The sequence below is a fragment of the Coregonus lavaretus genome, assembly GCF_964263955.1.
Source record: "Coregonus lavaretus genome assembly, chromosome: 12".
Classification (NCBI taxonomy): Eukaryota; Metazoa; Chordata; class Actinopteri; order Salmoniformes; family Salmonidae; genus Coregonus; species Coregonus lavaretus.
This window is the reverse complement of record NC_139999.1, coordinates 41047464-41175583: the sequence shown is the minus strand read 5'-3', so window position 1 is coordinate 41175583 and position 128120 is coordinate 41047464. Positions and strand designations below refer to the sequence as shown.

Here is a 128120-nt window from a genome sequence, read left to right as displayed (position 1 = left end):
ACCAATTATATGCTGGGTTGTTGTCTTTTCACCAATGGTGTAACCTCGTCTTTAGGTTAATCCAATTATCATTAGGCACTTTGCTATGGAAAAGTGTAGGCGGGTTGTTCCCTTTTGGGCAGTATGGTGAAGAAAAACTTTTTTATTTCGCCTAATTTTAATATTCTGTCATAACGAGCACATGTTCAACTTAAAAAAATAACAATCTCAAGAGGTTAAATATATACAGTACCAGTCAAAGGTTTTGTCAGTGTTTTGAGGTGGATGTGGTGTTGGAGTCAGGCGCAGGACACAGAAGCTTAGTCCAAACAGACTTTACTTGTCAGCAAATGACAATACAAAATAAAGGGCCTCAAATAACGGAGGCGAGCGATACGCAAAACAGTGCGTAAAACACTAAACATAAGCGATGCGCAAACAGTGCGTCAATACACTTAATAACAAGAATGCAAAATCCAAAACCTCAACGGACAGGCGTACAACACACAACTACAAACAAAACCAAAGGAAACTTATAGGTGACATAATCAGGACAGGATAAGACACAGGTGCACCAAACAGACAAAACCAAACAAACACAGAGAACATCAAACGGTAGCAGCTAGTACTCCGGGGACGACGAACGCCGAAGCCTGCCCGAACAAGGAGGAGGAGCAGCCTCGGCGGAATTCGTGACAGTACCCCCCCCTTGACGCCGACCCCGGCCTCGGGGACGGCCAGGAGGACGTGGAGCAGGGCGCGTAGGATGACTGCGATGGAACTCAGTCAGGAGGGATGGATCTAAAATGTCCCTCCGAGGCACCCAGCACCGTTCCTCCGGACCGTACCCCTCCCACTCCACGAGATATTGTAGACCCATCCGACGTCTCGAATCCACGATGGACCGGACTGAGTACGCCGGAGCCCCCTCGATGTCCAGTGGGGGCGGAGGGGTCTCCCTTATCTCACTCTCCTGGAGTGGACCAGCTACCACCGGCCTGAGGAGAGACACATGGAATGAGGGGTTAATATGATAGTCATTGGGCAGTTGCAACCTGTAACACACCTCATTCAATCTCCTCAGGACTTTAAATGGCCCCACAAACCGCCGGCCAAGCTTCCGGCAGGGCAGGCGAAGGGGCAGGTTTCGAGTCGAGAGCCAGACTCGATCTCCAGGGGTGTAGACTGGACACTCACTGCGGTGGAGGTCGGCGCTCGCCTTCTGCCTGCGGATGGCCCGCTGCAGATGGACATGGGCAGCGTTCCACGTCTCCTCCGAGCTCCGAAACCACTCATCCACCGCAGGAGCCTCGATCTGGCTCTGATGCCATGGTGCCAGAACCGGCTGATAACCTAACACACACTGAAAAGGGGTCAGGTTAGTATAGGAGTGGCGGAGAGAGTTCTGAGCCATCTCTGCCCAGGGGATATACCCCGACCACTCCTCCGGCCGGCCCTGGCAATAGGATCTCAGAAACCTACCCACATCCTGGTTTACTCTCTCCACCTGCCCATTACTCTCCGGGTGGTAACCCGAGGTAAGGCTAACCGAGACCCCCAAGCGTTCCATGAACGCCCTCCAGACTCTAGAGGTGAACTGGGGACCCCGATCAGACACTATATCCTCGGGAACCCCGTAGTGCCGGAAGACGTGGGTGAACAAAGCCTCAGCGGTCTGTAGGGCAGTAGGGAGACCCGGCATAGGAATGAGACGACAGGCCTTAGAGAACCGATCCACAACGACCAGAATAGTGGTATTCCCCTGGGAGGGGGGAAGGTCCGTGACAAAGTCCACCGGGAGGTGAGACCACGGCCGTTGTGGAACGGGCAGGGGTTGTAACTTCCGCCTGGGCAGGTGTCTAGGCGCCTTACACTGAGCGCACACCGAGCAGGAGGAGACATAAACCCTCACGTCCTTAGCCAATGTTGGCCACCAGTATTTAACACTAAGGCAGTGCACTGTCCGGCCAATACCTGGATGTCCAGAGGAGGGTGACGTATGAGCCCAATAAATGAGCCGATCACGGACCTCGAGCGGCACGTACGTCCGACCCACTGGACACTGGGGGAGTAGGGTCAGTGCGTAACGCCCGCTCAATTTCCGCATCGACCTCCCGCATCGACCTCCCAGAAACGACTGTATCAAAGCAACAAAATAACTAGGGGTTTACAATGATGGTGAAAACTATAAAAAATCTGATTTATTGAATTTTCCATGTGGTCTATATTATAGGGCACTTCAAATATTGGTGCATAATTTCTACTTAAAATATCAAAAGGACGCAAAAGGGACTCATTTTGTGGAACGACCCAGGCCTGTAAGTGTTGGTGTTTCAAACCAATCAGACTCAGCTTCTGCATTTATATAAAGGAAGCTATGGTGCTTATTTCCCACTCCCAATATTCCTCCGATTAGTTATACCACAGTTTCTATAACATAGCTATGTCCGCTTTTCATCAAACTTGGGTGAAAGGGGTGTAATTTATGTTTGTAAATGAATTATGTGCAGAGTGATGCTAGCATGCCACTGTAATATCAAGCTTAAATCCATATGTTAAATCAGCTGGAATCCATTAGCAATGTCAGGATATCACAGCCTTTTAAAACATAGGCAGCGTTTGTCTCTTGCTATGTTATTGTTAGCCTTGAGTAATTAAGTGCAATGTGGAGACTATGGCAGAAGTTAGAAACAGTTTAATAGTAATAGGCTGATATGCGACATTAAGCCTATGTGTAATGTGTTTGAGCTGGTTAGTTAAAATTATACAAAACAGTCAGACATCGCTGTCGATCACTATCACAGTCACGATCACTATTTATTTTCTCAGTATTACATTGAAAGAGATGATCCTATGCATTATAAACATTGATAACAAATGAATATCCAAATGATCCGTTTATTTTTGTACCTTTCAGATCAGTCAGGCAGTGGCAGGGTAGCCAGTGCTGCTCGAGGCCCAAGGATCCAGCCGGACGCCTCCCACATCGCATTTGGGTCGAGGGTTTTAGGACCCCCTCCACTGACCGGAAGGAAGAACAGTGGACTATCAGAGGGACAGGACGGGAGGACACAGGACGGGCGGACACACCGGAGCATGAATACGGTAATACTCCCCTGAGAAGGTAGCTTGCTGTCGAAACATTGTTTGATTTCATATATAAATGTATTGCATGGGAGCGCTAGAGTGTATGTACACCTTCTCTCTTTTGAATACCCACATGAACACATTTATCATACGATGTGACTATTTGCATTTACCAATAGTGTGAAAATAAGTGCTGGGAGGAGCTGTTGTTATTTTATTGTAGCGCTGGCCCACTCTCCAAACATAGATATTATATCCACTTTTTGAAGAGCAAACTTTACTCAACTAAAAGATACCTTGTGAATAGTATTTTAGGTATTCCTGCTTTGTTTCAATTTTTCTCCCAATAGTTTCATGATGATAAGACTCAAAGGATGTTGTTTTGAGGCACCAGAAGTTATTTGGGTCTTTGATGCATTCTGAACTATTTCTGTATTATTATCCGCCTATAATATCTCCCATCATTGGGCAGCCAGTGCTGTGTCATCTAGGACGCCCGGTGAGAGATCCACTCTGTGATCCTCTATTGTTTGTTGTTGCTTTGCTGTTTCTGTCTTTAGTGCTCTGATTTTATTTTCTCTATCTTTTTTATACCTCTCTGTCTCTCTCTAAAACACGCTCTCTCTCGCTCTCTCGCTCTAGCTCTCTGTTTGTCTCTCTGTCTTGGTCTCTCTCTCTCTCAATTCAATTCAAAGGGCTTTATTGGTATGGGAAACATATATTTACATTCTAAATAGTAAATATCACACTCACAAAAGTTTAAAAGGAATGGAGACATATCAAATGGCATGGCTGTGTACAGTGTTGTAACGATGTGCAAATAGTTAAAGTACAAAAGGGAAAATAAATAAACATATTGTTGCCCTTTTCTTGTGGCAACAGGTTGCAAATCTTGTTCTCTCTCTCTCTGTCTCTCTCTCTGTCTCTGTCTCTCTCTCCCCTCCCTCCCTCTCTCCCTCTCTCTCTCCTTCTTTCTCTCTGTCTCAGGGGTCAGTCTCTGGTGCAAGAACAAATAGAACAGCTGCTCCAGAGAGACATCAGGATCATGGAGACTGGAGCGAGAAACAACCTGGTCCCAGTAGCCAGAAGAGTGACTCTGTTTATGAGCTGGCAGGTAAGAACAACACTCTGTCGTCTGTTCCACACAATGTCAGGTAAAGATGCCATTGACATTTACATTAAACTGAAATGCTCAAATAAACCTACAACATTGTTTTACATGTCGATGTTAGGGAACCTTGTTGAACGGGATGTTATGACAATACTTTTAGAACATCATATTTGAAGTTGTTCAAGCTTAGAGAGATGTGGCTGCAGCCATATTGAAACAGCATCAGCCGCGAGCCTACTTTACTCATGGCTTTTTGTGTTCATTCAGCGAGCAAGGTCTAGCTGTGTTAAACATTACAGTAGTTTTGACATGGGCATCAGATCATACTGTGTTTGCCAGCAAGCTAGCTAACAGCAAACAAGGTTAGTAAGCTAGCCAACTTAATGGTAATGCCCACAATAATTAAGTCCCTTTTGCAGGCAGATTTTGTACACTATTTATTTTTTATTTTTTTATTTTTTTATTTTATTTATTTAACCGTTATTTAACTAGGCAAGTCAGTTAAGAACAAATTCTTATTTACAATGACGGCCTACACCGGCCAAACCCGGACGACGCTGGGCCAATTGTGCGCTGCCCTATGGGACTCCCAATCACGGCCGGTTGTGATACAGTCTGGAATTGAACCAGGGGGTCTGTAGTGATGCCTCAAGCACTGAGATGCAGTGCCTTAGACCGATGCGCCATGAAACGGTATTCAATATTATTTGCATGTCATACTACTACAGAAACCATACATTCCACAGTGTGCTTCCCACACTGACCAATATTCACAGACTTGACTTGGAAATTGTGATATTCCAATAATTATGTGCAAGATGAGGGCAAAATCTGAAAAACAACTTCCTCCTTAGTTTTGCCTAGCTTGCTTTATTCAGCCCAGTTTGACTAATTACTGCTCCCGTAAGAGAAGTTAAATCAGTGTATATTTAATGTACTTTCAACAACTGTCCTTTTCAACCAAGCTAACTAACCGTAAACACTGGTTCATTAGTACAATGGTATGACAGAATCATTGACTCCCCAACGTTCATCATAGTTATGGTTTCCCTTCTCAATCTGAGTGCATAATCAAAATATTACATAATTATGTCTGGTTAGCATGCTCCTTTATGTGATAGTAATTCAGTCGCACACTGACTCTATACACTCACTGACCTATATTCTAATATATTAGACTTGGTAATGCAATAGGTTTGGAGTGTGATGGAGTGTATAAGAAGATCATTAAAATATCTAGCGTTAGTTGTGCATAGCTGGCTTTATTTAGTCTGCTGCGCTCACTGTTGATTGATTGGATAAAGCTCATTTTCTGAAATACCTTTTATTGAGAATGAGTGATGGTTTTACTGTGGCATAATATTCAGTACTCCATAAGCTGTTCCGCTAGCCATTAACAAATTGTTATCTGTTCAGGTTCTAAAGTTGTATTATGTGCTTGTTAGGCTATTGTTATAATGCGTGTTTTGAATGTAACCTCGTTGTGTAACGTACAGGGAAGCCAGGGAGCCTGCAGCCGCGACCACCTAAAGACAGAGCTTCATCAGACAAGGCAGGGTCCAGGAAGCTACGGGTCCACAGTGCAGGGAAGGAGAAGTTGGCACCTGGATCAGGTGAGCTGTGTATGTATTATGAAAGCTTTAGAGAGCCTGTCTGTGTGAACTGGATTGTGTGTCTAAGTGTGAAGTGTGTGAAGTCTAGTGGTCTTAGGGTAGCTGTCCTCTTTTCTGTTGTAAATTGGACCCACAGATGCTGGATTTAGCCACCATGGAGACAGGAATCAACGACTTTTGACCCCCAGTGAGATGAGTGGAGACCAAACAGCAGGTCAGACCCTGCTCTAAACTGACACACTTTTTAAAATGGACACAGCCGGGCTCCGGTTAGTGCTTCTGTTTCTGATTTGGGAGTGAAGTGAAGTCACTTTAACCCCTTTATCCAGTTCCTACCCCAGAGCAGACATCCAACCATCACAATCTGGAGCTACAGTATGTGGCAGATGGCTTATCTGGCCTGACGCTTCCAAGGATGGTTCTTACCAAGATTTACTGTCATCTACCTCAATTAATTGGCAAGTTTGGCCAACTTTAGCCATTAGTATATTTGGCTCAGTAATTTCCAGCTACAGTGATAGTAGCCAGCTCCAGAAGTCTCACCCATTTCTAGACATTTTATGCAGGATCATTGCTAAGGCTATGAAATACCTGTCTGAGTTTTTTTGTTAACCCCCCCACAGCCACACACACACACACACACACATTGTGTCCCCCCCCCCCACAGCCCCACTCAATGAACCCACAAACTGCACACTTTATTTTCTCTATGCACGTTTATGGGCTGTTCCCATCTCCAAAGGCCTGGAGCAGTCCCTGTACAGTGCAGGAGGCAGCACTGCAGCAGTACGTTCATTGATGGTAATGGCACATTAAATAAGAGTCAGAGGGAAGTCCTGTGGGTTTGGCTCAGGGTGTTCCACACAGCAGCACAATTAGAAAAGGTGATTATACTGTTGAGACAAAAGTGCGCTGAATGTTCATACACACTTCATACCTCTGAACTACTAGGATGCATCCCAAATGGCACACTATTTCCTATATTGTAAGTAGCCTTGCACGAGCCAGAACGGCTCATAGGAACAGGAGCCTATCAGTAGCATGAGGCAGCTTGATGTACAAGTACACTCCCTGGACAGGACACAAGTCTATCACAGGGCTTTACTCCCAAGCAGAAAAGCATCAGGTCCCATTTACAGTCTTTGGTATGACTCGGCCTGGGATCGAACTCCCAGCCTTCCAATCTCTAGGCAGACACTCAAACCACAAGGCCACTGAATGAGTATTCCCTATATAGTGCACTACTTGTTTTAGCCAGAGCTCTATGGGCCCTGGTCAAAATAAGTGCACTAAATAGGAAATAGGGTGCCATTTGGGAAGCTGCCATAGAGCCTGACTAGCTGAAGGTATTAGGATTCATTATAGTTACGTTTGATCTGATGAGAGTCACTTGAACGTAGTGCATGGATGGGCTCTTGAGTGTGTGAATCACAGGAGGTTGGTGACACCTTAATTGGGGAAGACAGGCACGTGGTAATGGCTGGAGCGGAATAAGTGGAAAGGTATCAACATCAAACACATGGTTTCCATGTGTTTGATGCCATTCCATTAGCTCCGTTCCAGACATTATTATGAGCCGTCTTCCCCTCAGCAGCCTCCAATGGAGTGAATAAATATGATGTGTTCAAAGTCTGAACCTCTTGAGTGGGACTGGACTCCATTGGTGAACATTTCACGGCGTACATATACATACAGCCAATGTCACTGTCTTCAAAAAGCCAACGTTACTATTAATCAGCTTGGACGACGTGCAGTCAGGCCTCTGGAGCAGTGTGTTCCTGCCTTGGTGTTTTCTAATGCCAGGGCCTGTAGACGGACCCCATGGGCAGAGGTATGGGTGTGTGAGCGATGATTCTGCAGCAGAATGGCGCCCACACTACTAATGATGTCGTTTGTGTGCCGGCGGGTGAGCCCCACTCTGCCAAGGCAAAGCGTTTTTCTCCCTGCAGTCCCTCCCTGCATACCGCAGACAAATACATTCGCAATCGTTTTCAATGCTTCAGCTTCCACTTATGCATATTTGAAATGCTCATTAAGGCATTATGCCACTATTAACAAAAAACAGACCAAAATATATATATCTATGCAGGAGTGGAAATTAACGCGGGCCCGCTTTTGGCAACCATGGCATAATCGAATTCATTTCATTCTGCCGTACTGTGATTAAGCAGTAGTTATTTGCATATATGAAAATGAACCCAGGCAGGCAGAGAACAGCAGGAGGTTTTCCTGATGATGAAGAAATGAAGATGGATCCATTGATCACTGTAATAAGATCTCTGTCATTATTCTGGATTCATCATCACCATTGCTCATTGGCTCAGGAGGTGTTATGCAAGAGGCGTGGGCTGTGTATTAGCAGCCTACACACTCTGATATTGAATACTCCTCATGTATTATGCAATCCATTCACCTGAGGCTAGGCATTGTGTTTTCATTGTATGAAGTTAATAAGGTGGAACTCTTTCGTTTTAGTATCAAAGATACAGTTGTAGCTAACGATCAAGGGACGAGCCAATCAAGTGAACAAGAACCATTGGAGAAGACAATCAGGGCAGTCATGTTTTTATTGACTGTAAAGCTGTTGTTGTTGTTCTTCTTCTTCTTCTTCTCTTAGACAAGTTGTTGTCTCCCAGACCTGTTGACGAGGACAGAGCCTGTTTGGAGCCCTCCAAATCTTCTCCAGAGCTTCTGTCTGGCCAGTCGACCCCTGTCCCTGACCTCCCCCCATCACCATTACCCCTGCAGGACTCGGACAGTGATGACAGTGAAGGGGAGAGTGATGTGGATGAAGTCTCTGAGCCTCAGCTCTCAGTGGAAGACGTGTTCACCTTCTCTTCTCGGCCCCACTCAGCCAGGCGAGTCCAGAGACAAGGACATGGAGACCAGGGCCAGGGCCAGGGACATGGAGAGACCTGCTGGACTGAGGAGGCAGCTCAGGCCACGGACACCTACTGCCAGCAGGACATGGGAGGGCACAGGGGGTCCAGGCCAGAGGACGACTTCCTAGCCAGCGAGAGTGAGGAGGTATGTCTATGTGTCTCAAACGACTGGGTCTGATCCAGAATTGCTGGAGGATGAAGAGTACACACACACACAAGACCCTGTACCCCCTGACACCGTCCTCTCAACATTATTTTATTTTCTTCAAAACATTTAGTTGCTCTGGTACATTTACAGTGGGGAAAAAAAGTATTTAGTCAGCCACCAATTGTGCAAGTTCTCCCACTTAAAAAGATGAGAGAGGCCTGTAATTTTCATCATAGGTACACGTCAACTATGACAGACAAAATGAGAAAATAAAATCCAGAAGATCACATTGTAGGATTTTTTATGAATTTATGGTGGAAAATAAGTATTTGGTCAATAACAAAAGTTTCTCAATACTTTGTTATATACCCTTTGTTGGCAATGACACAGGTCAAACGTTTTCTGTAAGTCTTCACAAGGTTTTCACACACTGTTGCTGGTATTTTGGCCCATTCCTCCATGCAGATCTCCTCTAGAGCAGTGATGTTTTGGGGCTGTCGCTGGGCAACACGGACTTTCAACTCCCTCCAAAGATTTTCTATGGGGTTGAGATCTGGAGACTGGCTAGGCCACTCCAGGACCTTAAAATGCTTCTTACGAAGCCACTCCTTCGTTGCCCGGGCGGTGTGTTTGGGATCATTGTCATGCTGAAAGACCCAGCCACGTTTCATCTTCAATGCCCTTGCTGATGGAAGGAGGTTTTCACTCAAAATCTCACGATACATGGCCCCATTCATTCTTTCCTTTACACGGATCAGTCGTCCTGGTCCCTTTGCAGAAAAACAGCCCCAAAGCATGATGTTTCCACCCCCATGCTTCACAGTAGGTATGGTGTTCTTTGGATGCAACTCAGCATTCTTTGTCCTCCAAACACGACGAGTTGAGTTTTTACCAAAAAGTTATATTTTGGTTTCATCTGACCATATGACATTCTCCCAATCCTCTTCTGGATCATCCAAATGCACTCTAGCAAACTTCAGACAGGCCTGGACATGTACTGGCTTAAGCAGGGGGACACGTCTGGCACTGCAGGATTTGAGTCCCTGGCGGCGTAGTGTGTTACTGATGGTAGGCTTTGTTACTTTGGTCCCAGCTCTCTGCAGGTCATTCACTAGGTCCCCCCATGTGGTTCTGGTTGCTCACCGTTCTTGTGATCATTTTGACCCCACGGGGTGAAAATGATAAATAAGATCGAGGGAGATTATCAGTGGTCTTGTATGTCTTCCATTTCCTAATAATTGCTCCCACAGTTGATTTCTTCAAACCAAGCTGCTTACCTATTGCAGATTCAGTCTTCCCAGCCTGGTGCAGGTCTACAATGTTGTTTCTGGTGTCCTTTGACAGCTCTTTGGTCTTGGCCATAGTGGAGTTTGGAGTGTGACTGTTTGAGGTTGTGGACAGGTGTCTTTTATACTGATAACAAGTTCAAACAGGTGCCATTAATACAGGTAACGAGTGGAGGACAGAGGAGCCTCTTAAAGAAGTTGTTACAGGTCTGTGAGAGCCGGAAATCTTGCTTGTTTGTAGGTGACCAAATACTTATTTTCCACCATAATTTGCAAATAAATTCATAAAAAATCCTACAATGTGATTTTCTGGAAAAGAAATTCTCAATTTGTCTGTCATAGTTTACGTGTACCTATGATGAAAATTACAGGCCTCTCTCATCTTTTTAAGTGGGAGAACTTGCACAATTGGTGGCTGACTAAATACTTTTTTCCCCCACTGTATCTTCAATAGAAATTCTCAATAAAAACCTCAACAATAGAAACCTCTCAGAGATTTTACAATAGAAACCTCTCAGACACCCCATGACCTTCAGATCCCCTGAATACGCAGTCCTACCACGCCACACAACAACTCCAGTTGGAGCTGCTTCCTAAAAGCAATTGTTTGAAACTGAAAAAAAGCTAGAATATAATAATTTATAAGGCACTCTATGGGCAAATAAAAGGACAGATTTTAATTTTAACCGAAGCATAAACTAAGTGCCTATAATAACTAACTATAACAGACAGATTATTCTTTATTTCCTTTACACACTTAAATCTTATATCTGAGACCATTAGTGCAAAGTGATTGTGATGTGTTATTGTCTCACATAGCTATCTTAAGAAGAATGCTCTAATTGTAAGTCGCTCTGGATAAGACCGTCTGCTAAATGACTCAAATGTAAAAAACTGTTTACACAGCAATGTAACCCAGTGATAAAGAGCTGCTGAGGAGAATTTTCCAAATAATGAGTACAAAGGCTATTACCGTTAGATGTATTCAAAGGAAAACGAATTGTCTTTACTGGTTCTAAATTTAAGAAGGAATATAATTATTCTGATTTAAGACTTTCATTAATAGTCAAATTCAGTCCTTGAGCTGCTCATCTTTCTTGGCTTGGCCTAATGGATTCCACAAGGAGAAAAAAGCAGTGAGGGTCAGTTCATTTATACATTCAGTCCATTTCTATATGAAGGAAACAATGATGATTCAGTTTAGTTTTTTATGGGTTCTGTATGAGAAATATGATTCAGTTTGTTGTGTGAGAAAAATATCACTCAGCTGGCTCAGATTAGTTAACTTCCATTACATCTGAGAATAAAAATTGTTTATCCTCAATTCAGTTGTGTGTGAGATAGAGAAAAATAATTTAGTTGTTGTATTGATCCGTCCCTCTCTCTCCTCTCCTGTCCTGAGGGAAATCAGTTTCATCTTCAACATACATATGCTCTGCTACAGTTAATTAGGCCACTTTGATTGATGTCTCTGGAACTGTGTGTGTGTGTGTGTCTGTGTGTGTCTGTGTGTGTCTGTGTGTGTGCCTGTGTGTGTCTGTGTATGTTTCTTAGCTGCTCTGCTAGTCTCGAAGAACACATTGTAAAACCCCTGGAGCTTTCTATTTTTCTTTCAATTCCCATCTTGTTCTGTTTGCTTGTTTTCAGCCAATCATCTTACTCTGGGAGACCAAGGTTAATTTGAATAAACAACAGACTAGACAGTAGACACACAGCATGTTTTAGGTAATTCATGTGTTCAAATATCCAACACCACAACTTACTACCATATCCACAGGTAGTCCCAGTTGGCCTTCAATAAACTGTTATTAAACACTGAAAATAGCTTCCTCTTCTCCCTAACCTATGTCTGAACCAAAAGACAGATTGCCTAAAAAGTATAACATGCAAAAGACAGAAAATACATTGTTACCAGTGAGGGAAAGCAGATTATTCTTCTTATTTACCCCTGATTATTACAAGATAATTCATTCATATGGACATACATTTTTCAGAGTTGTCCACATTCGATGCCTCATCCCAGTTGGATCATGCTTAATAAATGGCCTCCATGCCAGAGGTGTTGACTCTAAACTGTGTGAGGCCTCTATCACACCACTGACATCAGTGCCTCACTCAATGACATGGGATTCTGAGCATGAAACGAAAAGCAACAGAAGAAAAAGATGAGAGAGGGGTAAAAGGGAGGAAGAGGAGGAGTGAAGAAGAGTCAATGGGGTTTGGGCTAGGAGTCAAACATAACATGCCCTATCACCAGGTTTTCCTCATTAGTGAACCAGGAACCAGAGCCATCTGCTTTCAAACCAAACCTACCGAGACCATTAGCCGGGATGAAAGCCTAGCGCTTTACACTACTTTAAAGCTATTTTAGCCACTGCCAGCTAAGCAAGACTAATGTTGAGTCTTTTCAGATAGCCTGCTGCCATAGTTAATTGCAAGTAATTTGGGACGTGGGATCCCAGCCCACGGCTAGCTTCCTGTATGGTATCGTACAGTACAACCTTAGCAGTTTATTAGCTAGCTGGCCTGCACCCACATTCTTTTGCAGTCATCTGTGACAGGTTGTGCTATAATTTCAGTCTTGAGGCGGGCGTCTTTTTCTTTCAAGGTGTTGCGTCAGTGCCTCCTCTGTCCTTTTAGATATGCCTGCCTGGCTACCATTACTCATATTCTAATAATAAAATAAAAAAAGAAATCCTATTTGTAAACTGTTCCTCTCTGTATCTCCCAGGAAGAGACCTACTCCAGGTTCCTCCATCAGAGGTCCAGTGTCCCCCCCAGCCCTGGTACTCCTGGTGTTCCCCCCAGCTCCATCCCTGGTATCCCTGGATCATCATGCCTAGATGGGGACACTCTGCCCAGAGCACGGCCTGGATCCAGTGGGTCCAGTGGTGCAGACCGAACATTTACCATAGAGCGAACCCTAACCCACACAGACCCTGCAGGGGGTAAAACCAGGCTGGCTTCCCACACTGACTCCCAAGCATATAGGAGAACACTAGAGGTGCCTGGGATGGTCCCAACCCGCTGCCGGTCACCCAGTCAGGGCACCAGGCAGGGGCAGGGACACAGCAATTTGGGCCAGTCTGGAACTGGGGGAAGAGGAGGGGGAGTGAGCCAGACTCAGGACAGGAACAGCAGCAGGACATCACTGAGCAGGAGATCTCTACGAGAGATCATCCCCCGAGGAGACGCCACACTAGACAAGGTTATGTACTGTCTGTCTGCAGCCAGGCATTTAGTATTCACAATCACATCCTTATTATCACACTGTCTTCTTCAAAAGCACTCACCCGCCCTGTGGGACAGAACAGAAGCACATGATTTACCAAGAGAGAGAAAGTTCTGCTGTTAACTCTGCCATCTTCCATTTCCTCCTCTACTTCTGATGTTATAATTAAGTGAGCAGCTGTCAAGTGACTGTCAGTCCTGACTGTCTCTTGCCACTCTGGGAAGGAGGCCCTGGGAGGAAGGTCGGCCCTGGGAGGAAGGGAGGCCCTGGGAGGAAGGAGGCCCTGGGAGGAAGGGAGGCCCTGGGAGGAAGGAGGCCCTGGGAGGAAGGAGGCCCTGGGAGGAAGGGAGGCCCTGGGAGGGAGAGAGGGATGAGAGGGAGGGAGCCCCTAGGAGAGAAGGATGGGGTGGAGCGAGAGAGGGGGAGGGAGACCCTGTCTGAGAGTCTAATTGAGCAGCCAGCCACATGTCTGATGCCACAACCGACAGGGAATTACAGTTGTCAAAGCACATCAGACGTGCCACCATGTGATTCCTCCCCAAGATGACAGACAACTCATCAGTAAATTCAAGTTATAGCCTAGTAGTCACATATACAGGACATGGATGTATCATACATTAAGGGTGAAAGGATAGCATGTCCTCATGTCCTCATATTTTCTCTTCAGTCTGCCTCATATTTTGCTTCTTCAAGCTGAGATTCCTACTAGCTACTTGTGCCTATAGTACTTTATTAATTTAAACCTAGAGTTCTCTGTGATTGTTTTTCTTCAGTGCTCTGTGTTTACAGTAGTATACTGTATAGTAGTTTTATCAATAGAAAAGCACTTTGCAATTTCCTGGACTTTCCCCCTCTGAAAACATGTAGTTACAAGTCTGCCTGTTGAATTGTCCCACACCAACTTAAAAGAAAGCTCAGTTTTGATACAGATAGATACAGTGAGTGTGTCTGTGCCACTTGTTGATCCTCATTATCCCACAGCCATATCGCCAAAGCTAAATAATAGATAGAAAACAAGGAATCAGTGGCGTGGGTGGTGGGATACACAAAAAGCGAGGGAGTGAGAAGAAAAGAGGGAGCAGTGTGCATGTTGAAGGAGGGATGTCTCAGTAGGAGAGAACGGTCATTCACCTTGACCTCTCACAACAGAACAGAGCCCACTGTTTAATTAAAGATGTGGGATGTGTACCAAATGGCACCCTATTCCATATAAAGTGCAATACTTTTAACCAGGGCTCTGGGCAAAAATGGTACACTATATAGGGAATAGAGTGCCATTTGGAACAGAGCCGTGAGAGTCAAAGAGAAGTCTGATTTCTCACTGAAAAGAGGAAGAGCGGTTTCAGGGAGGAGGAATTGTCCCTTTTGATAAAGGTTGGATGTGACAGTCATGTGGCTGCCTGCTTTGTGCCAGTCTTTCTTCTATGGTCGGGGTTGACTCCTCTCCGATGCTCAAGTGGTCGCAGTCAGAATGGGCTTAGATAGAAGACAGTGAGGAAGAGAAGAGAGAGAGAAGCTTAGATAGAAGAAGAGCGAGTGAGGAAATGTAGAGAGAAGCTTGTTAAAGGGCTTGGCATCGTGCTGTTCAGCTTCTGATGGCATGATGACACGCCATGTTGCACCCGCCTGTCTGCCTGTCTGTCTGTCTGTCTGTCTCTCCTCTCATCCCTCTGCTCACATTGAAGTGTGTGATGTACAGAGCAGAGCAGAGCAGAGCAGAGCAGTGATCTAAGAGCAGGTTTGTCAGTCATGCTGTGCTGAGGAGAAGGATTCTGCGATGAGAAAAAGAGAGGGTGAGAGAGAGGGAGAGGAGAGTGGGGGGGAGGGGCTTATCTGTCACACCTTGAGGCTCCCTCCTTTCCCTCCTTCCAGCCGCTCCTCCTAAGGGGAACCAGGGGATCCATGATCAGAGGACAGTATTTAGTATTTTTTGTAGTATTTTATTAGGATCCTCATTAGCTCTAGCGGATGCAGCAGCTACTAATCCTGGGGTCCACAAAAGACAGGGGAGTGGAGGGATCCCTAGCCCACAGAGGAGGCCTGCTGCCTGGGTCGCTGATGAGGCTCAGACACCCCCCTCAACCCTCACCTCATTGTAGTAGAACACAGCCCAGTGTGCTGCAGTCTTACAACCACTGACACACCCTGCTCCATGTCCCAAGCAGGTAGCCCAGTGGAGGCTGTTGAGCTGTCCTCCCATCACCAGCCTCGTCTGTGGTAGCTACTGAGCTAGCCTATGGTACAGTACAGTCAGGGGCCTGATTGAAACGTTGTCAGAGAGAGAGAAGACAGAGATGATTGTTGCGGTTCCCACTGGCCTGTGAGGCTCTCTTTCACGCCAGCAGCCATTGATCCTCTCTCAACCTCCAGGGTTGCCCCAGTCCTTCCTTTCGGACAAAGCCAGTTACCACAGTGCTCCAAGCCTCCAACTGAATCGATAGCTGGACAAGTTACTGTACACACACACACACCAGTCCAGCCAGCCAAGTCACAGGCCAGTGGGTGATATCCAAGCCTGGGCTGGGCCCTGCATGGGTCCACTGAGACCTGCTGTTTTAAACACACTGATTACTTCTCTTGGTTACACTTACACAGGGGTTGGTTGGGCTCAGGTCATTGACCTGTTTCTTCTTATTGGACGGATCAAACAAAACTTGTTATTTGTGGATGTGATGAAAAAGGATGGTTGGGATTCTAGGAATTTGGGGCATGTGCTTGATACACACCATGGTCAAACCACAAAGCCCATTAAAAAAGCTGTCAAATTCCTTTACTGTAATGTCTGGAATGAAGTGTGTAATCAATATTGGTTTTGTTTGTTGTTGTTGATTTAAAGGAGGGTGAGGAGAGGAGGGAGAGAAGGCATGAGCCTGTTGGGTCCAGTAGCTGTGATTTGCGTCTGTTGGACAGCCTGCGTATGCAGGAAGATGAGGAGGAGGAGCTACGTATGCTGGCCAGTCTACGGCGGGAGCAGGAGGAAGAAGAGGAGGGGGGAGGAGCCACAGGTCTCAGTGCCTCTCAGATCCACCAATGTAACGTCAGCATCAGCACCAGCAGTGATGACACATCCACCTGGACACACATACCTATGGTGAGTCATGTACTCCAAAGATGGTGGATAAATGAAGATGTCTTACTCAGGCCGTTTGCCATTGACGTAGGGGGATGGTGTTGCTCATTTCATACTCACACACTGTAATTTGCAGAAAGCAAGGAAGTGGGCCCAGATACCTATTATGCCTTCCTTTGTCCTTAAGCCCTTATTTGCAGGCAGCTCTCCTGAGTGATAATACGAGGTGCAAATTGAGCTTATTCAAACAAGCTGTCTCTCTTTCCCAGGCTGCTCACCTTTGTTGTGGAAAACTCGATCCAAAGATTAGGCAGAGACTAATTTTATTGTATAATAGTGAATATTTTAATCAAGAAGCTGCAGGTGAGATCCACCTCTGATTCCACAGGGAAGAACTCAAAGAATAAATGGTTACATGTCCCTTAATCAAATTGTTTACACAACAGTTATTTCAATACATCAACCGTTCCGGAACACAATGGCCTAGTGTTAGGGTGCAGACATACCAGGAGTCTATGAAAGGCATAACATCACAGTCCAACACAGAACAATAACATAACCCTTGAGAAGTTACAACAGCTCACCCCAATTCTGCTAGAACACCTGATGTGCTGTAGTCAAATTGCTGCTTTTCGACTGTAACATCAGTGTTACACTAGTGTATACACCCTTATGTTATACTAGAGAAATTGTGTTTCCATAGCTAGGCTGACCGTGAGGACTTGTGACGAGCAGAATCAACAACCTCTGCATAATCAAAATAGTTGCTTTGTGAGAAGGTGTTGAAGTTCACAATTAGCCAATGTTATGTACAGTGGGGGGGGGGAGTATTTAGTCAGCCACCAATTGTGCAAGTTCTCCCACTTAAAAAGATGAGAGAGGCCTGTAATTTTCATCATAGGTACACGTCAACTATGACAGACAAATTGAGGGAAAAAAATCCAGAAAATCACATGGTAGGATTTTTAATGAATTTATTTGCAAATTTTGGTGGAAAATAAGTATTTGGTCACCTACAAACAAGCAAGATTTCTGGCTCTCACAGACCTGTAACTTCTTCTTTAAGAGGCTCCTCTGTCCTCCACTTGTTACCTGTATTAATGGCACCTGTTTGAACTTGTTATCAGTATAAAAGACACCTGTCCACAACCTCAAACAGTCACACTCCAAACTCCACTATGGCCAAGACCAAAGAGCTGTCAAAGGACACCAGAAACTAAATTGTAGACCTGCACCAGTCTGGGAAGACTGAATCTGCAATAGGTAAGCAGCTTGGTTTGAAGAAATCAACTGTGGGAGCAATTATTAGGAAATGGAAGACATAGAAGACCACTGATAATCTCACTCGATCTGGGGCTCCACGCAAGATCTCACCCTGTGGGGTCAAAATGATCACAAGAACGGTGAGCAAAAATCCCAGAACCACACGGGGGGACCTAGTGAATGACCTGCAGAGAGCTGGGACCAAAGTAACAAAGCCTACCATCAGTAACACACTACGCCGCCAGGGACTAAAATCCTGCAGTGCCAGACGTGTCCCCCTGCTTACGCCAGTACATGTCCAGGCCCGTCTGAAGTTTGCTAGAGTGCATTTGGATGATCCAGAAGAGGATTGGGAGAATGTCATATGGTCAGATCCAAAGAATACCATACCTACTGTGAAGCATGGGGGTGGAAATATCATGCTTTGGGGCTGTTTTTCTGCAAAGGGACCAGGACGACTGATCCGTGCAAAGGAAAGAATGAATGGGGCCATGTATCGTGAGATTTTGAGTGAAAACCTCCTTCCATCAGCAAGGGCATTGAAGATGAAACGTGGCTGGGTAATTCAGCATGACAATGATCCCAAACACACCGCCCGGGCAACGAAGGAGTGGCTTCGTAAGAATCATTTCAAGGTCCTGGAGTGGCCTAGCCAGTCTCCAGATCTCAACCCCATAGAAAATCTTTGGAGGGAGTTGAAAGTCCGTGTTGCCCAGCGACAGCCCCAAAACATCACTGCTCTAGAGGAGATCTGCATGGAGGAATGGGCCAAAATACCAGCAATTTTCCACCATAGTTTGCAAATAAATTCATTAAAAATCCTACAATGTGTTTTTCTGGGAAAAAAAATCTCATTTTGTCTGTCATAGTTGACGTGTACCTATGATGAAAATTACAGGCCTCTCTCATCTTTTTAAGTGGATGAACTTGCACAATTGGTGGCTGACTAAATATTTTTTTCCCCCACTGTAATTGCCAGCTGAAAAGTACCAGTGGCCTGGCTTTGGCCCCAAGTGAGAGCAGGTCCGCCGGAGCCATGGCCTGCCGGCCCGCATAGTTGGAAACAGAAAAGTCTGAGCCTTTTGGGTAAAACACTGGGGTAAATCTTGTGTGGAAATGTGCCATTATAGAGTAATGAGTTAAATACAGAGAACCTATGCACTCTGTAGTAACATATGTAGCCACAGCGCCCCCATCAGGCAGATGAGGGAGGTGCACTGAAGGTTTTTGTTATTACGCAGATTGTGATTTCACATAATACTGTATGAGATAGTTAGAAAAGATAACAACATACTAAATGTGTGTGGTGGGTATGTTTTTATGTTTTTAGTCTCTCGTGACTGACAGCCTTTAAATTAAAATGTTAGCGGACAGCGTTCATGTGAGACTTTCTTCTTGGTGCCGAGATTAGTATCTGAATGATTATAGCATCGCTAGTAGGTTATGACGTTCTCTTTTCCTCATCCGTTGTGTTCTGTTGTTCTCAGCCAGCCAATCAGGGCCATCACTACCAGAAGGAAATGAACCCACTCTTACACTCCAATCCAAGGTGAGCATACCTCATATCTCTCTCCCCAAAATAAACAATACAAAAACAATGTTTTGTCTTTTAGAAAGGGGCAGCGGTTGGGTGGAGGAGGTGTTGTCCTTTTTGAATTTCCTAACAATACAGGTCCTCAACTGTTTAAATGTAGCCAATATGTTCAGCCTGTAAGTGATGTAACCTCCCTTTCCATCAAATCCCTTCCGTAACGTTATCTATGATGGGAAATGAAATAATTCACTGCGACCTGAGGTGAGAATGGATGGAGGGTGCATTCATTCTATCTGTCTATTCAGAGTCAGTCAAGAGACCCAGGGCATAGAACCCTTCCTGACAAGCGTATGAAAGCGTACACAAAATGTACATATGAACACAAACTCACAGATTCCCACCTGTAGCAGTGCGTCAGTGTCTGGGTTCATTAGCCATGGCTGTCCTGGGTGATTAGCACAGAGTTCGTTAGTGTTTCCGTTGGTGCAGGGCCCAAACACACAGAGGTCTAATACACCAGTCACCTGGCTGTCATTACTTGGCTGTCATCACCTGGGCCTGTGTCTGGCTCACCTCGCCTCATCTTATAGGATGCCATTGCCATTACTCATTAGAGCTCTTCTTGTCATCCTCTCTGCTCGCCTCTCATTTAGATGCAGGGCTGTTATGCTGTGTTGTGTCACTCATTAGCACACACACCCCCCCTCTCTCTCTCTCGCTCTCTCTCTTGCTCTCTCTCTCGCTCTCTCTCTTTATGTTTTCAAATTCTTTGTGGGTGTCTCCCACTCGCTCTCTCTTTCTCCCTCTCTCTCTCTCTCTCTCTCTCTGAGGACACACATGCAGCTCCACCAACATATTACAAAGGATGACAAAAGTGTTGCATCACCTGTCTCCAGGTTGAATTATGCATTATTCCTGTTGTCTCCAACATGTCTGATTTATTGATGAAAGGAAAGGAAGGCTTCCTGGTGTGAACATTTGTATATCTCTGTCTTCATGATGTATTAAGTGCTCCTTTATGGTGTAAAACCACATGACTGTTAAATTAATCTGACTGAGTGCTTGCGTTTCTGCTTGACTGCGCCCTGAGGCAGATTTGAGTACACTCTTAGAAAAAAGGTGCTATCTAGAACCTAAAAGGGTCCCCATAGAAGAACCCTTTGAAGAACCCTTTTTTCTAAGCGTATACTCAAGTATAGGCTTGTATTTTTCAGCTATAGGCTTGAAAAACCGAACCCTATCCACTAGTGGCCTGTATTGGCTACAGCAATACTACAAACACTAGATAGGTGACGACTGAATTTGTGTCACCTTTGGGATTACTGTATTAAAGTACAGCTGCAGTGGATCTGAGAGCTGTGTGTGATGTGGCATGCCAACCATCTTTAATTATCTCTCTGTCAGTGGGAATCTTGTCAGTTCTTTCTCATCTCTTTTCTTATTTCTTTATTTTATTCCCAGTATTCAGACAGACCCCCAAAAGTGTTTTGTGTTCTGAAAGCCTAAAAGTGAAATCTTTGGTCTTAAGTGTCCTGACTGGCACCACTGTCTGGAAGGCTCCACTGTCAGTTATTTGGAGTGGTAAAGTCTGACAGCTGAGACGCTGCTGCTGCTCCCTGCTGTAGTTTGTCAGTGCTTTTCTGACACATTTACCATGTTCCTCTGTGTGTGATATCTGTGCCTTCTGCCTCTGGCTGGTAAACAAGCATTGGATCTCCTAAACACCCTGTCATGGAGAGACTGAGATATTCTCACTAAACACAGAATCTGAGGCATTCTCACTCAACACAGAATCGTCTTTTTACAAAGTCTATTTTCAACAGAGATAGAAGTGCCAACATCCGTTTTATTTCTTCTCTAGTTCCAAGCACAGATGTACTGTAGGAGTATACCCAGCAAACCGGGAACATTCCCAGAATATTAGCTAAGATTACCATGAAGTTCTAGTTAGGTTTTTTCTACCATTAGGATGACAACATCTCAAAAACGTTCAAATAATGTTTTTGATAACACAATGTTTTTTTTATTGTTTTATTAAATGTTCTCCTAACATTAATAAAAATATTCCAGCAAATCAACGTTTTAAAGAACTCAAAAAGGCTGTTCTGTCATCATTCTTGCAACATCAAATTCATTTTTTGTGCACCCTGATACAAATATTATCTGAATGTCAGCACAACTGGACAGTTTTTTTTTATTTCTTATTTTCTTTGTGTGTTTTGGGAACCTATCTCTTGTCATATCCCCACAATGTTCCCACAACCTAAATAAATGTTTTAGGAACTTTTAAAGAACAGACGAAATGTGTTCTGGGAATGTTCTTGCAACATCAGGCAAATGTTTTATACAAACATTGTATAATCATCAGCACAACTGGACAGTTTTTGTGTTCTGAGAACATTTGCCGCAACCTAATGAATGTTCTGGGAACTTTTACAGAGCCAATTTTGGTTTGCTGGGTACACTATAGATCATGTTTTAGTTTTTTTACACTAACAGCCAGGTAAAATACTTACTAAAAGGGACCTTCGTCTTCTGTCAGGTTAAAATGGCTAATTTATTTCCTCCCATCCCCGGTTCACTTTTATGTCATGAATATAATGACTTTTAAAAAAATCTAACAATTCAATCTACAGTCTCTCATCCAGTCCCACTTAACAGTTTCCTCTCCCTGGAATTAGGTAGCTGCTGTCTGCAGCGTTGAGCTGCGTTGTCCTTGAAAATAGCTTCCATTAAATCTGCCTGTGCTTTGTGCCCCCCAGTGTGGAGTCAGAGGGAAGCAGTAGGGGGTAAATGGCTCTGGTAAGGACAGGAACGATTATTTGGAATATATTAGATTTTTGCTTCGGTCTGGAGAAGAGGTGATAATGTATTTCTAAGGGACACAATGGGGGAGGGTTACAATCTAGTCCATGAAGTTGAAATTGAAAATCAAGTAGGATTTATATCTGACAGAAGTATAGAATTGCTGTATTTATTAATGTGTAGATAGATGTATTTACAAAAAACTAACTCAGTGGAAGGATGTGGTGTTCCCAGTTTAGAGATTGAAATTTGAGATGTCCATATTTCACCTAAATGTATTCCGCAGCCACACTGTTAGCACGGAGGAAAGAGCTACACATCTCAGTCAAGTGATGATATCATATCAACTTATAGTAACTGTTCATCTTGAATATCAAAGATCAGAGCTAACTGGTGGAAGAGAAGGGGAATCCAGGGCATAGTGGAAAACAACTATATCTCTCCAATGGAAAATAATTATAATTCACAAATGTCCTAAAAGCTGTGAACAGTTTACTTTCAGATGTGTTCAAACTATCAGTGACTTACTTGACTTATTACTTTTAGCTCCTAGTTGAACAAATGGCCTCAAACCATCAGTAAGACGGCTTCTTTTTGAGGTAGTCAACTAGGAATCAACTTCAACCATAAAGGTGCCGTTCTGAAAGTCAGAGGTTAGGAGACAGGAGGCTAAAAGTAGCTATAATGGTCCTTCCATGCATTTCCCATGGGGAGAAGCTCTGTGGTCGACCATTCTACCATTCTCTCACACAGCGGGAAGGAGATAGCCTTTTGTTCTGTTCTGTCTGTTGTATTCACCTCTGATATAAATGGGAGAGAGAGAGCCCTGCTGGTAGCAGTACAGTAGCACACACACAACACACACACACATACACACGCTAATGCAGTCTGCAGTGCTCCTTCACCCCCATCTCTCGTGTGTAGGAGGAAGAGTATTGCTCCTCTCAGTACATCTGTCCCCCAGCAGCACAAGGTGTAATATTGGCCCTCTGACTACCACAGACTAGTGACACTCAATTTTGACAATTAAATCCATTTTAATCCCACTTTGAAACATGATCCCACTTTGAAAAGAAATTAAACCTTCTAGAAGAAAATAAGAAAATAAAAAACTTAATAAACCTCCCATGATGTTCTCTGAAGCAACTTTTACCCTGAGGCAAAGAAAGTACAAAGAGATTGAAGATGACCTTAAAGTAAAAAATTGAAGAGAAAAGTGGATACCAATCTGGATGGTGTCTAATGTAGTAATTTACCATACAATGATAATGCCTAGCCTATTTTTCTCCAGTTTCCATTTTACATCACTATATACTTACATTTTAATTGTTTAATTTCTGACTCAAACGGCAGTGCTGGAAGGGGAGTATATGGGTATATTTGTTATTCAGAAAAGTATTCACACCCCTTGACTTTTTCCACATTTTGTTGTGTTACAAAATGGGATTAGAATAGATTTAATTGTCATTTTTTTAATCAAGGATCTACACAAAATAAAATAAAAATTGTAACATTAAATTTTTTTTTATGGAGAATAAAACACTAATATATCTTGATGTTAGAATCACCTTTGGCAGCGATAACAGCTGTGAGTCTTTCTGGGTAAGTCTCTAAGAGCTTTGTACATCTGGATTGCACAATATTTGCCCATCATTCTTAAAAAAACTATTCAAGCTCTGTCAAGTTCATTGTTGATCATTGCTAGACAGCCATTTTCAAGTCTTGCCATATATTTTCATGATGATTTAGGTCAAAACTGTAACTAGGCCACTCAGGAACATTCAATGTCATCTTGGTAAGCAACTCCAGTGTATATTTGCCCTTGTGTTTTAGGTCATTGTCATGGTGAAAGGTGAATTTGTATCCCAGTGTCTGTTGGAAAGCAGACTGAACCAAGTTTTCCTCTAGGATGTTGCCTGTGCTTAGCTCTATTCCATTTCTTTTTATCCCCCCCAAAAAAAACTCCCTAGTTCTTGTCGATGACAAGCATACACATAACATGATGCAGCCACCACCATGCTTGAAAATATGAAGACTGGTAATCAGTGTTGTATTGGGTTGGATTTGCCCAAAACATAACGCTTTGTATTAAGGTCAAAAAGTTCATTTCTTTGCCAATTTTTTTGCAGCATTACTTTAGTGCCTTATTGCAAACAGGATGCATGCATTCTGTACAGGCTTCCTTCTTTTCACTCTGTCATTTATGTTAGTATTGTGGAGTAACTACAATGTTCTTGATCAGTTATCTCTTATCACATCCATTAAACTCTGTAACTGTTTTAAAATCACCATTGGCCTCATGGTGAAATCCCTGAGCGGTTTCCTTCCTCTCCGGCAACTGAGTTAGGAAGGACGCCTGTATCTTTGTAGTGACTGGGTGTATTGATACACCATCCAAAGTGTAATTAATAACTGCACCATGCTCATAGGGATATTCAATGTCTGTTAGTTTTTTACCCATCTACCAATAGGTGCCCTTGCAAACCATTTGAAAACCTCCCTTGTCTTTGTGGTTGAATCGGTGCTTGAAATTCACTACTCGACTGAGGGACCTTACAGTTGTATGTGTGGGGTACAGAGATGGGTTAATCATTTAAAAATAATGTTAACCACTATTATTGCACACAGAGTGAGTCCATGCAAATGTATTTAGGCTTGCCATAACAAAGGGGTTGAATAATTATTGACTCAAGACATTTTAGCTTTACATTTTAAATTTGTAAAACATTCAAAAAACATTATTCCACTTTGACATTATGGGGTATTGCGTGTAGGCCAGAGAGCCCAAAAAATCTCAATTTTATCAATTTTAAAGTCAGGCTGTACACAACAAAATGTGGAAAAAAAGAAATGGTTGTGAATACTTCACAGAAAATGTGGAAAAAAATCAGTGGGTGTGAATACTTTCTGAAGGCAGTGTGTGTAATATATAAATACAGTACCAGTCAAAAGTTTGGACACACCTACTCATTCAAGGGTTTTTCTACATTGTAGAATAATAGTGAAGACATCAAAACTATGAAATAACACAAATGGAATCATGTAGGAACCAAAAAGTGTTAAACAAATCAAAATATATTTTAGATTTTAGATTCTTCAAAGTAGCCACCCTTTGCTTTGATGACAGCTTTGCACACTCTTGGCATTCTCTCAACCAGCTTCACCTGGAATGCATTTCCAACAGTCTTGAAGGAGTTCCCACATATGCTAAGCACTTGTTGGCTGCTTTTCCTTCACTCTGCGGTCCAAGTATTCCCAAACCATCTCAATTGGGTTGAGGTCGGGTGATTGTGGAGGCCAGGTCATCTGATGCAGCACTCCATCACTTCCTTCTTGGTCAAATAGCCCTTACACAGCCTGGAGGTGTGTTGGGTCATTGTCCTGTTGAAAAACAAATGATAGTCCCACTAAGCGCAAACCAGATGGGATGGCGTAGAGCTGCAGAATGCTGTGGTAGCCATGCTGGTTAAGTGTGCCTTTGAATTCTAAATAAATCACAGACAGTGTCACCAGCAAAGCACCCCCACACCATCACACCTCCTCCTATAGCTTCACGGTGGGAACCACACATGCAGAGATCATCCGTTCACCTACTCTGCGTCTCACAAAGACACGGCGGTTGGAACCAAAAATCTCAAATTTGGACTCATAAGACCAAAGTACAGATTTCCACTGGTCTAATGTCCATTACTTGTGTTTCTTGGCCCAAGCAAGTCTCTTCTTATTATTGGTGTTCTTTAGTAGTGGTTTCTTTGCAGCAATTCGACCATGAAGGCCTGATTCACACAGTCCCCTCTGAACAGTTGATGTTGAGATGTGTCCGTGAAACTCTGTGAATCATTTATTTGGGCTGCAATTTCTGAGGCTGGTAACTCTAATGAACTTATCCTCTGCAGCAGAGGTAACTCTGGGTCTTCCTTTCCTGTGGCGGTCCTAATGAGAGCCAGTTTTATCATAGCACTTGATGGATTTTGCGACTGCACTTGAAGAAACTTTCAAAATTCTTTAAATGTTCCATATTGACTGATCTTCATGTCTTAAAGTAATGATGGACTGTCGTTTCTCTTTGCTTAATTGAGCTGTTCTTGCCATAATATGGACTTGGTCCTTTACCAAATAGGGCTATCTTCTGTATACCAGCCACAACACAACTGATTGGCTCAAACGCATTAAGAAGGAAAGAAATTCCACAAATTAACATTTAACAAGGCACACCTGTTAATTGAAACGCATTCCAGGTGACTACATCATGAAGCTGGTTGAGAGAATGCCAAGAGTGTGCAAAACTGTCATCAAGGCAAAGGGTGGCTACTTTGAAGAATCTCAAATATATACAGTGGGGAGAACAAGTATTTGATACACTGCCGATTTTGCAGGTTTTCCTACTTACAAAGCATGTAGAGGTCTGTAATTTTTATCATAGGTACACTTCAACTGTGAGAGACGGAATCTAAAAATCCAGAAAATCACATTGTATGATTTTTAAGTAATTAATTTGCATTTTATTGCATGACATAAGTATTTGGTACATCAGAAAAGCAGAACTTAATATTTGGTACAGAAACCTTTGTTTGCGATTACAGAGATCATACATTTCCTGTAGGTCTTGACCAGGTTTGCACACACTGCAGCAGGGATTTTGGCCCACTCCTCCATACAGACCTTCTCCAGATCCTTCAGGTTTCGGGGCTGTCGCTTGGGCAATACGGACTTTCAGCTCCCTCCAAAGATTTTCTATTGGGTACAGGTCTGGAGACTGGCTAGGCCACTCCAGGACCTTGAGATGCTTCTTACGGAGCCACTCCTTAGTTGCCCTGGCTGTGTGTTTCGGGTCGTTGTCATGCTGGAAGACCCAGCCACGACCCATCTTCAATGCTATTACTGAGGGAAGGAGGTTGTTGGCCAAGATCTCGCGATACATGGCCCCATCCATCCTCCCCTCAATATGGTGCAGTCGTCCTGTCCCCTTTGCAGAAAAGCATCCCCAAAGAATGATGTTTCCAACTTCACGGTTGGGATGGTGTTCTTGGGGTTGTACTCATCCTTCTTCTTCCTCCAAACACGGCGAGTGGAGTTTAGACCAAAAAGCAATTTTTGTCTCATCAGACCATATTACCTTCTCCCATTCCTCCTCTGGATCATCCAGATGGTCATTGGCAAACTTCAGACGGGCCTGGACATGCGCTGGCTTGAGCAGGGGGACCTTGCATGCGCTGCAGGATTTTAATCCATGACGGCGTAGTGTGTTACTAATGGTTTTCTTTGAGACTGTGGTCCCAGCTCTCTTCAGGTCATTGACCAGGTCCTGCCGTGTAGTTCTGGGCTGATCCCTCACCTTCCTCATGATTATTGATGCCCCACAAGGTGAAATCTTGCATGGAGCCCCAGACCGAGGGTGATTGACCGTCATCTTGAACTTCTTCCATTTTCTAATAATTGCGCCAACAGTTGTTGCCTTCTCACCAAGCTGCTTGCCTATTGTCCTGTAGCCCATCCCAGCCTTGCGCAGGTCTACAATTTTATCCCTGATGTCCTTACACAGCTCTCTGGTCTTGGCCATTGTGGAGAGGTTGGAGTATGTTTGATTGAGTGTGTGGACAGGTGTCTTTTATACAGGTAACAAGTTCAAACAGGTGCAGTTAATACAGGTAATGAGTGGAGAACAGGAGGGCTTCTTAAAGAAAAACTAACAGGTCTGTGAAAGCCGGAATTCTTACTGGTTGGTAGGTGATCAAATACTTATGTCATGCAATAAAATGCAAATTAATTACTTAAAATTCATACAATGTGATTTTCTGGATTTTTAGATTCCGTCTCTCACAGTTGAAGTGTACCTATGATAAAAATTACAGACCTCTACATGCTTTGTAAGTAGGAAAACCTGCAAAATCGGCAGTGTATCAAATACTTGTTCTCCCCACTGTATATATTTTTGATTTGTTTAACACTTTTTTGGTTACTACATGATTCCATATGTGTTATTTCATAGTTTATGTCTTCACTATTATTCTGTAATGTAGAAAATAGTAAAAATAAAGAAAAACCCTTGAATTAGTAGGTGTGTCCAAACCTTTGACTGGTACTGTATATTTGTTTGTTTTTTAGACTAGGAACTCTAGACTGGGACTAGAGTACTGTGGTGGACAGACACTTGTGTGAAATCCCAGCATGTGTCTGTGTCTAATGAATGGTCCTCCAGAGTTCTCGGTTGTTGAGCCAGTTAGAACAGAACAGAGGAGCTGAGCTGGGATGCTCAAGGGCAGTGGACGGGGAGGTTAGTGGTGGCCCATGGTGGGCTGGTCTAAAGAACAAAAGAGATGGGAGGCTTTGGTGGGCCTCATGGAGAGATCATAAGGCTCGATCCCTACAGTATTCTTCTTTCCCAAATCTCTTTGATGGGTGGTGGTAATAATTGAGGTCCTGATATAGATGAAGATGGCGCCGACAGACATGGCAGTTCTGCTTCTAGCTCCTAAGTAACTTTCCAGTATTTTGTTTTTTTGTGTGTTATTTCTTACATTATTAGCCCAGAAAGTTTTTTGTGTTATTACATACAGCCGGAAACAACTTTTGGAGTGGCGGTAACTCACCAGCATTACGACCAGGAATACGACTTTCCCTTATTGGATCCTTTGTTCGTACCCCCCAGGGCAATTGAACATATCCCAGAGGCTGCTCCAAGACACCGCCGGCGGAGAAGAGGTATTCGGAGTGGACTTCTAGTTCGATACAGGAGGCGTGCACATCATCCACCGCTTCCGAGTATAGTACTAGCTAATGTTCAGTTTCTGGACAATAAAGTAGACGAGCTCAGGGCGAGGATCTCCTTCCAGAGAGAAATCAGGGACTGTAACATACTCTGTTTCACGGAATCATGGCTCTCTCTGGATATACTGTCTTCGTCCATACAGCCAGCTGGGTTCTCAGTACATCGTGCAGACAGGAATAAAGAACTCTCCGGGAAGAAGAATGGCAGTGGTGTATGATTAACTACTCATGGTGTGATTGTGATAATGTATAAAAACTCAAGTCCTTTTGTTCAACCGACCTAGAATACCTCACAATCAAATGCCGACCGTATTACATCCCAAGAGAATTATCTTTGGTTATAGTCACTACTGTGTATGTCCCCCCTCAAGCCAATACCACGACGGCCCTTAAGGAACTACACTGGACTTTGTGCAAATTAGAAACGACATGTCCTGAGGCCGCATTTATTGTAGCTGGGGATTTTAACAAAGCAAATTTGAGGAAAACGCTACCGAAGTTCTATCAACACATTACCTGTAGTACTCGCACTGCTAAAACGCTCAACCACTGTTACTCCCCCTTCTGGGATGCCTACAAGGCCCTCCCCCGCCCTCCCTTCGGCAAATCAGATCACAACTCCATTTTCCTCCTCCCTTCCTATAGGCATAAACTAAAACAGGAAGTACCCGTGCTAAGGACTATTCAACGCTGGTCTGACCAATCAGAATCCATGCTTCACGATTGTTTTGATCACGCGGACTGGGATATGTTCCGGGTAGCCTCAGAGAATAACATTGAAATATACACGGACACGGTGACTGAGTTCATCAGGAAGTGTATAGGGGATGTTATTCCCACTGTGACTATTAAAACCTACCCAAACCAGAAACCGTTGATAGATGGTAGCATTCGCACAAAACTGAAAGCGCGAACCACCGCATTTAACCATGGCAAGGTGACTGGGAATATGGTTGAATACAAACAGTGTAGTTATTCCCTCCGTAAGGCAATCAAACAGGCAAAACGTCAGTACAGAGACAAAGTCGCAATTCAACGGCTCAGACACGAGAAGTATGTGGTAGGGTCTACAGACAATCACGGATTACAAAGGGAAAACCAGCCACATCGGACACTGACATCTTGCTCCTGGACAAGCTAAACACCTTCTTCGCCCGCTTTGAGGATAACACAGTGCCACCGACGCAGCCCACTCCCCAGGACTGTGGGCTCTCCTTCTCTGTGACCGACATGAGTAAGACATTTAAGGGTGTTAACCCTCGCTAGGCTGCCGACCCAGACGGCATCTCTAGCCGCATCCTCAGAGCATGCGCAGACCAGCTGGCTGGAATGTTTACGGACATATTCAGTCTCTCCCTATCCCAGTCTGCTGTCCCCACTTGGTTCAAGATGTCCACCATTGTTCCTGTACCCAAGAAATCAAAGGTAACTGAACTAAATGACTATCACCCCATAGCACTCACTTCTGTCATCATGAAGTGCTTTGAGAGGCTAGTTAAGGATCAAATCACCTCTACCTTGCCTGACACCCTAGACCCACTTCAATTTGCTTACCGCCCCAATAGATCCACAGACGATGCAATCGCCATCGCACTGCACACTGCCCTATCCCATCTGGACAAGAGGAATACCTATGTCAGAATACTGTTCATTGACTATAGCTCAGCCTTCAACACCATAGTACCCTCCAAGCTCATCATTAAGCTTGGGGCCCTGGGTCTGAACCCCGCCCTGTGCAACTGGTCCTGGACTTCTTGACGGACCGCCCCAGGTGGTGAAGGTAGGAAACAACACCTCCACTTCGCTGATCCTCTTTACAGGGGCCCCACAAGGGGGCATGCTCAGCCCCTCATGTACTCCCTGTTCACCTATGACTGCATGGCCACGCACGCCTCCAACTCAATCATCAAGATTGCAGACGACACAACAGTAGTAGGCCTGATTACCAACAATGACGAGACAGCCTACAGAGAGGATGTGAGGGCCCTGGCGGAGTGGTGCCAGGAAAATAACCTCTCCCTCAATGTCAACAAAACGAAGGAGCTGATCGTGGACTTCAGGAAACAGCGGAGGAAGCACGCCCCTATCCACATCGACAGGACTGCAGTGGAGAAGGTAAAAAGCTTCAAGTTCCTCGGCGTACACATCACTGACAATCTGAAATGGTCCACCCACACAGGCAGTGTGGTGAAGAAGGCGCAACAGCGCCTGGAACACTATTCACTTTAAAAATGTTTACATACTGCTTTACTCATTTCATATGTATATACTGTATTCTATTCTACTGTATTTTAGTCAATGCCACTCCGACATTGCTTGTCCTAATATTTATATATTTCTTAATTCCATTCTTTTACTTTCAGATGTGTGTATTGTTGTGAATTGTTAGATACTACTGCAATGTTGGCGCTAGGAACACAAGCATTTCACTACACCCGTAAAAACATCTGCCAAATATGTGTATGTGACCAATAAAATTCAATTCGATAATAGCGATGGGATTTTCCTGATTAATTAAAACTGGCCTCCTTTTTTGACATTATCCACTATTTACAAATTGTTGATATTGACCTACAGTATCTCACAAAAGTGAGTACACCCCTCACATTTTTGTAAATATTTGAGTATATCTTTTCATGTGTCAACACTGAATAAATGACACTTTGCTACAATGTAAAGTAGTGAGTGTACAGCTTGTATAACAGTGTAAATTTGCTGTTCCCTCAAAATAACACAACACACAGCCATTCATGTCTAAACTGCTGGCAACAAAAGTGAGTACACCCCTAAGTGAAAATGTCCAAATTGGGCCCAAAATGTCAATATTTTGTGTGGCCACCATCATTTTCCAGCACTGCCTTAACCCTCTTGGGCATGGAGTTCACCAGAGCTTCACAGGTTGCCACTGGAGTCCTCTTCCACTCCTCCATGACGACATCACAGAGCTGGTGGATGTTAGAGACCTTGCACTCCTCCACCTTCCGTTTGAGGATGCCCCACAGATGCTCAATAGGGTTTAGGTCTGGAGACATGCTTGGCCAGTCCATCACCTTTACCCTCAGCTTCTTTAGCAAGGCAGTGGTCGTCTTGGAGGTGTGTTTGGGGTTGTTATCATGTTTGAATACTGCCCTGCGGCCCAGTCTCCGAAGGGAGGGGATCATGCTCTGCTTCAGTATGTCACAGTACATGTTGGCATTCATGGTTCCCTCAATGAACTGTAGCTCCCCAGTGCCGGCAGCACTCATGCAGCCCCAGACTATGACACTCCCACCACCATGCTTGACTGTAGGCAAGACACACTTGTCTTTGTACTCTTCACCTGGTTGCTGCCACACATGCTTGACACCATCATAACCAAATAAGTTTATCTTGGTCTCATCAGACCAAGATTGTCTTCAGCAAACTGTTTGTGGGCTTTCTTGTGCATCATCTTTAGAAGAGGCTTCCTTCTGGGACGACAGCCATACAGACCAATTTGATCCAGTGTGCAGCGTATGGTCTGAGCACTGACAGGCTGACCCCCCACCCCTTCAACCTCTGCAGCAATGCTGGCAGCACTCATACGTCTATTTCCCAAAGACAACCTCTGGATATGACGCTGAGCACGTGCACTCAACTTCTTTGGTCGACCATGGCGAGGCCTGTTCTGAGTGGAACCTGTCCTGTTAAACCGCTGTATGGTCTTGGCCACCGTGCTGCAGCTCAGTTTCAGGGTATTGGCAATCTTCTTATAGCCCAGGCCATCTTTATATAGAGCAACAATTCTTTTTTTCAGATCCTCAGAGAGTTCTTTGCCATGAGGTGCCATGTTGAACTTCCAGTGACCAGTATGAGGGAGTGTGAGAGCAATGACACCACATTTAACACACCTGCTCCCCATTCACACCTGAGACCTTGTAACACTAATGAGTCACATGACACCGGGGAGGGAAAATGTCTAATTGGGCCCAATTTGGACATTTTCACTTAGGGGTGTACTCACTTTTGTTGCCAACGGTTTAGACATTAATGGCTGTGTGTTGAGTTATTTTGAGGGGACAGCAAATGTACACTGTTATACAAGCTGTACACTCACTACTTTACATTGTAGAAAAGTGTCATTTCTTCAGTGTTGTCACATGAAAAGATATACTCAAATATTTACAAAAATGTGAGGGGTGTACTCACTTTTGTGAGATACTGTACACCTCAACTAATATTATGAATTTCCTAATTGTCTTTGTAGTCCTGATAGCATCTCTGTAGTGATTACTGTGTTCTGATGCCTATTGCCTCTAGGGAATGGATGGATGTCCTCAGCCCTCCCATTATTCCTCTTAGCCAAAAGAAAGGGAAAGGGTCAGAGGGCACAGGAGACCATCGGAGGGGACCCCCGACCAGAGGTACAGGCTTGGCTCAACACCCCCACCACCAAACTCCTTGACCTCCACACACACACATACTGTACACACACACACACACACACACACACACACACACACACACACATACATGCACACACGTAAGCCTATAGAATCCATATTGTTTTAAATTATTTTCAGAAACCTGTGAAATGGCATTACTGTCACATTCTGCTAATGGAAAGGTTTCACAGGTGTCCGAAGTTAGGCAGGCTGAAATGTTAAGGCTGTCTTAAAGAAGACACAGCGTGGAAACGAGGCAGAGCGAGGAGACCCATAAAACTAGGTCCAATTAGGGCTATAGAACCCAGGAGGCTGCAGCTTTCTGTTCTCCCTGTGACTCCATAGGTCAGAGACAGTCTCGTTACAAGGCAGTGCTTCCAAAGACACACCTGCTGGGGTTAATTGGCAAAACCTTTTCAATTTACAACATAATTTTAAACCTCTGACACATTGTGTCTTATAATTAGTTTTCATTATCATCCATTGGAGTTTCCAATTAGATACAATGTTCCTCCCAGAGCATTCCATTACCTTTTTAAGTAGCTAACTGCCTGTCAATTTAACAGCTAAAATCATGGCACTTAAAGCAAGGGGCTGGAAATTACATCACCTTTTTATTTAACAGCTTTCATAATGTGTCTGTGCGGTATGAGGATCTTAAACGTGGCTGTGCTGATTGATGTGAGGAGAGTGTCTGAAATGGCCGAGGAGAAGTTAAGATTCACCTGGGTCCCAAGATCAGCAGACACTTACAGCCTCCCAGGAACCATTTAATTCCACTAAATAGTTCTGTTCACAGGGTAGTAGGGGGACAGATTCATGGCTTACACTGCGCAGGTCTGGTGTTGGCAGTCTCTTCAGTCGTGTACTTCCAGTTCATACAGGGTCGTGTTCAGTTCTCACTAAGAGGAATATTTCCTAAGAGGAAATCAGAATGCTTGTTCAGTCCAAAGGAGGCTGGTGGGAGGAGCTATAGGAGGATGGGCTCATTGTAATGGCTGGAAATGAATAAATGGAACAGAGTCAAACATGGTTTCCATATGTTTGATATAGGGTTGCAAAAGGAGGGTATATTATTGGAAACTTTCTAAGTTTACCAGTAAACTACCAGAATTTTGGTATATTTCAAGGATTTTATGTAATCTATCACAATACATCTAGTGGCCCTTTTGGGTACTTCAGGTGTCTGTAATAATCTCTGGCCCTCTATGTGGCTTTAGCACATGTAAAATATATGAAATAATTAAATAAGATGATTTTAAAATAAAAAATAGAATGACAAAGCTGTAAAACATTATCTTAAATACAAACCATCAACTTAGTGAATACCATCGGTGTTTAATAAGAGGGTTTCAGCATGAAATATCCTTTATATTTTTCTTTACACATTTTCTTTATTTTACTATGTCAGTATGTATTTGTTGTCAATATTTTGGTGTCAGACTGGTGGCAGTTGTGAACACAGTCAATAGTTGGAAGAGTTGCAGAGTTAATTGAAAATAATGCCATTGTTGATTAGATGCCTTTTTAATTAATTAGGCTATTTCTCTTGAACCATATGGTCTATCCACTAGAAACTCATGGACAATATGGACAGAGATTTTTGTAAAGTTATTCAAGTATAAATTACCAAAGTTAGGATAGATTGCCATCGATTTTCTGTTAATTACAAAACGTTGGTAAATTCCCGATAGCTTTACAGCCCATACCGTATAATTTATTCCATTCCAGCCATTACAATGAGCCCGTCCTCCTATAGTGCCTCCCACCAGCCTCCTCTGGTTCAGTTGTACACTTCTACTTTGTGTATATTTATATATGGGGGGTTGTTTATATTGTAGCGAGCTAAACAACACCTTTGCGATCTCATCAAAAGGTTTGGCACTTCTGAAAAAAAAGACCAACTACATAAAAATGTGGTCCTCTTAATGTAACCGGTTTAGGTGTTGGAAAATGAAATAGTCGTAGGGAGCCAGGTTCACGTCCCGGTCAGGCTACCCCTCCTGGTGTATGTGCATGTTATGGTATGTCATGACTGCATGTTCCTCCTGTTTTTCCATTTTTTTTATATACAGTGAGGGAAAAAGGTATTTGATCCCCTGCTGATTTTGTACGTTTTCCCACTGACAAAGAAATGATCAGTCTATAAGTTTAATGGTAGGTTTATTTGAACAGTGAGAGACAGAATAACAACAAAAAAATCCAAAAAAACACATGTCAAAAATGTTATAAATTGATTTGCATTTTAATGAGGGAAATAATTATTTGACCCCTCTGCAAAACATGACTTAGTACTTGGTGGCAAAACCCTTGTTGGCAATCACAGAGGTCAGACGTTTCTTGTAGTTGGCCACCAGGTTTGCACACATCTCAGGAGGGATTTTGTCCCACTCCTCTTTGCAGATCTTCTCCAAGTCATTAAGGTTTCGAGGCTGTCGTTTGGCAACTCGAACCTTCAGCTCCCTACACAGATTTTCTATGGGATTAAGGTCTGGAGACTGGCTAGGCCACTCCAGGATCTTAATGTGATTCTTCTTGAGCCACTCCTTTGTTGCCTTGGCCGTGTGTTTTGGGTCATTGTCATGCTGGAATACCCATCCACGACCCATTTTCAATGCCCTGGCTGAGGGAAGGAGGTTCTCACCCAAGATTTGACGGTACATGGCCCCGTCCGTCGTCCCTTTGATGCGGTGAAGTTGTCCTGTCCCCTTAGCAGAAAAACACCCCCAAAACATAATGTTTCCACCTCCATGTTTGACGGTGGGGATGGTGTTCTTGGGGTCATAGGCAGCATTCCTCCTCCTCCAAACACGGCGAGTTGAGTTGATGCCAAAGAGCTCCATTTTGGTCTCATCTGACCACAACACTTTCACCCAGTTCTCCTCTGAATCATTCAGATGTTCATTGGCAAACTTCAGACGGCCCTGTATATGTGCTTTCTAGAGCAGGGGGACCTTGCGGGCGCTGCAGGGTTTCAGTCCTTCACGGCGTAGTGTGTTACCAATTGTTTTCTTGGTGACTATGGTCCCAGCTGCCTTGAGATCATTGACAAGATCCTCCCGTGTAGTTCTGGGCTGATTCCTCACCGTTCTCATGATCATTGCAACTCCACGAGGTGAGATCTTGCATGGAGCCCCAGGCCGAGGGAGATTGACAGTTATTTTGTGTTTCTTCCATTTGCGAGTAATCACACCAACTGTTGTCACCTTCTCACCAAGCTGCTTGGCGATGGTCTTGTAGCCCATTCCAGCCTTGTGTAGGTCTACAATCTTATCCCTGACATCCTTGGAGAGCTCTTTGGTCTTGGCCATGGTGGAGAGTTTTGAATCTGATTGATTGATTGCCTCTGTGGACAGGTGTCTTTTATACAGGTAACAAGCTCCCTTTAAGAGTGTGCTCCTAATCTCAGCTCGTTACCTGTATAAAAGACACCTGGGAGCCAGAAATCTTTCTGATTGAGAGGGGGTCAAATACTTATTTCCCTCATTAAAATGCAAATAAATTTATAACATTTTTGACATGCGTTTTTCTGGATTTTTTTGTTGTTATTCTGTCTCACTGTTCAAATAAACCTACCATTAAAATTATAGACTGATCATTTCTTTGTCAGTGGGCAAACGTACAAAACAGCAGGGGATCAAATACTTTTTTCCCTCACTGTGTATATATATATATATTTTTTTATTCTTTCTTAAAACTGTGTTGTTGGTTAAGGGCTTGTAAGTAAGCATTTCACTGTAAGGTCTACACCTGTTGTATTCGGCGCATGTGACAAATACAAATTGATTTGATTTGATTTGTTTGTTTGTGTTTCAGGGGCTGATGGATCAGTGAATGGAGGAGATGAGGATGAGGAGGAGTATCTGAATCTGCTCTATGATCCCTCTCTTAACTGCTACTTTGATCCCCAGTCTGGGAAATACTATGAGCTGGCCTAATTCATCAAGCTTTTTGATTAGCAAAATGTAGAAAAGGAACAGAACAGGCTTGTTCACTGCTGGCAAAATATATGTTTTTTGTTTTACTTAATTACGCTTTTCTGAACTATTGATGAGCCTTAGAAAATATTTATACCATTCTGTCATCCTCGGTTGTATTTGATATGGAATGGTGAGGATGTTCTTGTAATTAATTGTTTAGACAGTGGCTTTTTGAAGGGTTCTGTAATGTATAGTGTATTCAGTAGTGTGTGTGTCATGTGTGTCCTCTACAAATGTTTGTGATTAAACGTATTTGTTTTATCCTTGGCTCAACATTCTTTTGTCCTTTGTTCAATTTAAGTGGTTAGACTTAGCCAGGGGCGGACTGGGAGAAGAATTTGGTCCTGGCATTTTATCCACACCATCCCACATCACTGTGTGCGGCGCCAACTCGCCGTATCTGTCTCAGCATCTTCTCTGCTGTCACTCTGTGCTTCTTCTTGTTTTCTGTCTGTCTGTCTTGCCTGTCTGCTTAAGCCTTATACATGATAAAAGCCAATGATTTAGGCTATATTGCAAATTAGTGCCTGTTAAATGTGTTCCCCTGAATCAACACTAAGTGTTAATTACTATTACAGGGCTCCAGAATAAAAATGTCCCCTAACTTTTACAGTTGGTGGCACCAGCCCATGATTTAGTCAGACCAAAATCATGAGTAATAATCTTATAAAGTAATTCATACTGCTTTATTAATATTAAGAAGTATAATAAATAGACTACTGAGGTAGGCCTATTCACGAAATAAGTTGTTTAATCTAACAACATGTCCAAGCAAAAAATATTTTGGTGTGTGTCAATTTCAACCAGCCCATCTAACAAAAAAATTGACCAGCCCATCTGGCATTTGCCAGAATTGCCAGATGGCCAATCTGCCCCTGGACTTAGTCTATACAAGGCCTACAAGACAAATCAGGACTGCACTTAAATAGATGATCTTCATATTTCCCGCAATTACTCTATTACTATGGAGCTATATATTTCTGTGGATTTCACTGCTTATGAAATGTTAATATTAGACACATTTTATTAGACACATTTTCCCCCAACATATTCCTGCAATTTATGCAGGTGTTTCATGGAATTTGTACTTTTCCCCATTCAAGAAACATGCAAAACTCAATCATGCAATATAGCCTACCTGTACAATCTTGTCCTCTCGAACGCCCCTAAATAAAGCATTCCACCTCCAATCAGAAAAGCCTTTCGTTTCTACGTAAACAAAGGTGAGAAACCCAACCAGGAAGTAAACAATAATGGCGATGACTTCAAGAAAAATAGTTTATAATGTTTTAAAAGTCTTTCTTCTTTTCTTTATTCAACAAACACTTTGTGAGACACCCACCACTAGTTTATATTTATCCCAGAAGTTATCGGAGGACGGGTATGGGATCGATATGAGAAGTGTCACCCCCACCAAGTCGTCAACTCAACAGGTGAAGTAGCTGTAGCATATCCGATGTCTGTCAATATAATCGTTGTTGACAGTTGTACATATGCGCACACCTAGGCATTTGGTTAAATGGCAATCATATTTGTGACAAGCGGTCTAATTTCTCAGATTAATTTCCATATCTCTGTCTTTGTCGTTCAACAGGCAAGACTGCACCCGGGGGTCATTGCAGCAGTGATATTTGTTACATTGGCTGCAGTTCTTGCTGCAGTTTTTATAATCAGAAAATACTGCTTTCCCCGCAGGTATTTGTGATATTGATAGGGATCATCAATAGAGCTGTGTTGGCCTTTCTATTTTAGATCATTATAGATCTTAATATCATGAAACATCAAACATGTTGCCTGACTGGAGGTCCAGTATTCTGGATCTTGGCTGCATGTCAATATGAATGGAGCCTTTTAAGGATTTATGATTGCTTTCACAAGGTTGTTAATTATGCTTGTTTTATGTTATTTCATCAATGAGTAAACTTGCTTATCAGGTGTAGTGCCCAGGTAACTATCATAATGAACTGCTTAAGTCATAGTCTGAATAATAAATAATGTAAACGTTAAACTGTGTTTTCTTTTCAGTGAGGCCACATACAGATACTCAGTGCTGAGGCGGATGGAGGCTGAGGGGTCAGGAGGGACTGAGGAGGAGGAGGAGGATGGGAGGGGGCCCGAGCCCTATACACTGGGGGAGGACTCTGATGAGGTTGGTGGACCTGGTCCTGTGTCTCTGTCATCCTCCTTGTCACTATAGTGGTGTAGTTGCCCCTAGACGCTGATCTTGGGTCAGTTTTGCATTTTAAAATAACATTTTAGAGACTAGAAAAGTTATGGCAACACCTAAGTTATACCATAGGCTATAATATAGTAATTTGACCTGCATGGACAGTACTTGGCTGCTAAACATTGGAACATGACAGGCCATTTATTTCATAGGCCTAGCCTACTATATATTTTTGCAGGGCTTGTGGGTGTTTTTGCTGTGATAAGAGATCTAATTGTGTCTTCCTTCTCCCTTCTCCCCTCCAACAGGATATGTTGGAGTGAATCATTACTTGGATGACACTGCTCTGCTCTCAGGTTAGCTGAGGATGGTGAAGTGTGTGTGTGTGTGTGTGTGTGTGTGTTGGTGTGTGCGCATTCGCTAAGCTGTTACCTCTTCTTCTCCCTGCACCCCTTCCAGTCTACATGCACCGGAAATGGCTGGGTTATTTTGCATTGACTAGTTACAACAGGGCTATTATCCACTGATGTTGGTTTTAATTCAGGGAATTGTTGTCATGACATGCATACCTTATTCAAAACATCTGGACTGTTAATAATATTTTTAAATATGTAACTGATACCAATGTCAAGCAGACAAAAGAGCTATCCTTCACAAGTATAGAAACTGTGTCTGCACTGTATACCGCAATCAAATCTCTGTATTTGTTACTGACCTCTTCAAGCACTGTTTCAGTTGTTGAGTATTATTGTGTCATCTTTAAGTATTATTCACACATTGCATGTAAAGTCTGTAATACTATATTAACTTAACACAGCTGCCGAGGGTTTGTCTTCAAGACACAAGCTGGGCGGCAGGTAGCTTAGTGGTTAAGAGCGTTGTGCCAGTAACCGAAAGATCGCTGGTTCTAATCCCCGGCCCACTAGGTGAAAAATCTGTCGATGTGCCCTTCAGCAAGGCACTTAACCCTAATTGCTCCTGTAAGTCGCTCTGGATAAGAGTGTCTGCTAAATGACTAAAATGTTGTGGTTACGTCCTTTAATTATTACTATTTTTGTCATTTAGCAGATGCTCTTATTCAGAGTGCATACGTTTTCATACTTTTTTCGTACTTTTTTCTTTTCTTCTTTATATTATATAAACATGTTGTATAAATGTATTTCCCCCTGAGCAAAAATGAATATGTGTTTGCTGTTCTTCACTTTTAAATTAAATAATGTACAGTACTGCTACGGTGAGTTTCTTCAGTGCTTATACAGTAAGGGAAAAAAGTATTTGATCCCCTGCTGATTTTGTACGTTTGCCCACTGACAAAGACATGATCAGTCTATCATTTTAATGGTAGGTTTATTTGAACAGTGAGAGACAGAATAACAACAACAAAAATCAGAAAAACACGTCAAAAATGTTATAAATGTATTTGCATTTTAATGAGGGAAATAAGTATTTGACCCCTCTGCAAAACATGACTTAGTACTTGGTGGCAAAACCCTTGTTGGCAATCACAGAGGTCAGACGTTTCTTGTAGTTGGCCACCAGGTTTGCACACATCTCAGGAGGGATTTAGTCCCACTCCTCTTTGCAGATCTTCTCCAAATCATTAAGGTTTCGAGGCTGACGTTTGGCAACTCGAACCTTCAGCTCCATCCACAGATTTTCTATGGGATTATGGTCTGGAGACTGGCTAGGCCACTCCAGGACCTTAATGTGCTTCTTCTTGAGCCACTCCTTTGTTGCCTTGGCCGTGTGTTTTGGGTCATTGTCATGCTGGAATACCCATCCACGACCCATTTTCAATGCCCTGGCTGAGGGAAGGAGATTCTCACCCAAGATTTGACGGTACATGGCCCCGTCCATCGTCCCTTTGATGCGATGAAGTTGTCCTGTCCCCTTAGCAGAAAAACACCCCCAAAGCATAATGGTTCCACCTCCATGTTTGACGGTGGGGATGGTGTTCTTGGGGTCATAGGCAGCATTCCTCCTCCTCCAACCACGGCGAGTTGAGTTGATGCCAAAGAGCTCGATTCTGGTCTCATCTGACCACAACACTTTCACCCAGTTCTCCTCTGAATCATTCAGATGTTCATTGGCAAACTTCAGACGGCCCTGTATAGGTGCTTTCTTGAGCAGGGGGACCTTGCGGGCGCTGCAGGATTTCAGTCCTTCACGGCGTAGTGTGTTACCAATTGTTTTCTTGGTGACTATGGTCCCAGCTGCCTTGAGATCATTGACAAGATCCTCCCGTGTAGTTCTGGGCTGATTCCTCACCGTTCTCATGATCATTGCAACTCCACGAGGTGAGATCTTGCATGGAGCCCCAGGCCGAGGGAGATTGACAGTTATTTTGTGTTTCTTCCATTTGCGAATAATCGCACCAACTGTTGTCACCTTCTCACCAAGCTGCTTGGCGATGGTCTTGTAGCCCATTCCAGCCTTGTGTAGGTCTACAATCTTGTCCCTGACATCCTTGGAGAACTCTTTGGTCTTAGCCATGGTGGAGGGTTTGGAATCTGATTGATTGATTGCTTCTGTGGACAGGTGTCTTTTATACAGGTAAAAAGCTGAGATTAGGAGCACTCCCTTTAAGAGTGTGCTCCTAATCTCAGCTCGTTACCTGTATAAAAGACACCTGGGAGCCAGAAATCTTTCTGATTGAGAGGGGGTCACATACTTATTTCCCTCATTAAAATGCAAATAAATTTATAACATTTTTTACATGCGTTTTTCTGGATTTTTTTGTTGTTATTCTGTCTCTCACTGTTCAAATAAACATACCATTAAAATTATAGACTGATCATTTCTTTGTCAGTGGGCAAACGTACAAAATCAGCAGGGGATCAAATACTTTTTTCCCTCACTGTAGATAAAGAGATCCTCTACTCATCTGGCATGAGTGACACGTCATTATCAACCACACCCCCACACCTGTGTATGCTAACCACATAATACAACAATCCGAAGGGTAAATATGGAATCATGGAAGGGAGCGATTGCAGTAGCAATAGCGCCATCAGGCCAGTACATGCCCTCCTGTCCGTTGGCCCATTCCCAGTCATACTGCTGTGTTTTACCTTAGGTGTTTGATTTCAACACTAGATGACAGTAAAGCTATGGCTAAAGTAAATAGAAGTGATAAACTCTCATTGTGTTGTATTGTTTGATCAAAAGCCAATATCCGTGGTCGTGTCCCGGTATCTGAACCTCCTCTGTGTGGTCATGTTGTTTATATGGTGGGTGTGGACATATTACCATATCCTGGTTTCACAATGTACCTTACAGGAGTGTTGGCATTTACTGTCTATAGGCTACAGGATAATCACTGTGGGTTCTCTATTGAGGTTGAACACTGCTGTAGATTTGACAGGATGACAGTGGAAGTGGTGACTGTTGCTTGAGCTATACAGCATGACAGAGGAGAGTACTCCAGGCTGTCAGGAAATACTTCAGGAATCTCTTCTTTCAGTGTAAAGAACTGCCAAAATACCCAGGAATTGTCTTCTAATTGGCTGTTGAGATGAGACCAAGAGGTGAGATCTCTGTCTTTGCACGGTATGGGAATATTTTAAATAAGTTGAATGTGATTAGTGTGGAATTTGCATTATCTCACATATGTGTTGTTGTGGTTATGGTTGCTAGACCTTGTGTATGCTGTTACTTTCCTCATCGTCATCCTTGTTATATGGGGAATCTATACCAACCCACCCTACATACATGAGAGAGCCAGGATTGTACAACAACATATCTTTGGTAAGGTTGCTCTTTCTCCATATCTATTTCTGTGTATCTCTTTTGCCCTCTACTTAATCGTTTTCCCCCTCGGTGTAATAGCATTGTGTTGTGTATTTCTTATTTCAGGAGCTCAAAAAGAAACTGTGGTCACTGCTGGTAAGTGTTTCAAGCATTCCCATTTCCGCTATTTCCCCATCTATCTCAATAGTATCAGTCATTCTTCATAGTTGAACATGCCGAATGTTCAATACATGCCGAATGCTGAATATGCCAAATGCTGAATACAGTAGAATTTGATCCTTTCTCCTAAGTTAAATATTCTGCAGGAATAATTTATTATGAAGTAAATAGTTGAATTTCAAAGTGATACAGACAGTTCAGAAGTGTCTCGTATGATGTCTGAAGTTTTCTCTTTGTCCCTGATACATGTATCAGAACCCTCAGTCGCCTATCAGTCAGTAATCTTTAGCTATTCACAACCTCCCTCACTTCTTGTAAGGAACCCAGTACTCTGTTTCATCAGATTTAGGAATGTGATAATAATAATAATATGCCATTTAGCAGACGCTTTTATCCAAAGCGACTTACAGTCATGCGTGCATACATTTTTGTGTATGGGTGGTCCCGGGGATCGAACCCACTACCTTGGCGTTACAAGCGCCGTGCTCTACCAGCTGAGCTACAGAGGACCACATAGTGATAGTGATAGTGCTGGTTCTAAAGGAGAGAGACATAGGAGGGGGTCCTACATATTAATTAAGTCTGTCTCTTAAGTCTGCCATAATGTGATTTTCTTAAAACTTTGCATTAATTGACACTTTGTATCACACTTTGTATCATGTATAACACTTTGGATTTCATCAGAAGAGGTTTGCGTCTACATACCGTAGGTTGCTTGACGGCAAAACGGTACCGGAGCGCCAAGTCTAGGTCCAAAAGGCTTCTCAACAGCTTCTACCCCAAAGCCATAAGACTCCTGAACAGCTAATCATAGCTACTCAGACTATTTACATTGCCCCCCCACCCCTACCCCATCTCCCTCTTTTACGCTGCTGCAACTCTGTTTATTATTTATGCATAGTCACTTTAACTCTACCCACATGTACATATTACCTCAATTACCTCGACTAGCCGGTGCCCCCGCACATTGACTCTGTACCGGTACCCCCCTGTATATAGCCTCCCTACTGTTATTTAATTTTACTGCTGCTCTTTAGTTATTTGCTTTTTATTTTTTTACTTAACACTTTTTCTATTTTACATTGTTGGTTAAGGGCTTGTAAGTAAGCATTTCACTGTAATGTCTACACCTGTTGTATTCGGCGCATGTGGCAAATACATTTTGATTTGATTTGACTAGTTGTATATGAGACATATTATAAGGATGTCTGTTACAGCTTGATGAGTATGTTGTTTTCTCTGTTGGTTTGTAAATATATAATTTCAACACAAATATGTATCTGTGCCTGTATTTGTCAGCTGTGCCCAAAACCTCCCATCCAAAATGCAGCCTTTCCAAAAACTGCCCTATCGACCATTTTGCTTTTCAAATCAGGAGTGGAGCAGCGACTGTTGTGGGCCCAAAGATCTGCTTTGATGGTAACATGTACGTATCTTCTTAACCAATTTGCATTCATATTGTAAACAGGAATGGACATATTAGCTAGTGATTAGTGAGCAAGATTTGATTGCAGCCGGTCCCTAATTTAAACGTGGATATTTTCACCAAGCTTTTCCATGACACCTCAGCTATTGCACATGTGGTTGCTGCTCCAGCTCTTGTGTTTGCAGTCTTGTGACATGTGACTCTCATCTCCATAGTGTTATGAGTGGTGTGATGAACAACGTGGGACCAGGCCTGAACCTAGTGCTGGTGAATGGTGAGTTCAGCTTCTCCTAACTTCACCACACATATGTTATGATGCAAATAGACACACTGCTATGGAGTGAATGATTGGATTGTGCAAAAGGGAAATGGGATCAGACATACCTGACTTGTTATACAATGTGCATCTCTTGTTTTCTTAGGTGAAAATGGGAAGATTGAAACATTTGACTTCTTTAACATGTACTCTGGAGGTAAGGGCAGTTATAAGGATGCAAAATTCAAAAGGCACTCGCACAACTGAGCATTTTTATTTATTTTTTATTTTTTAGGGGATAGATCAGCTTTAATATTGCAGATAAATTGTAACTTCCATCAATGTAATTCTCTGCATCACTTCCAATCCCCCATATGTTTTTTTCTCTCGCATATACAGTGGGGAGAACAAGTATTTGATACACTGCCAATGTTGCAGGTTTTCCTACTTACAAAGCATGTAGAGGTCTGTAATCTTTATCATAGGTACACTTCAACTGTGAGAGATGGAATCTAAAACAAAAATCCAGAAAATCACATTGTATGATTTTTAAGTAATGAATTTGCATTTTATTGCATGACATAAGTATTTGATACATCAGAAAAGCAGAACTTAATATTTGGTACAGAAACCTTTGTTTGCAATTACAGAGATCATACGTTTCCTGTAGGTCTTGACCAGGTTTGCACACACTGCAGCAGGGATTTTGGCCCACTCCTCCATACAGACCTTCTCCAGATCCTTCAGGTTTCGGGGGCTGTCGCTGGGCAAAATGGACTTTCAGCTCCCTCCAAAGATTTTCTATTGGGTTCAGGTCTGGAGACTGGCTAGGCCACTCCAGGACCTTGAGATGTTCCTTACGGAGCCACTCCTTAGTTGCCCTGGCTGTGTGTTTCGGGTCGTTGTCATGCTGGAAGACCCAGCCACGACCCATCTTCAATGCTCTTACTGAGGGAAGGAGGTTGTTGGCCAAGATCTCGCGATACATGGCCCCATCCATCCTCCCCTCAATATGGTGCAGTCGTCCTGTCCCCTTTGCAGAAAAGCATCCCCAAAGAATGATGTTTCCACCTCCATGCTTCACGGTTGGGATGGTGTTCTTGGGGTTGTACTCATCCTTCTTCTTCCTCCAAACACGGCGAGTGGAGTTTAGACCAAAAAGCTCTATTTTTGTCTCATCAGACCACATGACCTTCTCCCATTCCTCCTCTGGGTCATCCAGATGGTCATTGGCAAACTTCAGACGGGCCTGGACATGCGCTGGCTTGAGCAGGGGGACCTTGCGTGCGCTGCAGGATTTGAATCCATGACGGCGTAGTGTGTTACTAATGGTTTTCTTTGAGGCTGTGGTACCAGCTCTCTTCAGGTCATTGACCAGGTCCTGCCGTGTAGTTCTGGGCTGATCCCTCACCTTCCTCATGATCATTGATGCCCCACGAGGTGAGATCTTGCATGGAGCCCCAGACCGAGGGTGATTGACCGTCATCTTGAACTTCTTCCATTTTCTAATAATTGCGTCAACAGTTGTTGCCTTCTCACCAAGCTGCTTGCCTATTGTCCTGTAGCCCATCCCAGCCTTGTGCAGGTCTACAATTTTATCCCTGATGTCCTTACACAGCTCTCTGGTCTTGGCCATTGTGGAGAGGTTGGAGTCTGTTTGAGTGTGTGGACAGGTGTCTTTTATACAGGTAACGAGTTCAAACAGGTGCAGTTAATACAGGTAATGAGTGGAGAACAGGAAGGCTTCTTAAAGAAAAACTAACAGGTCTGTGAGAGCCGGAATTCTTACTGGTTGGTAGGTGATCAAATACTTATGTCATGCAATAAAATGCAAATTAGTTACTTAAAAATCATACAATGTGATTTTCTGGATTTTTGTTTTCGATTCCGTCTCTCACAGTTGAAGTGTACCTATAATACAAATTACAGACCTCTACATGCTTTGTAAGTAGGAAAACCTGCAAAATCGGCAGTGTATCAAATACTTGTTCTCCCCACTGTATATATATATATATATACATACACATCTGAGCTATCTTTGTTGTAGGTGCATGGTAACAGTTGAATAAGATGAGAAAAATAAGAAACCCACATACTGCTCTTTATTAAGCTTTACGTATCGGCCTCAAGGCCTTCGTCAGAGCTTCTATATTCTGATCGAAATGTAAAGATAGTAATGATCTTGTTTTTTCATCTAAATGACTATGTTTTTTGTTCTACTTTCTCCAAAAAGAAACAGCGGACATCTTGGCCTTCTTAAAGACGATTAAACCCGGAATGATTGTTCTGGTGGCATCTTTTGATGACGCAGCGACAAAGTAGGTTGAAATTAGTGGTGGGCACCAATATCGATCATTTTTATATGATATCGATATATTGTTTGATATTAATATATGAGCAAGGCATATTGTGATAACAGTTTATCCTTCCTGTTAACCTACACTATAATGGAAAAAAGTATATATGACTGTTTCTGTATGCACAAAACCCTCTCACAGACCTTCTCACAGGCTGTATACTTAGCATGCCTGCTGAGTCATCACCAGTAGATGGGCCTCCCATTGTATTCAGACTGGGTGGGTAGGTTCCCAGAACATTCACACCTGTTCCAATGGGCAAACAGCAAACAGCTGTCTGGACTTCCCAGAGCAGAGACAGTTGTAATGTTGTTTTTTTGCAAACCGATATGATATTGTATCGAGAAAGAAAATGCAACTGATATTGACATAGATTTTCCATATCGGTGCCCATTTCTGGTTTAAATAAATTAACACGTTCATAAATCAACATTCATTTTACATCCTATTTTCAAATTAGAACAGTCACACATCCACTCTGACCCTCAATCTCTCCTCAGGATGAATGATGAAATCAGGGACATATTTGTGGGACTGGGAAGCAGCAGTATCAAGGATGTCAAATTCAGAGACAACTGGGTCTTTGCTGGAGGCGCTGGGACAGAACAGAAAAGCCCCTTTGAGAAGGTGAGAGAGCATCTGTAGCATCGACACTGTCTACTATAAATATCAAGATCAATCAATATAAAGTCCTTATTCTGTCCAGCACATCTTTTACAATACTACTGTACATTAGTACTGTCTATACTGTAGTAGTATATACTATAGTACTGTGTAACTGAATACCTATAAGCTCTCTCTACTATTGTAATAAAGCAGATGGTATTAATTAATTAGGTTTACATACACTTAGGTTGGAGTCATTATAACTAGTTTTTCAACCACTACACACATTTCTTGTTAACAAACTATAGTTTTGGCAAGTCGGTTAGGACATCTACTTTGTGCATGACACAAGTACTTTTTCCAACAATTGTTTACAGATAGATTATTTCACTTATAATTCACTGTATCACAATTCCGGTGGGTCAAAAGTTTACATACACTAAGTTGACGGTGCCTTTAAACAGCTTGGAAAATTCTAGAAAATGATGTCATGGCTTTAGAAGCTTCTGATAGGCTAACTGACATCATTTGAGTCCATTGGAGGTGTACCAGTGGATGTATTTCAAGGCCTTCCTTCAAACTCAGTGCCTCTTTGCTTGACATCATGGGAAAATCAAATGAAATCAGACCTCAGAAAGAAAATTGTAGACCTCCACAAGTCTGGTTCATCCTTGGGAGCAATTTCCAAACTCCTGAAGGTACCACGTTCATCTGTACAAACAATAGTACGCAAGTATAAACACCATGGGACCACGCAGCCGTCATACCGCTCAGGAAGGAGACGCATTCTGTCTTCTAGAGATGAACGTACTTTGGTGCGAAAAGTGCAAATCAATCCCAGAACAACAGCAAAGGACATTGTGAAGATGCTGGAGGAAACAGGTACAAAAGTATCTATATCCACAGTAAAACAAGTCCTATATCGACATAACCTGAAAGGCCGCTCAGCAAGGAAGAAGCCACTGCTCCAAAACTGCCATAAAAAAGCCAGACTACGGTTTGCAACTGCACATGGGGACAAAGATGGTACTTTTTGGAGAAATGTCCTCTGGTCTGATGAAACAAAAATAGAACTATTTGGCCATAATGACCATCATTATGTTTGGAGGAAAAAGGGGGTTGCTTGCAAGCCGAAGAACACCATCCCAACCGTGAAGCACGGGGGTGGCAGCATCATGCTGTGGGGGTGTTTTGCTGCAGGAGGGACTGGTGGACTTCACAAAATAGATGCATCATGAGGAAGGAAAATTATGTGGATATATTGAAGCAACATCTCAAGACATTAGTCAGGATGTTAAAGCTTGGTCGCAAATGGGTCTTCCAAATGGACAATGACCCCAATTATTATACTTCCAAAGTTATGGCTTAAGGACAACAAAGTCAAGGTATTGGAGTGGCCATCACGAAGCCCAAAATGTGTGGGCAGAACTGAAAAAGTGTTTGCAAGCAAGGAGGCCTACAAACCTGACTCAGTTACACCAGCTCTGTCACGAGGAATGGGCCAAAATTCACCCAACTTATTGTGGGAAGCTTGTGGAAGGCTACCCGAAACGTTTGACTCCAGTTAAACAATTTAAAGGCAATGCTACCAAATACTAATTGAGTGTATGTAAACTTCTGACCCACTGGGAATGTGATGAAAGAAATAAAAGCTGAAATAAATCATTCTCTCTACTATTATCTGACATTTCACATTCTTAAAATAAAGTGGTGATCCTAACTGACCTAAGACAGGGAATTGTTACTAGGATTAAATGTCAGGAATTGTGAAAAACAGAGTTTAAATGTATTTGGCTAAGATGTATGTAAACTTCCGACTTCAACTGTATATAGTGTGACAGGTTCTTTGATGGAACTACAGTGTCTGATGATTTCCTATCTTCTACTGTTTAGCTGGCTGCCAATGATCAGAATGCCAATATTTACGGAAACTGGCCAGAGATGGTGGAAATTGCCGGCTGCTTCCCCAAGAAGGTCTGACTAGACATCCCATACAGAGATCTCAGAGTAGGACTGCTGATCTAGAATCATGTCTATCCTGTCCATGTATTCTTATTCATTATTATGTAAAAGGCTAAACAGATCCTGGATCAGCACTCATACTATGAGGCATTTTATAAGTACAGGCCTTGATAGACATCCTATGGAAAGGGATCCAGACTGGCTTGATGATTTGAAGGATTAAACAAACCACTGTTAGGATCACTCAACAATAAGGAACAACTTCTCTGTAAAGGCTGGGCATTGTGTGTTTTTTCAAGTCAGATTATTATGGTTACAGAATTTGTGCAAAATAGAGGAGTTTCAAAGTATGCAAAACAATAAAATAATGTTTTTATAAGAAATTCGAGAGATGTATTGAATGTATTTTTTGGAATGAGAGAAGTTATTGTTTCAAATGTAATAATGAAGCTTGGGCTCCCTCTATGGGCTTTTTATTGAACTACAGTTCATGAATTGTACTGTAGGTTTAGTATGTCATAAACCCTCCCAGGCCTAACTTGATATGCGCTGTCTTTTGTGTAGCATCGGACTTTGCCCTGGAGAAATTACTTACCTCATTCACTTTTGTGTTTAGCGTGCTTGCACAACATTTTGGGAGCGAGGCACATCTCATTGGTTGACTCAATATTTACACACCCAAGACTCACATGCTGCCGTCTATCTCTACCCAATCCCTGTTGTTGGTGTTTTCCAGGACTCCCTAGCCTGGTTCCAGATCTGTTTGTGCTATAATGTGAATTCCTTGTCACTCATTGTCATGCCACACATGAGCATGTTTGGCATGACAATGAAAAAGACTGGCACCCAGGCTAAGGACTCCCTGGATAGCAGTGGCAACTGCTAGTGAGTGGATTACTTAGGTTAAATAGATAAATGAATGGTGTAGTGGCCAGCTAGACCCTCCCTGGCTGCACAGAGCACCAATACGCCCCCCATTACCGTATGCCAACCGGCTGCTCCATCAACCTCAATTAACCTAATCTACCCTGGACCCCCTTAAGCTTTGGAGAGGGGCGAGTGGGGTCCACCGGTTACCCATGAACAGGTGGTCAGGAGTTTTTTTTCTTTGACGTTATTCTTCTTAATGATCTAATCTCTCCCTCCCTTTGTCTCTGTCTCAGTTCTCTTCTTTCCCTGCAATCTCTTACCCTCTCATCCAAAATATCAACCCCTCCCTTCTTTCCTTCTCACCCCTCTCCCCATATACCCCCCCTTTCTCACTCCTCTCTCTTTCTCTGGGCTCTCTTCCTCCCCCACTCCTAAAGAGGCAGACCTCTATGGTGCTCTCGGTTGTTAACGGGCTTGGTGTGATGATCGGCTTTGGAATCCCCTAGATTTAATGCGCCCTCTCAGAGACTGGTGTCACGCATTAGACGAGGGTAGGGTTGTCAACTTGTCATTGGTCCTGGGGGAGTGAATTCCTCCCCCCTCCTCTCGTTCACGAGAGAGCAGCTCTAGTGAAACTTCAGAACAAGTGAAACTTCAGGAGTTGTACAGACTCACCTACTCTGGCTGAAGATCTCAGCTCACCCTGAGGCCATGGGAGTCACCTACGGAAAGAAAGTAAGTAACTATTATGTTTCCTTCCTCATTTCTTCACTTCTGATTTGACACGATGCTGGATTCTGACAAATCTCAGATCACATGGTCAGCTTGCAGGGTGGTGCGGCAGAGACATGCATGACAAATGCATTATGTTAATAGACTAGCATGTTAAACAACTATTCTAATTAACTTTGATGTGTCTGTAAGCCCAAAAAAGGTCTGAAGGTCTATGACACTTGTGAGCTAAAAAACTTGAGGCAATTGTTTTTCAATCTTATTCATATTTTGAACGTCAACCAGATTGAAAGTTAATGTTTGTCTCTGAATGAACATGTTTCATAGAACTTGTTTCATAGAATAAAGAATTACAGAACCTTTTGGTTTCCTTCTTTGGCCAGAGTTGCTTCACTGGCTATTTACAAACTTGTTAACGGTTAAAATGAGCCGTAGAAACCCACTGGTCACACCCCGGTTGAATCAACGTTGTTTCCACGTCATTTCAATTAAATGACTTTGAACCAACGTGAAATAGACGTTGATTTGACGTCTGTACCCAGTGGGAACCTTCTGAAAGATTCTGACAGCAATTGAAAGAGTGACAGGATGTTTTGTCTGGACCTTCAAGTAACCCAAAATAATTGTGTATTGACGGTGCTTTTAAACAGCTTGGAAAATTCCAGAAAATGATGTCATGGCTTTAGAAGCTTCTGATAGGCTAACTGACATCATTTGAGTCAATTGGAGGTGTACCTGTGGATGTATTTCAAGGACTACCTTCAAACTCAGTGCCTCTTTGCTTGACATCATGGGAAAATCAAAAGAGATCAGCCAAGGCCTCAGAAAAAAATGTGTAGACCTCCACAAGTCTGGTTCATCCTTGGGAGCAATTTCCAAATGCCTGAAGGTACCACGTTCATCTGTACAAAAAATTGTACGCAAGTATAAACACCATGGGACCACGCAGCCGTCATACCGCTCAGGAAGGAGACGCGTTCTGTCTCCTAGAGATGAACGTACTTTGGTGCAAAAAGTGCAAATCAATCCCAGAACAACAGCAAAGGACATTGTGAAGATGCTGGAGGAAACCGGTACAAAAGTATCTATATCCACGGTAAAACAAGTCCTATATCGACATAACCTGAAAGGCCGCTCAGCAAGGAAGAAGCCACTGCTCCAAAACTGCCATAAAAAAGCCAGACTACGGTTTGCAACTGCACATGGGGACAAAGATCGTACTTTTTGGAGAAATGTCCTCTGGTCTGATGAAACAAACGTGGAATAGATGTTGATTTGACGTCTGTACCCAGTGGGAACCTTCTGAAAGATTCTGACAGCAATTGAAAGAGTGACAGGATGTTTTGTCTGGACCTCCAAGTAACCCAAAATAATTGTGTGTCTGTGTGAAACAACACGTAGACTAGACCCAGTAAGAGCAGCATGTTTACCCCAGAGCTAAGGTCCTGCTGTCGTGTCACATTAATGTCACATTAGTGGTCTACGCACAAAATCCTCTCCCAGAGATTAGCCAATCAGTGGCAATACCACCTCATTATCTAAAGAGCAGTGAACCAACAGAGATGCCATTACTACAGTTCAACCAGATGTACACACACATACTCTCCTCATATTCGTTAGCAGGGTCAATTCCTCTTTGAACAGTGATGCTATTGCTAAACCTCAACAAGATTATAGACTACACTCTCCTGATATTCATTAGATGACATCATGTTAGTATTACCTTAACTGAAGTATTACATTACTATGGCTCAACAAGATCATAGACTCTTCTCCTGTTAGGGATGGATCCAAATTTACAGAATGGTTACCTGGAGTAAAATGGAGGAGGGTCATGCTTTTTCAATTTCAGTCAAGGGGAGGGTTTAGTATTTTAAAATCTAGTCCAGGGGAAGGTCATGTCATTTGTAATTGATGAAATTTCAATATTTCTCAGTGTTTCAGAACTAGTTGCTTATTAGGCTATATATCGATGTGTGCGTGATGCCACCCCTCATCTCTGATTCTCCGCTGGGCGTGCAATATCAAGTGTGCCTATAGGCACCAGTCCTACCTATGATAACATTTACAAAGATTATACCTTTTTTTAAACAATAATGTTTTTTATTTTTACATTTTTAGTCATTTAGCAGACGCTCTTATCCAGAGCGACTTACAGTTAGTGAGTGCATACATTTTCATACTGGCCCCCCGTGGGAAACGAACCCACAACCCTGGCGTTGCAAGCTCCATGCTCTACCAACTGAGCTACAGGGGACTCATTTTATAAATTAGTATATTTGAGTTTAACCAATGATATGTTTATCAGAGTTATTGACCTCACAATAAGTCAGATTCAAGTAACGTACATTGTGGTGCTGAAACATGAAGCAGCAGCCGCAGTACAATCAATCAGAAATGGACAGCTCATGGTGCTGAAAGTAGGCAAATTTGAGTAGGCATCATTCATTTCAACCATCTTCATTTTAATTAGACTAACAACAAGAGGGCTTTGTGTTGGAGCCTATTTCTTCCTATTTAAGAAATAAGAGGTAGGCCTAACTGTTTGACAGAGGAAATTTGGCTATAGGGTGCTGTAAACATAGATTTGTGTCAGTGAAGGAATGTTAAGTTAAAAACAGGACTTGAATTGAGAGGGTATGAGAGGGTATGCCATAGGCCTACCTTTTTATTAAAGAAAATGACAATAAGCACAGGCATACCCATTGTTAGCTTAAGATTTTTATGAAAATAAAACAGATCTGATTATATAAAGTGATCTATAACAGTGCTTTGGTCTGTGATGCTTTATGCTACAAACAAGCTGTAAAATACCAGAGAAAGACTTGACTCCGTTGCATATGGGGATATCATTGCTTCGTTTCTTTGACATTCAGAGGCTGAGCTACGACCTTCTATAGCCGAGGAGACAAAAACATGACTTTGTTTGTAAAGTAATCTAATTCTGTCACTATCAATTGATGAAGCTATTCACTTTCTGTCCAGTAGAAGATATTTAAACAGACAGCTATTGGGAAAACACTTGTGACCTTCTCTCATTGGGTTAAGCCAAGAGTAGCCGGCAGTTAAAGCTTACATTTTTCTGCATCCGGCAGTTAAAGCTTACATTTTTCTGCATCGGTAGGCCTACTGTCTGGGGTGGAAAGGTAGGCCTAACTTTTGAAAGTACCATGCTCAGATTCCTAATGATGTCTCAGATTTAATTATTTGCGAACAAGGGCAGTTTCTTTGCAAATTTCCATCCATTTTCATTTCAGAGGTCCGATTTTCTCCCTGTAACCCTTATAATGAATAACATTCACTCCCTTAGTCAGTAGCTGATCATGTTAGTATCAGGGTTGGGGGTCAATACCATTTCAATTTAGTCATTTGTGGTGGTGGATCAGGACAAAATGACAAAGAAGCTTAAAATAGCAGCACACCACTGCCAATAGGTAGACTGAGTTGCTGTGTATAAAGTTATGTTTGCATTAAATATTACAGGGGCTACCTGCTATGGCTACATACATTTTTTAACTTTTAAAATAGTGATATATACCCATTGATTTTTTAAAATAATACAACTTATAGATGCCTCATGAGCTTACATTAAATTGTCATACCAAAATATAAGCTTGTTTTACTTCTTTGTTTGTAAACAATGTACTGTAAATGTAAACAAACACTGTATAGCCTCAAAACATGTGTCTCTATTCAATCCATATGAGATAGTCAAAACTATCATTTTGATATCAGTCCTTGTATCCATAGCTCTGTCCATTAGTTTTTAGAGTGGTTACATTTCTCCAGCCCCATCTCTCAGCTGTTTACCAAATCAGTGGTGGTGAGGCTTTATCATTGTTTGAAATGCAGATTTCCTTTCTTTGAACTATTTGTATGCTGGCCTTTTGAAGGGGCAAAGATCCTCCAAACTCAGGCCATAAGAGATGCTGTCTGGCTGACCTCCGTCTCATGCAACAGATGTAGCTGATTGCAATGAACCATTCTGTTTAGCTTTAATTTAAAACAATATTGGACTTGCTTGTAATCTGTAGCAGCAGTATGTCCAGCAGCAGGATTTAATATAAAATACACTCAGTGGCCAGTTTATTAGGGACCTTCACGAAAATGGTTTGCTCCTACAGACAGTCACGTAGCCGTGGCTTGCTATATAAAGCAGGCAGACAGGCATCGAGATATTCAGTTACTGTTCGATTGAACGTTAGAGTGGGCAAAACGAGTGACCTAAGCGACTTTGAGCGTGGTCTGATCGTCGGTGCCAGGCGCGCCAGTTCCACAATCTCAGAAACGGCCAGGCTCCTGGGCTTTTCACACACTACAGTGTCTAGGGTTTACCGAGAATGGTGCGACAAACAAAAAAACGTCCAGTCAGCGGCAGTCCTGTGTGCGAAAACAGTTTGTTGATGAGATGTCGAAGGAGAATGGCAAACTAACAGCTGGGCCACAAACAGGCAAATAACAGTGCAGTACAACAGTTGTGTGCAGAATGGCATCTCGGAACACACAAGTCGACGGTCCTTGTCACAGATGGGCTATTGCAGCAGACGACCACACCCAGTTCCACTCCTATCAGCTAAAAACAAGAAGAAGCGGCTCCATTGGGCATGGTATCACCAACACTGGACAATTGAGGAGTGGAAAAACAACGCCTGGTCCGACGAACCCCGATTCCTGTTGTGTCATGCTGATGGCAGAGTTGGGATTTGGTGTAAGCAGTATGAGTCCATGGCCCCATCCTGCCTGGTGTCAACGGTACAGGCTGGTGGCGGTGGTTTAATGGTGAGGGGAATGTTTTCCTGGAACACGTTAGGTCCCTTGATACCAATTGAATAACGTTTCCATGCCCCAAAGAATTCAGGCTGTTCTGGAGGCAAATGGGGGTCTGACCCGGTACTAGATGGAAAACTGGCCATTGAGTGTGTATTGCTCCTCTAAACAAGGCTTTATACTGTATTTAAAAAATGTTGTCATGAAAGTTATTGCGCAGTAACTAAGGCCTGTTGTTTGTGGGTTTGTCAGTAATGAGGTGTATGGCAGGCCTCCACAAGGGCCTCTTCTCTCCTCTCCTCTTGGTTCACTGGTCTTCTGGGTCTGTAACTGCCCCTTCACGTCTGGTCTAACACAAACAACAAAGGACCATTGTTGAGCTGATTGTCCATTGGGACAAAATGAGTAGTCTGTGATCACCTCATGATAGACATCCTCGAAATTAGACCATTCAAAATATTTGTGAAAAACATGGTATTACTGTGAGAGAAAGGGGGAGGGGGAGAGAGAGGGGGAGAGAGGGGGAGAGAGGGAGAGAGGGAGGGGGGGAGAGAGGGGGAGAGAGAGAGAGGGGGAGAGAGAGGGAGGGGGAGAGAGACTTACTTGACACATTGGAAAGAACAAACAAAAAAACAGAGCAAACTAGAATGCTATTTGGCCCTAAACAGAGAGTACACAGTGGCAGAATACTTGACCACTGTGACTGACCCAAACTTAAGGAAAGCTTTGACTATGTACAGACTCAGTGAGCATAGCCTTGCTATTGAGAAAGGCCGCCGTAGGCAGACCTGGCTCTCAAGAGAAGACAGGCTATGTGCACACTGCCCACAAAATGAGGTGGAAACTGAGCTGCACTTCCTAACCTCCTGCCAAATGTATGACCATATTAGAGACACATATTTCCCTCAGATTACAGCGATCCACAAAGAATTCGAAAACAAACCCAATTTTGATAAACTCCCTTATCTACTGGGTGAAAAACCACAGTGTGCCATCACAGCTGCAAGATTTGTGACCTGTTGCCACAAGAAAAGGGCAACCAGTGAAGAACAAACACCATTGTAAATACAACCCATATTTATGTTTATTTATTTTCCCATTTGTACTTTAACTATTTGCACATTGTTACAACACTGTATATATACATAATATGACATTTGAAATGTCTTTATTCTTTTGAAACTTCTGAGTGTAATGTTTACTGTTAATATTTATTGTTTATTTCACTTTTGTTTACTATCTACTTCACTTGCTTTGGCAATGTTAACACACGTTTCCCATGCCAATAAAGCCCTTAAATTGAAATTGAAATTGAAATTGAGAGAGGGAGAGGGAGAGGGGGAGGGGGAGAGAGAGGGAGGGGGAGAGAGGGGGAGAGGGGGGGTAGAGGGAGAGAGAGGGGCAGAGAGGGAGGGGGAGAGAGGGGGAGAGAGAGGGGGAGAGGGGGGGTAGAGGGAGAGAGAGGGGGGGAGAGAGAGAGAGAGAGAGGGAGGGAGAGGGGGAGAGGGAGAGAGGGGGAGGGGGAGAGAGGAGGAGGGGGAGAGAGGAAGAGAGAGGGGGAGAGAGGGAGGGGGAGAGAGGAGGAGGAGGAGGGGGAGAGAGGAAGAGAGAGGGGGCGAGGGGGAGGGAGGGAGGGGGAGAGAGAGGGAGAGAGGGGGAGAGGGGGAGGGAGGGAGGGGGAGAGAGAGGGAGGGAGGGGGGGAGAGAGAGGGGGGGAGAGAGAGGGAGGGAGGGGGGGAGGGAGGGGGAGAGAGAGGGAGGGAGGGGGGAGAGAGAGGGAGGGAGGGAGAGGGAGGGAGGGAGAGGGAGGGAGGGAGGGGGGAGAGGGAGGGGGGGAGAGAGAGGGAGGGAGGGAGAGAGGGAGAGAGAGAGAGGGAGGGAGGGGGGAGGGAGGGGGAGGGAGGGAGGGGGGGAGAGGGGGCGGTGACAATACTGTGATACATACTACTGTATTCTTTGGTCTTATTGTGATGACAACATCGGTGACATGAAGCGTCTGACAGTTTCTCATGTGGTTGATTGTGTTTTACCTGTTGACAGAGTGAACACCACCTCCAACTCTCTCCCACGAGAAGTACAACACCTCTGAATGGAACAGGTGAGAACAATCAATCTGTTATCCGATTAGAATAGAAGAAGAATAGATCACTCAACATCTACCTGTATTGTCATTAGACAATGAAGATGTAGGGCAGTTATCCCAGACACAGATTAAGCCTAGTCCTGGACAGAAAAAGCATGCTCAATGGAGAATCTCCATTGAAAGTCCTTCCTAGTCCGGGACTAGACATAATCTGCGTCTGGGACACCAGCCTGCGGTGTGTATCTACTATGAGGTGTGTGGAGGTGCTTTGTGATACTGTAAATCCCCAACCATACTGTGATGGGTGTAATTGTGTAAATAAACTCAGCAAAAAAAAGAAACATCCTCTCACTGTCAACTGTGTTTATTTTCAGCAAACTTAACATGTGTAAATATTTGTATGAACATAACAAGTTTCAACAACTGAGACAAAAACTGAAAAAGTTCCACAGACATGTGACTAACAGAAATTGAATAATGTGTCCCTGAACAAAGGGGGGGGGGGGGTCAAAAGTAACAGTCAGTATCTGGCGTGGCCACCAGCTGCATTAAGTATTGCAGTGCGTCTCCTCCTCATGGACTGCACCAGATTTGCCTGTTCTTTCTGTGAGATGTTACCCCACTCTTCCACCAAGGCACCTGCAAGTTCCCAGACATTTCTGTGGGGAATGGCCCTAGCCCTCACCCTCCAATCCAACAGGTCCCAGACGTGCTCAATGGGATTGAGATCCGGGCTCTTCGCTGGCCATGGCAGAACACTGACATTCCTGTCTTGCAGGAAATCACGCACAGAACGAGCAGTATGGCTGGTGGCATTGTCATGTTGGATGGTCATTTCAGGATGAGCCTGCAGGAAGGGTACCACATGAGGGAGGAGGATGTCTTCCCTGTAACGCACAGCGTTGAGATTGCTGACTCTGCCCCAGACCATGACGGACCTCCACCTTCAAATCGATCCTGCTCCTGAGTACAGGCCTCGGTGTAATGCTCATTCCTTCGACAATAAACGCGAATCCGACCATCACCCCTGGTGAGACAAAACCGTGACTCGTCAGTGAAGAGCACTTTTTGCCAGTCCTGTCTGATCCAGCGACGGTGGGTTTTTGCCCATAGGCGACGTTGTTGCCGGTGATGTCTGGTGAGGACCTGCCTTACAACAGGCCTACAAGCCCCCAGTCCAGCCTCTCTCAGCCTATTGCGGGCAGTCTGAGCGCTGATGGAGGGATTGTGCATTCCTGGTGTAACTCAGGCAGTTGTTGTTGCCATCCTGTACCTGTCCCGCAGGTGTGATGTTTGGATGTACCGATCCCGTGCACGTGTTGTTACACGTGGTATGCCACTGCGAGGACGATCAGCTGTCCATCTTGTCTCCCTGTAGCGCTGTCTTAGGCGTCTCACAGTACGGACATTGCAATTTATTGCCCTGGCCACATATGCAATCCTCATGCCTCCTTGCAGCATGCCTAAGGCACGTTCATGCAGATGAGCAGGGACCCTAGGCATATTTCGTTTGGTGTTTTTCAGAGTCAGTAGAAAGGCCTCTTTAGTGTCCTAAGTTTTCATAACCATGACCATAATTGCCTACCGTCTGTAAGCTGTTAGTGTCTTAACGACCGTTCCACAGGTACATGTTCATTAATTGTTTATGGTTCATTGAACAAGCATGGGAAACAGTGTTTAAACCCTTTACAATGAAGATCTGTGAAGTTATTTGGATTTTTACGAATTATCTTTGAAAGACAGGGTCCTGAAAAAGGGACGTTTCTTTTTTTGCTGAGTTTAGGTCCGGCGGTTGGTTTCTGGTGAGGAGATTTAAACAGGGCGGGGCTTGAGCCCCTGGATAATCCAACCTAGAGTGGAGGCACGGAGCAGAGTGGAGGGAGGGACAGTGGAGGGAGAGAGGAGGGGAGAAAGAGAGGGGCAGGATGAAAGTCACAAAGCGAAGGGGAGGGAAGGGAGAGAAGGTAGAGGAGGTAGAGAGGAGGGAGAGAGGGTAGAGGGGGGAGAGAGGGTAGAGAGGGTAGAGGGTAGAGGAGGGAGAGAGGGGAGAGGAGGGGAGGGAAGGGAAGGGAGAGAGGTTAGAGGAGGGAGAGGGGGTAGAGGAGGGAAGGGAAGGGAGAGAGGGTAGAGGAGGGAGAGAGGAGAGGACGAGAGAAAGAGGGGAGGAGGGGAGACAATGTATGGAGAGAGAGGGGACAATAGTGAGGCTACAGGACGACCTGAGCGGTCATGTGACTGACTGGCGGCTAGCGGTGTGGCCAGGGCTGGAGGTGGGGCTGAGGTGGGATGGAGACAGAGGTGTTAGGGTAGTGGAACAGGGAGTGGCTGTAGTGGTAGGCTCCCAGACCCAGCCCAGCTTTGGCCAGAGCTCTGGATTCATAGTGCCAGTGATAGCTTTGCTAGCTTACTTATCACTAGCTGGGCCCTGGGCTCCATAGAAGAGATGGATACTAGCAGTGTCATCCCAAACAGGACACCAGGGAGGCAGAGAGAGGGACTGGTCAAGTCAGGTAAGGGACCTATAGAAAATTTCACAGTGAGAGAAGCAACTGCATAGGAAGTGATTGATGATGGGTGTAAAAAGGGCATCATGTGTTGGGTTTGTGAGTACATCATTCATTTATACATACATGAATGATTCGATATTGGGTTGATGGGTGTTGACGATCATGTTTCAATCCCTCTTGAAAATCACGGAGGCAAACTTTGTATTTATGCAAAAATGCCAACTATTTGTAAATATGGTCCTTGGAGTTTGATAGTGAAATGTATAACCACAGAAAATGTGCATGCTGTGCTGGTAAAATAGGACACCTGTTTTGCTATGTAGTTCTGATATGGAGAAAGGTAATGCCCTAGCTTGGTCCCAGATCTGCCTGTGCTGTATAGCCAACTCCTATGATGTTTCCCATGTCAATAACCATAGGAGTTGGCAAGACAGCACAAACAGATCTAGGGCTAGGCTACTAATGCATCACTGTTGCCCATGCCAAGGAATAGAAAATAAGCTTAACACACCATAACTGACCTCTCTCCCATAACAAACAGCTGTGGTGCTATAAACAGAACAAAATGACCTGTTTAGCTGATTCTGCTGCTGTGATGCAACTGGAGTGTGTCTTGCCAGCGGAAAAGGGACATGATTTTAGTTGTGTAATGTTACTAAGTGATGTAACCTCTATCATCATTTCTGCTCCTGTCTAATATGAGGCTTGTTTTAAAGACGAGGATGTGAGCTCCGGCAAAACATTCAAGTTGACTTTGTCTCTGTCCCCCAGCCTCAGCCCACTCTGGCCTGCTGTCAGAACAGGATGGAGAGCAGGGTCAGGGTCAATGTGCAGAGGACAAAGAGCATGGGAAGTCAGGTGGATCACCACCTCAGCCAGAGAGTCAGGAGGAGGAGGGCAGGGATCTTATCATCCAGCCCAAGAAGCGCCTCAACCCGGTCAGAGTCTCCAAGAGCCACCAGGAGCTCCACAGGGAATTAAGGATGACACACAAGAGGTAGCCCATGCACACATGCTGCACATAGATATGAACACGCACACACTTTAACTATCCTAATTGTTCTCTGTCAGAGGTCCCTGTCTGGAGGTGAAGCCGGAGCTCCAGCGTGTTCTGGAACAGAGGAACTGGGAACAGGGGATGAAACAGAGGAGAGAGGCAGAGGAGGAGAAGAAGAACAGGTCTCCTCTCCAACAGGAACTGTTCAAGAGGCACCAGAGGCTGGAGGAGGTTAGTATGCTTCATGTCAACGTCGCAGACTGCATTCACGGTAAATGCTGCATATGTCGGCAACTTTGAACACAGAGCTTCCACGATTCTTTGGCGATAAGGCTTGAATCCAAACCCTTGCTTTCCGTCTGTCTGATTTGTCAAAGTTGACATGATTTACATTGCACACAGCTTCACTCATGCATTACTAGCTCATTTACATACAATGCTCATTATTAAAATGTATGATAGGGTCAAAGCAGACATGATATTCAGTTCCTGCGAACTTTACATGCATTCCAATCTACTCCTGTATTCAATGACTGTCAGTGTCCATCTGTTCCCTGCAGCTGGAGAGGGAGCTAAAGGCACAACAACAACAGGAGGGCCTGCAGAGTTCCCCAGAGTTCATCAGAGTTAAAGAGAGCCTGAGACGCACCACCATACTGGATGTGGGGGAGAAGGTAGTTTAAAATGACTGACAGGAAGATGTGTAAAGTATGGTTAGAGTGGCATGGGGTTGTTGGAGCATCTACATGAGGTGTGGATAGATAGGATGGTGTGGATACGTGACTACATGGAGGTGTAGCAAGTGAAGGTGAAGGAAGATTGTGTGACATTGAGCTATTCGATTGGGTTGAAGTTGGTGGGATAGTATGCTTGGCATAGTTCAGCTGCATGGGAGTACAGATAGATGCATGCATGGTGCAGATTGGTACCTGAACCTGTCCTCGGACACTTGTCTTCTCCGAAAGAGCCTACTGCCTGAAGGTAACCACCCCTTGTCCAATTGACCTTTGAAGCACATCTTTATTTGTTCCAATTAGGGATCGACTCCCTGCTAGCCTGGTCCCAGATCTGTTTGTTGTCTTGCATGACAATGACCTGGCTATACAGCACAAACAGATCTGGGATGTGGCTGGCACCTCCCATCCTCTGAGAGACTTGACGTTAGATTAGTAATTTGTCTCTCATGCCTCTGACACAGAGAGAGAGAGAGAGCACCCCTTTAGCAGGGATCTTACTGAGTTACATACAATGAGTGAATGTGACGTTTGTAATTTCATGCCTATCAAGTGTTCAGATTGTGATTGTATTCATTTTACATTTACATTTACGTCATTTAGCAGACATTCATGGAATATGTTGATATACTGTATCAGTAGATGTATTTCTATAATAATATTACATTTCCTAATGGTTTGTTTATACGTTTACAGTATTTTTTACCTGTCGTAAATGTCCAGTCATTTTATATATTATATTATTAGCAGTTTTACAACTGGTCTAAGACGGTTATTTCTTAAATAATGGTTCCGTCCGGTCTTTCCCCGAGCCTCTCACGTACACATTCTCTATGCAAATCAACAGAACATAAATAATTCACCTACTGACAACAGTGAATAATGTTTAACACTTTAGATGACAGTGTCCTTGGACACATTTGTACTTTGTCATAAATAAAAAGGGATATTAAACATGAATAAATAAAGTGCATTTTATATTTTATCTGGACGCAAGTGTAAGACAGCATCCCATTGTACCATACTATTATACACACTGAGGTGCAGTATATACTGCCCCATCAGATGGCAGAATAAAACACATGTACTGTATAACTAATGGTATTATTATAACATAACTTGACCCTCACCATTCAGTAACATTTTTAAAAACAGAAAATTAAAGTGTAGTCCCTCCCTGTTTGTCTGTTTTCTTCTGTTTGGTGACTAATGAACTCGACCATGACTGAATAAAACAAATTACAGTAAAATGACAGGACACACAATGCATAGACAAGGAAGTTTTATTTCTTTTCCTGCGATCATATCTCCTCCGATGGTACAAATCATTATCTCCTTTCATACATGTTGATCAATAACCCATGATGCATTGCATCCATACATTAGTAGCTCAAAACAGCTTTTACAAAAAAGGATATACAATATATATATATATATATATATATATATATATATATATATATATATATATACTTATATATATAATATACACGTGTTTCTTTATGCATTTAAATGTGTTTGTTATGATTCAAATATCTATCTATTTTTTAACAAATCGGAACCATGGGGAAACAAAACCAAGGAAAGGTTCAACAGAAGGTCTATACCAAACAAATGAACACAGGTTATTAGGTTAATGAAGTCATCAAAAGAAACTACACCAAACATATAACATGAAGCCCTTCACACACCGTTTGCATATTTTCCACTCTGCAGTCAGTCAGTCACTTGTAAAGCCAGAATGATTGCCTTCTATGACTGCCCAACATCTTTTGACCAATTATAACCTTATGAAGTCACTGCTATGGACCAAACACAGGTCATCATTGGCCTAAACCAGATCCAACTATAAGGTTTTGGCTAGTAGTACCTCTGATTCAACTAAACAATAAGGATTTTGTATCCAATCCGAACAGCAGTTAGGCGTGAACAAAACAGATCATAATAGGCCTACTGAGTTGGCTTTCCATTGTCAGCCTTATTGATGTGTTGAAACCGTAATCATAGCAAGTAACACTGTACTTTGAGATTTTCAAACCAGACTGCATTCTGTCTTGTAATCGCAGTTAGAGAACTGGTTTATCGTTCCACTCCTAAGCAAATGCTCAAAGTATTTGAAAGATTTCAAATAGTATTTTAACTCAGGTATGTCGTGTTCACTCAACATGTTTTATGTTACAATCAAAACTTTTACACAGTACCAGGGCAAGGGAGGGGTCAGGGACTATTCAGTAGGTTGAGACAGACTACAAAACTTTAAGTGAACAAAATTACAAATAAATAGACTCCCACAACAACGTATAGTACATCCTAGAGTTGTAATTTAAACTAAATCAACATGGTTACCAGGGAAATGGTGTCAGTGTGCCACTGGGGTAGAGATATGACCATCATATGGTCAATGCAGAGGTTAAGGTACAATTACAGTTACAGTTCAGACTGTCCTGCACGTACGTACGTTGTTAACAACAAAACGTCTGACTGGTGATTCTCACTTCACATTATATAGTTTTCAGAATTACATTTTTTTTTTTTTTTTATCAGGACAACAGAGTAGTAATAATAATCATACACGTGTGTTTTTTAAATATTTATATGTTGATCATCATTCATGTAAACATATTATAACCAGGTCATGCAGACGGTAGACCGATACTTCTTCCACGAGAGAGGTGCACAGTACAGAGCAGACAGAGAACACACACTGAGATCCCTCCCACCACGAAGGACAGGTGTGTAAAATCGGCGGCACGTTTAAATGATCATAACATTTAGGGACCTTTGCAGATAGAAATGTCATGCATACAACTGACTTGATTCCCTATCAAGTGGAGTATATTTGCAAACTACTCCTAACTGCAATGGTCTCAACATCAAACCCTGTGCCCCAACTCACATTTTAAGTGGGTGTGGTTACTATGGACATGCTCATTGGCTGAGAGGGTGTATAGGATTATTCTGATAGGCTATAAGGTCCATTTGTTGTCATAGGGATCTCAGTGTGAACCTCTGGTAACAGAACAGCCATGAGATGATTTTTTAAGTCTCCCTTTTATATCCATACATTTCACATTTTATCATCCAACCGAAGCATGCAGATGCCTCGAACCAGAAGCGCTTTTTACGACCCCAGTCTGAGCCAGAATACAGAGTCAATCCAGAGTCCAGCAGTCAATTTACTCAAACTCTGAAGTGTTTCTGATGGGGCTGTTAGCATCAAAACTGAAACAAACACAGGTAAGATACGGATGATTCATGATCCAAGTGGAACATTAGAAGAAGAAAAATAAACATTACAATGGAAGGAAGAAAGTAGTAGTGGTTTGAATGTTGATGATGAACTGGTATTGGTCTCAGTGATATGGAAACAAATGGTATTTTGTGCCTCGAAACCGTGCCTGGCTGGTTGTGTCCCTCTAGTGGACACAGCCTGTCATAACATCACTCTGTATTCTTGACCAGACTGGGCGGGCTCTGGGTGGCTCCATAGAAACGTACGCATCCCCATGGCGACAGAGGGGCGGGGTCTGTGGCCACTCAGACACGACTTGCTGGCCTGCAGCAGTAGGTGCAACTCCTCAGACTGTCCCGGTCTGCACTGCCTTCTGCACTCCCACGTCGCTGCCCATCCTCACAGTGAGACACTGGAGAGGAGAGGAGAGGAGAGGAGAGGAGAGGAGAGGAGAGGAGAGGAGAGGAGAGGAGAGGAGAGGAGAGGAGAGGAGAGGAGAGCTTGATGACAGGGACAGTACTCCACAGTGCTGTACTAGAGTCACAGGAGGTTGGTGACACCTTAATTGGGGAGAACGAGCTCGTGGTAATGACTGGAGCGGAATCAGTAGAATGGTATCAAACACATGGTTTACAGGTGTTTGATGCCATTCCATTTGCTCCGCCCCGGCCATTATTATGAGCCGTTCTTCCCTCAGCAGCCTCCTGTGACTAGAGTACTGTACTACTAAAGTACCATTAGAGTACTGTACACAGCACTGTACGTGCTCAGAGGCTACACTACTGTTGGCTATGTGTTCAGAGATAGAAAGAGTGAGAGTGAGTGAGGGAGAGAGAGGTGTCTGGCTGAGTGGGGGAAAGCCTCAGTGTTTGTCTCACTTACAGCTCTCCTCCTCTACCCCTGGTCCCTCTTCCTCCTCCTCCTCCTCCTCCTCGTCCTCCTCCCGCAGCAGGAGTGCTTGGGCGTGACAGGGGCTGGTGGGGGTGATCTGGCTGGGGCCCTCTAGGCTGCTACCCAGCTGCAGTCTCCGCATGTGTCTCACCACCGCTGTGGCGTTGAACGCTTGCTGTATGGGGGGAAAGGGGTGATGGGGTAGTGGGGAAAGGGGGAGAGAAAGGGAGGGAGAGAGCGGAGAAAGAGGGGGGTGGAAGAGAAGAGGAAGGGGTTGAGAGAGAGAGAGCTGAAGGTGAGAAATGCACAGTAATTTATCAAACCACCATAAAAAACTGAGGAACCATTTAAATGAGAAAGAGAGGACAGAGAGACAGATAGTAGGTAAGAACATAAGTGTAATCAGAGCTGTAATATTGAGCCACTGACCTTCCATTTACTTTTAGCAAAGTTCTTCTTGATCTGAGCACTGACAGACTCATGGATGTTTTTATCAAGAGCTGTGTCTCCACAGATCCTGCAAACCAGAAAAGAGCGATATAAGAGAGAGAGCAGGTTGAGTTGTGGAACGTAAGCATCCTAGCCTGGTTAAACCAGCCTGAACATTACGCGAGAATGCATTGAAGGGCTTGGGGGTTGAAGTGTCCCTCTAAGGTCTTAGAACGGATTCAGAGACGTTGCTGCCGCATTATTGGCACTCCCTACAACTCACTCCCATCTCTGGAGAGCAGACGGGATGAAGACACAGTCAAGACCTTCAAAGCACTCTTGCATGAACACATAAGTCCACTGCACAAGTTTCTAACCCCTACTGTACAGAGACAGTATGATCTGAGTTGGCAAAACTCTTTTGCAACAACCAGAGTTCTTTCTTGCCAAGAGCTCTCAAACTATGCAAATGTATTGGGCGGCAGGTAGCTTAGTGGGTAAGAGCGTTGTGCCAGTAACCGAAAGGTCGCTGGTTCTAATCCCCGAGCCAACTAGGTGAAAAATCTGTCGATGTGCCGTTGAGCAAGGCACTTAACCCTAATTGCTTCTGTAAGTCGCTCTGGATAAGAGCGTCTGCTAAATGACTAAAATGTAAATGTAAATGTATTGGTATAATACTAAAGACATTGATATGCATATTTATTGATTTGGTGGTATGCCAATTTGTTGTTTATGACTTATCACTTATTGATGATGCACTGTTCATAGAGTTAGGCTGATCATACATTTTACTTGTTTTCTTTTCATATTTTTGTACGACATCACATTTTATGTAAAGGTAACTGCCAAAATAAAGGAAACACTTCAGTAAATGAGGGATACAAAGCATATTGAAAGCAGGTGCTTCCACACAGGTGTGGTTCCTGAGTTAATTAAGCAATTAACATCCCATCATGCTTAGGGTCATGTATAAAAATGCCCAGTTGCCCATTATTTTGGCTACCATGACTAGAAGAAGAGATCTCAGTGACTGTGAAAGAGGGGTCCCAAAGGACCATAGGAGGTTTAAAGGGTGTGTGTGTCTCAGTCACCAGATCTCAACCCAACTGACCACTTATGGGAGATTCTGGAGCGGCGGCTGATACTGCGTTTTCCACCACCATCAACAAAACACCAAATTATGGAATTTCTCGTGGAAGAATATTGTCTCATCCTCATAGGGTTCCAGACACTTGTAGAATCCATGTCAAGGTGCATTGAAGCTGGTCTGGTGGCTCATGGTGGCCCAACGTCCTATTAAGACACTTTATGTTGGTGTTTCGTATATTTTGGCAGTTACCTGTATGTTTCTGCATATGAACCAAGATGTTCAGATAAACCTCAACCTAAACCTAAGCTGAGGTTATGGTTGTACTGGAATATGGAGATGAAGTTAGGTTTAGGGTTGGTGTCAGGGTTGAACCGGGATGTGGACATAAAGCTAGGGTTGGGGTTGTGGTCAGGGTTAGGGTTGAACCAGGATGTGGACATGAAGCTAGGGTTAGGGTTGGGGTTGGAGCTAGGGTTGTGGTTGTGGTTGGGGAAAGCTTGTAGTACCAGGGGTGTTGAAGTGCTTGATCAGTGGTATATCTCTTCATGAAGTCTTTCTCCATCAGGTGACAGATAAAGTCTTTAGCTGGAATTAATCAAAACAGTTTCAAATCATTACTGAACATTCACATTGTTGACTCATTACCAATTTACACTATCTCCAGATACACTACATGAACAAAAGTATGTGGACAACTGCTCGTCGAACATCTAATTCCAAAATCATGGGCATTAATATGGAGTTGCCCCCCCCTTTCTGCTATAACAGCCTCCACAGTTATTGTGCTGACGTTGCTTCTAGAGGTATTTTGGATTTTTACGCGCTTCAGCACTCGTGATCCTGTTCTGTTAGCTTGTGTGGCCTACCACTTCGTGGCTGTGCAGTTGTTGCTCCTAGACGTTTCCATTTCACAATAACAGCACTTACAGTTGAATGGGGCAGCTCTAGCAGGTCAGAAATTGGACAAACTGACTTTAAGGAAAGGTGGCATCCTATGACGGTGCCACGTTGAAAGTCACTGAGCTCTTCAGTAAGGCCATTCTACTGCCAATGTTTGTTTCTGGAGATTGCATGGCTGTGTGCTCGATTTTATACACCTGTCAGCAACAGGTGTGGCTGAAATAGCTGAATCCACTAATTTGAAGGGGTGTTCACATACTTGTGTATATATAGTGTACAATACAGTATAACCAAAGGCTTACAAATCCCCACAAAGTAGACATGGTATTCATTCACAGTCCAATGTAATCTATGTCTTTGAAACGAGTGCAGATCATTGAAAAGGATTCATGCTTTCATTGTGTTTTTTTGTATGATCCTCTGACTTTTTTCTATTATCAAAAAGAGAAAGAAAAGGGGGTTTAAGATACCTGAATCGGAGATGTCATCCCAGTAAGGAGAGTCAAACTCATACTCTGCCTTCAGTATCTGCTCAAACAGCTTAGCATCGTTCTCGTCGTAAAACGGAGGGTATCCACACAACCTGAAAGAGTTCATATGACATGAGGTAACACTTATTGCTCCATACATCGAACCCAGATAATAAGATATCCAATTGAAATATATAATATCACTGCTATTAAGTGCCAAGAGTCCCAGCCACAGATGGACCATACCAACTCCGAAATAATGTGGGGGTGTGAAAATCATTGAAGGACATGGACAGAACCATTTTAGAATTTTAGAACATTTGGAACGAGCTGCTCTAGCGAGTGCTCTATAACAGATTTTTAAATGCACAAGCACCAGTACACAGAATATGAGACACTGAATTTGTGTTAGAGGACTAAGCAGATGACTTACAGAATGTAGGAGATGACTCCGATGGACCAGCAGTCTACTGCTTTGCTGTACGGTTTCTGAGCCAACACCTCAGGAGCTGCCAACAACAAGAAACCACAAAGTCAGAGGAGGAGAGAGGAAGAAAGAGAGGGTGAGAAAGATAGAGATGGAGAGACCGAGACAGAGAAACAGAAATGGAAAGGGACTCTGTGAAAAACAGAGGTGCAGAGAGGGAGAAAGACAGAGGGAGAGAGTGACAGAAAGACAGAGAGGGGCTGATTGAGACAGAGTCCATTGAAGTTCGTGTTTTACCCTCTCAATCAGTGCTCTAGTGGGTTACATCACACACACAGAGAGAAAGACAGAGAGAGCTTTTGAAGGACTAACAGTTGACACAATAGCACTCCAATATAAATGGCATGCTTCAGATGAGGCTGTGAATGGATCAGAGAGAGAGAGAGAGGGGTGGGTAGCGAGAGAGATCATGCACGCACACCCACACGCACAAACACACACACTCTTGCACGCACAGATCTCTTACCCACGTATCCTGGGGTCCCACAGGCTGTAGACATGACACTGCCTGTGTCCTCGATCTTAGACAGGCCAAAGTCACTGATCATGATCTTAGAGTCCTCGTCCATACTGTAATACAACAGATTCTCTGGCTAGAGAGAGACGAGAGAGAAAGAGAGAGAGAGAGAGAGAGAGAGAGAGAGAGAGAGAGAGAGAGAGAGAGAGAGAGAGACACAGAGGGAGGGAGGGAGGGAGGGAGGGAGGGAGGGAGGGAGGGAGGGAGGGAGGGAGGGAGAAAGAAAGAGAGAGAGAGAGGAGGGGAGAAAGAGGGCGAGAGAGAGAGAGGGAGGAACAGAGAGAAAGAGAAGGGAAAGAGAGAGACAGACAGAGTGAGAGAGAAAATTAGGTTTATGAAGTTATGACAAAAAGTGAAAAGATTACAACTGGAGCTTTGAAGCTTTTCTTACAGAAACCTTAATGATTCCGGTAAGAAATAATTGGCATGAAAAGTTGTTGAGGGAGTACATTGGCACCTCTTCATACAGCCTGGGATGTGGCAGAATGCCTAAACTTGAGGGAGGATCTGTTGCATTCCATGTTCAAATGGTCAAATGGTGATTGCTTTGGCAACATTGCACCAACAGCTGTGCCCATGTAAAATATTTAAATATGAAAATTATAATTTGGCAGCCGAGGAGTAAATGAAACTCGATTTCCAGCTTTCTCACATTGGTGAACACTAGACATGGATGTGTGGCAATGCAAGACAAAGAGTAATTGGAGTGGTTGTTATTTTTGAGTACTAATCTAATGGACAGCATCTAATACTAATGTACAGTGGGGAAAAAAAAGTATTTAGTCAGCCACCAATTGTGCAAGTTCTCCCACTTAAAAAGATGAGAGAGTCAACTATGACAGACAAAATTAGAAAAAAAAATCCAGAAAATCACATTGTAGGATTTTTAATGAATTTATTTGCAAATTATGGTGAAAATAAGTATTTGGTCAATAACAAAAGTTTCTCAATACTTTGTTATATACCCTTTGTTGGCAATGACACAGGTCAAACGTTTTCTGTAAGTCTTCACAAGGTTTTCACACACTGTTGCTGGTATTTTGGCCCATTCCTCCATGCAGATCTCCTCTAGAGCAGTGATGTTTTGGGGCTGTTGCTGGGCAACACAGACTTTCAACTCCCTCCAAAGATTTTCTATGGGGTTGAGATCTGGAGACTGGCTAGGCCACTCCAGGACCTTGAAATGCTTCTTACGAAGCCACTCCTTCGTTGCCCGGGCGGTGTGTTTGGGATCATTGTCATGCTGAAAGACCCAGCCACGTTTCATCTTCAATGCCCTTGCTGATGGAAGGAGGTTTTCACTCAAAATCTCACGATACATGGCCCCATTCATTCTTTCCTTTACACGGATCAGTCGTCCTGGTCCCTTTGCAGAAAAACAGCCCCAAAGCATGATGTTTCCACCCCCATGCTTTACAGTAGGTATGGTGTTCTTTGGATGCAACTCAGCATTCTTTGTCCTCCAAACACGACGAGTTGAGTTTTTACCAAAAAGTTATATTTTGGTTTCATCTGACCATATGACATTCTCCCAATCCTCTTCTGGATCATCCAAATGCACTCTAGCAAACTTCAGACGGGCCTGGACATGTACTGGCTTAAGCAGGGGGACACGTCTGGCACTGCAGGATATGAGTCCCTGGCGGCGTAGTGTGTTACTGATGGTAGGCTTTGTTACTTTGGTCCCAGCTCTCTGCAGGTCATTCACTAGGTCCCCCCGTGTGGTTCTGGGATTTTTGCTCACCGCTCTTGTGATCATTTTGACCCCACGGGGTGAGATCTTGCGTGGAGCCCCAGATCGAGGGAAATTATCAGTGGTCTTGTATGTCTTCCATTTCCTAATAATTGCTCCCACAGTTGATTTCTTCAAACCAAGCTGCTTACCTATTGCAGATTCCGTCTTCCCAGCCTGGTGCAGGTCTACAATTTTGTTTCTGGTGTCCTTTGACAGCTCTTTGGTCTTGGCCATAGTGGAGTTTGGAGTGTGACTGTTTGAGGTTGTGGACAGGTGTCTTTTATACTGATAACAAGTTCAAACAGGTGCCATTAATACAGGTAACGAGTGGAGGACAGAGGAGCCTCTTAAAGAAGAAGTTACAGGTCTGTGAGAGCCAGAAATATTGCTTGTTTGTAGGTGACCAAATACTTATTTTCCACCATAATTTGCAAATAAATTCATAAAAAATCCTACAATGAGATTTTCTGGATTTTCTTTTCTCAATTTGTCTGTCATAGTTGACGTGTACCTATGATGAAAATTACAGGCCTCTCTCATCTTTTTAAGTGGGAGAACTTGCACAATTGGTGGCTGACTAAATACTTTTTTTCCCCCACTGTATCTATTTCTACAGGACCTGAACTCATCAAAAAAAGAAACGTCCTCTCACTGTCAACTGTGTTTATTTTCAGCAAACTTAACATGGGTAAATATTACAAGATTCAACAACTGAGACATAAACTGAACAAGTTCCACAGACATGTGACTAACATCAATTGAATCATGTGTCCCTGAACAAAGGGGGGGGGGGGGGGGGGGGGGGTTCCAAATTAAAAGTAACAGTCAGTATCTGGTGTGGTCACCAGCTGCATTAAGTACTGCAGTGCATCTCCTCCTCATGGACTGCACCAGATTTGCCAGTTCTTGCTGTGAGATGTTACCCGACTCTTCCACCAAGGCACCTGCAAGTTCCCAGACATTTCTGTGGGGAATGGCCCTAACCCTCACCCTCCGATCCAACAGGTCCCAGACATGCTCAATGGGATTGAGATCCGGGCTCTTCGCTGGCCATGGAGAACACTGACATTCCTGTCTTGCATGAAATCACGCACAGAACGAGCAGTATGGCTGGTGGCATTGTAATGCTGGAGGGTCATGTCAGGATGAGCCTGCAGGAAGGGTACCACATGAGGGAGGATGATGTCTTCTCTGTAACGCACAGCGTTGAGATTGCCTGCAATGACAACAAGCTCAGTCCGATGATGCTGTGACACACCGCCCCAGACCATGACGGACCCTCCACCTCCAAATCGATCCCACTCCAGAGTACAGGCCTCGGTGAAACGCTCATTCCTACGTCAATAAACGCGAATCCGACCATCACCCCTGGTGAGACAAAACCACGACTCGTCAGTGAAGAGCACTTTTTGCCAGTCCTGTCTGGTCCAGCGACGGTGGGTTTGTGCCCATAGGCGACGTTGTTGCCGGTGATGTCTGGTGAGGACCTGCCTTACAACAGGCCTACAAGCCCTCAGTCCAGCCTCTCTCAGCCTATTGTAGACAGGCTGAGCACTGATGGAGGGATTGTGCGTTCCTGGTGTAACTCTGGCAGTTGTTGTTGCCATCCTGTACCTGTCCCGCAGGTGTGATGTTCGGATGTACCGATCCTGTGCAGGTGTTGTTACACGTGGTCTGCCACTGCGAGGATGATCAGCTGTCCGTCCTGTCTCCCTGTAGCGCTGTCTTAGGCGTCTCACAGTACGGACACTGCAGTCCTCTTGCCTCCTTGCAGCATGCGTCACGTTCACACAGATGAGCAGGGACCCTGGGCATCTTTCTTTTGGTGTTTTTCAGAGTCAGTAGAAAGGCCTCTTTAGTGTCCTACGTTTTCATAACCATGACCTTAATTGCCTACCGTCTGTAAGCTGTTAGTGTCTTAACGACCGTTCCACAGGTGCATGTTCATTAATTGTTTATGGTTCATTGAACAAGCATGGGAAACAGTGTTTAAACCCTTCACAATGAAGATCTGTGAAGTTATTTGGATTTTTACGAATGATCTTTGATAGACAGGGTCCTGAAAAAGGGACATTTCTTTTTTTGCTGAGTTTATTACCATTTCACAAGAGTACAAGATCTTATAAACTGACTCTCCAAGGAGGGAAACAAGCAGATCGGCCCTGTTTAGGATGACTATGTGTAGGATGACCATGTGTAGGATGACCATGTGTAGGATGATGATGTCGTGGAGGTGTGTGTATGTATGTATGTATGTATGTATGTATGTGTGTGTCAGTGGAGGCTCCTCAGAGGAGGAAGGGAAGGACCATCCTACTCAGTTATCATTTTTTGATAAAACTATACTAAATATAATCACGTCACCAAACAATTGATTAAAACACACTATTTTGCAAAGAAAGTCTACAGTAGCTTCAACAGCACTCTGTAGGGTAGCACCATGGTGCAGCCGGAAGACAGCTAGCTTCCATCCTCCTCTGGGTACATTGACTTCAATACAAAACCTAGGAGACTCATGGTTCTCACCCCCTTCCATAGACTTACACAGTAATGACAACTTCCGGAGGACGTCCTCCAGCCTATCAGAGCTCTTGCAGCATGAACTGACATGTTGTCCACCCAATCAAAGGATCAGAGAATTAATCTAGTACTGAAAGCATAAGCTACAGCTAGCTAGCACTGCAGTGTATAAAACGTGGTGAGTAGTTGACTCAAAGAGAGAGAAAGACAATAGTTGAACAGTTTAGATCAAAATAAGTATTTTTTCAGTTTCAGTTTCACTTACTTAGCTAGCAAATGCAGCTAGCTAGTTTAGCCTACTGAAACACCCTGCTCAAACAGACGGATGCTTTCTTAGCTAGCTGGCTATGACTATCCAGTTTTGGTATTACTAATTTCTTGCCACCGTGGCCCGCCGGTGTAACTTCTTACTGACGTTACTGCATGATTGTAGCGGGTTTACTAACGTGTTAGTTCTATTAGCTATGCTGACTATGACGTTACTTTAGCTAATATGGTGACAACGATGTAAGCTGTGTGTAGCGGTTTGGCTTGGAAAGGTTTTTTCGCCTGGTCTCATACAGCTGATGTGTTGTGCATTAAAGTCCACAAGCGTGGGGACAACGTGGGAGGAGGAGAGCGCTTAGAAGGAATACAACGTGGCTGCTATGAAAGTGAACTGTGCGTATTCATTCTGCAGATTCTGTTGAAAAACGTTTCTTAAACGAAAGCAAACGGGGATAAACATACCTGAATTTGTCCAATAGAAACTCTCGTTTACAACTGTTGGACTAATGATTACACCCTATATCAGCTAGATGCAGGCAAGAGTGTGCAAGGCGGTATTGAATGGCACTGACCGTTTACTGATGTGTGTGTGTGTGTGTGTGCATTAGGGTTGGGGTCAATTCTATTTCAGTTCCAGACAATTCAGGAAGTACACTGAAATTCAAATTCTATTCAATGCTTTTCAATTAGTAAAATTTTGAATTTGGTTTACATTCTGAATTCACTGGAATTGAAATGGGTTTGACCCCAACCCTGGTTTGCGTGTTTGTGCATGTGTGAGTGTGTGTGAGTCAGTGGCGGTCAGTGCCGTTTCAGATGATGGAGGACGGTTCTTTTTTTCATGAGCATGGCCTTATTTCTATTACAGCATATTGGATGACTGTCAGTCATATTCCTTTCACCCAATTCAATGTAACAGCGATAGGTTTAGGCTAATAATAATAAAATAATATGCCATTTAGCAGACGCTTTTATCCAAAGCGACTTACAGTCATGTGCGCATACATTTTTACGTATGGGTGGTCCCGGGGATCGAACCCACTACCCTGGCGTTACAAGCACCATGCTCTACCAATTGAGCTACAGAGGCTACTACATGATACTCTAATTTTCCCTATAGCCATCATGAGGTTGCTACAACCTAGCCAATGAATGAAAGTTTACAACGTACACTACCGTTCAAATGTTTGGGGTCACTTAGAAATGTCCTTGTTTTCGAAAGAAAAGCAATTATTTTGTCCATTAAAATAACATGAAATTGATCAGAAATACAGTGTAGACATTGTTAATGTTGTAAATGGCTATTGTAGCTGGAAACGGCTGATTTTTAATGGAATATCTACATAGGCGTACAGAGGCCCATTATCAGCAACCATCAGTCCTGTGTTCCAATGGCACGTTGTGTTTGCTAATCCAAGTTTATCATTTTAAAAGGCTAATTGATCATTCGAAAACCCTTTTGCAATTATGTTAGCACAGCTGAAAACTGTTGTGCTGATTAAAGAAGCAATAAAACTGGCCTTCTTGAGACTAGTTGAGTATCTGGAGCATCAGCAATTGTGGGTTCGATTACAGGCTCAAAATGGCTAGAAACAAATAACTTTCTTCTGAAAGTTGTTAGTCTATTCTTGTTCTGAGAAATGAAGGCTATTCCATGCGAGAAATTGCCAAGAAACTGAAGATCTCATACAACACTGTGTACAACTCCCTTCACAGAACAGCCCAAACTGGCTCTAACCAGAATAGAAAGAGGAGTGGGAGGCCCCGGTGCACAACTGAGCAAGAGGACAAATACATTAGAGTGTCTAGTTTGAGAAACAGACGCCTCACAGGTCCTCAACTGACAGCTTCATTAAATAGTACCCCCAAAACACCAGTCTCAACGTCAACAGTGAAGAGGCGACTCCGGGATGCAGACCTTCTAGGCAGAGTTGAAAGAAAAAGCCATATATCAGACTGGCCAATAAAAATAAAAGATTAAGATGGGCAAAAGAACACAGACACTGGACAGAGGAAGATTGGAAAAAAGTGTTATGGACAGACCAATCGAAGTTTGAGGTGTTCGGATCACAAAGAAGAACATTTGTGAGACGCAGACCAAATGAAAAGATGCTAGAGGAGTGCTTGATGCCATCTGTCAAGCATGGTGGAGGCAATGTGATGGTCTGGGGGTGCTTTGGTGGTGGTAAAGTGGGAGATTTGTACAGGGTAAAAGTGATCTTGAAGAAGGAAGGCTATCACTCAATTTTGCAACGCCATGCCATATCCTGTGGACGGTGCTTGATTGGAGCCAATTTCCTCCTACAACAGGACAATGACCTAAAGCACAGCTCCAAACAATGCAATAACTATTTAGGGAAGAAGCAGTCAGCTAGTATTCTGTCTATAATGGAGTGGCCAGCACAGTCACCGGATCTCAACCCTATTGAGCTGTTGTGGGAGCAGCTTGATCGTATGGTACGTAAGAAGTGCCCATCAAGCCAATCCAACTTGTGGGAGGTGCTTCAGGAAGCATGGGGTGACATCTCTTCAGATTACCTCAAAAAATGGACAACTAGAATGCCAATGGTCTGCAAGGCTGTAATTGCTGCAAATGGAGGATTCTTTGACGAAAGCAAAGTTTGAAGGACACAATTATTGTTTCAATAAAAAAAATCATTATTTCTAACCTTGTCAATGACTACATTTCTTATTCATTTTGCTATATTTCTTATTCAAACTCATTTCATGTATGTTTTCATGGAAAATAAGGACATTTCTAAGTGACCCCAAACTTTTGAACGGTAGTGTAGGTGCACACAGGTTGAGAGACAAATTTGATGTGACAGACAGTGCCGCCTTGCACACTCTTGCCTGCATGTAGTTGATAGTGGTAATCATTAGTCCAACAGTTGCAAACAAGAGTTTCTATTGGACAAATTCAGGTATGTTTATCCCCGTTTTGTTCTGTTTGCTTCTGTTTAAGAAATGTTTTTCAACAGAATCGGCGGAATGAATACACCCCTGATCACGGGTAAACACAGTTCACAGTTTCATAGCAGCCATGTTGTATTCCTTCTCGCATCTACGTTATGCGCTCTCCTCCTTTCACCTCTTCCCTTTGCTTGTGGACTTCAATGTACAAAATATCAGCTGTATGCGACCTTGCGAAAAAAAAACTTTCCAAGCCAAACCACTACACACAGCCTACATCGTTGTCACTTCATTAGCTAAAGTAACGTCATAGTCAGCATAGCTAACAGAACTAACGTGTTAGTAAACCTGCAATGCAGTAACGTTACAGTATACAGTCAATAAGCATTTACACCGGCGGGCCCCGGTTGTAATAAATTAGTAAAACCAAAAGCTTACCTTGACATGGAAGAGTTCCAGTGTTGTGTTGGATAGTCATAGCCAGCTAGCTAACATAGCATCCCTCTGTTTGAGCAGGGTGTTTCAGTAGGCTAAATTAGCTAGCTGCATTTGCTAGTGACGAAATCTCTCTCTCTATTTCTCTCTTGCTTCTCCTTCATTTAGGAATACATTGATTTGTTTAAAACTGTTCAACTATTTTATTTCTCTCTCTTTGAGTCTACTCAACACATTTTATGCACTGCAGTGCTAGCTAGCTGTAATTTATGCATTCAGTACTAGATTAATTCTCTGACCCTTTGATTGGGTGGACAACATGTCAGTTCATGCTGCAAGAGCTCTGATAGGTTGGAGGACGTCCTCCGGAAGTTGTCATAATTACTGTGTAAGTCTATGGAAGGGGGTGAGAACCATGAGTCTCCTAGGTTTTGTATTGATGTCAATGTACTCAGAGGAGGATGGAAGCTAGCTGTCCTCTGGCTACACCATGGTGCTACCCTACAGAGTGCTGTTGAGGCTACTGTAGACCTTTACAAAATAGTGTGTTTTAATCACAATCAGGTGACGTGATAATATTTAATATAGTTTTATCTAAAAAGGATAACTTTTTAAATATTTTTAAATATATTTAATGAAATTCAGAGGAGGATGGTCCTCCCCTTCCTCCTCTGAGGAGCCTCCACTGGTGTGAGTGTAGAGTTGCCAAACCTTCAGATCCCTGTGTACAATGCCCATGTCATGGAGGTATTTGACAGCGTCCAGGATCTGGTGAATGAGTTGGCTGGCATCTCTCTCTGTGTAGAAACCCTTCTCTACGATGCGGTCAAACAGCTCCCCTCCAGACACCCTGACAGAGGCACACATCCATAATACTAAAAATGGGACCTGATGCTTCTCTGCTTGGCACTCAGGATTAAGGAGATAGATTGGGAGTAAGGCCCTATGATAGACTAGTGTCCTGTCCAGGGGGTGTACTTGTACATCAAGCTGCCTCACGCTACAGAAAGGGGACAGGCTCTTACTCCTATGAGCCGTTCCGGCACGCATGAGCCAATGCTACTTACGTACAATACTTAAAGGTGCCGGACAAAAATAAGGTCCTATACATACAGAAAAAGGGAATGTCCGCTCACTGTTTTGCTTCTCCCAAACACAATATTTTAAGAAAGGAAAAACATGTCATGAACTTATACCCCACACCAGTCCAGCAATCTGTCCCGGCTTTATGACTTACAGTATTTCTACCAGAACAATGAATAAGAAGAGGAAAGAGGGGATAGAGAGATAGAGAAAGAGAGAGACCGAGAGAGAAGAAAGTGCAGACTCACAGCTGCATGACCAGGTACAAGTGGGATGTGCTCTCAAATATGTCCTCCAGTGAAACAATGTTGGTGTGCTTGATTCTGAAAAGAAAGAAAGAAAGAAAGAAAGAATATTAGGAAGTTGTTCCTAACTTTTGGTATACTCAGTGTACAGTACTATGCCTCACGGTGTCTCTCTCTCAATACTGTCACATGATCACCAGGTGGCACCATTGCTGTGTTTAAGAGTGTGTAGGAGGACCATAAACAAAGCCTCATCCCATAAATACAGAACTAGTCATTTCGTGGGGCCGGTTGTTTTCTTCTCACACCAAACATAGAGTAGTCTCTGACAGAGGAGTGTTTCATCATCTCTATCCAGAATATATGGATATATACTGGAGCCAGCTCCTGACATTGGTTGAACAAACCCGTGTCCATGTCTTCATCCAGCACCACTGACGAGAGAGAAGCGAGCCAGTTAGGGGGAGTTCTATTCTGACTGAGGGAAATACACTGGCAGGAACAGCACTGGTAATACACAAGCCAACGAGACATCCAAGGCTGAGGCAGGACATTGCTCTGTTGTTATACTGTAAGTAGTCATGTAGGCGATATGTGACACAGTGTGTTGATGCTGTAAAGAAAAGAGAGAGGAGGGAGGAGAGAGGACGTCAATGTGTATGTCTATGAGTATATCTCTCTCTCCCTCTCCCCTCAATTCTATTTCTCTCTCTCCTTCATCACACTGCTGCAGGGAACTCCACACACACACAGGCGCACACACATCATCTCCCCTCCGCCTCTGTGTGTGCTGTTGCCCTAGCAACAAGGACACTAAAAATAGGTTTATCTTCTTTACTCCTGACATTTCCGGTGCACAATCCTGGTGTTTCTACTGACAGGACACATATATAACATACTGTACCATGCATCCAGTCAGTCCCTTTTCTCCACTGGCCTCCACTGCTTAACATCAAGGTGGCTCTGCCGTACATTACTATGAGCCAATAGATACCATGCTGTCAATCCTTTACATTGACAGATCCTGTGTGTTATTTAAGCAATAAGGCCTGAGGGGTTGTGGTATATGGCCAATATACCACGGCTAAGGGCTGCTCTTATGCACGACGCAACGCGGAGTGCCTGGATACAGCCCTTAGCCGTGGTATATTGGCCATATACCACCAACCCCGAGGTGCTTTATTGCTATTATAAACTGGTTACCAACGTAATTAGAGTAGTAAAAATAAATGTTTTGTCATACCCGTGATATAACACGGCTGTCAGCCAATCAGCATTCAGGGCTCAAACCACCCAGTTTATAATTTACATTTTACATTTGAGTCATTTAGCAGATGGTCTTACCCAGTGCGACTTACAGGAGCAATTAGGGTTAAGTGCCTTGCTCAAGGGCACATCGGCAGATTTTACACCTAGTTGGCTCAGGGATTCGAACCAGTGATCTTTCGGTTACTGGCCCATCCGTTATGCTACCTGCCACCTTCAGCCTCTTTCCTGAACCTGAACATAATGAGTATTAAAATATTTTAATGACTGATGATGGGGAAACGACCTGGTATTAATTATTAAAGCTAGAATCTGCAGTTGCTACATCCATTTTTGGACGTATTAATTATTGATATGTAGCCTACCCATTGATTCTTGAAGAATAGGCTATAACTTATAAATGCCTCATGAGCTTATTAGTTCAACTGTCACACCCATCAGAACCCAAAATATAAGTTGGTTTTACTCATGTTTGTAAACAATATAAATGTAAACAAACATTGCATAGCCTCAAAACATGGTTAAAACTATAATGTTGATATCATGGATGGTCAGTCCTTGCACCCATACGTCTGTCTATGTATTTGAGAATGGTTACATTTCTCCAGGCCCATCCCTTAGCATTTTCCCAAAACAGAGGCGCGGTGGACCGCTTTGTTATTGTTTCAACTGCGGATTCTAGCTTTAAGGATATTGAGTTATGTAGTGGTGTGGTGTAGTTACTGACCTGTGCAGCACAGCGATCTCATTCTCGATGTTGTTCTCTTTTCCCTGCAGAGCCTTCTTGGGGATACACTTGATGGCCACCAGCCTCTGGGTCCCCTTCTCCTCGGCAAGTACCACCTCCGAGAACGCCCCCCTGGAGCACAGGAAACACACATATTCAAAAATATGACACACACTTACTAACTGCAAAGACCAATCCAAATACTGTACATTAACAAATCATATGCTGTAAAATATGTTAAAGAGTTGTTGCAGAACGTATGCCACTGATGAAAAAGTGAGGCAGTTAGTCTTGGTCCCAAGACCCCAAGTCAATAAGGCCTGCTTGTCTCTCAACGATAGTGACATTTTAATAAGATTAAAGGGTCTGGCCCAAATCAATAGGTGGAGTTCTTGGGAAACAAGGCGAGTGTCCACGCTGCGTGTGGATCACTTTGCACAGACAGTGTTTGCACGTGAGCTGCATGACTCATGGTGGGGCGAGTGTGGCTACAGAAAGAGCCTTCCTTCCTCCTCAGAGAGAACACACACAAAGGGATGGTGGGGGTATCCCCATGTCCTAACCAGGCACAACCTGTCCAACTAACCCATTCCCCATGGCCAGCCACTATTACCATGCACATTCTGTCCACCATCCCCATCTCTCCCAGCACCGTAGGCTCTCTCCACCCAGGGAGGAGATCCCCAGGGCTGCTATAACCAGGCACCTCGTGTCTGTCTGTAATCCATGCCAGTAGCACCTCTCTACCCATGGACGGTGTCCCCACGGCCAGCCTCTAACAAGGCACATCCTGTGTCTCTCATCCCATCCCTCCCAGTAGAAGCACAGGTTGTCTCTCCACCCAGGGAGGGTTTCCCCATGGAGGACTATCTACTATAACCAGGAACATCACATGCACTCCAGGCTCTCCACAGCTGTGTGTGTCATGGCAGCCAGGTCCTGTGGGGTCTGGGGCAGAGCAGAGGATAGGCTGGATAAACAAAAACAGGAGTGTTTGCTCACTCATCTTCACTAGCCATCCACATCACCCATCCCCATCCCAACCCTATCCGACTCCCACAAAAAGAACCATTGAAACAGCACTCCATCTATATCTATATACAGTGGGGAGAACAAGTATTTGATACACTGCCGATTTTGCAGGTTTTCCTACTTACAAAGCATGTAGAGGTCTGTAATTTTTATCATAGGTACACTTCAACTGTGAGATACGGAATCTAAAACAAAAATCCAGAAAATCATATTGTATGATTTCTAAGTAATTAATTTCCATTTTATTGCATGACATAAGTATTTGATCACCTACCAACCAGTAAGAATTCCGGCTCTCACAGACCTGTTAGTTTTTCTTTAAGAAGCCCTCCTGTTCTCCACTCATTACCTGTATTAACTGCACCTGTTTGAACTCGTTACCTGTATAAAAGACACCTGTCCTCACACTCAATCAAACAGACTCCAACCTCTCCACAATGGCCAAGACCAGAGAGCTGTGTAAGGACATCAGGGATAAAATTGTAGACCTGCACAAGGCTGGGATGGGCTACAGGACAATAGGCAAGCAGCTTGGTTAGAAGGCAACAACTGTTGGCGCAATTATTAGAAAATGGAAGAAGTTCAAGATGGCGATCAATCACCCTCGGTCTGGGGCTCCATGCAAGATCTCACCTTGTGGGGCATCAATGATCATGAGGAAGGTGAGGGATCAGCCCAGAACTACACGGCAGGACCTGGTCAATAACCTGAAGAGAGCTGGGACCACAGTCTCAAAGAAAACCATTAGTAACACACTACGCCGTCATGGATTAAAATCGTGCAGCGCACGCAAGGTCCCCCTGCTCAAGCCAGCGCATGTCCAGGCCCGTCTGAAGTTTGCCAATGACCATCTGGATGATCCAGAGGAGGAATGGGAGAAGGTCATGTGGTCTGATGAGACAAAAATAGAGCTTTTTGGTCTAAACTCCACTCGCCGTGTTTGGAGGAAGAAGAAGGATGAGTACAACCCCAAGAACACCATCCCAACCGTGAAGCATGGAGGTGGAAACATCATTCTTTGGGGATGTTTTCTGCAAAGGGGACAGGACAACTGCACCGAATTGAGGGGAGGATGGATGGGGCCATGTATTGCGAGATCTTGGCCAACAACCTCCTTCCCTCAGTAAGAGCATTGAAGATGGGTCATGGCTGGGTCTTCCAGCATGACAACGACCCGAAACACACAGCCAGGGCAACTAAGGAGTGGCTACGTAAGAAGCATCTCAATGTCCTGGAGTGGCCTAGCCAGTCTCCAGACCTGAACCCAATAGAAAATCTTTGGAGGGAGCTGAAAGTCCGTATTGCCCAGCGACAGCCCCGAAACCTGAAGGATCTGGAGAAGGTCTGTATGGAGGAGTGGGCCAAAATCCCTGCTGCAGTGTGTGCAAACCTGGTCAAGACCTACAGGAAACGTATGATCTCTGTAATTGCAAACAAAGGTTTCTGTACCAAATATTAAGTTCTGCTTTTCTGATGTATCAAATACTTATGTCATGCAATAAAATGCAAATTAATTACTTAAAAATCATACAATGTGATTTTCTGGATTTTTGTTTTAGATTCCGTCTCTCACAGTTGAAGTGTACCTATGATAAAAATTACAGACCTCTACATGCTTTGTAAGTAGGAAAACCTGCAAAATCGGCAGTGTATCAAATACTTGTTCTCCCCACTGTGTATATTTATATATATACAGTGGGGGAAAAAAGTATTTAGTCAGCCACCAATTGTGCAAGTTCTCCCACTTAAAAAGATGAGAGAGGCCTGTAATTTTCATCATAGGTACACGTCAACTATGACAGACAAATTGAGGAAAGAAAATCCAGAAAATCACATTGTAGGATTTTTTATAAATTTATTTGCAAATTATGGTGGAAAATAAGTATTTGGTCACCTACAAACAAGCATGATTTCTGGCTCTCACAGACCTGTAACTTCTTCTTTAAGAGGCTCCTCTGTCCTCCACTCGTTACCTGTATTAATGACACCTGTTTGAACTTGTTATCAGTATAAAAGACACCTGTCCACAACCTCAAACAGTCACACTCCAAACTCCACTATGGCCAAGACCAAAGAGCTGTCAAAGGACACCAGAAACAAAATTGTAGACCTGCACCAGGCTGGAAAGACTGAATCTGCAATAGGTAAGCAGCTTGGTTTGAAGAAATCAACTGTGGGAGCAATTATTAGGAAAATGGAAGACATACAAGACCACTGATAATCTCCCTCGATCTGGGGCTCCACGCAAGATCTCACCCCGTGGGGTCAAAATGATCACAAGAACGGTGAGCAAAAATCCCAGAACCACACAGGGGACCTAGTGAATGACCTGCAGAGAGCTGGGACCAAAGTAACAAAGCCTGCCATCAGTAACACACTACGCCGCCAGGGACTCAAATCCTGCAGTGCAAGACGTGTCCCCCTGTACATGTCCAGGCCCGTCTGAAGTTTGCTAGAGTGCATTTGGATGATCCAGAAGAGGATTGGGAGAATGTCATATGGTCAGATGAAACCAAAATATAACTTTTCGGTAAAAACTCAACTCGTCGTGTTTGGAGGACAAAGAATGCTGAGTTGCATCCAAAGAACACCATACCTACTGTGAAGCATGGGGGTGGAAACATCATGCTTTGGGGCTGTTTTTCTGCAAAGGGACCAGGACCACTGATCCGTGTAAAGGAAAGAATGAATGGGGCCATGTATCGTGAGATTTTGAGTGAAAACCTCCTTCCATCAGCAAGGGCATTGAAGATGAAACGTGGCTGGGTCTTTCAGCATGACAATGATCCCAAACACACCGCCCGGGCAACGAAGGAGTGGCTTCGTAAGAAGCATTTCAAGGTCCTGGAGTGGCCTAGCCAGTCTCCAGATCTCAACCCCATAGAAAATCTTTGGAGGGAGTTGAAAGTCTGTGTTGCCCAGCAACAGCCCCAAAACATCACTGCTCTAGAGGAGATCTGCATGGAGGAATGGGCCAAAATACCAGCAACGGTGTGTGAAAACCTTGTGAAGACTTACAGAAAACGTTTCACCTGTGTCATTGCCAACAAAAGGTATATAACAAAGTATTGAGAAACTTTTGTTATTGACCAAATACTTATTTTCCACCATAATTTGCAAATAAATTCATAAAAATTCTACAATGTGATTTTCTGGATTTTTTTTCTCATTTTGTCTGTCATAGTTGACGTGTACCTATGATGAAAATTACAGGCCTCTCTCATCTTTTTAAGTGGGAGAACTTGCACAATTGGTGGCTGACTAAATACTTTTTTTCCCCACTGTATATATATACACAGTTGAAGTCTGAAGTTTACATACACTTAGGTTGGAGTCATTAAAACTTGTTTTTCAACCACTCCACAATTTTTTCTTAACAAACTAGAGTTTTGGCAAGTCGGTTAGGACATCTACTTTGTGCATGACACATGTAATTTTTCCAACAATTGTTTACAGACAGATTATTTCACTTATAATTCACTGTATCACAATTCCAGTGGGTCAGAAGTTTACATACACTAAGTTGACTGTGCCTTTAAACAGCTTGGAAAATTCCAGAAAATGATGTCATGGCTTTAGAAGCTTCTGATAGGCTAATTGACATCATTTGAGTCTTTGCTTGACATCATGGGAAAATCAAAAGAAATCAGTCAAGACCTCAGAAAAAAATCTGGTTCATCCTTGGGAGTAATTTCCAAATGCCTGAAGGTACCACGTTCATCTGTACAAACAATAGTACGCTAGTATAAACACCATGGGACCACGCAGCCGTCATACCGCTCAGGAAGGAGATGCATTCTGTCTCCTAGAGATGAACGTACTTTGGTGCGAAAAGTGCAAATCAATCCCAGAACAACAGCAAAGGACCTTGTGAAGATGCTAGAGGACACAGGTACAAAAGTATCTATATCCACAGTAAAACGAGTCCTATATCGCCATAACCTGAAAGGCTGCTCAGCAAGGAAGAAGCCATTGCTCCAAAACCACCATAAAAAGGCCAGACTACGGTCTGCAACTGCACATGGGGACAAAGATCGTACTTTTTGAAGAAATGTCCTCTGGTCTGATGACCATCATTATGTTTGGAGGAAAAAGGGGGATGCCAAAGAACACCATCCCAACCGTGAAACGCGGGTGGCAGCATCATGCTGTGGGGGTGCTTTGCTGCAGGAGGGACTGGTGGACTATACAAAATAGATGGCATCATGAGGAAGGAAAATTATGTGGATATATTGAAGCAACATCTCAAGACATCAGTTCAGGAAGTTAAAGCTTGGTCGCAAATGGGTCTTCCAAATGGACAATGACCCCAAGCATACTTCCAAGGTATTGGAGTGGCCATCACAAAGCCCTGACCTCAATCCCATAGAACATTTGTGGGCAGAACTGAAAAAGCGTGTGCGAGCAAGGAGGCCTACAAACCTGAGTCAGTTACACCATCTCTGTCAGGAGGAATGGGCCAAAATTCACACAACTTATTGTGGGAAGCTTGTGGAAGGCTACCCGAAACGTTTGACCCAAGTTAAACAATTTAAGGCAACGCTACCAAATACTAATTGAGTATGTAAACTTCTGACCCACTGGGAATGTGATGAAAGAAAGAAAAGCTGAAATAAATCATTCTCTCTACTATTATTCTGACATTTCACATTCTTAAAATAAAGTGGTGATTCTAACTGACCTAAGACAGGGAATTTTTACTAGGATTAAATGTCAGGAATTGTGAAAAACTGAGTTTAAATGTATTTGGCTAAGGTGTATGTAAACTTCCGACTTCAACTCTATATATATTTGTTTCTTCTACAAGCCAGTCTCTCTCGTTGCTATTTGGGATAACAAAGTGTTTTTGGTTGCCCCCACTACCACCTACCAGTCACTAGCAACTACCTGTCAGTCTCAAAGTTCACATGGCAAACAGCTTTAGAGGCACTACAGCAATGTCACCATTGTGAATTATTCAATAGACCACTCACACACACAGCCATGTGCACGCACACACACGCCATGCAATCAGAAACAGATGCGGTTAGAGACAGATGACGATGAAGACGTATACACTCACATGTTACCAGCTATTATACAACCTCACAAAAACAATCTCTCTTTTCAGAATCAAGCACACTAACATTGCTTCACTGGAGGACATCTTTGAGAGCACATCCCACTTGCAGCTGTGATCTCTCTCTCGACTCATTCCCCTTGTTAAACAACACGCACACACACAACTTGATGCTATTATTCGATTTTATAGGACTATTTCCTTATAGAAGGAATGCAACAAAAAAAGAACAACCCAGTGAACTCACATAACAGTCTGGTTGGTATCTAGCAAAAACATGCACAGACGGGCACACACAGAGAACTGGGGCATTATGTTTATTCTATCACTTCTTGTGGTCAGTTCCATCTCTCCCTGCTACAGGGCATGAGGGTGAGTGGAGGGTCAGTTACAGTGCTGAGGTTCTGAGAGAATCAACATAAAGGCCCCTCTATCCCATTTGGTGAGCCTGACAACCTCATTTGGCTGACAGCACATCTCTTCATCTCTTAATTGTAAATCGCTCTGTATTAGAGTCTGCTAAATGACTAAAATGTCAATGTTAATTGAAAGGATGTAAACTTTACGGTTCTTAGCCTCTGTCACAAACCAGCCTGTACTGCTGTAGGGTACATTGGCGCACCGCTTTCACTCACTGTCTATCACTAAGATGAGCATTACAACAACCACACAAACACACACAGGCACACACACACTTACATAACTTAAACTAAAACTATATTATATAACTTAAATGTAATATATTCTAATCCTACGCATTCCGTTGAATTTCTATATCTTGTTTGCTCCCCTTGCATTAATTTTTGAAGTCGCTGAAAGTCCTTGACTCCCCATGATGAGACTTCCTGCCACCCATGGCCCTCAGTCTTGTGCTCAATGAGCCAGTGGTGCAGAAAGGGTCGCATGGTTAGGCTGATTCCAAAAAGGGGGGATCAAATCTCACGCATTCACTTTCCGTTCCACATAATTGTCTTTAAATTTAGCCTGCAAGCAACAAAATCAAATAAAGTTGCACTTCTCATCGACCCGGAAAAGGAAAAGGAGACAAGCCATTTCTTTATTTGTGCTGTTCGACCCAGAAAAACCACTCTATATTCGCGCTGTAGCTATAAAGTCTGCCCTGGCCTGTTTTACAGTAAATGTTAACTGATATTTTATCACTTGGACACAAGGACACAAAGCCCTCTCTTAGTCTGTCAGTAAAATCCTAATGGCCTGTGCCTGGCAACCCCTAAAGACCACTGAGCTGAGGGCCTGGGGCCCATGAAAGGGACAATCAAAGAGGAGTGTATGGCTCACCCCCTTCCTCAATCCAGAGAGCTAAACAAAGTATAACTGTCACACAAACAGAGGAGGTCAGTTTCAACAGAGGACAGGATTAGAAGCAAATGTGCATCATTACTTAGCTGGTGACTGACTTAAACACACACACACACACACACACACACACATATATATATATATATATATATATACACAGTATCAGTCAAAAGTTTGGACACACTTACTCATTCAAGGGTTTTTCTTTCTTATTTACAATTTTTTACATTGTAGAATAATAGTGAAGACATCAAAACTATGAAATAACACATATGAATCATGTAGTAACCAAAGAAGTGTTAAACAAATCAAAATATATTTTATATTTGAGATTCTTCAATGTAGCCACCCTTTGCCTTGATTACAGCTTTGCACACTCTTGGCATTCTCTCAACCAGATTCATGAGGTAGTCACCTGGAATGCATTTCAATTAACAGGTGTGCCTTCTTAAAAGTTAATTTGTGGAATTTCTTAATGTGTTTGAGCCAATCAGTTGTGTTGTGACAACGTAGGGGGGGTATACAGAAGATTGCCCTATTTGGTAAAAGACCAAGTCCATATTATGGCAAGAATAGCTCAAATAAGCAAATAGAAACGACAGTCAATCATTACTTTAAGACATGAAGGTCAGTCAATACGGAAAATTTCAAGAACCTTGAAAGTTTCTTCAAGTGCAGTCGCAAAAACCACCAAGCGCTGTGATGAAACTGGCTCTCATGACGACTCCCACAGGAATGGAAGACCCAGAGTTACCTCTGCTGCAGAGCATAAGTTCATTAGAGTTACCAGCCTCAGAAATTGCAGCCCAAATAAATGCTTCACAGAGTTCAAGTCACAGACACATCTCAACATCAACTGTTCATTGGGGACTGCGTGAATCAGGCCTAAAGAAGAAGAGACCTGCTTGGGCCAAGAAACACGAGCAATGGTCATTAGACCGGTGGAAATGTGTCCTTTGGTCTGGAGTCCAAATTGGAGATTTTTGGTTACAACCTCCGTGTCTTTGTGAGACGCGGTGTGGGTGAACGGATGATCTCTGCATGTGTAGTTCCCATCGTAAAGCATGGAGGAGGAGGTGTTATGGTGTGGGGGTGCTTTGCTGGTGACACTGTCTGTGATTTATTTAGAATTCAAGGCACACTTAACCAGCGTGGCTACCACAGCATTCTGCAGCGATACGCCATCCCATCTGGTTTGGGCATAGAGGGACTATCATTTGTTTTTCAACAGGACAATGACCCAGCACACCTCCAGGCTGTGTAAGCGCTATTTTACCAAGAAGGAGAGTGATGGAGTGCTGCATCAGATGACCTGGCCTCCACAATCCCCCGACCTCAACCCAATTGAGATGGTTTGGGATGAGTCAGACGGCAGAGTGAAGGAAAAGCAGCTCAGCATATGTGGGAACTCCTTCAAGACTGTTGGAAAAGCATTCCAGGTGAAGCTGGTAGAGAGAATGCCAAGAGTGTGCAAAGCTGTCATCAAGGCACTCCTACACTCCTACACTCCTACACTCCACTACACTCCTGAGTGGCGCAGTGGTCTAAGGCACTGCATCGCAGTGCTAACTGTGCCACTAGAGGTCCTGGTTCAAATCCAGGCTCTGTCGCAGCCGGCCGCGACCGGGAGACTCATGGGCGGCGCACAATTGGCCCAGCGTCGTCCAGGGTAGGGGAGGGAATGGCCGGCAGGGATGTAGCTCAGTTGATAGAGCATGGCGTTTGCAACGCCAGGGTTGTAGGTTCGATTCCCACAGGGGGGACAGTATTTAAAAAAAAAAATATTCACTAACTGTAAGTCGCTCTGGATAAGAGCGTCTGCTAAATGACTCAAATGTAATGCCAAATGTAAGGCAAAGGGTGGCTATTTGAAGAATCTCAAATATAAAATACATTTTGATTTGTTTAACACTTTTTTGGTTACTACATGATTCCATATGTGTTATTTCATAGGTTTGATGTCTTCACTATTATTCTACAGTGTATAAAATAGTGAAAATAAAGAAAAACCCTTGAATGAGTAGGTGTGTCCAAACTCTTGACTGGTAATGTAAATATAACATATTGTTAAATTAATATAGTAAAAATTCATTGTTTATACACCTTTTATATTGAGAGGTGGCTGTCCCAAACCCTGACTCTGAAACTTAATGTTCGAAAATAAAGCAATTAAAGATTTCTAACACTATTATATCAATAGAATAACTTGAGTTATATTATTACATTGAAAGATACTGATCTAATTAGTATGTTTATTTTTAATCATCTTTCTCCGAATAATGCTGTCCCCACTTTTGATGTCACTACCAAAACACATGCAGCGTTCACCTGCTAGTTGGAACTAGGAAACTCTGAAATTTCCAGTCAACTCACTGGGTCTGGATCTTGGAACCAATGAACCCTCAATATTACCTTAGTCTTTGGTTTACAAACCATAGGCAACCCAATTTGAAGAAGACAATGCTCTCTGATCATTGGCTGATCACTCCCAACTGATAGGAATCCCCACCCAGTTGACTACTTTTAAAATGGTGGAAGACCTTAATGGCAATGTCTATACAAAAATGAGTTATATCCATATAGAGTCCTCAATTTAACTCTGACTTACACTTGACACCAAAACGCCTGTTATTTTGCCAAAATAAAGATGGGTAAAGTGATCATTTAAACATCTATCAACATAATTACTGTAACTGGATGCATAAGTAATTAAATCAATCAACAAGTTTCAGGTTCATACAATCAACACTGAACATTTTACATAGAACAATAGAGATTATATTTTTCTAAATGTAAAAAAAAAAGGTTTTGAAAATTAGGTTAAAAATAATGTTTTTACTATTTTGTTAATTTGGTATGCAAATAGCATTTCTAAAACTAATCTGTAATAGAAAGTTAATCAAAATGATCACTACTGTGCATGGTTCTCCCTTTATTGCAACTTCCTCACTCTGTTTTGGTAGTGAAAATTTGCTGCAAACTCATTATGAATATGCAAATTGAATCAGGTTTTTGTTACTCTGTGTATTAACAACATTGAAATGTCATATCTACATAAACCAAATCACTTATAATTTTAAATGAACTTGCTTCTCACGGAGGAAACTAAATATACTAAACATGTATTCAACAGAGTTGTGAACTCGAGTCACATGACTTGGACTCGAGTCTGACTCCAGTCAAAAATGTTAAGACTTGAGACTCGACAGAAAATAAAATAACTTGAGACTTGAGGACTCAAGACTCGATTTTGACTTGAGACTGATGCCTTGAAATTATCTGGCCAGATTTTGTAACGTTCTGTCACTCATTTTGTGCCGCCAGAGACAGTAGCTGCAGCATCGCCCTTGCGGTGAGCTAGGGAACAGATTGCTGATTTGCTACAGCTATAGATAGGATCGGGTGCAGCGCAAACATGAAATTGTAGGGAGAGGGGATTGCCATAATAAATATGGTGCTCAAGAATATGAACTGTTTACTTTGCAAGCTCACCAGCAATGGGGCATCAAGCAACAATTACTAGCATGCATCAGCTAATGGGGATCCTAATAAATACCACATGCCTATTGGTCTTTTGGTATGTCAAAATTGCTTGAAATTAATAATTTACTCATGAAGCTTGCATTTCAAATTTGTTGTTAAAACGAATTATTACTCTGGTGAAAACGCACCACTTGTGCTCTCCAAACTCTGGCCAGTATTGAGCGCTTTGTTCCCTTGTTGAAATGTTTGCTGTTGGTTTTACACATTTAAATGCATGTGGTAAATCTATATTCCATTTTATCCTACAATAATTGCTAGCGTTACATCATTCCATCCCCATACCATTTATTGCAACACTTAAGACATTTCTGTTTCATACCAGACTTTATTTTAAAGGCCTCAAATCTGTATTTTTGTTTTGTAATTGATTGCTTCTAGAAAGAAAGAGAGAAGGAACAACACATAATCAAGATGAGCTAGCTACTAGTTTAAAGCAATGAAAGATCTAATTGTTACAAATAATTAATGTGTAGGCTACATGTATGAGAATAATACATGCAAAAGTGACATTTTGCTTTGACATCAAGTCAGCTCATATTGTTGCTACCTTAGCTGTTGTGCTTGCTAATGTGGTAATGAACAGTGACACTAGCATATTGACATGCATATTATTTGTATTAGCTAAGACAGCAATGTATTCACTGAAAAATATAAGTGTTTAGGCAAATTATTAATTAGCTAACTAGCTATCAATTGTGCAAAATATGATAACTAACGCTAGCCAGCTAGCTAGCCAGTCAGTGATGCTGACAAGCCAGCTAGCTAGCCAGCCAGTCAGTGATGCTCACAGATTGAAACTGATATACAGTTGAAGTCTGAAGTTTACATACACTTTAGCCAAATACATTTAAACTCAGTTTTTCACAATTCCTGACATTTAATCCTAGTAAAAATTCCCTGTCTTAGGTCAGTTAGGATCACCACTTTATTTTAAGAATTTTGGCCCATTCCTCCTGATAGAGCTAGTGTAACTGACTCAGGTTTTTAGGCCTCCTTGCTCGCACACGCTTTTTCAGTTCTGCCCACACATTTTCTATAGGATTGAGGTCAGGGCTTTGTGATGGCCACTCCAATACCTTGACTTTGTTGTCCTTAAGCCATTTTGCCACAACTTTGGAAGTATGCTTGGGGTCATTGTCCATTTGGAAGACCCAAGCTTTAACTTCCTGACTGATGTCTTGAGATGTTGCTTCAATCTATCCACATAATTTTCCTTCCTCATAATGCCATCTATAAATAGCAATGGTGACAGCAACACCATCTCAGATATGTGGGTTGAGAGATTAATTTCCCCTAATAGAAAATGGATTAAATATGCCATAGATAAATTGGCAGGCCAGTGATGGTTCAGCTAGTGTAATGTGCCTCTAGTGCAGTGATCTGAGTGCACACAAGAATGAGTGGTGAGTGAGAATGAGGCAGAGAGGAGAGGAGGCTTTAACCTAGGTTGACATGCAGGGGGAGAGAGAGGAGGGAGGGACGGAGCGTGACAGACGACGCACGCATGCGAGCACTCATACACACACAGGGTCTGTAGAAACATCGCTAGCCTTTTAGCTCTGAGCTTGTAAGCTTTCAATCATTAGCATGTGAATAAATCTCAGCCATGAGAGAACTATTGCATCCATCACCCAACCGAGCCCAAATATTTGGTGCGCAAACATATGGATTGAATACACATACAGTACACACTGTTCATACACGCACAGCACAGTAACACACTGGCTTGTAGTCAACATTTGCCATTAGCTATTGATGTAAACCTCAGAGGCTGAAACCACAGTCCCTGTGGGCTCTCCTATTACCAAAACATTGTAGTGTCCAGAGCAGGATTATTGTCCTGCTGTGAGAATAAGGTTCAAATAAAGAAAATCTAATAGTTAAAGGAAAAATCCACCCAAAACCACTAATTCCTATAATTTACAGTATTGAGTCTATTGACGCACCTGTGTGTCAATCTAATTAACATAATACACAAATCCCCATCCAAATCTTTCTGTTTAAACTAGAGATATCCGTTTTTTTTGTATGGGCTGCGTCTCAATCCACCACATCTGCCTATGTCGGCCTTCTGCATCTGTGAAGGAAAGTGGCAGGGCTACAGCGGTGTTTGTCAGATGAGGAGACACCCCGAAAATCGATCTGCTCACAAAAACGTCTGTAGCGTCCGTATGGTTTGGCCTGCAAACTAATATGACTATTCCATGCAAAGATGAGACTCTCACAAACACGATGGTGTTCTCCGTTGTGCACTACGACCACCACAAGACCCCCACAAGTCTGAAGGTAACCCGGTTCCAAAAATGAATGCAACTATGGAAGTAGTTTTGTGCCCCCCCAAAAAAGGGGCTAAATACAGTGCCTTCAGAAAGTAGTCATACCCCTTGACTTATTCCACATTTTGTTATGTTACAGCCTGAATTTAAACTTGATTACATTTAGATTTTGTGTCACTGGCCTACACACAATACCCAATAATGTCAAAGTGGAATTATGTTTTTAGATTTATTTTTCTCAAATTAACACATTAAAAGCTGAAATGCCTTGAGTCAATAAGTATTCATCCTCTTTGTTATGGTAAGCCTAAATAAGTTCAGGAGTAAACATTTGCTTAACAAGTCACATAATAAGTTGCCTGGACTCTGTGTGCAATAATAGTGTTTAACATTATTTTTTTATGACTACCTCATCTTTGTATCCCACACATTCAATTATCTGTAAGGTCCCTCAGTCGAGCAGTACATTTCAAACACAGATTCAACCACAAAGACCAGGGAGGTTTTCCAATGCCTCGCAAAGAAGGGCACCTATTGGTAGGTGGGTAAAAAAAAACAGACATTGAATATCCCTTTGAGCATGGTGAAATTATTAATTACACTTTGGATGGTGTACCAATACACTCAGTCATTACAAAGATACAGGTGTCCTTCCTAACTCAGTTGCCGGAGAGGAAGGAAACCGCTCAGGAATTTCACCATGAGGCCAGTGGTAACTTTAGCACAGTTACAGAGTTAAATGGCTGTGATAGGAGAAAACTGAGGATGGATCAACAACATTGTAGTTACTCCACAATACTAACTTACAGTGCCTTCGGAAAGTGTTCAGACCCCTTGACTTTTTCCACATTTTGTTACGTTACAGCCTTATTCTAAAATGGATAAAAGATATATAAAAAATCCTCAGCAATCTACACACAATACCCCATAATGCCAAAGCAAAAACAGTTTTTTTGACATTTTTGCAAATGTATAAAAAAAAAAAACTGAAATACCTTATTTACATAAGTATTCAGACCCTTTGCTATGAGACTCGAAATTGAGCTCAGGTGCATCCTGTTTCCATGGGTCATCATTGAGATGTTTCTATAACTTGATTGGAGTCCACCTGTGATAAATTCAATTGATTGGACATGATTTGTAAAGGCACACACCTGTCTATATAAGGTCCCACAGTTGACAGTGCATGTCAGAGCAAAAACAAAGCCATGAGGTTGAAGGAATTGTCCGTAGAGCTCCGAGACAGGATTGTGTCGAGCCAGAGATCTGGGGAAGGGTACCAAAACATTTCTGCAGGATTGAAGGTCCCCAAGAACACAGTGGCCTCCATCATTCTTAAATGCAAGAAGTTTGGAACCACCAAGACTATTCCTAGAGCTGGCCTCCCCGCCAAACTGAGCAATCGGGGGAGAAGGGCCTTGGTCAGGGAGGTGACCAAGAACCCGATGGTCACTGACAGAGCCCTAGAGTTCCTTTGTGGAGATGGGAGAACCTTCCAGAAGGTTGGTTTGCAGAGCCTTCCCCAAACCATTTCCCCCTAGGTACGGTACTGCATTGTATAGCCTACAAACACTGCTTCCAGATCCCCCTTACCGGTGATTATATATTTAAAAAATTTATTCAAATCAGGATTATTTTCCTCCTGCGACGAAATGGGTCATATTAAGATCCGACATATGTAGTTAGCTGTAAAGTTGCCTATACAAACAGCACTATCAATTTAGGAGTCTACAATCTCACCATTTTCAACCTGCAGATCGATGTGCCTCGCAGAGTCTGACATTCGCAATGTCCATGCAACGGCACCATGCAATGCACCCTGGGCTGAAGAGGCAGACAAATAGGAGAAATGTGGTGGAGCCTCTGTTAAATAAACAATTTCTCGAGGTAGGAATATCCCAAAAATATGATTAATGGCTCATTCGAGAGAAGACAACCTCCCGCGTTATGACATCGGCCATGTATGATAAATGTTTTTGCGATCTAAAAGTCGTATTCCTATTAACTTCCAGTGAAGTGAGCGCGGCTTTATCACAATGGTACATCATTCCCGGCCGAGTTTCTGCCTGCTTGAATGGCAATAGCTCAGATACACTTGAAAACATGAAATTACCCCGGGAATTGATAGAACATCGCTCAGACATGCACAAAAACAATATAACATTGAAAGTGGGTGATTCTTTCCTTTAAGGGAGAAAAGACTGGATTCCCAACAGTTTCCCGTGTATTTCAAGAATGGTCCACCACCCAAAGGACATCCAGCCAACTTGACTGTGGTAAGCATTGGATTCAACATGGGCCAGCATCCCTGTGGAACGCTTTCAACAGCTTGTAGAGTCCATGCCCCGACAAATTGAGGCTGTTCTGAGGACTAAAGCGGGTGCAACTCAATATTAGGAATGTGTTTGTAATGTTTTGTACGCTCAGTGTATATGACACATAATGGCAATTTTTCTACTGAGGGCCTGAGCTATAAATCAGGACTACAGCCTGAGAAGGACAGAGGGAGGGTTTAGAGGGAGGGATAAAGGGAGGGCCCTGGGCCTCTGGCCTGGACTCATCACATCAGCCCTTGGTCCCTCCCTCCCTACCTCAGCCGTTTACAGTTTTTCTCAATCACGTACAAGCATTTTTTAGAACAATATTGTAGATGATTAAAACAGAGCACATTATTATAATTAAAACACAACTCTGTGGCCTTTTGCAAAACACTACATGTGTTTTCAAATTGTAGCTGCCTTCTCAAAACAAATACATTCGTCAAAAGAACATGACTGCCTGCAAAAAGATTAACGCAATGATACTTTTCTCTTGAGTCCAAGCAGACAAAACATGAAGTTAGTTTTTCTTTTAAAAATAAAAAAGTAGATCAATAGATTTTCATTTTTAGTCACTAAATGATGATCAAAATTGGAAGTACAACTATGTATAATAGAATAACCAAAAGTTACTTAGAAGCAACCCAACTTCATTCTCTGCATCTCTGCATGTCTGCAATATTGTAAAAAAAATCATAAAAGAAATTAGACAGTCCTCATTGCCTAGATATTTCCCTCTATTGTTCATGGTATGACACTGATGGGGTGATTTAGAATTTTGTACAGTAGTATTTACTGATTGCCGGAAACAGTGAACACAATTGCACACCTTTCCTCTTCTGATGAAAACAATGTGTTAATATTCTGTGAACAAAACACTTAGACATGCTCCGGAACTTTGGTGCCTAGTAAGTATTTTTTTTAAATATGTTAAATTTGTTAAATAATTTGGGACATGTAGCCTATTTGAATCATTATGGAACGCAGACCATAAGTAGCAGTGTAAACCTGGAGCACGGTTCACGACAACTGGACTGTTGTCATCACAGTTCCATGATTAGTGAGAATTGATATGGTAGATTTTACACTTTTCTCACCTTCCAATATTTCATGAATTGAACAATTGAATATGGCAACTTTTCAGGATGAATCAAACCAATGTATTTTGGATTCACTAATATATTTTGTGCGTAAAGGCTCTCCAAACCAGTTTATTTGTATAATTCATAAATACTTTCCTAACTCTAAATAAGATACAAGGACAGAGTATTTTTAAATCTACCAATTGGTGCTGAAAAGGAGACGAATAAGCATGTATTTACATGGCTTTCTTTCATTGATCCCTAATATTCTGAACCGTTCTCTCCATATATTCTTGTGAGTCTGTCGAGAAAATTCTAATTAAAGGTACGCCAAATTTAAAGGGATGGCTTTAGATAAATGTACTGAAAACTCTATTGAATGAAAATGCCACAAGAAAATCTGTTGGCCTGCAAGTAGGAGTGTTTTGAGAGGTTGAATTAAATTTATTCAGCACGAGAAAGGGAACCACACCTGCAAATTCCATTACACACCTGCATAAGGTAAGTCTGAATACCAACTACTGAGAAGTCTGAATGTGGTCCATAGAGAATATTTTCCTACACCAGAACAATATTTACTTTCTGTATAGGCTATATGTGGGTGTGTTAGTTGGCGTGTTCGTGTGTGTGTTTATGTGTGTGCATTAACGTTGTTGGAAACGTTGAAATGAAATATACTTATTCATGTTACCATACCAGAACTTAGTGATTACTTTACATGTACAGTGAGGGAAAAAAGTATTTGATCCCCTGCTGATTTTGTACGTTTGCCCACTGAAAAAGAAATGATCAGTCTATAATTTTAATGGTAGGTTTATTTGAACAGTGAGAGACAGAATAACAACAAAAAAATCCAGAAAAACACATGTCAAAAATGTTATAAATTGATTTGCATTTTAATGAGGGAAATAAGTATTTGACCCCCTCTCAATCAGAAAGATTTCTGGCTCCCAGGTGTCTTTTATACAGGTAACGAGCTGAGATTAGGAGCACACTCTTAAAGGGAGTGCTCCTAATCTCAGCTTGTTACCTGTATAAAAGACACCTGTCCACAGAAGCAATCAATCAATCAGATTCCAAACCCTCCACCATGGCTAAGACCAAAGAGTTCTCCAAGGATGTCAGGGACAAGATTGTAGACCTACACAAGGCTGGAATGGGCTACAAGACCATCGCCAAGCAGCTTGGTGAGAAGGTGACAACAGTTGGTGCGATTATTCGCAAAATAACTGTCAATCTCCCTTGGCCTGGGGCTCCATGAAAGATCTCACCTCGTAGAGTTGCAATGATCATGAGAACAGTGAGGAATCAGCTCAGAACTACACGGGAGGATCTTGTCAATGATCTCAAGGCAGCTGGGACCATAGTCACCAAGAAAACAATTGGTAACACACTACGCCGTGAAGGACTGAAATCCTGCAGTGCCCACAATGTCCCCCTGCTCAAGAAGGCACATATACAGGGCCATCTAAAGTTTGCCAATGAACATCTGAATGATTCAGAGGAGAACTGGGTGAAAGTGTTGTGGTCAGATGAGACCAAAATCGAGCTCTTTGGCATCAACTCAACTCGCCGTGTTTGGAGGAGGAGGAATGCTGCCTATGACCCCAAGAACACCATCCCCACCGTCAAACATGGAGGTGGAAACATTATGCTTTGGGGGTGTTTTTCTGGAAGGGGACAGGACAACTTCACAGCATCAAAGGGACCGTCAAATCTTGGGTGAGAACCTCCTTCCCTCAGCCAGGGCATTGAAAATGGGTCGTGGATGAGTATTCCAGCATGACAATCACCCAAAACACACGGCCAAGGCAACAAAGGAGTGGCTCAAGAAGAAGCACATTAAGGTCCTGGAGTGGCCTAGCCAGTCTCCAGACCTTAATCCCATAGAAAATCTATGGAGGGAGCTGAAGGTTCGAGTTGCCAAACGTCAGCCTCGAAACCTTAATGACTTGGAGAAGATCTGCAAAGAGGAGTGGAACAAAATCCCTCCTGAGATGTGTGCAAACCTGGTGGCCAACTACAAGAAACGTCTGACCTCTATGAAAGCCAACAAGGGTTTTGCCACCAAGTACTAAGTCATGTTTTGCAGAGGGGTCAAATACTTATTTCCCTCATTAAAATGTAAATCAATTTATAACATTTTTGACATGCGCTTCTCACTGTTCAAATAAACCTACCATTAAAATTATAGACTGATCATGTCTTTGTCAGTGGGCAAACGTACAAAATCAGCAGGGGATCAAATACTTTTTTCCCTCACTGTATAAGAAATGTATATGTTGGGGGTCAAGGAAGGGTAAAGAGGAACTTGATGTGTGGAAAGTTACTGAGTGATGGAAAGTGACTGAGTGAGAAAAGGGGAAGCACAGAAAGTTCATATTATTTTCAAATATGTTATTGTTGAATATGAATGTTGCTAAGGAGGGAGGCAAAGGGCAACATTCTAGTTTCAGTTCTTGATAAGGCAGGCCAGTTGCTGCGGAACCAGGACCATGGGGGATGTGGAACTCAACTCGAGACCAGGTCAACAGTTGAAGAGAGAAGATACTGCTGGAAGGGGGGCCAAAGGGGCCCACATCGAAGAACATCTTACACATACATACTCAACACAAGCATTTCGCTACACCCACAATAACATCTGCTAAATATGTGTATGTGACCACTACAATTTGATTTGATTTGACAATACCAGTAAGAGAAACCTACTGTGTTTCTCCCGAACACCAAAGAAGGATTGGTTATCTTAGACATGCAAGGAGGTGACTCCTCCTAGTTGGAAGGTATAAAGATTTGTTTATGAGGCTTGTATGTTGTATTTGCAGCTGTATGACCCAGTGGGGTGAATAAACTTGGTTTTAGCTTTTTCTAGTCGTCTGTGAGTTTTTACTCTGTTTGTTCAGAACCTAACAGCGTTCACGTGTGGGCATATTGTCACTGCTCTCCTAACAGTTTCAACCGAACTCCTCAAATCCATTCCTCTTGCCTCGAGTGTTATGAACATGATAATGCAACAACACAAACATTTCCCACCCACTAGTACCAGACCAGCGCCTAACAATGCTAATGTATTTCCTATAGCTACTGTTCCAATAACAATCATACTGTGTCACTGCTCCTCTGGACCTGAATCCTCTCATGTTAACTCATCAGTTAGCAGTGGGTGTTTTCCAACAGTGATGATTAGTTAATCATGCGTATGAGAATGATTGTCCCAACCATACGTCATTATCCCCTATGACTTACTATGCTGCTGTGAAATTGACAATCTTCTACTGTCATTTCTTCATTAGATTATAAAAAGACGGACTGATAGACTAGCAAAAGTGGGATGATTTCATTTGATATCCACAATGCTTTTCAACTAGTCTCTTACAGCTACCATGTGTCACGCCCTGGCTCTGGGGACTTTTATATGTTGAGCCAGGTTATTAGTTTCTATGTGTTAGTTTCTGGGTGTTAGGTTCTATGTTTCGTTTTCTATGTTCTTGTTCTAGTTTATGTTTTTCTATGTTGGCCGGGGTGGTTCCCAATTAGAGACAGCTGTGGCTCGTTGTCTCTGATTGGGAACCATACTTAGGCAGCCTGTTGTGCACTTGTCTTTTGTGGGATCTTGTTCCGTGTAGGTTTGTGTTTATGACCGAGGACTTCACGTTTCGTTTTGTTGTTTTGTTATTGTTAATAGTACTCAATAAAAGATGTACGCATTTTACGCTGCGCCTTGGTCCACTCATTACGACGATCGTGACAGAAGATCCCACCAAAACAGGACCAAGCAGCGTTTCCAGGAGCAAACGCCAGAGGTAATGTTGGTAGATGTCCTCCTCGGTTGGAGGAGGATAACGGAGGAGGAGGCCGTCCGTTACCGGAGGGCGATGAAGGGGGAGACCCAGGCAGGAGAGGAGAAGCGGCGCCAACCGGGCCGTCGTCGGACAGGCGAGAGGCAACTCCAATAATTTTTTTGGGGGGGGCACACGGCATGGACGACGGGGCTGCTGGAGGCAGCTACAGGGCGAGATTGTGGACTAGGAGAGAAGGCCACCAGGTTACGGGGGCCATTGGTCATTAGAGGGAAGGAGAGTGTAGAGGCACGGCGAGAGGTACTGGGGTGTGTTACCAGTCCGGTCCGGCCCGTTCCTGATCCCTGCACAAGGACAGTGGTGTGTGTTCCCAGTACGGTCCGGCCTGTTCCTGTCCCTCGCAGCAAGCCTGTGATGCGCGTCGCCAGCCCGGCCCGGTCTGTTCCTGCCCCTCGCACCAAGCCTGTGGTGCGCGTCACCAGCCCGGCCCGGCCTGTTCCTGCCCCTCGCACCAAGCCTGGGGTGCGCGTCGCCAGCCCGGCCCGGCCTGTTCCTGCCCCTCGCACCAAGCCTGGGGTGCGCGTCGCCAGCCCGGCCCGGCCTGTTCCTGCCCCTCGCACCAAGCCTGGGGTGCGCGTCGCCAGCCCGGCCCGGCCTGTTCCTGCCCCTCGCACCAAGCCTGTGGTGCGCGTCGCCAGCCCGGCCCGGCCTGTTCCTGCCCCTCGCACCAAGCCTGTGGTGCGCGTCGCCAGCCCGGCCCGGCCTGTTCCTGTCCCTCGCACCAAGCCTGTGGTGCGCGTCGCCAGCCCGGTCAGCTGCTCCACACCGGAGCCTAAGCAATCCGCTCCACCGATGTCCAGTCCAGCTCCAGCCAGCGGGACCAGACCAGGGGCGCTACGGGGGGTTAGTTAGAGGGTGGTGGTCACGCACGGAGCCGGATCCGCCTCCGAGGCGGAATGCCCACCCGGCCCCTCCCCTGTTGGGTTTAGTTGGCGCGGTCCCAGTCCGCGCCTTTGGGGGGGGTACTGTCACGCCCTGGCTCTGGGGACTTTTATATGTTGAGCCAGGGTGTTAGTTTCTATGTGTTAGTTTCTGGGTGTTACGTTCTATGTTTCGTTTTCTATGTTCTTGTTCTAGTTTATGTGTTTCTATGTTGGCCGGGGTGGTTCCCAATTAGAGACAGCTGTGGCTCGTTGTCTCTGATTGGGAACCATACTTAGGCAGCCTGTTGTGCACTTGTCTTATGTGGAATCTTGTTCCGTGTAGGTTTGTGTTCATGACCGAGGACTTCACGTTTCGTTTTGTTGTTTTGTTATTGTTAATAGTACTCAATAAAAGATGTACGCATTTCACGCTGCGCCTTGGTCCACTCATTACGACGATCGTGACACCATGAATCTAGCAAGCGAGACTACTTTGCAACAAATGCTTTTCATGATGGACACAATGTTATTATGGTTGTGAAAAAAGCATCTCATAACGGACTCATTTTAGACAAATTAGTAGAAATTACAAATAAGAACAGCAATAAAGCGATGGAGTGTTGTAGAGTGCAGGAGTCAGGAGGATGAAGCCAAACAGAGGAGTAGTCTGACCGCTAGCATCCCATTCATCACCCTCCCCTCTCATTCCCTCCCTCCCTCTGCCCTCCTCTCCTCCCCCTTCGCCTCCTGTCCTTCCCTCCATCCCTCCTCTCTCCCTCCATCCCTCCTCTCTCCCTTCATTCCCCTCCTCCCCTCCCTTCCTTTACAGCCTTCAGGAAGAAGTGACTATGAGCCCCAGCCTCCAGATGATCCCAGTTAGGAGAGCTTGAGTCAACAGGAGAGGGGATCTCACTGTGCCTTACAACACATTCATCTGCCTAACAAAAAAATTAACTTCTGTCTCCATAGTGACTGACTGACTGAGGAAAACTGTCTCTCGCTGTTGTCAAGACTACCAGATGGCTATGACCTCAGAGCAGTGCAAAACAGTTAGACATGCAGGGATCTTTCTTTTCCATTAGGCCTTGACTACTGATTGGCTAAAAACAAAACAAACAGGGAAGTATGAGTCTAAAACACGTCAAAAGCTGGCTTGTGTTCTAATGTAGCTTAGGGTGTTATTAGGTACACCACCCGGTTCACGAAAATTGTTAGCTCCTACAGACAGTGAGTCACGTGGCCGTGGCTTGCTATATAAAGCAGGCAGACAGGCATCGAGGCATTCAATTACTGTTCGATTGAACGTTAGAATGGGCAAAACGAGTGACCTAAGCGACTTTGAGCGTGGTCTGATCGTCGGTGCCAGGCGCGCCAGTTCCACTATCTCAGAAACGGCCAGGCTCCTGGGCTTTTCACACACTACAGTGTCTAGGGTTTACCTAGAATGGCAAGACAAACAAAAAACACCCCGTCAGCGACAGTCCTGTGGGCGAAAACAGCTTGTTGATGAGAGGTCAAAGGAGAAGAATCGTTTAAGCTAACAATAATCGTGCAAGCTAACAGCCGGCCACAAATAGACAAATAACGGTGCAGTACAACAGTGGTGTGCAGAACGGCATCTCGGAACACACAAGTCGTTGGTCCTTGTCACGGATGGGCTATTGCAGAAGACGTCCACACCGGACTCATATCAGCTAAAAACAAGAATAAGCGGCTCCAGTAGGCACGCGATCACCAACACTGGACAATTGAGAAGTGGAAAAATATTGCCTGGTCCGATGAATCCCGGTTCCTGTTGAGTCATGCTGATGGCAGAGTCAGGATTTGGCGTAAGCAGCATGGCCACATCCTGCCATTGTCAACGGTACAGGCTGGTAGCAGTGGTGTAATGGTGTGGGGAATGTTTTCCTAGCACACGTTAGGTCCCTTGATACCAATTGAGCAACATTTCCATGCGAAGCGAACCGAACTGAGACCATATCAAAAGACGGTCTGTGTTCGGTTCGCTTGAATTCCGCAGACCTGTTCCCTTTTTTAGGGCAATGTGAAAACAAAGATGTCCAGGTTCGCTTGTCATTATTCCCACACCACACACTAGACTACTGCAACACCATTTCCCCTGCCATAACCCCTCACATTGGTGACCACAAAAGAGAGATGATGATGTGCAGGTTCGTGGAAAAAATATGTGCTGTTTTGGATATTGATTAGCAATTGTCAAGGATGCACAGGAATTCCAAAATATTTGTGGAGTTTTGTACTGACACAATGTTCAGATTATTTGTTTGCAATATGTGATCTATAGGCTAAGAAAGCTTCATAATGCTATTGTGGGGTTTAAATAGTGAGAATCACAACATTGGGTACAAACTCCTTGCTACCCAGGATCCTTGGCATGTCCCAACTGGCGTTACCCCATTCAAGTTGACATTTAAAATGGCTAAGGTTAGGTAAGGGTTAAGGTTATGGTAAGGGTTAAGGTTAGGATTTAGGGTAGGGATGTCCCAAGGATCCCGGATAGCACTAATCACAAAATCAATGGTAGCTCTTGAAAGGGCATTGTACAATTTTACCAATAATGTTTACATGTTAATATTATCTTCTGATCATAATTATTACTGGTATGTCTCATCTTTTAAGTAATCGCAATCTATTAGTTTCAGAACTGTAAGTAGGTATATTTAGCTGTCCGATAACACTATCTGATGGAATGGCTTGTCCTGCACTTCGTAAAAACCCAGAGTGTATTTAGTGAATGTTGGAAAAAGATCTTGGTTCCTTTCTAAACATAGCAATGTGAATGCATAGAGGACTCAGACCACAAAATAGGTGAAGTGAACTGGCAAAAGAGTCCTCATTCAAAGGCAAGGGCAGTGTAAATACAAAGAGAACTGGAAGCTAATAGTTTGCATTTAGTTACAAAATAAGACATACTAATTATAATAAAAATATAATATTTACATGTAATAATTACTGGTAACAAGATAAATGGCAGAAGAAGAATTGCAGATTAAATCTCCCATCCAGGGTTTTAACCAAGCCCTGCTTAGCTTTAATATTTTTCACAGACTACTACCAATGTGCAATCGTGAGAATGATTATTGAGAGATCTCTTAATAACTAAATATATTCACTGTTGCTATCAAAGTCATTCAAACTGGTCAGTTTAACAGAGCAAATTAAATATGACCATACTTTATCACTTATATATCAACAAGGATACTATTTAGGCCTATATAGCATTTGCAAAGTCATCAACAGCTTTTGTTTCAATTCAACCCAGGGTTCAATTAAAAATAGACAATACACGCCTAGGGTTTCAAGCTTTGGTTGATTTCAAATTGAATCTTTAAGTTAATCATTAATATAATAATAATAATATGCCATTTAGCAGAATCCAAAATTAATATGTTGGATTCAACTCTTCATCTCAACCAAAAATCAAAGGTAAAGAATAGGTCTAAATAAAATCAAACGTTATTTAAAGTACATTTAAAGTTTGATTAGATTAGATTGTCTTATTCTTTAACATTGATTTTTGGTTGAGATGGAGACGTGAATCCAACATATCAATTATAAATTTGTAGACAAACTGGATATTGAATTGTGTTTGGTCACCGCAACCAAATATTAACACTTGAAGGAGATATATCTTCTGCTTCGATAGTTCCATCTGTGCCACAGACTTAGTCTGGCTTTAATTCCAGTTTGTCTACAAATGTACAATTGATATGTTGGATTCACATCTCCATCTCAACCAAAGATCTAAGGTAAAGAATAGGACTACATCAAATCAAACATTATTTAAAGTTCATTTAAAGTTTGATTAGATTAGATTTAGTCGTATTCTTTAACTTAGATTTTTGGTTGAGCTAGAGACGTGAATCCAACATAAAAATTATTAATGTGTAGACAAACTGGAATTAAAGCCAGACTAAGTCAGTGGCACAAAATATACATCTCCTTCAAAATATTGATTTATGATTGCATTGACAACCAAACACAATATAACTTTTGTAATATAGTAAATAGACTACATTGTAACAGTATTTATTCAACCGTAAAATGAGTAGTACATCATGGCCACATTTTGAGGTTAGCCTACAGTAACTATAAATGTCTTCTTATGTAATCATAGAAAATGTGCATGTTCAAGATAGCATGCAAAGGCTGCAGGTCTGTGGAGATCTTCACAATTGCTATAATAATCTGTGCAGAATATTTTGGATGTGCTGTTAGATGAAGCAGTGATTACACTTTTAAGTTGTTGTATAAATACAAAATATCTGACATTGTATTCCCATTTTAACTTTTATGTTTTTTTTTAAATGGTTGAAAGCGCAGTGATAACACATTTAGATGACAACTAAACCAAAAATCAGACATCGTTTTTTCATTGGAATTTGGTTGTGCTTTTAGATGCTTGAAAGCAGTGATAACACATCGGGAATTCAACAAACTTCTGGCTGTCTTTTTGAGTGGGTGAATAAATGTTTTAGTCATTTAGCAGATGCTCTTATCCAGAGCGACTTACAGTTAGTGAGTGCATACATTTTTCATACTGGCCCCCCGTGGGAAACGAACCCACAACCCTGGCGTTGCAAGTGCCATGCTCAACCAACTGAGCTACAGGGGACTACAGGGGAAATCTCATTGAACAACGTCTCAACCAAATATGACCCACATTTCCACGTTGAAATGACGTGATGTGCCCAGTGGGCAGAGTTTGGTTTTAAGAGAAACAGTAGTTTACAATGTAACATACTATTCTTCCCAATGCTTAGTACTAGACCTGCCTATAAACACACTATGATTCAGTAAGGTGCTCTGGTCTTGTCCTAGTGACATACCAACACTACCACATCTTCCCACAGTCTGCTGAGTGTGTGTTTCAAACAAAGAGCAATTAATTATATTAAACTTACCATCCATTCCATAGAAACTTGTTTTGTCACATTTGTGTGCATATTTGTGTCCCCCTCAAGACCAGTTCAATACATAGATAGAATACATTTTTTCACAATGTTCAACAAAGGAACTTAGATGATCAGTCATCATCAGATATGATCAGGCATAATTCCATGCCATTTACAGTGCATTCGGAAAGTATTCAGACCCCTTGACTTTTTCCACATTTTGTTACGTTACAGCCTTATTCTAAAATTGAGTAAATTTGTTTTTTTTCCTCACACAACATAATGACACAGCAAAAACTGGTTTTTAGAAATGTTTGCTAATTTATTAAAAATAAACACCTGAAATATGACATTTACATAAGTATTCAGACCCTTTACTCAGTACTTTGTTGAAACACCTTTGGCAGCGATTACAGCCTCGAGTCTTCTTGGGTATGACGCTACAAGCTTGACACACTTGTATTTGGGGAGTTTCTCCCATTCTTCTCTGCAGATCCTCTCAAGCTCTGTCAGGTTGGATGGGGAGCGTTGCTGCACAGCTATATTCAGGTCTCTCCAGATATGTTCGATCGGGTTCATGTCCGGGCTCTGGCTGGGCCACTCAAGGACATTCAGAGACCTGTCCCAAAGCCACTCTTGCGTTGTCTTGGCTGTGTGCTTAGGGTCGTTGTCCTGTTGGAAGGTGAACCATCGCCACAGTCTGATGTCCTGAATGCTCTGGAGCAGGTTTTCATCAAAGATCTCTCTGTACTTTGCTCCGTTCATCTTTGCCTCGATCCTGACTATTCCCCCAGTCCCTGCTGCTGAAAAACATCCCCACAGCATGATGCTGCCACAACCATGCTTCACCGTAGGGATGGTGCCAGGTTTCCTCCAGACGTGACGCTTGGCATTCAGGCCAGAGTTCAATCTTGGTTTCATCAGACCAGAGAATCTTGTTTCTCATGGTCTGAGAGTCTTTAGGTGCCTTTTGGCAAACTCCAAGAGGGCTGTCGTGCCTTTTACTGAGGAGTGGCTTCCGTCTGGCCACTCTACCATAAAGTCCTGATTGGTGGTGTGCTGCAGAGATTGTTGTCCTTCTGTAAGGTTCTCCCATCTCCACAGGGGAACTCTAGAGCTTGGTCAGTGACCATCAGGTTCTTGGTCACCTCCCTGACCAAGGCCTATCTCCCCGATTGCTCAGTTTGGCCGGGCGGCCAGCTCTAGGAAGAGTCTTGGTGGTTCCAAACTTCTTCCATTTAAGAATGATGGAGGCCACTGTGTTCTTGGGGTCATTCAATGCTGTAGACATTTTTTGGTACCCTTCCCCAGATCTGTGCCTCGACACGATCCTGTCTCGGAGCATTACGGACAATTCCTTCGACCTCGTGGCTTGGTTTTTGCTCTGACATGCACTGTCAACTGTTGGACCTTATATAGACAGGTGTGTTTCTTTCCAAATCATGTTCAATTAGTTGTATTTACTACAGGTGGACTCCAGTAAAATTGTAGAAACATCTCAAGGATGATCAATGGAAACAGGATGCAGCTGAGCTCAATTTCAAGTCTCATAGCAAAGGGTCTGAATACTTATGTAAATAAGGTATTTCAGTTTTTGTTTGTTTATACATTTGCAAAAATGTCTAAAAACCTGTTTTCGCTTTGTCATTATGGGGTATTGTGTGTAGATTGCTGAGAAAAAAATCATATTCAATCAATTTTAAAATAAGGCTGTAACGTAACAAAATGTGGGGAAAAATCAAGGGGTCTGAATACTTTCCGAAAGCACTGTACATAGTGACATACTGTATTTCTATAATCAAATAAAAACTTCAAATACAACAAAACTGAATGATAAATTATCTTTGGAGGTCATTGTTCCATCAACCCCACATTTCCACAATGACAGAACAGGACAAGACAGGACAGGACCGGACAGTTTGTCCTAAAGCCGCCTCCGGGTCCTAACTCATGAGGAATGTCAGGATTAAACCATAAGACCTGAATACAACATTTCCAAATAAATCAATTAACTCCATACCCTGAATTCCAGGATAGCTGAATTCAGTAATCTCTCTGGGAGCGTAAGGAGCTTTCCGTCAACACATACAGTGGGATTATATTTTGCTGTCTGCCAGGTCTCACTAGAAACACTGACAACAGGGAGGGAAGATTGGCTACAAGGTTTTTATAGGAACAAGGCGATGCTACCCTCCTGGTTATTCACTCTTTAAATCCTGCTTATATAAGACTTTTTATAATATCTTAATATTCTGTCAGACTCCACAGTACTGTATTGAGTTGTCTTTCCAATGTTACTGAAAAAAATAGATAATCAACAAGTTTGTAAGGTTTAAATATTTGGATAAAGATTGTTGTTATTTTGCCACTGTTTGGCATTGAAGCAGTGTGGTGATCTGCTTCTCTCACATTGATGTAACATTGGGATACATATGGTGAAATACTGTAACTGTATATGACTGACTTGTCTCTCTACTTACTTTAGCATTCCCCATTTGGCTACACCAGTCTGATATACTGTAAGGGACCACCTCATTATCCATCCAACAGTGGTTGTGTCCCAAATGGCACCCTATTCCCTATATAATGCACTTCTTTTGAACAGAACTATGGGCCATTTGGGACAAAGCCACTGTTCTCCTTCTTCATTATAGGATCTCTATGGTTCTCCTCCTCAGAACATCCAAGTAAAAGCATAATGGATCCATGGCAGCTTGATGCCGTGCAACAGAAAAAGGCCAAAGATGTTGAAAAATGTTGGACCCATGATCACATCCAAGTGTGTGTTATTACCTCAATGATATTCATGTCACCCTTGCAAAAAGAAGATTCTAACCTTAAGGATGTTTCCTGGTTTAATAAAGGTTAAATAAAATGTCTTCTTCTCACCCTGTTTTTCGTTGGCTCCTTCTTTCATTTTCCCTCTTTGCTCCTCTCACAAGCTACTGTTACTGTGCCATTTGGCCTGGCTGCTCTATGCTCTGTTCTCACTGAGACACTATAAATAAATACAATGATGGCCAAGAACACTAATCTCTCTGGAACGCTAAACGTGATATACTTCTTCTTGCACATCTCTCTCCCAGCATTGAGACTTATATACAGTGGGGTCCGGAATTGTTGGACCCCTTTATAAAGATGAGCTAAAAACTGCATAAAATAAATCATTCAAATACTAAACTATATTGTATGCTTCACATTTTTTTTAAACTATATTATTTTATATTAATACAATTGCTCAGAGAAAGATATTTTGTTTAACAAAAAAAAATGTATAAAAAAGGTAGGAGTAAGAATATTTGATCCCCTGTTTTCAATACTCCAGCACCCTCCCCTTGCGAGGATTAACGACAATGAGCCGTTTTCTAAAATGTTTTATGAGATTGGAGAATCTTTCCAGATCCTAGATAATTAGGGCCCTATAAAATCTGTGTTGCGGAGAATGGGGACGGAATCCCGGAATCTAGACATTAAATGGAATTCAACAATATAAAAAAAAAAATGAATTTAGTAGGAAAATCAACTTAATGTATTGAATTGATTAGAAAATGCATTAATCTGCCCAAGATTATCATAAAACATGCACAAAAAGCTTCAGTGATTCATATTTTCCTTACACTTTCTGAAGAGGCAACATCACAGGAATCAAATCTAATTTTATTTGTCACATGCGCCGAAAACAACAGGTGTAAGTAGACCTTACCGTGAAATTCTTACTTACAAGCCCTTAACTAACAATGCTGTTAAGTTTACATTTTTTTACATTTTAGTCATTTAGCAGATGCTCTTATCCAGAGCGACTTACAGTTTTAGTGAGTGCATACATTTTTCATATTGGCCCCCCGTGGGAATCGAACCCACAACCCTGGCGTTGCAAGCGCGTTGCTCTACCAACTGAGCTACAGTTGTTAGAGTTAAGAAAATATTTACTTAATAAACTAAAATTTAAAAAAAAGTAACACAATAAAATAACAATAATGAGGCTATATACAGGGGGTACCGGTACCGAGTCAATGTGTGGGAGTACAGGTTAGTCGAGGGTGGCCAATTGATTAATTGTTCAGCAGTCTTATGGCTTATGGGTACAAGCTGTTAAGGAGCCTTTTGGACCTAGACACGGTGCTCCGGCACCGCTTGGTGTGCAGTAGCAGAGAGACTGGAGTCTTTAATAATTTTTTGGGCCTTCCTCTGACACTCTGTGTGTGCGCGCATTTGTCTACCACTTTGTGTAGCCGTTATCGATGATGCTAATGTAATGACAACCTTCTTCTGGTAGATGGAAAGGCTTTCCCAAAAACCTCAATGAAATGTTAACTACAAAGTAGCCTATGCCTAACTGGCAGAATGATCTAATGATTATTTGCATCAATCCAGTGGCTATTTGTTTTGCAACTCTGCAATCACATGAGTGCTACAGAAACATTGCTAACCAAATAACGGTCTCTTGCTAGTGCGCAGTTGAACTAGGGTAAATACACCCAAAATTCAAAATGTCAGATTTTTCCCAAACCTCAAAAGTGGTCTTCTGGTGTGGTTTAAGCATTGTTGTGGACTTATAACATCCAATTTTGTTGTTTTTCCTATTAAAATAAGTATGATTTTGAGATTGAAAAACAGAAACCTGGAAAAACAAAAACGGAGACAACGGAATCATGCAAATAATTTAACTGATTTTAGAGGGCCCTACTGATATCCTTAGTCTGCGCTTATGGACTTGATGTGTGCTTGGGGTTATTTTCTTGCAGGAAGATTCACTTGCGTTCAAGTTTCAGCCTCCTGGCAGAGGCAACCAGGTTTTTTGGCAAAAATTATGCAGTTCACCTTAACAAGGGCCCCAGGACCAGCGGAAGCAAAATTGCCCCACAACATCAAAGATCCACCACCATATTTTACAGTAGGGATGAGGTATTCTCTGCACCGCTGGTGTGCGTGGCCAAAGACCTCTATTTTCATGTCATATGACCATATGCATATGCATATGCAGAAAATACCTCACCCCTACTGTAAAATATGGTGGTGGATCTTTGATGTTATTGGGCTATTTTGCTTCCACTGGTCCTGGGGCCCAACGGCATCATGAACTTCACCAAGTACCAGGATGTTTTAGCCAAAAAACTGGTTGCCTCAGCTGGGAGGCTGAAACTTCCAGCAAGACAATATCCCAAACACACATCCACAAAGAAATGTGTTAATTGACCACAAAATCAACATTTTGCAATGGCCATCTCAGTCTCTGGACATGAACCCAATTGAAAACCAGTGGTTTGAATTGAAGAGGGCAGTCCATAAGCGCAGACGAAGGGTATCAAGGATCTGGAAAGATTCTGTATGGAGGAATGGTCTAAGATCCCTCCCAATGTGTTCTCCAATCTCATGAAACATTTTAGAAAAATGCTCAGGGTCATTCTCCAATAATTTTGACCACTATTTTGGGGGTATTTTTTGTATTACTTGTTAAACAAAATCTATTTCTCTGAGCACTTGTATTAGTATATATTTTTCCATTTTTTTTTGCATACAATATAGCTCAGTATTTGTATCATTTATTTTATACACAGTCTTTTTTGCTCATCTTTATCAAGGGATCCAATCATTCCGGACCCCACTGTAGCTATTACTGTAACAGTGGTGTCAGAACACTTACGTTCCCAGAATTTCTTTGAAGTCATAGTTTTCTTTGATGTCTGACGTCTTCTTTTTCCATCCATTCCCGTCCTCTAGATCTCCAAGGGGCATCCTATCCTAAACTGTCAATCCGATCGGCCACGGGAGAACTGTGGAGGGGTAAAGTGGTGGACAGTCAGGCAGAAAGCTTTGCATCACCATTTAGTAAATCCACCTTAAAGGAAAAAAAAGTAAATAATATCTAATGCGATCAACCATATGACTGGGCAGATACTAATCCCAGAGAGCATTTACTGAATGTTAAACGTATCACATGTCGGGTATTTTAATTGTCTGCAATGTATACTTGTTAATGTCTTAATGTAAATTGTTTGTAATGTCTTTTTAGTTCTGTGTTGGACCCCAGGAAGATTAGCCGACGTTATGGCGTCAGCTAATGGGGATCCTAATCAAATTCAAAATTCGAATTCAAAATTAACCAGCAAAACCTGCTCACTGGAAAAGACAAAGACACACACACAAATAAGGAATAGGGTGCCATTCGGGACACAGACATGGTGCTAAACCAGATGTATTGATCAATATGGGAGATTTAAAGCACTTTCCAATGCCGTCTCCTTTAGTATGTTATTCATTCCAACTCACAGAGGACATTTCAGTCGATAAATTACCAGAGGAAAGAGTGATCACCACTCGATGTTGTGTATTTCCCACAAGGCTAAGAGAAGAAGGGAGGAAGAAGGGAGGAAGGGAGGAAGGGAGAGAGAGAGTGAGAGAGAGAGAGAGAGAGAGAGAGAGAGAGAGAGAGAGAGAGAGAGAAAGGTGGTTCTAGATTCTATATACAGTATATTATACTGAACAAAAATATAAATGCAACAAGCAACAATTTCAAAGATTTTACTGAGTTACAGTTCATATAAGGAAAATAAATCAATTTTAATTAATTAATTAGACCCTAATCTATGGATTTCACATGACTTGGCAGGGGCGCAGCCATGGGTGGGCCTGGGAGGGCATAGGCCCACCCACTTGGGAGCCAGGCCCAGCAAATCAGAATTTGTTTTTCCCCACAAAAGGGCTTTATTACAGACAGAAATACTCCTCAGTTTCATCAGCTGTCCGGGTGACTGGTCTCAGACAATCCCGCAGGTGAAGAAGCCGGATATGGAGGTCCTGGGCTGGCGTGGTTACACGGGTTGTGAGGCCGGTTGGTCGTACTGCCAAATTCTCTAAAACGACGTTTGAGGCAGCTTATGGTAGAGAAATGAACATTAAATTCTCTGGCAACAGCTCTGGTGGACATTCCTGCAGTCTGCATGCCAAATGCACGCTCCCTCAAAACTTGAGACTGTGACATTGTGTTGTGTGACAAAACAGCACATTTTAGTGGCCTTTTATTGTCCCCAGCACAAGGTGCACCTGTGTAACGATCATGCTGTTTAATCAGCTTCTTGATATGCCACACCTGCCAGGTGGATGGATTATCTTGGCAAAGGAGAAATGCTCACTAACTGGGATGTAAACAGATTTGTGAACAACATTTTAGAGAAATACACTTTTTGTGCGTATGGAACATTTCTGGGATCTTTTATTTTATCTCATGAAACATGGGACTAACACTTTAAATGTTGCGTTTATATTTTTGTTCAGTATATATATCAGGGATGGGCCCGCAGACAAATTTCATAGATAAATAAAAAGATTGTCTGTCCTAGGTTGCAACACTCACTACCAAGTTCCAAACTGCCTCTGGAAGCAACGTCTGCACAATAACTGTTTGTCAGGAGATACATGAAATGGGTATCCATGGGCGAGCAGCCACATACAAGCTTAAGATCACCATGCACATTGCCAAGCGTCGGTTGGAGTGTTGTAAATTCTGTGCTTCCAACTTTGTGGCAACAGTTTGGGGAAGGCCCTTTCCTGTTTCAGCATGACAATGCCCCTGGGCACAAAGCAAGGTCCATACAGAAATGGTTTGTTGAGATAGGTGTGGAAGAACTTGACTGGCCTGCACAGAGCCCTGACCTCAAACCCATAGAGCACCTTTGGGATGAATTGAAATGCTGACTGAGAGCCAGGCCTAATCACCCAACATCAGTGCCCGAACTCACTAATGCTCGTGGCTGAATGGAAGCAAGTCCCTGCAGCAATATTCCAACCTCTAGTGGAAAGCCTTCCCAGAAGAGTGGAGGCTGTTATCGCAGCAAAGGGGGGACCAACTCCATATTAATGCCCATGATTTTGGAATGAGATGTTCGACGAGCAGGTGTCCACATACTTATTCATGTAGTGTGTGTGTGTGTATAAATATACATACACTACCAGTCAAAGGTTTGGACACAACTACTCATTCAACGGTTTTTCTTTATTTGGAGAAAAAAAATGTACATTGTAGAATAATAGTGAAAACATCAAAACTATGAAATAACACATATGGAATCATGTAGTAAACAAAAAAAGTGTTAAACAAATCAAAATATATTTTATAATTGAGATTCTTCAAATAGCCACCCTTTGCCTTGATGACAGCTTTGCACACTCTCAGCATTCTCTCAACCAGCTTCATGAGGTAGTCACCTGGAATGCATTTCAATTAACAGGTGTGCCTTCTTAAAAGTTAATTTGTGGAATTCATTTCCTTCTTAAAGAGTTTGAGCCAATCAGTTGTGTTGTGACAAGGTGGGGGGGGGGACAGTCCATCATTACTTAAAGACATGAAGGTCAGTCAATACGGAACATTTCAAGAACTTTGAAAGTTTCTTCAAGTGCAGTCGCAAAAACCATCAAGCGCTATGATGAAACTGGCTCTCATGAGGACCGCCACAGGAATGGAAGACCCAGAGTTACCTCTGCTGCAGGGGATAAGTTCATTAGAGTTACCAGCCTCAGAAATTGCAGCCCAAATAAATGCTTCACAGAGTTCAAGTCACAGACACATCTCAACATCAACTGTTCAGATGGGACTGTGTGAATCAGGCCTTCATGGTCGAATTGCTGCAAAGAAACCACGACTAAAGGACACCAATAAGAAGAAGAGACCTGCTTGGGCCAAGAAACACGGGCAATGGACATAGACCGGTGGAAATGTGTCCAAATTTGAGATTTTTAGTTCCAACCGCCGTGGCTTTGTGAGACGCGGTGTGGGTGAACGGATGGTCTCTGCATGTGTAGTTCCCACCGTAAAGCATGGAGGAGGAGGTGTTATGGTGTGGGGGTGCTTTGCTGGTGACACTGTCTGTGATTTATTTAGAATTCAAGGCACACTTAACTTAACCAGCATGGCTACCACAGCATTCTGCAGCGATATGCCATCCCATCTGGTTTGGGTTTAGTGAGACTATAATTTGTTTTTCAACAGGACAATGGCCCTTACACAGACAATGACCCAATACACCTCCAGGCGGTGTAAGGGCTATTTGACCAAGAAGGAGAGTGATGGAGTGCTGCATCAGATGACCTGGCCTCCACAATCCCCCGACCTCAACCAAATTGAGATAGTTTGGGATGAGTCGGACGGCAGAGTGAAGGAAAAGAAGCCAACAATTGCTCAGCATATGTGGGAACTCCTTCAAGACTGTTGGAAAAGCATTCCAGGTGAAGCTGGTTGAGAGAATGCCAAGAGTGTGCAAAGCTGTCATCAAGGCAAAGGGTGGCTATTTGAAGAATCTCAAATATAAAATATATTTTGATTTGTTTAACACTTTTTTGGTTACTACATGATTATATATGTGTTATTTCATAGTTTTGATGTCTTCACTATTATTCTACAATGTAGAAAATAGTAAAAATAAAGAAAAACCCTTGAATGAGTAGGTGTGTCCAAACTTATGACTCCATTCGGAAAATATTCAGACCCCTACCCCTTTTCCCATTTTGTTACGTTACTGCCTTCTTCTAAAATGGACATACAATACCCCATAATGACAGTGAAAACTGGTTTTTAGAAATGTTAGCAAATTTATTAAAAATAAAAAACAATTACCTTATTTACATAAGTATTCAGACCCTTTGCTGTGAGACTCGAAATTGAGCTCAGGTGCATCCTGTTTCCATTGATTATCCTACAACTTGATTGGAGTCCACTTGTTGTGAATTCAATTGATTGGAAATTATTTGGAAAGGCACACACCTGTCTATATAAGGTCCCACAGTTGACAGTGCATGTCAGAGCAAAAACCAAGCCATGAGGTCGAAGGACAGGATTGTGTCGAAGCACAGATCTGGGTAGGGGTACCAAAAATGTCTGCAGCATTGAAGGTCCCCAAGAACACAGCAGCCTCCATCATTCTTAAATGGAAAAAGTTTGGAACCACCAAGACTCTTCCTAGAGCTGGCCGCCCAGCCATCTCTGCAGTACTCCACCAATCAGGCCTTTATGGTAGAGTGGCCTGACGGAAGCCACTCCTCAGTAAAAGGCACATGACAGCCCACTTGGAGCTTGCCAAAAGGCACCTAAAGGACTAAGACCATGAGAAACAAGATTCTCTGGTCTGATGAAACCAAGATTGAACTCTTTGGCCTGAATGCCAAGCGTCACGTCTGGAGGAAACCTGGCACCATCTCTAAGGTGAAGCATGGTGGTGGCAGCATCATGCTGTGGGGATGTTTTTCAGCGGCAGGGACTGGGAGACTAGTCGGGATAGAGGGAAAGATAAACAGAGCAAAGTACAGAGAGATCCATGATGAAAACCTACTCCAGAGCGCGCAGGACCTTAGACTGGGGCGAAGGTTCACCTTCCAACAGGACAACGACCCTAAGCACACAGCCAAAACAACGCAGGAGTGGCTTCGGGACAAGTCTCTGAATGTCCTTGAGTGGCCCAGCCAGAGCCCGGACTTGAACATGATTGAACACCTCTGGAGAGACCTGAAAATAGCTGTGCAGCGACACTCCCCATCCAATCTGACAGAGCTTGAGAGGATCTGCAGAGAAGAATGGGAGAAACTCCCCAAATACAGGTATGCCAAGCTTGTAGCGTCATACCCAAGAAGACTCGAGGCTGTAATCGCTGCCAAAGGTGCTTCAACAAAGTACTGAGTAAAGGGTCTGAATACTTAAATAAATATGATATTTATATAACACAACAGTGGTAGGCCTGATCACCGACAACGATGAGACAGCCTATAGGGAGGAGGTCCGAGACCTGGCCGTGTGGTGCCAGGATAACAACCTCTCCCTCAACGTGATCAAGACAAAGGAGATGATTGTGGACTACAGGAAAAATCTGAGGACTGAGCACACCCCCATTGAGCACACCCCCATTCTCATCGACTTGGCTGTAGTGGAACAGGTTGAGAGCTTCAAGTTCCTTGGTGTCCACATCGCCAACGAACTATCATGGTCCAAACACACCAAGACAGTCGTGAAGAGGGCACGACAAAGCCTATTCCCCCTCAGAAAAGATTTGGCATGGGTCCTCAGATCCTCAAAAAGTTCTACAGCTGCACCATCGAGAGCATCCTGACTGGTTGCATCATCGCCTGTTACGGCAACTGCTCGGCCTCAAACCGCAAGGCACTACAGAGGGTAGTCCGTACGGCCCAGTACATCACTGGGGCCAAGTTTCCAGCCATCCAGGACCTCTATACCAGGCGGTGTCAGAGGAAGGCCCTCAAAATTGTCAAAGACTCCAGCCACCCTAGTCATAGACTGTTCTCTCTGCTACCGCACGGCAAGCGGTACCGGAGTGCCAAGTCTAGGTCCAAAATACTTCTCAACAGCTTCTACCCCCAAGCCATAAGACTCCTGAACAGCTAATCATGGCTACCCGGACTATTTGCACTGCCCCCCCACCCCATCTTTTTACGCTGCTGCTACTCTGTTTATTATTTATGCATAGTCACTTTAACTCTACCCACATGTACATATTACCTCAATTACCTCGACTAGCCCGTGCCCCCGCACATTGACTCTGTACCGGTACCCCCCTGTATATAGCCTCCCTACTGTTATTTTATTTTACTGCTGCTCTTTACTGAACACTTTTTTTTAAACATTTCTTTAAAAAATGCATTCTTGGTTAAGGGCTTGTAAGTAAGCATTTCACTGTAATGTCTACACCTGTTGTATTGTAAGTCGCTCTGGATAAGAGCGTCTGCTAAATGACTAAAATGTAAATGTTAAAATATATTTCCGTTTTTAATTTTTAATAAATTTGCTGAAAAATCTAAAAAAAAACAGTTTTTTCTTTGTCATTATGGGGTATTGTGTCTAGATGAGGACGAAAAAAACATTTAACCTCTTAAGGATCGGACCCTTTTTTTCAATTTTCGCCTAAAATGACATACCCAAATCTAACTGCCTGTAGCTCAGGACCTGAAGCAAGGATATGCATATTATTGATACCATTTGAAAGGAAACACTTTGAAGTTTGTGGAAATGTGAAATGAATGTAGGAGAATATAACACATTAGATCTGGTAAAAGATGATACAAACAAAAAAAGGGGGAAGGCCACAATATAATATTGCAGTTTAGGCGCAATTTAGATCTTGACCACTAGATGGCAGCAGTGTGTGTGCAAAGTTTCAGATCGATCCAGTGCAGCATTGCAATACTGGACTATTTTGTATCAAGTCTGCCCAAATGTGCCGAATTGGTCAATTGATACATTTTCAAGTACATAACTATAGAGAACATAAAAAAATGATATGGCAATACAAAATGTAAGTTTACACACTCCCAGGAATGTCATACATGATGGATCATTAGCTTATACACTAACTTTCACACATCTAGATGGCCGGGCGGGGTGGGTGTGGAGCCAGAGACAGCAGTGGTTCAAACTGTAGAACCCAGTTCCTACATTTGAATATAAAAATGTATTTAATCAAACAAAACTATGCTACATTTTATCTCTGGGACCCTTAGAATGACAAATCAGAGCAAGATTACTGAATGTAAGTACATTATTTAACTTCAGAGGTGAATGTATCAAACCAGTTGCCGTGCTAAGTTTTTGGTTGTTGTGCACTCTCCTTAAACAAAGGCATGGTATTTCTTCACTGTAATAGCTACTGTAAATTGGACAGGGCAGTTAGATTAACAAGAATTGAAGCTTTCTGCCCATATAAGACATGTCTATGTCCTGGAAAGTTTTATGTTACTTACAACAGTCATGCTAATCACATTAGTGCATGTTAGCTCAACCGTCCCGTATATGGGACACCGATCCCGTAGAGGTTAATCCATTTTAGAACAGGGCTCTAACGTAACGATATGTGGAAAAATTCAAGGGGTCTGGATACATTCTGAATGCACTGTATATACACTGAACAAAAATATAATACGCAACAATTTCAACGATTTTACTCATCTTTAGATAAGATTGTTCAACACTCAACAGAGTCAACACTGGAAACTGATGGATGTAACTGTTTTCAGGCAGTAGGCTCAAGTAGTTTCATCCACCATCATTAGGATGGATGTTTCATTTAGTGAAGTGTATTACTAGGAGATTTAGCAGTACAATTTTTATTAATTTCACATACTTTGTCTGTAGGTTGTAATGAGGTGAAAATAAGTTGAATAAGGCAACAGTCAAACATACTTGTTTAGGGCTACAGAGAAAGGGAGATTTTTCTGGACCCTAACATCTGTTGTACAACTACAACCTCTCTACAAGTGTAAGTTATGCCAACCTATCAAGAACTGATGATGACCATTACCCTGTAGGCAAAGTCCTAGTGTGTAGCACAGTGCAGTGCACCCATAGTCACATGGGAAAGTGTGGCAGTCCTGGACATTATTGCTCTATGTATGAATAGTAGTTTAGTATTGCATCTCTCAAGTAGTAAGGAAAGCCAGAGGCTGAATAGGCTATAGCAGAATATCCACAGGAAATATGCAATATCTTGTTCCATAGCCTCAGATCTTCTAGCTTTATTCAATTTCTAACAGGCTATGACAAGACTTGAAATGTAAGAAAAAATTGATCTGATATAGAAAATAATTGAATAGGGCTGCGTTTACACAGGCAGACAAATTCTGACGTTTTTTTCACTAATAGGTCTTTTCAACAATCTGACCAGCTCAAAAAAAAAGATCTGATGTGGAAAGATCTAATGTAAAAAGCTCTGAAAAATATCTGATATAAGTTAGTGAAACAAAGATCAGAATTGTATGGAAAAATGTATGCACTCACTAACTGTAAGTCGCTCTGGATAAGAGCGTCTACTAAATGACTAAAATGTAAATGTAATTGGTCTGCCTGTGTAAACGCAGCCTAAATACTTACTTCATTGTCAATTGTGTGAGAAACTGGCAGGTTTTCATAGGCACGATTAGTCTATCAATGACAACCGTAGGCCTACAATGGCAGAGGGGTTGACCATTGAGATTATGAATCAGAGCCGCCAAAAAATGTAATCTATTATCATATTGACTAATCTGTCCAACACAGGTAGCCTACAAGTATAGCGCACATCAATAGGCGATTGTTGGAATCAAAATACAACGTGTGTGGGTGTGCATAAACATTCTGAACGTTCAAGGGTAGGCTATAGTCCAGCGAGTGTATAAAAACGGCTATTGTCATAGAGCATCATTGGATATGAATTGTAGGCTACGGTAGAACGTACAAGACATTGCCTATGCAAAATTGAACATGCGCCAGTTGGATAGACAGGCTATAGAATAGTATACTGCGACATTATAGCCTGCACGAGGACAACAACAAAAAACGCAATGTCTGAAATGTGGTTAGACTACGTTTTCGTATGTGCCCAAATAGAATGAAAATCTTACCTGAATGCGCAGAGCTCAAGAATCCCTTCTCCCTCTAATGGGCTGTTTGGCTCTATGCGCAGCGCTAGATCCGTTGCGGCTGCTCGTCTCGCGCCTGACGTCAAAGAAGGGCATTGGTTTCACAGCCCAGGAAATCAAACAGCCCTAAATCAACCACAGCTAAAAAGTAGCCTACTGTACCTACTTAAATCAATATAGCCTGGCATCAAAAGAGCCTGGCATGTAGGGTTGTAAAGCTACCGGTAATTTACCAAAGTTAGCGGAATCTTCGGTAATGTTGGTCATTAACAGGTAATCTATGGTAACTTTGGTAATTTACACTTGAATAAGTTTTTTAAATGTGTTCATATATAGCAGGCCTGATAGGCTAGTATAAAATGTTTTTATCTGTGTCCATGAGTTTCTAGGGGATAGACCATATGGTTCAAGAGAAAGCCTAATTAATGAAAAAAAGCATCTAATCAACAGCAATGACATAATGTTTTCACAACTGCCACCAGTTTGGCGCCAAAGCATTTACAACAAAGACATATTGAAATAAATAAAAGTGTGGAGAACATAGTATATAAAGGATATTTCATGCTGAAATCCTCATATTAAACACCAATGGTATTCACTAAGTTGATGGTTTATATTTAAGATAATGTTTTACAGCTTTGTCATAGTTATTCTTTTTTAATCATCTTATTTTATATGTGATAAGGCCACACAGAGGACCATAGATAATTAAAGACATCTGTGATAATCGGAAGTACCCAAAAAGGCCACTAGATGTCATTTTATATAATTCCCCCCAAAACTGGAAAGCTACCAAAATTCTGGTAGTTTACTGGTAAACTTAGAAAGTTTCCAGTAATAAGCCCTACCTTTGCAACCCTACTGGGATGGATTGTAGCTAAAGCTAATAGCCTAATTGAGGGGGTGCAATTATTATTATTGAGGGGGTGCAATTCCAGATTCCACACATTTCCATTCCATTCCAATGGATGAATGTTAAAACGATTTCATTTTGATTCTGAGAACTCTACAGATGTCATTTGAGCCAGTTTGCTACAGCAGGAAAAGAATCCTGCAGCAACAGATTTTATTGAGTTACAGTTCATCTATCAATTTAAATAAATTCATTAGGCCCTAATCCAGTGTTTCCCAACCCTGGTCCTCGAGTACCCCCAAGCACACCTGATTCAACGTGTCAACTCATCATCAAGCCCTCAATGAGTTGAATGAGGCGTGTTTGTCCAGGGCTACAACAACGTGTACTGTTGGGGGTACTCGAGGACCAGTGTTGGTAAACACTGCTTAATCTATGGATTTCACATGACTGGGAATACAGATATGCATCTCTTGGTCACAGATATCGTTTTTTTTTTTTTTTTAAGGTAGGGGCGTGGATCAGAAAACCAGTCAGTATCTGGTGTGACCACCATTTTCCTCATGCAGTTTGACAAATCTCCTTCGCATAGAGTTGATCAGGGAGTTGATTGTGGCCTGTGGAATGATGTCCCATTCCTCCTCGTCGATCCAGAGCATCCCAAACATGATCAATGGGTGACATGTCTGGTGAGTATGTAGGCCAAGGAAGAACTGGGACATTTTCAGCTTTCAGGAATTGTGTACAGATCCTTGAGACATGGGGCTGTGCATTATCATACTGAAACATGAGGTGATGGCGGTGGATGGCACAACAATGGGCCTCAGGAGCTCGTCCACGGTATCTCTGCGCCATAAAAATTCCATAGATAAAATACAATTGTGTTTGTTGTCCGTAGCTTATGCCTGCCCATACCATAACCCCACCACCACCACGGGGCACTCTGTTCACACCGTTGACATCAGCAAACCGCTCGCCCACACGATGCCATACACGCCATCTGCCCGGTACAGTTGATACCGGGATTCATCCGTGAAGAGCACACTTCTCCAGCGTGCCAGTGTCCATCAAAGGTGAGCATTTGCCAACTGAAGTCGGTTACGACCCTGGTGAAGACCACGAGCACGCAGATGAGCTTCCCTGAGACGGTGTCTGACAGTCTGTGCAGAAATTTTTCGGTTGTGCAAACCATAGTTTCATCAGCTGACCGGGTGGCTAGTCTCAGACGATCCCACCGGTGAAGAAGCCGGATGTGGAGATCCTGGGTTGGCGTGGTTACACGTGGTCTGTGGTTGTGAAGCCGGTTGGGCATACTGCCAAATTCTCTAAAACGACGCTTATGGTAGAGAAATGAGCATTCAATTCTCTGGCAACAGCTCTGGTGGACATTCCTGCAGTCATCACAAGGTGCACTTGTGTGATGATCATGCTGTTTAATCAGCTTCTTGATATGCCACACCTGTCAGGTGGATGGATTATCTTTGCAAAGGAGAAAGGCTCACTAACAGGGATGTAAACAAATGCGTGGACAAAATGAGATAAATAAGCTTTTTGTGCGTAGGGAACATTTCTGGGATCTTTTATTTCATCTCATGAAACCAACACTTTACATGTTGCGTTTATATTTTTGTTCAGTGTATTATGTGTATTATAATTAATGGACATTTTTCTAGGAGTTGATTCATTTTTCGTAAGGGAAAATCAAGTCTGAAATTTCAGAGTGGAAATTACAAACTTCAGAAGCATTTTTAAACATGTAATTACCCTCCAGATATCAATGTATGTTACCAGATAGTCACATTCTAAACTTTACTCAGTCAAATTACTCAATGCCTCGGATTGGTCATATGGGTTATGGAGGAGTAGTTTATATATTCCATCAAATCAAATGTAACCCATTCAGGTGATTAGGGTTAGGAAAAGGGTCAGGGTTTAGGTTTGGTACCTCGGTTCGGAATTGTCCCTAGCCCTAGAGTAATCTTTGCTAGCAGCTGCTGCTGCTTCTTCTTCTTCTTCTTCTTCTTCTTCTTCTTCTTCTTCTTCTTCTTCTTCTTCTTCTTCTTCTTCTTCTTCGCGATCACACAATTTAATGTGTATTCCCTAAAATAGGATTCCCTAAAATGGAACAAAATATCAAAAAAACTACCAAACAAATAAAATTAAACAACTTTTCTGTTAAAAAAACCCCCAAACAGATCTGATCCCTTCACAGGCTCAAGGGGAACCTAGGAGGGCAGGTCTTCTGGCGCCAGTACCCCTTGCAAGTCTTCAGATGTAAAATCCTTAAGTCACAAAAACCTTTCTGCCGCAGCCACAATAATGTCCAGTTTCTTCGATTTCTTTGAGACTTGTGCCATACAGTTTATAACTGTGGCAATGAACGCCACAAAATCCACAATTTTAACACACAGTGTCTTTTGACTGGCAGCAAACATTTACTACAGGCTGTGGTGTGTCCACTACCAGATCTTCACTAGCATCACTTGTTTTCTCAATTATTTTCATCGCCTCACCATAGACGATTCGATTGACCGCTCTAAATTTTGCCACCTCAATCTCCTTCACCCTTACAGGGCACTCCAGGAACTCGGGATCATGATTCCCACCACAATTGCTACACACTGTTCTTCAATATACTCTGTCCGTCTGCACACACTTGAAACGTGGCCAAATCCATCACAATACTTACACTGCAATGGTTTGGGGACGAAAACTCTTACAGCGTATCTTATAAAGCAGTCCCGTGTAGCTCAGTTGGTAGAGCATGACGCTTGCAATGCCAGGGTTGTGGGTTTGATTCCCACGGGGGGTCAGTATGAAAATGTATGCACTCACTAACTGTAAGTCGCTCTGGATAAGAGCGTCTGCTAAATAACTTTAAAATATATATATATATATATATATATATATATATATATATACAAAAATAAAACAAAAAATCAACTCTGCAAAAAAAGAAACGTCCCTTTTTCAGGACCCTGTCTTTCAAAGATAATTTGTAAAAATCCAAATAATTTCACAGATCTTCATTGTAAAGGGTTTAAACACTGTTTCCCATGCTTGTTCAATGAACCATAAATAATTAATGAACATGCACCTGTGGAACGGTCGTTAAGACACTAACAGCTTACAGACGGTAGGCAATTAAGGTCACAGTTATGAAAACTTAGGACACTAAAGAAGCCTTTCTACTGACTCTGAAAAGCACCAAAAGAAAGATGCCCAGAGTCCCTGCTCATCGGCGTGAACATGCCTTAGGCATGCTGCAAGGAGGCATGAGGACTGCAGATGTGGCCAGGGCAATAAATTGCAATCTCTGTACTGTGTGACGCCTAAGACCGCGCTACAGGGAGACAGGACGGACAGCTGATCATCCTCGCAGTGGCAGACCACGTGTAACAACACCTGCACAGGATCGGTACATCCGAACATCACACCTGCGGGACAGGTACAGGATGGCAACAACAACTGCCAGAGTTACACCAGGAACGCACAATCCCTCCATCAGTGCACAGACTGTCCGCAATAGGCTGAGAGAGGCTGGACTGAGGGCTTGTAGGGCTGTTGTAAGGCAGGTTCTTACCAGACATCACCAGCAATATGGGCACAAACACACCGTCGCTGGACCAGACAGGACTGGCAAAAAGTGCTCTTCACTGATGAGTCGCGGTTTTGTCTCACCAGGGGTGATGGTCGGATTCGCGTTTATCGTCGAAGGAATGAGCGTTACACCAAGGCCTGTACTCTGGAGCAGGATCGATTTGGAGGTGGAGGGTCCGTCATAGTCTGGGGCGTTGTGTCACAGCATCATCGGACTGAGCTTGTTGTCATTGCAGGCAATCTCAATGCTGTGCGTTACAAGGAAGACATCCTCCTCCCTCATGTGGTACCTTTCCTGCAGGCTCATCCTGACCCTCCAGCATGACAATGCCACCAGCCATACTGCTCATTCTGTGCGTGATTTCCTCCAAGACAGGAATGTCAGGCCAGCGAAGAGCCCGTATCTCAATCCCATTGAGCACGTCTTGGACCTGTTGGATCGGAGGGTGAGGGCTAGGGCCATTCCCCCCCAGAAATGTCCGGGAACTTGCAGGTGCCTTGGTGGAAGAGTGGAGTAACATCTCACAGCAAGAACTGGCAAATCTGGTGCAGTCCATGAGGAGATGCACTGCATTACTTAGTGCAGCTGGTGGCCACACCAGATACTGACTGTTACTTTTGATTTTGACCCCCCCTTTGTTCAGGGACACATTATTCAATTTCTGTTAGTCACATGTCTGTGGAACTTGTTCAGTTTATGTCTCAGTTGTTGAATCTTGTTATTTTCATACAAATATTTACACGTTAAGTTTGCTGAAAATAAACACAGTTGACAGTGAGAGGACATTTCTTTTTTTGCTGCATAGGTATTTGTTCTTTATCAAAAAACAACAGGACCGACAGACTTTATTATTTATCTCCATTAACCCAGCGGGTCAGATGCCGGGCACCAACCACACCAGGAATTATCTTCAGGGATTCAACCTGAATATCCGTCTTCACCCCTGAGATGACTCCTTTGAGGGGTGCTCTACTCCGAAGTTCAAAACACAAAGCTTCTGTTGTCCGGATTCTTTGGAGGCTCACTGCAATCTTCCTCTGTTCTTCATAAATACAATTAATCCAAATAAGACCACTCCTGGTCACTCTGACATACCCCACTTTTCCCTGGCATACTTCACCATTTTCGATACCTCAAACGTCTCCCACATATGCATCCTTACTCAACAAACGCATCTCAACAATAAGCGATTCATTATCATTCATACACGTATCCTCCACTGCAATTTTAGTGGTTTATTTTTTGCTCCATTTTCGATACTAATG

At 42.9% G+C, this 128120-nt stretch overlaps 4 protein-coding genes across 4 annotated transcripts in view; 3 read left to right on the top strand and 1 right to left on the bottom strand.

The window, feature by feature from the left end:
- The window catches only part of cfap20dc (CFAP20 domain containing), a gene marked incomplete at both ends in the record, with an annotated part of 66341 nt that extends 29222 nt beyond the window's left edge, over positions 1 to 37119 (top strand). Inside the window, 9 exons of the mRNA XM_084172809.1 lie at positions 2897 to 3084; positions 4054 to 4180; positions 5674 to 5790; positions 8408 to 8817; positions 12838 to 13314; positions 16175 to 16429; positions 19159 to 19220; positions 33057 to 33160; positions 36998 to 37119. Of these exons, the coding sequence (XP_084028935.1) occupies positions 2897 to 3084; positions 4054 to 4180; positions 5674 to 5790; positions 8408 to 8817; positions 12838 to 13314; positions 16175 to 16429; positions 19159 to 19220; positions 33057 to 33160; positions 36998 to 37119 (1862 nt within the window). The remainder of the gene's footprint in view (positions 1 to 2896; positions 3085 to 4053; positions 4181 to 5673; positions 5791 to 8407; positions 8818 to 12837; positions 13315 to 16174; positions 16430 to 19158; positions 19221 to 33056; positions 33161 to 36997) is intronic.
- Positions 37120 to 42656: 5537 nt separating this feature from the next.
- Positions 42657 to 50380, top strand: LOC311138050 (protein FAM3C-like). Its single transcript, XM_084172699.1, has 9 exons — positions 42657 to 42855; positions 42965 to 43075; positions 43184 to 43213; positions 44537 to 44663; positions 44879 to 44937; positions 45086 to 45136; positions 47153 to 47237; positions 47777 to 47903; positions 49776 to 50380. The coding sequence occupies exons 1-9, from the start codon at positions 42843 to 42845 to the stop codon at positions 49860 to 49862; spliced, it is 690 nt and encodes a 229-aa protein (XP_084028825.1). The 5' UTR covers positions 42657 to 42842; the 3' UTR covers positions 49863 to 50380.
- Positions 50381 to 51425: 1045 nt separating this feature from the next.
- Positions 51426 to 62483, top strand: LOC311137878 (actin-associated protein FAM107A-like; the record flags this gene model as incomplete). Its single annotated transcript, XM_084172485.1, has 5 exons — positions 51426 to 51449; positions 58254 to 58311; positions 61575 to 61800; positions 61875 to 62031; positions 62361 to 62483. The coding sequence occupies 5 exons, from the start codon at positions 51426 to 51428 to the stop codon at positions 62481 to 62483; spliced, it is 588 nt and encodes a 195-aa protein (XP_084028611.1).
- A 2590-nt stretch (positions 62484 to 65073) lies between these two features.
- camk1a (calcium/calmodulin-dependent protein kinase Ia) lies at positions 65074 to 122441 on the bottom strand. Its single transcript, XM_084172747.1, has 12 exons — positions 122384 to 122441; positions 113655 to 113784; positions 81742 to 81873; positions 79752 to 79826; positions 79132 to 79270; positions 70500 to 70626; positions 69980 to 70055; positions 69547 to 69659; positions 68683 to 68761; positions 67087 to 67174; positions 66649 to 66832; positions 65074 to 66178 (listed from the first exon to the last, which is right to left on the bottom strand). The coding sequence occupies exons 2-12, from the start codon at positions 113744 to 113746 to the stop codon at positions 66072 to 66074; spliced, it is 1212 nt and encodes a 403-aa protein (XP_084028873.1). The 5' UTR covers positions 113747 to 113784; positions 122384 to 122441; the 3' UTR covers positions 65074 to 66071.
- Positions 122442 to 128120: the final 5679 nt, after the last annotated feature.

Excerpts from the sequence above, each read along its gene's own strand:
- LOC311138050 (XM_084172699.1), top strand. Across the intron at positions 43,214-44,536 it reads AGAAACTGTGGTCACTGCTG|CTGTGCCCAAAACCTCCCAT; the intron begins GTAAGTGTTTCA and ends TGTATTTGTCAG. Across the intron at positions 47,904-49,775 it reads AGAAAAGCCCCTTTGAGAAG|CTGGCTGCCAATGATCAGAA; the intron begins GTGAGAGAGCAT and ends TCTACTGTTTAG.
- camk1a (XM_084172747.1), bottom strand. The coding sequence starts at position 113,746 with ATGCCCCTTGGAGATCTAGAGGACGGGAATGGATGGAAAAAGAAGACG. Across the intron at positions 81,874-113,654 it reads TTCAAAGAAATTCTGGGAAC|GGGGGCGTTCTCGGAGGTGG; the intron begins GTAAGTGTTCTG and ends CCTGTGCTCCAG. Across the intron at positions 66,833-67,086 it reads TTGCTAAAAGTAAATGGAAG|CAAGCGTTCAACGCCACAGC; the intron begins GTCAGTGGCTCA and ends CCCCCCATACAG.